Here is a 107,115-nt window from a genome sequence, read left to right as displayed (position 1 = left end):
ACATCCATCTGTTACGTTCCCCAGTTTATGTGTTGTAGTTTGTGTATTTGCATGTGTTTATTTCAGGAAATGGCTTCCTGAAATCCCTCAAGCAGCTGATTGGTCGACTCCATGGCTAATTGGAGAGCTGACCCCGCCCCCTCGTCAAGACGCAGCTGTCTCCAGTTACCCATTCCTTCAGAAGCTATATAAAAGCCAGTGTTCTGTTCAGGAGAGAGATTTTTTTCTGGAGGTAGATTTGCTAGAGAGATTTGCTGGGATGTCATTGAAGAGATTTTGTTAGAGATTTTGCTAGAGGTTGATTTTGCTGAGAGTTCATTGCTGAGAGTTGGTATGTTCAGTGAGTTTGTTGCTCAGATAGAGTTTATTTGATGTCCTTTGTTTCTTAGTTTGTGAAATTGTTTAATATTCTGTTTAATTTGTTCCCAAGGGGGAAGGGGAAGGCACATAGGGAGTGCTTCGGCAAGAGGCCCGCGGGCATACATATACCCGTAGCATATTCGCTGTCTAGGCACACTAGGTAAGACCTGGGCGGACCACCCCCTGTATTTTGGTTAGGGCACCAGGTGGTGCTAAATTAGGTAAGTAGTGGGTAGGCAGGTAAGATAGGAGAGGGGGGGCTTTGAGATTTACTTTCTTTGCTTTGGTTCTGTCCAGCCCCTTTTCCCCATATTACCCTGTAAAGGAATAAAGTCCTTGTAAACGGTACCACATTCTGTCTGTTGTCATCCTTGCTTACGCCTACAGTCCAGACCTTTTTCACTTCACGGAGAGTTTAGTTGTAGCAGGGTGTTGCGTTCCCTCTTCATAGAGGCGTGCGTAACACCATCCACCTAGAGGACTGTGTTTACTGAGTGCTGACAGTCCATCCATCCACCTAGAGGACTGTGTTTACTGAGTGCTGACAGACCATCCATCCACCTAGAGGACTGTGTTTACTGAGTGCTGACAGACCATCCATCCACCTAGAGGATTGTGTTCCTGTGTTTACTGAGTGCTGACAGACCATCCATCCACCTAGAGGACTGTGTTTACTGAGTGCTGACAGACCATCCATCCACCTAGAGGACTGTGTTTCCTGTGTTTACTGAGTGCTGACAGACCATCCATCCACCTACAGGACTGTGTTTACTGAGTGCTGACAGACCATCCATCCACCTAGAGGACTGTGTTCCTGTGTTTACTGAGTGCTGACAGACCATCCATCCACCTAGAGGACTGTGTGTTTACTGAGTGCTGACAGACCATCCATCCACCTAGAGGATTGTGTTCCTGTGTTTACTGAGTGCTGACAGACCATCCATCCACCTAGAGGACTGTGTTTACTGAGTGCTGACAGACCATCCATCCACCTAGAGGACTGTGTGTTCCTGTGTTTACTGAGTGCTGACAGACCATCCATCCACCTACAGGACTGTGTGTTTACTGAGTGCTGACAGACCATCCATCCACCTAGAGGATTGTGTTCCTGTGTTTACTGAGTGCTGACAGACCATCCATCCACCTAGAGGACTGTGTGTTCCTGTGTTTACTGAGTGCTGACAGACCATCCATCCACCTACAGGACTGTGTGTTTACTGAGTGCTGACAGACCATCCATCCACCTAGAGGACTGTGTTTACTGAGTGCTGACAGACCATCCATCCACCTAGAGGATTGTTTACTGTTCCTGTGTTTACTGAGTGCTGACAGACCATCCATCCACCTAGAGGACTGTGTTTACTGAGTGCTGACAGACCATCCATCCACCTAGAGGACTGTGTGTTCCTGTGTTTACTGAGTGCTGACAGACCATCCATCCACCTAGAGGACTGTGTTTACTGAGTGCTGACAGACCATCCATCCACCTAGAGGACTGTGTTTACTGAGTGCTGACAGTCCATCCATCCACCTAGAGGACTGTGTTTACTGAGTGCTGACAGACCATCCATCCACCTAGAGGACTGTGTTTACTGAGTGCTGACAGTCCATCCATCCACCTAGAGGACTGTGTTTACTGAGTGCTGACAGACCATCCATCCACCTAGAGGACTGTGTTTACTGAGTGCTGACAGTCCATCCATCCACCTAGAGGACTGTGTTTACTGAGTGCTGACAGTCCATCCATCCACCTAGAGGACTGTGTTCCTGTGTTTACCGAGTGCTGACAGACCATCCATCCACCTAGAGTACTGTGTTTACTGAGTGCTGACAGACAATCCATCCACCTAGAGGACTGTGTTACTGTGTTTACTGAGTGCTGACAGACCATCCATCCACCTAGAGGATTGTGTTCCTGTGTTTACTGAGTGCTGACAGACCATCCATCCACCTAGAGGACTGTGTTTACTGAGTGCTGACAGACCATCCATCCACCTAGAGGACTGTGTGTTCCTGTGTTTACTGAGTGCTGACAGACCATCCATCCACCTACAGGACTGTGTGTTTACTGAGTGCTGATAGACCATCCATCCACCTAGGGGACTGTGTTTACTGAGTGCTGACAGACCATCCATCCACCTAGGGGACTGTGTTTACTGAGTGCTGACAGTCCATCCATCCACCTAGAGGACTGTGTTTACTGAGTGCTGACAGACCATCCATCCACCTAGAGGACTGTGTTTACTGAGTGCTGACAGTCCATCCATCCACCTAGAGGACTGTGTTTACTGAGTGCTGACAGACCATCCATCCACCTAGAGGACTGTGTTTACTGAGTGCTGACAGTCCATCCATCCACCTAGAGGACTGTGTTTACTGAGTGCTAACAGTCCATCCATCCACCTAGAGGACTGTTTCCTGTGTTTACTGAGTGCTGACAGACCATCCATCCACCTAGAGTACTGTGTTTACTGAGTGCTGACAGACAATCCATCCACCTAGAGGACTGTGTTACTGTGTTTACTGAGTGCTGACAGACCATCCATCCACCTACAGGACTGTGTGTTTACTGAGTGCTGACAGACCATCCATCCACCTAGGGGACTGTGTTTACTGAGTGCTGACAGTCCATCCATCCACCTAGAGGACTGTGTTTACTGAGTGCTGACAGACCATCCATCCACCTAGGGGACTGTGTTTACTGAGTGCTGACAGACCATCCATCCACCTAGGGGACTGTGTTTACTGAGTGCTGACAGTCCATCTATCCACCTAGAGGACTGTGTTTACTGAGTGCTGACAGACCATCCATCCACCTAGAGGACTGTGTTTACTGAGTGCTGACAGTCCATCCATCCACCTAGAGGACTGTGTTTACTGAGTGCTGACAGACCATCCATCCACCTAGAGGACTGTGTTTACTGAGTGCTGACAGACCATCCATCCACCTAGAGGATTGTGTTCCTGTGTTTACTGAGTGCTGACAGACCATCCATCCACCTAGAGGACTGTGTTTACTGAGTGCTGACAGACCATCCATCCACCTAGAGGACTGTGTGTTCCTGTGTTTACTGAGTGCTGACAGACCATCCATCCACCTACAGGACTGTGTGTTTACTGAGTGCTGACAGACCATCCATCCACCTAGGGGACTGTGTTTACTGAGTGCTGACAGACCATCCATCCACCTAGGGGACTGTGTTTACTGAGTGCTGACAGTCCATCCATCCACCTAGAGGACTGTGTTTACTGAGTGCTGACAGACCATCCATCCACCTAGAGGACTGTGTTTACTGAGTGCTGACAGTCCATCCATCCACCTAGAGGACTGTGTTTACTGAGTGCTGACAGACCATCCATCCACCTAGAGGACTGTGTTTACTGAGTGCTGACAGTCCATCCATCCACCTAGAGGACTGTGTTTACTGAGTGCTGACAGTCCATCCATCCACCTAGAGGACTGTGTTCCTGTGTTTACCGAGTGCTGACAGACCATCCATCCACCTAGAGTACTGTGTTTACTGAGTGCTGACAGACAATCCATCCACCTAGAGGACTGTGTTACTGTGTTTACTGAGTGCTGACAGACCATCCATCCACCTACAGGACTGTGTGTTTACTGAGTGCTGACAGACCATCCATCCACCTAGGGGACTGTGTTTACTGAGTGCTGACAGTCCATCCATCCACCTAGAGGACTGTGTTTACTGAGTGCTGACAGACCATCCATCCACCTAGAGGACTGTGTTTACTGAGTGCTGACAGACCAACCATCCACCTAGGGGACTGTGTGTTCCTGTGTTTACTGAGTGCTGACAGACCATCCATCTACCTAGAGGACTGTGTGTTCCTGTGTTTACTGAGTGCTGACAGACCATCCATCCACCTACAGGACTGTGTGTTTACTGAGTGCTGACAGACCATCCATCCACCTAGAGGACTGTGTTTACTGAGTGCTGACAGAACATGCATCCACCTAGAGGACTGTGTTTACTGAGTGTTGACAGAACATCCATCCACCTAGAGGACTGTGTTTACTGAGTGCTGACAGACCATCCATCCACCTAGAGGACTGTGTTTACTGAGTGCTGACAGACCATCCATCCACCTAGAGGACTGTGTTTACTGAGTGCTGACAGTCCATCCATCCACCTAGAGGACTGTGTTTACTGAGTGCTGACAGTCCATCCATCCACCTAGAGGACTGTGTTTACTGAGTGCTGACAGTCCATCCATCCACCTAGAGGACTGTGTTTACTGAGTGCTGACAGACCATCCATCCACCTAGGGGACTGTGTTTACTGAGTGCTGACAGTCCATCCATCCACCTAGAGGACTGTGTTTACTGAGTGCTGACAGTCCATCCATCCACCTAGAGGACTGTGTTTACTGAGTGCTGACAGTCCATCCATCCACCTAGAGGACTGTGTTTACTGAGTGCTGACAGTCCATCCATCCACCTAGAGGACTGTGTTCCTGTGTTTACCGAGTGCTGACAGACCATCCATCCACCTAGAGTACTGTGTTTACTGAGTGCTGACAGACAATCCATCCACCTAGAGGACTGTGTTACTGTGTTTACTGAGTGCTGACAGACCATCCATCCACCTACAGGACTGTGTGTTTACTGAGTGCTGACAGACCATCCATCCACCTAGGGGACTGTGTTTACTGAGTGCTGACAGTCCATCCATCCACCTAGAGGACTGTGTTTACTGAGTGCTGACAGACCATCCATCCAGCTAGAGGACTGTGTTTACTGAGTGCTGACAGACCAACCATCCACCTAGGGGACTGTGTGTTCCTGTGTTTACTGAGTGCTGACAGACCATCCATCTACCTAGAGGACTGTGTGTTCCTGTGTTTACTGAGTGCTGACAGACCATCCATCCACCTACAGGACTGTGTGTTTACTGAGTGCTGACAGACCATCCATCCACCTAGAGGACTGTGTTTACTGAGTGCTGACAGAACATCCATCCACCTAGAGGACTGTGTTTACTGAGTGCTGACAGAACATCCATCCACCTAGAGGACTGTGTTTACTGAGTGCTGACAGACCATCCATCCACCTAGAGGACTGTGTTTACTGAGTGCTGACAGACCATCCATCCACCTAGAGGACTGTGTTTACTGAGTGCTGACAGAACATCCATCCACCTAGAGGACTGTGTTTACTGAGTGCTGACAGAACATCCATCCACCTAGGGGACTGTGTTCCTGTGTTTACTGAGTGCTGACAGACCATCCATCCACCTAGAGGACTGTGTTTACTGAGTGCTGACAGACCATCCATCCACCTACAGGACTGTGTGTTTACTGAGTGCTGACAGAACATCCATCCACCTAGAGGACTGTGTTTACTGAGTGCTGACAGACCATCCATCCACCTAGAGGACTGTGTTTACTGAGTGCTGACAGACCATCCATCCACCTAGAGGACTGTGTTTACTGAGTGCTGACAGACCATCCATCCACCTAGAGGACTGTGTTTACTGAGTGCTGACAGACCATCCACCTAGAGGACTGTGTTTACTGAGTGCTGACAGACCATCCATCCACCTAGAGGACTGTGTTTACTGAGTGCTGACAGACCATCCATCCACCTAGAGGACTGTGTTTACTGAGTGCTGACAGACCATCCATCCACCTAGAGGACTGTGTTTACTGAGTGCTGACAGACCATCCATCCATCCACCTAGGGGACTGTGTTTACTGAGTGCTGACAGACCATCCATCCACCTAGAGGACTGTGTTCCTGTGTTTACTGAGTGCTGACAGACCATCCATCCACCTAGAGGACTGTGTTCCTGTGTTTACTGAGTGCTGACAGACCATCCATCCACCTAGAGGACTGTGTTTTTCTGGTTTGTAATGGCAGCGGGTATCCAGGGCTGCGTTCAGTACGACAAAACCAGTGTGCAAAGGAATTCAATGGAAACGGAACTGTTAAACTCTGTTGGCCCAGAGGGTGATTACCTTATGGTGTGTGTGTGCTGCCTGAGTTTTGTGATTTCAAATGGTCACACCCCACCAAATAGGAGCAAATGTAACTCAAAACCACAAAACGTAGCATACACAGCTAATTGAACACACCCCAGGTGCGTGTCTGGTGTCGAAATGACTGACGGGGGAAGGCATATATAACTCCTGTCATGTCATACAACTGGTTTGCCCTCACAGGAAAAACATAGGGTGTGACACCCTATACCCTACATAATACACTCCTTTTGACAATGGGCCATAGGACTCTGGTCAAAAGTCGTGCACTATGTAGGGAACACAATGCCATTTGGGACAGAGCTGTGTTATGATAGAGGGTAGTTTCTGTGAGCCGTTTGATGACAAACTGGCCAACAGGGTTGAAGAATTCAAAGAACTGCTTACCCGTCTGACTTCTCAGAAATGAAATGGGTGGAGGCCAGAGACATACATGTAGAGTTTAGACAACTTTTATATTGTTCTAATTCCAGACATTCAGTTACATTGTTAAAATAATGCTCGTTCTGGACATTCTATTCCCCATGGGGTTCTAACATGGCTGCTATAGAATGTTGTAGTGTCATGTTAATGGAGTTCTAACATGGCTGCTACATAATGTTGTAGTGTCATGTTAATGGGGTTCTAACATGGCCGTTATAGAATGTTGTAGTGTCATGTTAATGGGGTTCTAACATGGCTGCTACATAATGTTGTAGTGTCATGTTAATGGGGTTCTAACATGGCCGTTATAGAATGTTGTAGTGTCATGTTAATGGGGTTCTAACATGGCTGCTACATAATGTTGTAGTGTCATGTTAATGGGGTTCTAACATGGCTGCTACATAATGTTGTAGTGTCATGTTAATGGGGTTCTAACATGGCCGTTATAGAATGTTGTAGTGTCATGTTAATGGGGTTCTAACATGGCTGCTACATAATGTTGTAGTGTCATGTTAATGGGGTTCTAACATGGCTGCTACATAATGTTGTAGTGTCATGTTAATGGGGTTCTAACATGGCCGTTATAGAATGTTGTAGTGTCATGTTAATGGGGTTCTAACATGGCTGTTATAGAATGTAGTGTCATATTAATGGGGTTCTTACATGGCTGTTATAGAATGTTGTAGTGTCATGTTAATGGGGTTCTAACATGGCTGCTACAGAATATTGCAGTGTCATGTTAATGGGGTTCTAACATGGCTGCTCTAGAATGTAGTGTCATATTAATGGGGTTCTTACATGGCTTTTATAGAATGTTGTAGTGTCATGTTAATGGGGTTCTGACATGGCTGTTATAGAATGTTGTAGTGTCATGTTAATGGGGTTCTGACATGGCTACTACAGAATGTTGCAGCGTCATGTTAATGGAGTTATAGAATGTTGTAGTGCAGGGGTGTCAAAGTCAAATGGACGGAGGGCCAAATAAAAAATTTAGCTACAAGCCGAGGGCCGGACTGTTCGAATGTTCATTGAAAATTTTTTAAATGACGCATATAGTCTAGTGAACCTAATTGAACCTACTGAAAACCTAACAAATATATTCCAATATGATCAGATAAATAAAGCAATATTTTCTTATGGCTCTGTCAGTAATCTTTAATTTTCAACAGACACAAAAGACAAATTTCCTTTATATAAAAATCCCCATAACATGAACATTAAATGAAAGAAACCGGTATTCAAGGCACCATCAGTAGCCTATATTTTCTATTTTAGCAAAAGTGGGCTAAATTTACTTCAAAGAAAAAAACAATAATAGCAATTTTCTATCATCCACTCAACTGAAATATTTTTAAAATATAATTGGATTGAAATACAATAAAATAAAGTGCAAAAATCTATTAATCAAAAACAACACTTTGTTTAAGGAGAAGTAACATGCAGTGAAAACAAATATTAAACTTTAACTTTTAAACTTGAACTGAGTAAAAACTCTAAATATGTGATTGCACAGTAATGTTCACTTGTTTGAGGTTGAGGGTGATACTTGGTGGTGTCCCATCTTTTCCACAAGTTCATCAATGTTCGGGGTAAGGCTCTGAGCTGAGGAAATCCTCAGAATTGAGTGGAGGTGTTCAGCAGTAAGTCGACTTCTGTGTGATGTTTTGTTCAAGTTCATCAAAGAAAACAGTTGTTCACACAGGTATGTGCTGCCAAACATAGACAACGTTTGAGCAGCCTGGATGCGCAGCTGGGGCATTGTGTCGGGGAGGAAACGGGCGAACTCCGCAGCACCCACTGCCGCATATTTTGCCCTCAGTGCATCATTGCATTGGAGGTCAATCAACTCCATTTGGAGGTTTGGTGGTGAGCTTTCCACGTCAACAGCAAATGGGTTACCGAGCAGTTCCAACCTGCTTTTTGTGCTTCAAAGTCAGCAAATCGGCGTCGAAAGTCAGCGGCAAGCATACCTATTTTATCAGCCAACTGTGCGCTCGGGAACGCACTGGTAGAGAGCTTCTCTTTCATGGTCTGGCAGCTGGGAAAGTGGCTCAAATTTTCTTTCCGCATCTGCGTCTCCCACAGAGTCAGTTTGGTTTTAAATGCCTTCACTGTACTGTACATATCAGAGATGACACGATCCCGACCCTGCAGCTGCAAGTTCATTGCATTCAGATGACTCGTAATGTCACACAGAAAAGCCATTTCACACAGAAACATTTCGTCTCGGAGTTGTGTTGTGTCTTTCCCTTTGCTGTCCAAGAACAGACAAATCTCCTCACGAAGCTCGAAACATCTTTGAAGCACCTTTCCCTGGCTTAGCCATCGCACCTCTGTGTGATAAGGCAAATCACCATGCTCCGTTTCTAACTCCGTCAGAAATGCCTTGAACTGGCGGTGATTCAAACCTTTGGCTCTGATAAAGTTAACTGTGCGTGTGATGATGCTCATTACATGCTCCATTTTCAAGGCTTTACCGCACAACGCTTCCTGGTGTATGATACAATGATAAGCTGTCAGCTCACCTGTCGCGTTTTCCTCTTGCATCTTTTCCCGTATCTTTTCCACCAGTCCGCTCCTGTGTCCACACATCGCAGGTGCTCCGTCGGTTGTCAAACCCACGAGTTTTTCCCAAGGCAGCTCCATCTCATTTACACATCTTGACACCTCTTCATACAAATCATGCCCCGTAGTTGTGCCATGCATAGGACGTAAAGCCAAAAACTCCTCTGTCACGCTTAGGCTGGAGTCCACTCCGCGGATGAAAATTGACAACTGGGCAATGTCAGAAATGTCGGTGCTCTCATCCACAGCCAAGGAATATGCAATGAAATCTTTTCCCTTTTTCACAAGCTGCTCTTTTAGATTGATGGACAACTGGTCTACTCTCTCGGCAATGGTGTTTCTGCTCAGACTCACATTTAAAAAGAGTTGCCTTTTTTCTGGGCAAACTTCGTCACAAACTTTAATCATGCAGTTTTTGATGAAATCCCCCTCCGTAAATGGCCGGGCTGATTTAGCGATCTCTTCTGCCAAAATAAAACTGGCCTTGACAGCAGCCTGGCCTTGTGATTTGGCTTTTTTGAACAGAGCCTGTCGAGATTTGAGGCCTCGTTTTAATTCCTCTGCCTTTTGTAGCCTTTGTTCCATGTCCATATTCTTGTTTTTGTCCGCGTGTTTCGTTTCATAATGTCGTCTCAGATTATACTCTTTCAGTACCGCCACACTTTCTCCACACAGAAGACACACAGGTTTTCCAGCTACCTCCGTGAACAAATACTCCGACTCCCACCTTGTTTGAAACCCCCGGTTCTCAGTGTCCACCTTCCGTTTTGCCATTTTTGATGGGTATCTGAAAGTTAATTTTACTGTGATGCTGACAACTGCTGTGCCAATAAATATTGAAATGAAGCAGCCTACTGCTCGGTGCGTCACCGTTGCATTGTGGGAAATGTAGTATTGGTGCGTGTAAAAGATCTGCGGGCTGCCGGCTTGCTGCGGTCTGCGGGCCGGTTCTAATAATAAATCAAGATCATCCCAGGGGCCGTAAAAAACCTTCTCGCGGGCCGGATGTGGCCCGCGGGCCTTGACTCTGACATATGTGTTGTAGTGTCATGTTAATGGGGTTCTGACATGGCTACTACAGAATGTTGCAGCGTCATGTTGATGCATCATAAGGCAGAACTCTCAATGTCCCAACTCTTTGTAAATACAGTGGGGAGAACAAGTATTTGATACACTGCCAATTTTGTGGGTTTTTCTACTTACAAAGCATGTAGAGGTCTGTAATTTGTATCATAGGTACACTTCAACTGTGAGATACGAAATCTAAAACAAAAATCCAGAAAATCACATTGTATGATTTTTAAGTAATTAATTTGCATTTTATTGGGATGGTGTTATTGTTGTACTAATCCTTCTTTCTCCTCCAAACACAGCGAGTGGAGTTTAGTCTCATCAGACCACATGACCTTCTCCCATTCCTCCTCTGGATCATCCAGATGGTCATTGGCAAACTTCAGACGGGCCTGGACATGCTCTGGCTTGAGCAGGGGGACCTAGCGTGCGCTGCAGTGTGTTAATGGTTTTCTTTGAGACTGTGGTCCCAGCTCTCTTCAGGTTATCGATCAGGTCCTGCCATGTAGTTCTGGGCTGATCCCTCACCTCACTCATGATCGTTGATGCCCCACGAGGTGAGATCTTGCATGGAGCCCCAGACCGAGGGTGATTGACCGTCATCTTGAACTTCTTCCATTTTCTAATAATTGCACCAACAGTTGCCTTCTCACCAAGCTGCTTGTCCTGTAGCCCATCCCAGCCTTGTGCAGGTCTACATTTTTATCCCTGATGTCCTTACACAGCTCTCTGGTCTTGGCAATTGTGGAGAGGTTGGAGTCTGTTTGATTGTGTGTGTGGACAGGTGTCTTCAGAATTCTTACTGGTTGGTAGATGATAAAATGCTTAAACACATACTTATAAAATCATACAATGTGATTTTCTGGATTTTTGTTTTAGATTCTGTTTCTCACAGTTGAAGTGTATCTATGATTAAAAAAAATTGACCTCTACATGCTTTGTAAGTAGGAAAACCTGCAAAATCGGCAGGTGTATCAAATACTTGTTCTCCCCACTGAATGTGGCTCTGACTGGAGCTAGTAACTATTGAAGATATCCATCTGAATAACTTCAGGCTTAAACAGCTTTACACAGAGTTCAGATCAGTCATCCAAACGTTCTGCACTGGTGGTATGAACATTTATTTGGTTAATTCACCTTGGTCAGACGACCACAACAGTCACAGTATATATTACATTTCTGTATAAAGTAAATAACTCACAACCATCCAAGATACCAACAATTTATACCCAGGCCTTTATTTGGACAGCCCTAATCTTCTCCTCTTCTCTCAATCCCTTGTTTGTCAGTTTGGGGACCAGCAATCAACCCGTTTTTGCTGGATGAATACTTGTAGTCATACGTAGAATGTATGCACACATGACTGTAAGTCGCTTTGGATAAAAGCGTCTGCTAAATGGCATATATTATTATTAGTCCACTTCTCAGCAAGCACACCCCTTTAACTCTTCCACATTTTGTGTTACAGACAGAATTTAATATGAATTACATTTAGATTGTGTCATTGATCCCATAATGTCAAAGTGGTCATTTTGTTTGCAGAACATTTTGCTGAAATGTTTTGAGTCAACTATTCACCCCTTTTGTTATGAGTAAGTGGTAAACAAGTCACATGTTTAGTGGTTAACATGATTTCTGAATGACTGCCCCACACATACAGGCCCCTCAATAGAGTAGTGAATTTCAAGCACAGATTCAACCACAAAGACAAGTCACATGGACCCACTGTGTTCAATATTAGTGGTTAACATGATTTCTGAATGACTGCCCCACACATACAGGCCCCTCAATCGAGTAGTGAATTTCAAGCACAGATTCAACCACAAAGACAAGTCACATGGACCCACTGTGTTCAATATTAGTGGTTAACATGATTTCTGAATGACTGCCCCACACATACAGGCCCCTCAATCGAGTAGTGAATTTCAAGCACAGATTCAACCACAAAGACCAGGGAGGTTTTACAATGCCTCGCAAAGAAGGGCACCGATTGGTAGATGGGATATTTAGCTTTTTATTTTTTACCCTTGGAGCATGGTGAAGTTATTTATTACACTTTGTATGGTATATCAATACACCCAGTCACTAAAAAGATACAGGCGTCCTTCCTAACTCAGTTGCCGGAAAGGAAGGAAACTGCTCTGGGATTTCACCACGAGGCCAACGGTGAGGATGGCTCAACATTGTACTTACTCCACAATACTAACCTAATTGAAAAGAAGGAAGCATCCATACATCCTGTTTGCAACAAGGTACTAAAGTAATACTGCAAAAAATGTGGCCAATAAATTAATGTTTTGTCCTGAATACAAAGCGTTATGTTTGGGGCAAAATCCAATACCACGTTCCATATTTTCAAGAATACTAGTGGCTGCATCATGTTATGGGTATATTTGTCATTGTTAAGGACTGGGGAGTTTTTCAGGATAAAAAAATTAACAGAATGGAGCAAAGCACATGCAAAATTCTAGAGGAAAATCTTTCTACCAAACACTGGGAGATGAATTCACCTTTCAGCAGAACAATAACCTAAAACACAAGGCCAAATCTACACTGGATTTGCTTAACCAAGACAACATTGAATATTTGAGTGGTCTAGTTACAGTTTTTACTTATATCTACTTGAAATTCTATGACAAGACTTGAAAATGGCATTCAAGTCTTATCAATGATTAACAACCATTACTTTAAAGAATGTGTGAACTTAAATATATTTTTAAAACTTTTTATTTTTTAAGGTAGAATTCTGTGTAGATCGTTGACCAAAAATGACAATTTAATCCATTTTAATCCCACTTTGTAACATCAAAACATTTGGAAAAAGTCAAGTGTTGTGAATACATTCTGAAGGCACTAGAAGTTGCTCCTAACCACAGATCTAGGAACAGATTTCCCCTGAATCCTAAGGAGGATGACAAAAATATCTGATCCTGTATCAGGGGTTATGTGCCACTACTACCTTATCCCAGAGTTTATCATTGCAGTCGTAGTGCAAAAGAATCACCGATATAGACAAACCTTGCATCCCAAATAACTATTCATTCAAGATAAGCGATTCGGAGCCTCGCCTTCATGCTCAAATTGACCCCCTCAAATACGCTCATAGCCATGCCTACACTGTGAGCACTAGGAGTGGTCAGCGGTAGTGTTGCAGGCCGAGGACCCCTCTTTCTGTGCAGGCACGGGGACAGGCAGCTGGTGGAAGTGTTGGATGGCCTGGGCTACCTTCTCTGGACAGATGTTGTAGACGGGGTGGCTGGGGGCCTGGAGAGAAGAAAACAACTTTTTAAAGCCATGTAAAATGTGAATTCCATCAAAGAGTGGGCCAGCAGCTAAAACGTAAACAATGTAAGCGTTCACATGATAGTACAGGAACAGGTCCACTTCTGGGTCATACTGTATGATGTTCATGCTAATTTAAACAAGAAAGTGTCTAACAAATCAGAAAGGGGAGCATGATACTTAAAAAAAAAATCTGGATCAAACATTCTCGAAAAACTCCAAGAGGCTCACCAGTCTGTTCTCCTCCCGGCCGACGATCAGCTCGTGGTGCAGATCCATGTTGCCAAAGTGCTGCGCTACGGACAGACCACTCAGACAGTAACAGGTGTGGTAGAAGTCTCTGGATCTTGAGGAGGAAAGGAAGAGGAATGTGTTGAAAGGAGGTTCTTGTATCTGCAATCAATTTATTGTAAAAAAAAAGGGGTGTGTCTCTGTATGTAATACACACAGGTAACTAGCAAAATAAAGGAAACCCCAACACCAGGATTCTTAACAGGACTCCACGAGCCTCCAGAACAGCTTCAATGCACCGTGAATGTATTTACATTTAGATGGGATGACAGCCAAATCATTCAGAGCTGGTCCTCTCTCTGTCTCATCCCCTTCGAGAAGACTAACCAAAGCAGTATATTTGATCAGGTGGCGCCCTGGGAACCGTCTCCGGAAGCTGTCTATATACAGTATGTATAGTAATGGTGAAAGAACACTGCCCTGTGGGGTTCCAACTGAAGTTGAACCCACCTCAGAGTGTGCGTTGCCAACTCGTACCTTGCTGGGACCTATCAGCTAGGAAGTTGGTGATCTGTGTGATAAGCATAGCATCAAGTCCTCAGTCTCCTCTCAGTCTGACCAGTGTGCAAAATGGAGGGGGTCAAGAAGGTGTCTGGTGCTGGTGTTGATTATTTAAAAGAGATTTAAGAGAGACAGGTCTATACACATTTGATGCAGATGGATGAGAGGTTTTTGGGACAGATACAACAATAGATTGTTTCCATAGAGACGGCATTTCCAATGTATATCAAGGGGCCACTGGAAGAGAGAGAAGACACCACTCAGCTGAGAGAAACAGTGTTTCAAGACACTACCACTTATGTCATCAGGTCTCGGACTCTTTCGTGTACAAAAAAACAAACACACACTCGTACGACTACCTCGCACGTTCTCGGTTGCCATGACATCCTCCTCCAGACGGGCCAGGGGAGCGGGGTGAAGAACTAAGAACTTAGTTAATTGGCTGTAGAGAGGTACAACCTCTTGTTGTCCAGGCAGGGATCGAAACGTTGCCTCGCTTTGAAGGGGGTGTTTGCCATATTCTTAATGCCCATCCAAGGCAGACCGAAAGTGTCTCCCTGTGACATCATCTGTTGCAGTTTATCCTTGTTCCAGAATCCCCCCCCCCCCCCCCCCCCCAATCGCTCTCTGTAGTAGATTATCGGAGACAAACACTTGTTTCTTAGTGTGTGTGTGTAGTGTATATGTAGTGTGTGTGTGTAGTGTATATGTAGTGTGTGTAGTGTGTGTAGTGTATATGTAGTGTGTGTAGTGTATATGTAGTGTGTGTAGTGTATATGTAGTGTATATGTAGTGTGTGTAGTGTGTGTAGTGTGTGTAGTGTATATGTAGTGTGTGTAGTGTATATGTAGTGTGTGTAGTGTATATGTAGTGTGTGTAGTGTATATGTAGTGTGTGTAGTGTGTGTAGTGTATATGTAGTGTGTGTAGTGTATATGTAGTGTGTGTGTAGGGTACATGCACTATTGTAAAGTGGCTGTTCCACTGGATGTCATAAGGTGAATGCACCAATTTGTAAGTCGCTCTGGATAAGAGCGTCTGCTAAATGACTTAAATGTAATGTTAAATGTACATACTTGCCAGGCTTGTCCAGCAGCCCACCAGCAGGGTTCTGACAGCAGAGGAGGATGTACTCCTGCAACGCCTGCTGCTCAAACATCCACTTCTGCAGGCTCAATGTAGAGTCACCTGTTGGTCAACAAAAAATTAACAATAACTCCAAAACCAATTATATTAGTTATATGGGAGGTACTTTTCAGACCAGGGGTCGTAGAAAATGTGGTCCGCCTGCCACTCTGGCTATCGATTGGTCCGCCCACCCGCCCGTCCGTCGGTCCGCCCGCCCGCCCGTCCGTCGGTCCGCCCGCCCGCCCGTCCGTCGGTCCGCCCGCCCGCCCGCCCGCCCGTCGGTCCGCCCGCCCGTCGGTCCGCCCGCCCGTCGGTCCGCCCGCCCGCCCCGCCCGCCCGTCGGTCCGCCCGCCCGTCGGTCCGCCCGCCCGCCCGTCGGTCCGCCCGCCCGCCCGTCGGTCCGCCCGCCCGCCCGTCGGTCTGCCCGCCCGCCCGTCGGTCTGCCCGCCCACCCGTCGGTCTGTCTGTCTGTCCTCTCGGTCGGTCGGTCCGCCCGCCCGTCCGTCTGTCTGTCGGTCCTCTCGGTCGGTCTGCCAGTCAAGTTTAATTAGAAATTAGTATTAATTAGACCTTCTAAAATCACCATTACCGTGGTCCTTGTACCGAATAATCAGCATACAAAATATGTCAGATGACTAAACCAAGTAGGTATTATCATTGACGAATCAAAAACGACACATGGAGAAATGCACTGGAGGAAGGGGACGTGCCAACTAGCTTCAACCTCCACGATGAAAAAATGGTTTCATATCAAATTTCAGGTCATGGAGACATCCCAGCTTCCTCTCCTATCAGCTGACATGTGAGACTCAGTCTACTACATGGGAACCATGCCAACTTCCTCTACTGTCAGCTGACACGTGAGACTCAGTCTACCACATGGGAACCATGCCAACTTCCTGTCAGCTGACATGTGAGAATCAGTCTACTACATGGGAACCATGCCAACTTCCTCTCCTGTCAGCTGACATGTGAACCATGCCAACTTCCTGTCAGCTGACATGTGAGAAACAGTCTACCACATGGGAACCATGCCAACTTCATCTCCTGTCAGCTGACATGTGTTAAAGACTCAGGGTACTACATGGGAACCATGCCAACTTCCTGTCAGCTGACATGTGAGAATCAGTCTACTACATGGGAACCATGCCAACTTCATCTCCTGTCAGCTGACACTTGTTAAAGACTCAGGGTACTACATGGGAACCATGCCAATTTCATCTCCTGTCAGCTGACACGTGTTAAAGACTCAGGGTACTACATGGGAACCACAGCCAAATGTTACATCACATCAACACCCCAAGCACCACATCCACTGAGGAGATCATGTCCAAGTACAAGGACGTGTTAGATGGTCTTGCCTGCCTTCCTGGAGAGCTACACATAGAAACAGACGATGCAGCCGGGCCTGTGCAGCAGCTACCAAGACGGACACCTATTCCACCGAATAGAAAAAAACAACCACAAAGGCCATACATTCAATGGACAATGCAGACATCGTCACGAAAGTCACAGAGCCTACACCCTGGATTAACAACACGGTTGTCAATGACAACCCTGATAAACTGCAAATATGCACAGACCATAGTGCACTTAACAAAGCCTTATAACGGAGATCCCACTTCCAGATGCCCACAATAGAAGAGACTACCAGAGATCTCCAACACAAAGGGTATTCTCAGTACTCAGTGACAAAGATAGACATTGGCAAGCCAAACTTGATGAAGTGAGCAGCTCTCTAATAACTTTCTGGACACCCGTAGGCAGGTACAGACGGAATCAAGCCAGAGAACGCCATTTGAGAATCAAGCCAGAGAACGCCATTTGAGAATCAAGCCAGAGAACGCCATTTGAGAATCAAGCCAGAGAACGCCATTTGAGAATCAAGCCAGAGAACGCCATTTGAGAATCAAGCCAGAGAACGCCATTTGAGAATCAAGCCAGAGAACGCCATTTGAGAATCAAGCCAGAGAACGCCATTTGAGAATCAAGCCAGAGAACGCCATTTGAGAATCAAGCCAGAGAACGCCATTTGAGAATCAAGCCAGAGAACGCCATTTGAGAATCAAGCCAGAGAACGCCATTTGAGAATCAAGCCAGAGAACGCCATTTGAGAATCAAGCCAGAGAACGCCATTTGAGAATCAAGCCAGAGAACGCCATTTGAGAATCAAGCCAGAGAACGCCATTTGAGAATCAAGCCAGAGAACGCCATTTGAGAATCAAGCCAGAGAACGCCATTTGAGAATCAAGCCAGAGAATGCCATTTGAGAATCCATTTGAGAATCAAGCCAGAGAATGCCATTTGAGAATCAAGAGAGAACGCCATTTGAGAATCAAGCCAGAGAACGCCATTTGAGAATCAAGCCAGAGAACGCCATTTGAGAATCAAGCCAGAGAACGCCATTTGAGAATCAAGCCAGAGAACGCCATTTGAGAATCAAGCCAGAGAACGCCATTTGAGAATCAAGCCAGAGAATGCCATTTGAGAATCAAGCCAGAGAATGCCATTTGAGAATCAAGCCAGAGAATGCCATTTGAGAATCAAGCCAGAGAATGCCATTTGAGAATCAAGCCAGAGAATGCCATTTGAGAATCAAGCCAGAGAATGCCATTTGAGAATCAAGCCAGAGAATGCCATTTGAGAATCAAGCCAGAGAATGCCATTTGAGAATCAAGCCAGAGAATGCCATTTGGAATCAAGCCAGCAGCTGACGAAAACAAACGCAGACAGTGGTGAAGCACTACAGGGACTTTAAGTGAATGTGATCGCAGATGACTTTCTATCCTATGGATGTGGTGACACACACACACACACACAGATGGCAGATCATGACCGAAACCTCACAGTTCTCCTGAAGAGAGCAAGAGATGTCAACCTGAAGCTGAATTTAAAAAAAGAAACTGGTTAAAAGCTACCTAGTGTGACATTACACGGGTCGTGTTCTCACCTGACCCAGAGAAAATAAGAGACATTCAGTACACCGCTCGACATCTAGTCACTACAGCGGCTGTTAGGGTTTGTGAACCATCTTCCAAAATTCATTCCCCGCTCATCTGATGTGTGTGTGTGTGTGTGTGTGTGTGTGTGTGTGTGTGTGTGTGTGTGTGTGTGTGTGTGTGTGAGCCACTCGGAAGACTGATCGACAAGGACATCGATTGGACATGGCTACCACAGTCTCTACTGCTGAGTCATGGTATCAAACCGTCACAACACCCAGCGCTCAAATACTACAACCTGAACGAGGAAGTCACACTGCGGTGAGATGCCAGTGAGGCAGGTTTGGGTGCAGCCTCGCCACACAAAGGACAACCTGTTGCACTTAACCTCCGGAACATTTGACTCAGACAGAACAGAGATGTGCACAGATTGAGAAAGAACGTCTCGTTATTATTGTTTGAATGCGACAAGTTCGACCAGTATCTGCAGAGAGTTCATCACAACACCCAAGAGACTACAGAGAACGTTGCCATGGCTAACGTTGCCAAGGCTACAGAAGATACTCACGTGCAACACAACAACGGCAAAGAACTACATGGAGCCGACCTCCTGTCCAGAACAGCTCAAACCTAGGGAACAGACAAAATGCCAACAACAGCCACGGTCTACGCTGTGGGTCTAGACACAACTGAGACACGGAACAGGTGGATCAAACCAGTGATGACAAAAAAGTGAAAGTACACTGTTCCCAGGACCAACAAAATGTCTGGCCTGGAACCAAACAGGTTGTGAGTAACACTGAAAGATCCCTGGAGGGTAAAAAAAGGATCTCACCGCAGACAATGGACAGATACTCAAAAGGGAAAAAGGGCCTTCACCCCCCGACATGTTACCCACGGATTTAGAAGGGCCTTCACCCCCGACATGTTACCCACGGATTTAAAAGAGTCTTCACCCCTGACATGTTACCCACGGATTTAAAAGAGTCTTCACCCCCGACATGTTACCCACGGATTTAAAAGGCTCTTCACCCCCGACATGTTACCCACGGATTTAGAAGGGTCTTCACCCCCGACATGTTACCCACGGGATTTAAAAGGCTCTTCACCCCCGACATGTTACCCACGGGATTTAAAAGGCTCTTCACCCCCGACATGTTACCCACGGATTTAAAAGGCTCTTCACCCCCGACATGTTACCCACGGATTTAAAAGGCTCTTCACCCCCGACATGTTACCCACGGGATTTAAAAGGCTCTTCACCCCCGACATGTTACCCACGGATTTAAAAGAGTCTTCACCCCCGACATGTTACCCACGGATTTAGAAGGGTCTTCACCCCCGACATGTTACCCACGGATTTAAAAGGCTCTTCACCCCCGACATGTTACCCACGGATTTAAAAGGCTCTTCACCCCCGACATGTTACCCACGGATTTAGAAGGGTCTTCACCCCCGACATGTTACCCACGGATTTAAAAGGGTCTTCACCCCCGACATGTTACCCACGGATTTAAAAGGCTCTTCACCCCGACATGTTACCCCCGGATTTAGAAGGCTCTTCACCCCCGGATTTAGAAGGCTCTTCACCCCGGATTTAGAAGGCTCTTCACCCCCGGATTTAGAAGGCTCTTCACCCCCGGATTTAGAAGGCTCTTCACCCCCGGATTTAGAAGGCTCTTCACCCCTCGGATTTAGAAGGCTCTTCACCCCGGATTTAGAAGGCTCTTCACCCCGGATTTAGAAGGCTCTTCACCCCCGGATTTAGAAGGCTCTTCACCCCGGATTTAGAAGGCTCTTCACCCCGGATTTAGAAGGCTCTTCACCCCCGGATTTAGAAGGCTCTTCACCCCGGATTTAGAAGGCTCTTCACCCCGGATTTAGAAGGCTCTTCACCCCGGATTTAGAAGGCTCTTCACCCCGGATTTAGAAGGCTCTTCACCCCGGATTTAGAAGGCTCTTCACCCCCGGATTTAGAAGGCTCTTCACCCCCGGATTTAGAAGGCTCTTCACCCCCGGATTTAGAAGGCTCTTCACCCCCGGATTTAGAAGGCTCTTCACCCCGGGATTTAGAAGGCTCTTCACCCCGGATTTAGAAGGCTCTTCACCCCGGATTTAGAAGGCTCTTCACCCCTCGGATTTAGAAGGCTCTTCACCCCGGATTTAGAAGGCTCTTCACCCCGGATTTAGAAGGCTCTTCACCCCCGGATTTAGAAGGCTCTTCACCCCGGATTTAGAAGGCTCTTCACCCCCGGATTTAGAAGGCTCTTCACCCCGGATTTAGAAGGCTCTTCACCCCGGATTTAGAAGGCTCTTCACCCCGGATTTAGAAGGCTCTTCACCCCCGGATTTAGAAGGCTCTTCACCCCGGATTTAGAAGGCTCTTCACCCCCGGATTTAGAAGGCTCTTCACCCCCGGATTTAGAAGGCTCTTCACCCCGGATTTAGAAGGCTCTTCACCCCGGATTTAGAAGGCTCTTCACCCCCGGATTTAGAAGGCTCTTCACCCCCGGATTTAGAAGGCTCTTCACCCCGGATTTAGAAGGCTCTTCACCCCCGGATTTAGAAGGCTCTTCACCCCCGGATTTAGAAGGCTCTTCACCCACGGATTTAGAAGGCTCTTCACCCCCGACATGTTACCCACGGATTTAGAAGGCTCTTCACCCCCGACATGTTACCCACGGATTTAGAAGGCTCTTCACCCCCGACATGTTACCCACGGATTTAGAAGGCTCTTCACCCACGGATTTAGAAGGCTCTTCACCCCCGACATGTTACCCACGGATTTAGAAGGCTCTTCACCCACGGATTTAGAAGGCTCTTCACCCCCGACATGTTACCCACGGATTTAGAAGGTTCTTCACCCCCGGATTTAGAAGGCTCTTCACCCACGGATTTAGAAGGCTCTTCACCCACGGATTTAGAAGGCTCTTCACCCCCGACATGTTACCCACGGATTTAGAAGGTTCTTCACCTCCGGATTTAGAAGGCTCTTCACCCCAGACATGTTACCCACGGATTTAGAAGGCTCTTCACCCCCGACAGAGGCACGTGATGCTGTTTTCTGTCCAAGGAGGACGTAAAGATCCTTATCAGCAAATGTTCCACCTGCAACAGCATCCAGAGGAGACAGCCATCTAGTGAATGGTAAAAATTACAGCATCCAGAGGAGACAGCCATCTAGTGAATGGTAAAAATTACAGCAGAAACAGAGGAGACAGCCATCTAGTGAATGGTAAAAATTACAGCAGAAACAGAGGAGACAGCCATCTAGTGAATGGTAAAAATTACAGCAGAAACAGAGGAGACAGCCATCTAGTGAATGGTAAAAATGACAGCATCGTCCACCAGACAACTCAGGACCCCCCCATCAGACAACTCAGGACCCCCCCATCAGACAACTCAGGACCCCCCCCCATCAGACAACTCAGGTGTGGACTTTAACGTTGGTTCTTATTGAAGGTGCTGGCATAAGAAGAGGTTATTACCATTGGTTCTTATTGAAGGTGCTGGTATAAGAACAGAGGTTATTACCATTGGTTCTTATTGAAGGTGCTGGCATAAGAACAGAGGTCATTACCATTGGTTCTTATTGAAGGTGCTGGCATAAGAACAGAGGTTATTACCATTGGTTCTTATTGAAGGTGCTGGCATAAGAAGAGGTTATTACCATTGGTTCTTATTGAAGGTGCTGGCATAAGAAGAGGTTATTACCATTGGTTCTTATTGAAGGTGCTGGCATAAGAACAGAGGTCATTACCATTGGTTCTTATTGAAGGTGCTGGCATAAGAACAGAGGTTATTACCATTGGTTCTTATTGAAGGTGCTGGCATAAGAAGAGGTTATTACCATTGGTTCTTATTGAAGGTGCTGGCATAAGAACACACAGGTTATTACCATTGGTTCTTATTGAAGGTGCTGGCATAAGAACAGAGGTTATTACCATTGGTTCTTATTGAAGGTGCTGGCATAAGAAGAGGTTATTACCATTGGTTCTTATTGAAGGTGCTGGCATAAGAACAGAGGTCATTACCATTGGTTCTTATTGAAGGTGCTGGCATAAGAAGAGGTTATTACCATTGGTTCTTATTGAAGGTGCTGGCATAAGAACAGAGGTCATTACCATTGGTTCTTATTGAAGGTGCTGGTATAAGAACAGAGGTTATTACCATTGGTTCTTATTGAAGGTGCTGGCATAAGAACAGAGGTTATTACCATTGGTTCTTATTGAAGGTGCTGGCATAAGAAGAGGTTATTACCATTGGTTCTTATTGAAGGTGCTGGCATAAGAACAGAGGTCATTACCATTGGTTCTTATTGAAGGTGCTGGTATAAGAACAGAGGTTATTACCATTGGTTCTTATTGAAGGTGCTGGCATAAGAACAGAGGTTATTACCATTGGTTCTTATTGAAGGTGCTGGCATAAGAAGAGGTTATTACCATTGGTTCTTATTGAAGGTGCTGGTATAAGAACAGAGGTTATTACCATTGGTTCTTATTGAAGGTGCTGGCATAAGAACAGAGGTTATTACCATTGGTTCTTATTGAAGGTGCTGGTATAAGAACAGAGGTTATTACCATTGGTTCTTATTGAAGGTGCTGGTATAAGAACAGAGGTTATTACCATTGGTTCTTATTGAAGGTGCTGGCATAAGAACAGAGGTTATTACCATTGGTTCTTATTGAAGGTGCTGGCATAAGAACAGAGGTCATTACCATTGTCATGTTTTTACTGGTTTTAATCCCAGGTCTCCTGTTTATGAGTCGAGCAGGAGTTCTCTTCAGTTGTTGTGTAAAGGAAGATGCTACGAGATGCCGTCAAACCAATGTGATACTATATAGTACCAGTGAGCCAAGTCAGGCATTACTATGCACTGAATGGAGCTGTATGCAAAAACAATCTAATCGTATGTGGTCACATGTGACCGAATAAAACAGGTTCACATGACCGTGAAATGCTTACTTTTACAAGCCCTTAAACCAACAATGCAGTTCAAGAAAGAGTTAAGAAAATCATTACTAAATTAGGTTTTAAAAAAGAATAATTAAAGAGCAACAATAACGAGGCTGGATGGATGACTGGTGTCGTTGAGTGGCTTCCCTGAATGTATATCGTACGTTTCAGATATTCAATTAAACAATACAATAACGAGGCCATGTTACCCAATGAAGACCGTATCAACGTTCACTTGCTCTTGTACTGAATAATGTGCCTACAAAACAGATATTATGGGGTATTATGTGTAGGCTAGTGACCCAAAAAAAATCACAATTTAATACATTTTTAAATTCAGGCTGTAACAAATCTAAATGTAACAATAAAAAGTCGTGGTTTAAAATCCTTCTAAAGTCTCCGGTCTCTGTGACACTCAGGGCTGGACGATGTAGCAAACTCATTCAATTAATTCAAATGTACATTTTTTGCACGATATTCCAAAATGCCTGGAATAGCGAGAATCAAGGTATTGTTATTTTGGTTATTTTTATGAGAGTGTTTACGTCCGCTTGTTCTCCGGTTGTATTTTTGGTCTCGTCTCTTTCGCTCCTCTGTGCACCTTCCCATTCACACCAGAGATAATATAGAATGATGAGATGCACGTCTCCACCCTAACAACGGGAGTCGTTGTCCTAAAGATGGGAAGACAGGCGACAAGCTCAGGTCCATAATAAACCCATAGAAACGCATTGGTTTTATTTAAACCCATGGTTTACTCACGCCAAGCCCCCTGCCTCTCACGCCAAGCCCCCTGCCTCTCACGCCAAGCCCCCTGCCTCTCACGCCAAGCCCCCTGCCTCTCACGCCAAGCCCCCTGCCTCTCACGCCAAGCCCCCTGCCTCTCACGCCAAGCCCCCTGCCTCTCACGCCAAGCCCCCTGCCTCTCACGCCAAGCCCCCTGCCTCTCACGCCAAGCCCCCTGCCTCTCACGCCAACAAAGTTGAGAGATCTCATCTTCCTCTCTAACAAGCGGTTTCAACTCTTTATTTGGATTTGAGATTTGGTCCAACAGAATCTGGACACCGAAACACATTGAGACATTATTTTACTGTAAGGGAGGAGAAGTAACCTCTTCTAATGATACCCTTTATGTGTCTCAACTCATCACATTGGTTTTAGTAGTGTCTGCTCTGTGCACAGAGTATCACTGAACATTGATTATGGAAAATGAATGCTCAGTTTGTCGCAGGCGGCTTTGGGGTACCACGTACCGCTAGCAGCATTTTAGGCAAAGACTGTTATACGAGGTGTGTAGTCTGTGTTTTATATATGTGCGATAAGCATAAAACACACTTCACTAAGGAATTGGCAAATCGTTCTCATTCTGAGACATAAGTTAGGCCAACATCTCAACAAAGTGGACAGGCTAACATGTTGTTGAAAACAGTTGGAGCCGTGTGTGTTCATAAATCACCAGGGCAAACTAGCAAATAGATTCAAGTTGAAATATTCAAAGATGAGCTGGCTACTCACTAGCACGTGGGCTTGAGAGGTTGTTGATGAGACCTGTGTTAGTTTTCTACAGCCTAATGCCTGCTACAAGAAGTCAGTTATTATTAGTGAACGAACAGGCACTATGGATGGTTCTAGATTAATTTGTTTAAAAAAATTTAAAAGTGCATTTTCATAGACAGACTTGAAATCCAGATTAGTGATTTATTGCAAAAACAAACTACTTTGATAAAATAATTTAATTATTAGTGGGGTGTTTATGGAAGACGTCACAAGTCCTGATTTCATTAGAGTAGTGTTTACCGTTTTAAAATGCAGTGTATCACCTTTAAATTGTACAACAAAATGTATTCATTAGAAATTAATCTATATCTACATCGATATCTCTCTACATCGATATCTCTCTACATCGATATCTCTCTACATCTATATCTCTCTACATCTATATCTCTCTACATCTATATCTCTCTACATCTATATCTCTCTACAACTATATCTCTCTACAACTATATCTCTCTACAACTATATCTCTCTACAACTATATCTCTACATCTATATATGGTGAATCGCCTATAAGTTATAAAAACACGTAGATATGATTTTTAGGTCATATCACCCAGACTTAACTACATTTACGTTTTAGTCATTTAGCCAACTTAAACCAGTGAGTTCATACTGTAGCTAGCTAAACCCTAAAATGTGGTTACTACACCTACCTCCTTTGAAGAGGGCTCTGTGTAGCAGTGGCAGCAGCCCAGCCTGCCAGAAGGAGTAGCAGCCGTCCACCAGTTTGTTACAACGACCCTGGAACCCTCCTTCGTACCTCATCTGTCTGCTGGCCACCCATCGCTACGGAGAGGAGGAGAAGGGAGGAGAGAGAGGTGAGAGAGAGAGAGAGAGAGAAGGAGAGAGAGGAGGAGAGAGAGGGAGAGAGAGGAGGAGAAGAAGGAGAGGAGGAGAGGAGAAGAAGGAGAGGAGGAGAGAGAGAAGAAGGAGAGGGAGAAGGAGAGGGAGAAGGAGAGGAGGAGAGGGAGAAGGAGAGGAGGAGAGGGAGAAGAAGGAGAGGAGGAGAGGGAGAAGAAGGAGAGGGAGAAGAAGGAGAGGGAGAAGAAGGAGAGGGAGAAGAAGGAGAGGGAGAAGAAGGAGAGGGAGAAGAAGGAGAGGGAGAGGAGGAGAGGGAGAAGAAGGAGAGGGAGAAGAAGGAGAGGAGGAGAGGGAGGAGAAGGAGAGGAGGAGAGAGGTGGAGAGAGAGGAAGGAGAGAGAGGAAGGAGAGAGAGGAAGGAGAGAGAGAGGAAGGAGAGAGAGAGGAAGGAGAGAGAGAGGAAGGAGAGGGAGAGGAAGGAGAGGGAGAGGAAGGAGAGGGAGAGGAAGGAGAGGGAGAGGAAGGAGAGAGAGGAAGGAGAGAGAGGAAGGAGAGAGAGGAAGGAGAGAGAGGAAGGAGAGAGAGGAAGGAGAGAGAGGAAGGAGAGAGAGGAAGGAGAGAGAGGAAGGAGAGAGAGGAAGGAGAGAGAGGAAGGAGAGAGAGGAAGGAGAGAGAGGAAGGAGAGAGAGAGAGGAGAAGGAGAGAGAGGAGAGAGAAGGAGAAGGAGAGAGAGTACAGCAGGAGAAAGAGAGGCAGTAAGAGAAGACAGAGTAAGGGTGGTGTTATTATTACAAAAGAGCCTCATCACAATGAGAGAAACTGACGCCATTTTCCCTACAGTCCCACGAAGGCAGCCATTTTCTATCCAAACCAGCCATAGTGTAAATGCCGTGCAGCGTACACAGTGAGAGCTGATGGAGTTTCATCCAGCCTTTCTGCTCTTTAAAACTAGCCAGATGATGGAACCTCATGGGGTTTCATCATCAGAGAGGGTCTAACATGAATTGATATTTGAAAAATGTGGACGTGGTTGCTATAGCAACGGCTAATTGGGAATCTTTCCAAAGCACGAGGACTGGACTGAATCATTATGGAATTGGTTTAAGTACCAGCTGGAGTCCTCAGTCGTGTCTCTGTTTCTGAAGCTGAGGAAGGAAACTTGACAGGTTTCACTCTAACTGCAATTACAGCTTTAGTTTAAAATAAAAAATATGAAAACAAAAACATTCTTATAGAACAAATTCCCTCCCTGTTTGTCAGTTCTCTTCTGTTTAGTGTCTAGTGAATAGGACCTGTTCTGAGAGCGGTGCTGAGCGGTGCGGACTGGTGGCCAGAGGGTTGGGGGGGGACCGGTGTCCAGAGGGGTGAGGACTGGTGGCCAGAGCGTTGGGGGGACCGGTGTCCAGAGGGGTGAGGACCTGTTCTGAGAGCGGTGCTGAGGGGTGCGGACTGGTGGCCAGAGCGTTGGGGGGACCGGTGGCCAGAGCGTTGGGGGACCGGAGCGTTGGGGGGGGACCGGTGGCCAGAGCGTTGGGGGGGACCGGTGGCCAGAGCGTTGGGGGACCGGTGGCCAGAGCGTTGGGGGACCGGTGGCCAGAGCGTTGGGGGGACCGGTGGCCAGAGCGTTGGGGGGACCGGTGGCCAGAGCGTTGGGGGACCGGTGGCCAGAGCGTTGGGGGACACCGGTGGCCAGAGCGTTGGGGGACACCGGTGGCCAGAGCGTTGGGGGACACCGGTGGCCAGAGCGTTGGGGGGGGGACACCGGTGGCCAGAGCGTTGGGGGACACCGGTGGCCAGAGCGTTGGGGGGACACCGGTGGCCAGAGCGTTGGGGGGGACACCGGTGGCCAGAGCGTTGGGGGACACCGGTGGCCAGAGCGTTGGGGGGGGACACCGGTGGCCAGAGCGTTGGGGGGACACCGGTGGCCAGAGCGTTGGGGGGGGCCACACACGGTGGCCAGAGCGTTGGGGGGGGGCACCGGTGGCCAGAGCGTTGGGGGGGGCACCGGTGGCCAGAGCGTTGGGGGGGGTGGCCAGAGCGTTGGGGGGACACCGGTGGCCAGAGCGTTGGGGGGACACCGGTGGCCAGAGCGTTTTGGGGGGGACACACCGGTGGCCAGAGCGTTGGGGGGGGACCGGTGGCCAGAGGGGTGAGGACTGGTGGCCAGAGGGGTGAGGACTGGTGGCCAGAGGGGTGAGGACTGGTGGCCAGAGGGGTGAGGACTGGTGGCCAGAGGGGTGAGGACTGGTGGCCAGAGGGGTGAGGGTTCCTACTGTTCTGGTAGTTTTGGGGGAGTGATCTACACGTCAGCCCATGGGGTCTCTTTACAGACCTGTGCGGAGTCCAAAATGGCACCCTCTTCCCTATATAGTGTACAACTTCTGACCGACCCGGCCTCTGCGCATCCTCATCACTTCAGTCAAATGCTGATCAAGAAAATGGGTTATCAGGGGAAGTAGTGACATGGGATACCTCTGCAGAGAGGACACAGAGACATTGGATGTGTGAGTGGAATTCTGGATAGAACTGAAAGCATTGCTGTAGCTGAATGGTTGACTCAGTTCAGAAAAGAGGAGGAGACTTGAGGTCTGGATAGAACTGAAAGCATTGCTGTAGCTGAATGGTTGACTCAGTTCAGAAAAGAGGAGAGGTAGAGACTTGAGGTCTGGATAGAACTGAAAGCATTGCTGTAGCTGAATGGTTGACTCAGTTCAGAAAAGAGGAGGAGACTTGAGGTCTGGATAGAACTGAAAGCATTGCTGTAGCTGAATGGTTGACTCAGTTCAGAAAAGAGGAGGAGACTTGAGGTCTGGATAGAACTGAAAGCATTGCTGTAGCTGAATGGTTGACTCAGTTCAGAAAAGAGGAGAGGTGGAGACTTGAGGTCTGGATAGAACTGAAAGCATTGCTTGGCTCAAAGCCTCCCTGTTCAAAATGATGTATAACTATATTTTTTTAATAAAGTGTTATCGTCCATTAGACAAATCAGAACCAAAGGAAACAAGACGTGGAACCTGTGATGTTGGTGACTCACCAGCAGAGACTTGAGGTCCAGCATGTGTTCCTTCCCCAGGATGACCATGGCAGCCGTCCCACAGAAGGTGTACCCTCCATGGGCCTCTAGCCCAGGGACGCCCCCGAGACCCCCCTCCCAGTTCTGACAGCTGGAGGAGAACAGGAAGGAGACAACATGGTAGCCGACAGTGAGTAGGCATGAGGAAGACATCATGGTCGCCGACAGTGAGTAGGCACGAGGAAGACATGGTAGCAGACAGTGAGTAGGCATGAGGAAGACATGGTAGCAGAGTGGGTAGGCATTAGGAAGACAGGAAGGAGACAACATGGTAGCAGAGAGTGGGTAAGCATGAGGAAGACAGGAAGGAGACAACATGGTAGCCGACAGTGAGTAGGCATGAGGAAGACATCATGGTAGCAGACAGTGAGTAGGCATGAGAAAGACATCATGGTAGCAGACAGTGAGTAGGCATGAGAAAGACATCATGGTAGCAGACAGTGAGTAGGCATGAGAAAGACATCATGGTAGCAGACAGTGAGTAGGCATGAGAAAGACATCATGGTAACAGACAGTGAGTAGGCATGAGGAAGACATGGTAACAGAGAGTGGGTAGGCATGAGAAAGACATCATGGTAGCAGACAGTGAGTAGGCATGAGAAAGACATCATGGTAGCAGACAGTGAGTAGGCATGAGAAAGACATCATGGTAGCAGACAGTGAGTAGGCACGAGAAAGACATCATGGTAGCAGAGAGTGGGTAAGCACGAGGAAGACAACATGGTAGGCACGAGGAAGACAACATGGTAGGCACGAGGAAGACAACATGGTAGGCACGAGGAAGACAACATGGTAGGCACGAGGAAGACAACATGGTAGGCACGAGGAAGACAACATGGTAGGCACGAGGAAGACAACATGGTAGGCACGAGGAAGACAACATGGTAGGCACGAGGAAGACAACATGGTAGGCACGAGGAAGACAACATGGTAGGCACGAGGAAGACAACATGGTAGGCATGAGGAAGACAACATGGTAGGCATTCACTGTCTTTCTACAGAACGGTGTAAACACGTGTTCACTACGAAGTTATTTTTCTAAAGTACAGGGGACCAAACCCTTGTAATTATTACAGTCCATTTAACTCAGTAGGACTGTCCTATTCTTATGATGTAACGGAAATGTTTATGATCAAAAAGGAACACCAGTTCGACAGACAGACATGAAATAAGTGGTCTGGCTGAGCGCTATACTACAGTACCTGACAATCCACGCGGGAGTGTCCTGGAACAGAGTGGGTGTCATGATGTTGGTGAGAGACGCCACCGACGCAGCGCAGTACGTACTCCTACAACACAGAGAGAGAGAGGTAGGGCTTAATACACAGTACGTACTGCTACAACACAGAGAGAGAGAGGTAGGGCTTAATACACAGTACGTACTGCTACAACACAGAGAGAGAGAGGTAGGGCTTAATACACAGTACGTACTGATACAACACAGAGAGGGGTGGGGCTTAATACACAGTACGTACTGCTACAACACAGAGAGAGAGAGGTAGGGCTTAATACACAGTACGTACTCCTACAACACAGAGAGAGAGAGGGGTAGGCCTTAATACGCAGTATGTACTGCTACAACAGAGAGAGAGAGGGGTGGGGCTTAATACACAGTACGTACTGATACAACACAGAGAGGGGTGGGGCTTAATACACAGTATGTACTGCTACAACACAGAGAGGGGTGGGGCTTAATACACAGTACGTACTCCTACAACACAGAGAGAGAGAGGTAGGGCTTAATACACATTACGTACTGCTACAACACAGATAGAGAGAGAGAGAGAGAGGGGGCTTAATACACAGTATGTACTGCTACAACACAGAGAGAGAGAGAGGTAGGGCTCACTACACAGTACGTACTCCTACAACACAGAGAGAGAGAGGGGTGGGGCTTAATACACAGTACGTACTGCTACAACACAGAGAGAGAGGGGTGGGGCTTAATACACAGTACGTACTGCTACAACACAGAGAGAGAGAGGCAGGGCTTAATACACAGTACGTACTGCTACAACACAGAGAGAGAGAGGCAGGGCTTAATACACAGTACGTACTGCTACAACACAGAGAGAGAGAGAGAGAGAGAGAGAGAGGGGTGGGGCTTAATACACAGTACGTACTGCTACAACACAGAGAGAGAGGGGTGGGGCTTAATACACAGTACGTACTGCTACAACACAGAGAGCGAGAGAGGTAGGGCTTAATACACAGTACGTACTGCTACAACACAGAGAGAGAGAACACAGAGAGAGAGAGGCTACAACACAGAGAGAGAGGGGTGGGGCTTAATACACAGTACGTACTGCTACAACACAGAGAGAGAGAGGTAGGGCTTAATACACAGTACGTACTGCTACAACACAGAGAGAGAGAGAGGGGTGGGGCTTAATACACAGTACGTACTGCTACAACACAGAGAGAGAGAGAGAGAGAGAGGGGTGGGGCTTAATACACAGTACGTACTGCTACAACACAGAGAGAGAGAGAGAGAGGGGTGGGGCTTAATACACAGTACGTACTGCTACAACACAGAGAGAGAGAGAGAGAGGGGTGGGGCTTAATACACAGTACGTACTGCTACAACACAGAGAGAGAGAGGGGTGGGGCTTAATACACAGTACGCTACAACTACACAGTACGTACTGCTACAACACAGAGAGAGACCACGAAAGAGATAACGAGAGAGACCATGTTTGGACCATTCTAGTTTGTTGTTGATGTGGACACCAAGCAATTTGAAGCTCTCAACCTGCTCCACTACAGCCCCGTCGATGAGAATGGGGACGTGTTCGGTCCTCCTTTTCCTGTAGTCCACAATCATCTCCTTAGTCTTGGTTATGTTGAGGGATAAGTTGTTATTCTGGCACCACCCGGCCAGGTCTCTGACCTCCTCCCTATAGGCTGTCTCGTCGTTGTCGGTGATCAGGCCTACCACTGTTGTGTCATCTGCAAACTTAATGATGGTGTTGGAGTTGTGCCTGGCCATGCAGTCCTGGGTGAACAGGGAGTACAGGTGGGGACTGAGCATGCACCCCTGGGGAGCTCCAGTGGATGAGCGTGTTGCTACCTACGCTCGCCACCTGGGGGAGGCCCGTCAGGAAGTCCAGGATCCAGTTGCAGAGGGAGGTGTTTAGTCCCAGGGTCCTTAGCTTAGTGATGAGCTTTGACGGCACTATGGTGTTGAACTCTGAGCTGTAGTCAATGAATAGCATTCTCACATAGGTGTTCCTTTTGTCCAGGTGGGAAAGGGCAGTGTGCAATAGAGATTGCATCATCTGTGGATCTGTTTGGGCGGTATGCAAATTGGAGTGGGTCTAGGGTTTCTGGGATAATGGTGTTGATGTGAGCCATTACCAGCCTTTCAATGCATTTCATGGATACGGACGTGAGAGCTACGGGTCTGTAGTCATTCAGGCAGGTTGCCTTTGTGTTCTTGGGCACAAGGACTATGGTGGTCTGCATGAAGCATGTTGGTATTACAGACCCAATCAGGGACATGTTGAAAATGTCAGTGAAGACACCTGCCAGTTGGTCAGCACATGCCCGGAGCAGAGTACACGTCCTGGTAATCCATCTGGCCCCACAGAGTGAATGTTGACCCGTTTAAATGTCTTACTCACGTCGGCTACGGAGAGCGTGATCACACAATCGTCTGGAACAGCTGATGCTCTGATGCATGCCTCAGTGTTGCTTGCCTCGAAGCGAGCATAGAAGTGATTTAGCTCGTCTGGAAGGCTCGTGTCACTGGGCAGCTCGCGGCTGTGCTTCCCTTTGTAGTCTATAATAGTTTGCAAGCCCTGCCACATCTGATGAGTGTCTGAGCCGTTGTAGTATGATTCAATCCTAGTCCTGTATTGATGCTTTGCCTGTTTTATGGTTCGTCGCAGGTCATTGCAGGATTTCTTGTAAGCTTCCCTTGAAAGCGGCAGCTCTAGCCTTTAGCTCAGTGCGAATGTTGCCTGTCATCCATGGCTTCTGGTTGGGGTATGTACGTACAGTCACTGTGGGGACGACGTCCTCAATGCACTTCAAATCAAATCAAATTTTATTTGTCACATACACATGGTTAGCAGATGTTAAATGCGAGTGTAGCGAAATGCTTGTGCTTCTAGTTCCGACAATGCAGTGATAACCAACAAGTAATCTAACTAACAATTCCAAAACTACTGTCTTATACACAGTGTAAGGGGATAAGGAACATGTACATAAGGATATATGAATGAGTGATGGTACAGAGCAGCATACAGTAGATGGTATCGAGTACAGTATATACATATGAGATGAGTGTGTAGACAAAGTAAACAAAGTGGCATAGTTAAAGTGGCTAGTGATACATGTGTTACATAAGGATGCAGTCGATGATGAAGAGTACAGTATATACATATGCATATGAGATGAATAATGTAGGGTAAGTAACATTATATAAGGTAGCATTGTTTAAAGTGGCTAGTGATATATTTACATCATTTCCCATCAATTCCCATTATTAAAATGGCTGGAGTTGGGTCAGTGTCAATGACAGTGTGTTGGCAGCAGCCACTCAATGTTAGTGGTGGCTGTTTAACAGTCTGATGGCCTTGAGATAGAAGCTGTTTTTCAGTCTCTCAGTCCCAGCTTTGGTGCACCTGTACTGACCTCGCCTTCAGGATGATAGCAGGGTGAACAGGCAGTGGTTCGGGTGGTTGATGTCCTTGATGATCTTTATGGCCTTCCTGTAACATCGGGTGGTGTAGGTGTCCTGGAGGGCAGGTAGTTTGCCCCCGGTGATGCGTTGTGCAGTCCTCACTACCCTCTGGAGAGCCTTATGGTTGAGGGCGGAGCAGTTGCCGTACCAGGCGGTGATACAGCCCGCCAGGATGCTCTCGATTGTGCATCTGTAGAAGTTTGTGAGTGCTTTTGGTGACAAGCCGAATTTCTTCAGCCTCCTGAGGTTGAAGAGGCTGTCAGTGTGAGTGGACCAATTCAGTTTGTCTGTGATGTGTATGCCGAGGAACTTAAAACTTGCTACCCTCTCCATTACTGTTCCATCGATGTGGATAGGGGGGTGTTCCCTCTGCTGTTTCCTGAAGTCCACAATCATCTCCTTAGTTTTGTTGACGTTGAGTGTGAGGTTATTTTCCTGACACCACACTCCGAGGGCCCTCACCTCCTCCCTGTAGGCCGTCTCGTCGTTGTTGGTAATCAAGCCTACCACTGTTGTGTCGTCCGCAAACTTGATGATTGAGTTGGAGGCGTGCGTGGCCACTCAGTCGTGGGTGAACAGGGAGTACAGGAGAGGGCTCAGAACGCACCCTTGTGGGGCCCCCGTGTTGAGGATCAGCGGGGAGGAGATGTTGTTGCCTACCCTCACCACCTGGGGGCGGCCCGTCAGGAAGTCCAGTACCCAGTTGCACAGGGCGGGGTCGAGACCCAGGGTCTCGAGCTTGATGACGAGCTTGGAGGGTACTATGGTGTTGAATGCCGAGCTGTAGTCGATGAACAGCATTCTTACATAGGTATTCCTCTTGTCCAGGTGGGTTAGGGCAGTGTGCAGTGTGGTTGAGATTGCATCGTCTGTGGACTTTTTTGGGCGGTAAGCAAATTGGAGTCGGTCTAGGGCACATATGTCAGAGTCAAGGCCCGCGGGCCACATCCGGCCCGCGAGAAGGTTTTTTTACGGCCCCTGGGATGATCTTGATTTATTATTAGAACCGGCCCGCAGACCGCAGCAAGCCAGCAGCCCGCAGATCTTTTACACGCACCAATACTACATTTCCCACAATGCAACGGTGACGCACCGAGCAGTAGGCTGCTTCATTTCAATATTTATTGGCACAGCAGTTGTCAGCATCACAGTAAAATTAACTTTCAGATACCCATCAAAAATGGCAAAACTGAAGGTGGACACTGAGAACCGGGGGTTTCAAACAAGGTGGGAGTCGGAGTATTTGTTCACGGAGGTAGCTGGAAAACCTGTGTGTCTTCTGTGTGGAGAAAGTGTGGCGGTACTGAAAGAGTATAATCTGAGACGACATTATGAAACGAAACACGCGGACAACAACAAGAATATGGACATGGAACAAAGGCTACAAAAGGCAGAGGAATTAAAACGAGGCCTCAAATCTCGACAGGCTCTGTTCAAAAAAGCCAAATCACAAGGCCAGGCTGCTGTCAAGGCCAGTTTTATTTTGGCAGAAGAGATCGCTAAATCAGCCCGGCCATTTACGGAGGGGGATTTCATCAAAAACTGCATGATTAAAGTTTGTGACGAAGTTTGCCCAGAAAAAAGGCAACTCTTTTTAAATGTGAGTCTGAGCAGAAACACCATTGCCGAGAGAGTAGACCAGTTGTCCATCAATCTAAAAGAGCAGCTTGTGAAAAAGGGAAAAGATTTCATTGCATATTCCTTGGCTGTGGATGAGAGCACCGACATTTCTGACATTGCCCAGTTGTCAATTTTCATCCGCAGAGTGGACTCCAGCCTAAGCGTGACAGAGGAGTTTTTGGCTTTACGTCCTATGCATGGCACAACTACGGGGCATGATTTGTATGAAGAGGTGTCAAGATGTGTAAATGAGATGGAGCTGCCTTGGGAAAAACTCGTGGGTTTGACAACCGACGGAGCACCTGCGATGTGTGGACACAGGAGCGGACTGGTGGAAAAGATACGGGAAAAGATGCAAGAGGAAAACGCGACAGGTGAGCTGACAGCTTATCATTGTATCATACACCAGGAAGCGTTGTGCGGTAAAGCCTTGAAAATGGAGCATGTAATGAGCATCATCACGCGCACAGTTAACTTTATCAGAGCCAAAGGTTTGAATCACCGCCAGTTCAAGGCATTTCTGACGGAGTTAGAAACGGAGCATGGTGATTTGCCTTATCACACAGAGGTGCGATGGCTAAGCCAGGGAAAGGTGCTTCAAAGATGTTTCGAGCTTCGTGAGGAGATTTGTCTGTTCTTGGACAGCAAAGGGAAAGACACAACACAACTCCGAGACGAAATGTTTCTGTGTGAAATGGCTTTTCTGTGTGACATTACGAGTCATCTGAATGCAATGAACTTGCAGCTGCAGGGTCGGGATCGTGTCATCTCTGATATGTACAGTACAGTGAAGGCATTTAAAACCAAACTGACTGTGGGAGACGCAGATGCGGAAAGAAAATTTGAGCCACTTTCCCAGCTGCCAGACCATGAAAGAGAAGCTCTCTACCAGTGCGTTCCCGAGCGCACAGTTGGCTGATAAAATAGGTATGCTTGCCGCTGACTTTCGACGCCGATTTGCTGACTTTGAAGCACAAAAAAGCAGGTTGGAACTGCTCGGTAACCCATTTGCTGTTGACGTGGAAAGCTCACCACCAAACCTCCAAATGGAGTTGATTGACCTCCAATGCAATGATGCACTGAGGGCAAAATATGCGGCAGTGGGTGCTGCGGAGTTCGCCCGTTTCCTCCCCGACACAATGCCCCAGCTGCGCATCCAGGCTGCTCAAACGTTGTCTATGTTTGGCAGCACATACCTGTGTGAACAACTGTTTTCTTTGATGAACTTGAACAAAACATCACACAGAAGTCGACTTACTGCTGAACACCTCCACTCAATTCTGAGGATTTCCTCAGCTCAGAGCCTTACCCCGAACATTGATGAACTTGTGGAAAAGATGGGACACCACCAAGTATCACCCTCAACCTCAAACAAGTGAACATTACTGTGCAATCACATATTTAGAGTTTTTACTCAGTTCAAGTTTAAAAGTTAAAGTTTAATATTTGTTTTCACTGCATGTTACTTCTCCTTAAACAAAGTGTTGTTTTTGATTAATAGATTTTTGCACTTTATTTTATTGTATTTCAATCCAATTATATTTTAAAAATATTTCAGTTGAGTGGATGATAGAAAATTGCTATTATTGTTTTTTTCTTTGAAGTAAATTTAGCCCACTTTTGCTAAAATAGAAAATATAGGCTACTGATGGTGCCTTGAATACCGGTTTCTTTCATTTAATGTTCATGTTATGGGGATTTTTATATAAAGGAAATTTGTCTTTTGTGTCTGTTGAAAATTAAAGATTACTGACAGAGCCATAAGAAAATATTGCTTTATTTATCTGATCATATTGGAATATATTTGTTAGGTTTTCAGTAGGTTCAATTAGGTTCACTAGACTATATGCGTCATTTAAAAATTTTTCAATGAACATTCGAACAGTCCGGCCCTCGGCTTGTAGCTAAATTTTTTATTTGGCCCTCCGTCCATTTGACTTTGACACCCCTGGTCTAGGGTGTCAGGTAGGGTGGAGGTGATATGGTCCTTGACTAGTCTCTCAAAGCACTTCATGATGACGGAAGTGAGTGCTACGGGGCGGTAGTCGTTTAGCTCAGTTACCTTAACTTTCTTGGGAACAGGAACAATGGTGGCCCTCTTGAAGCATGTGGGAACAGCAGACTGGTATAGGGATTGATTGAATATGTCCGTAAACACACCGGCCAGCTGGTCTGCGCATGCTCTGAGGGCGCGGCTGGGGATGCCGTCTGGGCCTGCAGCCTTGCGAGGGTTAACACGTTTAAATGTCTTACTCACCTCGGCTGCAGTGAAGGAGAGACCGCATGTTTCCGTTGCAGGCCGTGTCAGTGGCACTGTATTGTCCTCAAAGCGGGCAAAAATGTTATTTAGTCTGCCTGGGAACAAGACATCCTGGTCCGTGACTGGGCTGGATTTCATCTTGTAGTCCGTGATTGACTGTAGACCCTGCCACATGCCTCTTGTGTCTGAGCCATTGAATTGAGATTCCACTTTGTCTCTGTACTGACGCTTAGCTTGTTTAATAGCCTTGCGGAGGGAATAGCTGCACTGTTTGTATTCAGTCATGTTGCCAGACACCTTGCCCTGATTAAAAGCAGTGGTTCGCGCTTTCAGTTTCACGCGAATGCTGCCATCAATCCACGGTTTCTGGTTAGGGAATGTTTTTATCGTTGCTATGGGAACGACATCTTCGACGCACGTTCTACTGAACTCGCACACCGAATCAGCGTATTCGTCAATATTTCCATCTGACGCAATACGAAACATGTCCCAGTCCACGTGATGGAAGCAGTCTTGGAGTGTAGAGTCAGCTTGGTCTGACCAGCGTTGGACAGACCTCAGCGTGGGAGCCTCTTGTTTTAATTTCTGCCTGTAGGCAGGGATCAGCAAAATGGAGTCGTGGTCAGCTTTTCCGAAAGGGGGGCGGGGCAGGGCCTTATATGCGTCGCGGAAGTTAGAGTAACAATGATCCAAGGTTTTAGCACCCCTGGTTGCGCAATCGATATGCTGATAAAATTTAGGGAGTCTTGTTTTCAGATTGGCTTTGTTAAAATCCCCAGCTACAATGAATGCAGCCTCCGGATAAATGGTTTCCAGTTTGTAAAGAGTTAAATAAAGTTCGTTCAGAGCCATCGATGTGTCTGCTTGGGGGGGGATATATACAGCTGTGATTATAATCGAAGAGAATTCTCTTGGAAGATAATGCGGTCTACATTTGATTGTGAGGAATTCTAAATCAGGTGAACAGAAGGATTTTAGTTCCTGTATGTTTCCTTCATCACACCATGTCCCGTTAGTCATGAGGCATACGCCCCCGCCACTCTTCTTACCAGAGAAATGTTTGTTTCTGTCCGCACGATGCGTGGAGAAACCCGTTGGCTGCACCGCCCTGGATAGAGTCTTTCCAGTAAGCCATGTTTCCGTAAAGCAGAGAACATTGCAGTCTCTGATGTCCCTCTGGAATGCCACCCTTGCTCGGATTTCATCAACCTTGTTGTCCAGAGACTGGACATTGGCAAGAAGAATGCTGGGAAGTGGTGCGCGATGTGCCCTTTTTCGGAGTCTGACCAGAACACCGCCGCGTTTCCCTCTTTTTCGGAGTCGTTTCCTTGGGTCGCTGCATGCGATCCATTCCGTTGTCCTGTTTGTAAGGCAGAACACAGGATCCGCGTCGCGGAAAACATATTCTTGGTCGTACTGATGGTGAGTTGACGCTGATCTTATATTCAGTAGTTCTTCTCGACTGTATGTAATGAAACCTAAGATGACCTGGGGTACTAATGTAAGAAATAACACGTAAAAAAACAAAACTGCATAGTTTCCTAGGAACGCGAAGCGAGGCGGCCATCTCAGTCGGCGCCGGAAGTATTTGTACTTTTTATTGATAAAGCCAGTGACTGATGTGGTGTACTCCTCAATGCCATGGGAAGAATCCCGGAACATATTCCAGTCTGTGATAGTAAAACAGTCCTGTAGTTTAGCATCTGCTTCATCTGACCACTTTTTTTTTTATAAACCGAGTCACTGGTGTTTCCTGCTTTAATGTTTGCTTGTAAGCAGTAATCTGGAGGATAGAGTTGTGGTGTGTGGAGTACAGGTTATCTAGAATTTTTTTCCCCTTTAGTTGCGCAAAATCTAGAGAATTCCTTCGATTTCATGCACCAGCTGTTTCAAATATGCACAGACCCCCCCCCCCCCCAACCTAGCTGAATATCCATGTCATCATTCAGCCACGTTTCCGTTAAACATATGTTATTACAGTTTTTTATGTCCCGTTGGTAGGATATTCGTGATTGGACAATAAACTAGACGAGGTACAATGACTGCACGTTGGCCAGTAATATTGACGGTAACGGCAGCTTTCCTAGTTGCCTTCTGCGGGTCCGGACCAGGCATGCGGCTCCTCTTCCTCTGCGTCGCTTCCTTTTGCAAATAATTGCGATGTCTGCCCTGTGGGCTGTTCGGAGAATAATGCGTGAGTCCTGCTTGTTGTTGTTGTTGAAGAAATCTTTGTCTAATCCGAGGTGAGTGATCTCTGTCCTGATATCCAGAAACTCTTTGTCTAATCCGAGGTGAGTGATCGCTGTCCTGGTATCCAGAAGCTCTTTGTCTAATCCGAGGTGAGTGATCGCTGTCCTGATATCCAGAAGCTCTTTGTCTAATCCGAGGTGAGTGAGTGTCCTGATATCCAGCTGTCCTGATATCCAGAAGCTCTTTGTCTAATCCGAGGTGAGTGATCGCTGTCCTGATATCCAGAAGCTCTTTGTCTAATCCGAGGTGAGTGATCGCTGTCCTGATATCCAGAAGCTCTTTGTCTAATCCGAGGTGAGTGATCGCTGTCCTGATATCCAGAAGCTCTTTGTCTAATCCGAGGTGAGTGATCGCTGTCCTGTAATCCAGAAGCTCTTTGTCTAATCCGAGGTGAGTGATCGCTGTCCTGATATCCAGAAGCTCTTTGTCTAGTCCGAGGTGAGTGATCGCTGTCCTGATATCCAGAAGCTCTTTTCTGACATAAGATACGGTTGCAGAAACATTATGTACAAAATAAATTACAAATATTACAACAACAAAAAACACATAATAGCACAATTGGTTAGGAGACCGTAAAATGGAGGCCATCTCCTCCAGCGCCATTTTTCCATCAGCAGAACCCGAGACAGAGCTGCATTTCCTGACAAAATGTAAAAAAATATAAAACAATTAGAGAGAGTTTCATTTCCACAAATTTGAAACCCTCTGATGAGAATAGGCTACCCGTCCTGTTGGGGGAGGACACAGAGAGCTGTGGGTTGGAAGCGCACTAAAATGCTGCCTGCCATAAGATGAGGGACAGTGTCTGACAGACCAATCAACCTGCAGACCAATGTCCTTTGTGCTTATTGTTCAATGTATGGTTATTTTGTCCGTTTATTGTTGTTACGGTTGACAAGATTGTTGATTAAATTGTTAATATTGCAAATCCCCAAAGTAAGCTTTGGCAATATGTACATTGTTAAATCATGCCAATAAAGAACATTTCATTTTGAGAGCATGAGACACACAGAGCGAGAGAGAGACAGAGCGTGAGACAGAACGAGAAAGTAAGCATTTCACTGCGAGGCCTACACCTGTTGTATTTGGCGCATGTGACTAATACAATTTGATTTGAAAGAGACTGAGAGAAACATTGTTATGACATATCAGTGATGTCTGCTCCACTAACAGTGAAACCATGGCGATGGAAGGCTGCTCAACTTAGTCTCTCACCTGACGTCCACCTCTCCTCCTATGTGCATCACAAAGGAGCCATCTGGCTGCTTCACAGAGAACAGGAAGGAGAGCAGCTTCTCCCTGAGAGGGAAGAGGAAGTAGGGAAGAGGAAAGAAGAGGGAGTGAGGGGGAAGAAGAGGGGGAAGAAGAGGGAGTGAGGGGGAAGAAGAGGGAGGAAGAAGAGGGAGTGAGGGGGAAGAAGAGGGGGAAGAAGAGGGAGTGAGGGGGAAGAAGAGGGGGAAGAAGAGGGAGTGAGGGGGAAGAAGAGGGGGAAGAAGAGGAGGAGGGGAAGAAGAGGGGGAAGAAGAGGGAGTGAGGGGGGAAGAAGAGGGGAAGAAGAGGGAGTGAGGGGGAAGAAGAGGGGGAAGAAGAGGGAGTGAGGGGGAAGAAGAGGGGGAAGAAGAGGGAGTGAGGGGGAAGAAGAGGGGGAAGAAGAGGGAGTGAGGGGGAAGAAGAGGGGGAAGAAGAGGGAGTGAGGGGGGAAGAAGAGGGGGAAGAAGAGGGAGTGAGGGGGAAGAAGAGGGGGAAGAAGAGGGAGTGAGGGGGAAGAAGAGGGGGAAGAAGAGGGAGTGAGGGGGGAAGAAGAGGGGGAAGAAGAGGGAGTGAGGGGGAAGAAGAGGGGGAAGAAGAGGGAGTGAGGGGGGAAGAAGAGGGGGGGAGTGAGGGGGGAAGAAGGGGAAGAAGAAGAGGGGGAAGAAGAGGGAGTGAGGGGGAAGAAGAGGGAGTGAAGAAGAGGGAAGAAGGGGGGAAGAAGAGGGAGTGAGGGGGAAGAAGAGGGGGAGGGAAGAAGGGGAGTGAGGGGGGAAGAAGGGAGGGGGGGGAAGAAGAGGGAGTGAGGGGGAAGAAGAGGGAGTGAGGGGGGAAGAAGAGGGAGTGAGGGGGAAGAAGAGGGAGTGAGGGGGAAGAAGAGGGAGTGAGGGGGAAGAAGAAGAAGGGGAGTGAGGGGGAAGAAGAGGGAGGAAGGGGGAAGAAGGGGAAGAAGAGGAGGGGGGAAGAAGAGGGAGTGAGGGGGAAGAAGAGGGAGTGAGGGGGAAGAAGAGGGAGTGAGGGGGGAAGAAGAGGGAGTGAGGGGGAAGAAGAGGGAGTGAGGGGGAAGAAGAGGGAGTGAGGGGGGAAGAAGAGGGAGGGGTTACTATAAAACATTGCTGCTATGGCAACACGTGTGTCACGCTCAGTCGTCACAAGGTTCGGTTGGCAGACACAAGAGACAAATAGTTTGAAGTAAAAAGGTCTGTAGTGACGCCTCTAGCACTGCCTTCGACCACTGTGCCACTCGGGAAGCACCCGAGAATTGGTTGTTTAATGTCATTTCTTTCTTTTAATGTTGTAGTAACAGAGGTGACAGTACCCGTCGATAATGTTGTAGTACCCGTCGATAATGTTGTAGTACCCGTCGATAATGTTGTAGTACCCGTCGATAATGTTGTAGTACCCGTCGATAATGTTGTCGCGACTGTACCCGTCGATAATGTTGCCGCGACGTCGATAATGTTGCAGTACCCGTCGATAATGTTGCAGTACCCGTCGATAATGTTGCAGTACCCGTCGATAATGTTGTCGCGACTGTACCCGTCGATAATGTTGCCGCGACGTCGATAATGTTGCAGTACCCGCCGATAATGTTGCAGTACCCGTCGATAATGTTGTCGCGACTGTACCCGTTGATAATGTTGCCGCGACGTTGATAATGTTGCAGTACCCGCCGATAATGTTGCAGTACCCGTCGATAATGTTGTCGCGACTGTACCCGTCGATAATGTTGCCGCGACGTCGATAATGTTGCAGTACCCGCCGATAATGTTGCAGCACCCGCCGATAATGCTGCAGCACCCGCCGATAATGCTGCAGCACCCGCCGATAATGCTGCAGCACCCGCCGATAATGCCGCAGCACCCGTCGATAATGCCGCAGCACCCGTCGATAATGCCGCAGCACCTGTCGATAATGCTGCAGCACCCGTCGATAATGTTGCAGTACCCGTCGATAATGTTGCAGTACCTGTCGATAATGTTGCAGTACCTGTCGATAATGTTGCAGTACCTGTCGATAATGTTGTATGCCTCCTGGGTGCCGATGATACAGAGGGCGTTGACAGCAGCGTAGGTGGGAGCCAGGTGGGCAGCTTGACATGGACCTCCAGCAAAACCCCCAGTAGGACTCTGACACCGCGCCAGGAACTTACACACACTGGAGGGGCAGAGAGGGCAATGGGAGTTACACACACACACTGGAGGGGCAGAGAGGGCAATGGGAGTATACACACAGACACTGGAGGGGCAGAGAGGGCAATGGGAGTATACACACAGACACTGGAGGGGCAGAGAGGGCAATGGGAGTATACACACAGACACTGGAGGGGCAGAGAGGGCAATGGGAGTATACACACAGACACTGGAGGGGCAGAGAGGGCAATGGGAGTATACACACAGACACTGGAGGGGCAGAGAGGGCAATGGGAGTATACACACACACTGGAGGGGCAGAGAGGGCAATGGGAGTATACACACACACACACACTGGAGGGGCAGAGAGGGCAATGGGAGTATACACACACACACACACTGGAGGGGCAGAGAGGGCAATGGGAGTATACACACACACACACACTGGAGGGGCAGAGAGGGCAATGGGAGTATACACACACACACACTGGAGGGGCAGAGAGGGCAATGGGAGTATACACACACACACACTGGAGGGGCAGAGAGGGCAATGGGAGTATACACACACACACACTGGAGGGGCAGAGAGGGCAATGGGAGTTACACACACACACACTGGAGGGGCAGAGAGGGCAATGGGAGTTACACACACACACACACTGGAGGGGCAGAGAGGGCAATGGGAGTTACACACACACACACACTGGAGGGGCAGAGAGGGCAATGGGAGTTACACACACACACTGGAGGGGCAGAGAGGGCAATGGGAGTTACACACACACACTGGAGGGGCAGAGAGGGCAATGGGAGTATACACACACACACTGGAGGGGCAGAGAGGGCAATGGGAGTTACACACACACACACTGGAGGGGCAGAGAGGGCAATGGGAGTTACACACACACACACTGGAGGGGCAGAGAGGGCAATGGGAGTTACACACACACACTGGAGGGGCAGAGAGGGCAATGGGAGTTACACACACACACTGGAGGGGCAGAGAGGGCAATGGGAGTTACACACACACACTGGAGGGGCAGAGAGGGCAATGGGAGTATACACACACACACTGGAGGGGCAGAGAGGGCAATGGGAGTATACACACACACACTGGAGGGGCAGAGAGGGCAATGGGAGTTACACACACACACTGGAGGGGCAGAGAGGGCAATGGGAGTATACACACACACACTGGAGGGGCAGAGAGGGCAATGGGAGTTACACACACACACACACACACACACACACACACACACACAGGAGGGGCAGAGGGCAATGGGAGTTACACACACTGCAAAGCAGATCACATCGTCAGGGGTAACACACAAAATCCTAAACTACTGTTTATATTGTAAACTTAAAAAGCAAAACTAATCTCTCAAACGTGCTCTCCTTCACCAATCTTGAACCGGGTGCGGACTGAGACAAGCCCGGTACGGACTGAGACAGCCCGGTACTGAGACCAGTGGGTTGGCTCGGTATTACAGTACTGAGACCAGTGGGTTGGCTCGGTATTACAGTACTGGGACCAGTGGGTTGGCTCGGTATTACAGTACTGAGACAGGGACCAGTGGGTTGGCTCGGTATTACAGTACTGAGACAGGGACCAGTGGGTTGGCTCGGTATTACAGTACTGAGACAGGGACCAGTGGGTTGGCTCGGTATTACAGTACTGAGACAGGGACCAGTGGGTTGGCTAGTGCCTACGTACAGTACTGAGACAGGGACCAGTGGGTTGTCATTGAATAATTATTTTAATATACAATGAGACAGGGTTTCAGTGGGTTGTTTTACAGGGTCAGTCATAGTAGTAGTACTGAGACAGGGACCAGTGGGTTGGCTAGGTGTTGTTTGAGACAGGGACCAGTGGGTATGATAGGTGTTGTTTTACAGTACTGAGACAGGGACCAGTGGTGTTGGCTACAGGGTCAGTCATACAGTACTGAGACAGGGACCAGTGGTATGATAGGTGTTGTTTTACAGTACTGAGACAGGGACCAGTGGGTTGGCTTTACAGGGTCAGTCATAGTAGTACTGAGACAGGTGTTGTTTTACAGGGTCCAGTCATAGGGTATGATAGGTGTTGTTTTACAGGGTCAGTCATGTGGTATGATAGGTGTTGTTTTACAGGGTCAGTCGTAAGTAGGATGTCATTGAATAATTATTTTAATTTTATACAATGTTTTTATTTATTTACATACACCAGATAGGTTTCCAAGTGTTGTTTTACAGGGTCAGTCATAGTAGTATGATAGGTGTTGTTTTACAGGGTCAGTCATAGTGGTATGATAGGTGTTGTTTTACAGGGTCAGTCATAGTGGTATGATAGGTGTTGTTGTACAGGGTCAGTCATAGTGGTATGATAGGTGTTGTTTTACAGGGTCAGTCAGTGGTATGATAGGTGTTGTTTTACAGGGTCAGTCATAGTAGTATGATAGGTGTTGTTTTACAGGGTCAGTCATAGTGGTATGATAGGTGTTGTTTTACAGGGTCAGTCATAGTAGTATGATAGGTGTTGTTTTACAGGGTCAGTCATAGTAGTATGATAGGTGTTGTTTTACAGGGTCAGTCATAGTAGTATGATAGGTGCAGTTAAATGTGTAGTTTTACAAGGTCAGCCACAGTATAACAGCATCCCTGGAGCACATTAGGGTCAAGTGTCTTGCTCAAGGACAGAGTTTTCACATCTTGGGTATTTTCCACTTTAACCGCTAGGCTACCTGCCTCCCAACACATCCACAGTATTCATTCTAAGGGCAGTGCCAGCCGGTGGATTAGCATTGCAATGCTGAGACAGAGGCTAGTGGGTTGTCTTGGCTGGCATCACCGTACCGACTCTGAAAAGACAGGCGGGCGCCAGAGGTTTGGAGAGAATAGAATAACATGCATTCTAAGGGCTGTGGGTTGAGAGGCTGTTTGTCCAGCATCAGGGTACACAGTAGGCCGCACGTACCCGCAGTAGGTAGACAGTGATGACCAGAAGGTCTGTATTATGGTAGGGCAGCAGCTCTAACCAGTCATCATTTGTACACTTGCATTTCGTTAGGGTAGTGTAGCGTAGTGGGTGGGGCGACCTTGTTCCGGAGGCGCCGCAGGTACTGCAGGATTTTGTTCCCACTAGGCACCACACCTGACCAACTGAGCTAATTGATCAGTTCAGCGAGTGTCTAAATTCAGCTGCGCTGTGTTCCAATACTCGGCAGCGTAGCCTAGTGGTTAGAACGGTGGACTAGTAACCGGAAGGTTGCAAGTTCAAACCCCCGAGCTGTCAAGGTACAAATCTGTCGTTCTGCCCCTGAACAGGCATTTAACCCACTGTTCCTAGGCCGTCGTTGTAAATAAGAATTTGTTCTTAACTGACTTGCCTAGTTAAATAAAGGTAAAATAAATTTAAAAATACCAACTGCACTAACCATACTATTTGTGACATAAATTGATTATATAGTATGTTTATTGGATATAGTTTGTATGCCAAAAGTTCCCGGATGTCGTACAACATTGATCAAAATACGAAGTATTGTGGACACTATTTCCATGCTTTCGGGGTGCCCATAATGCAATTCTTCAGGAAATGGGCATGGCTTCACATCATTTTCAGATTTGAAGAAAAATGGCGGAAAATACGCAGCGGCTACAAATTCATTGCTTTAACTAATTATGAAAAATGTTAAGCAATGTAATAAAGTAATGACTTTACAAACAAGTTACATTGGCTGACAGTTTGTTAGCTACACTAGCATTATGAACCGCATATCATTACAGCAGTTGGTTGTACGTTCTGGTATGTTCGCTAACTACCTAACGTTAGTTGGCTACTAATACATGGAACTTAGTGTAACGGATGTGAAACGGCTAGCGTAGTTAGCGGTGTTGCGCGCTAAATAGCGTTTCAATCGGTGACGTCACTTGCTCTGAGACCTTGAAGTAGTAGTTGGGTAACGACGCTTCGTGGGTGACTGTTGATGTGTGCAGAGGGTCCCTGGTTCACGCCCGGGTATGGGCAAGGGGACGGTCTAAAGTTATACTGTTACATTAGCGTATAGGTAATATACTGCTAACTATCTAACGTTTATTGACATGATTATCCACCTCATTCTTAGCTAAGTGGTATAGTCATTAAGTATTCTCAACAGACATGGTTTAATGAAGTCGTAAGATGTGTAGCTAGTCATTTGTTATGCTAACAAGCTAGCAAGATGTTGCATAGCAACAGCATCAACTTCGAGGTAGACAGGCGAAGCGCTAGTACTCTGAAAAGGATACCGTTCGTTTACAGTATACTAAAACAAACTAATAGTAAATACATGTAGTATACAGTATGTTCGTATGGGTATTCCAACACATCTCTGGTCTTTCAGGTCGGTTGAATTAAAAACATGAAGTGACTCCAGGACCAGGGTAGCCTACCTCTAATGTAGTGCACGGTTGCTGTACTTACTCTGAGGCGATAGCGGTGGGCACAGGTTCCTCCAGCAGCTCCAGACTGTGTAGAATCCAGTAGCACAACCAGGGCCTGCTGGCATCCAGACACTAGTAAGGATAGGGAATACAGGCAGCCATTTTAGAGTACTGGGACTAAACTAGGCAACAGCTGCACAGGCCAGTGGAGATTAATGGAGGGGGTTAGCGTCTATCGTCACTCTGTGCTTTTTGGGAAATACTAAATCACACAGTACATCGGCCTACCTCATAAGCATCGGAGAGATGACGTAATCCTTTCTTCAGGTACTGGTAGTGCTGGTCCCTCAATAGAGTGGGCCTGAGGAGACAACACACTGAAGATCAATAACCCAGTGGGCCCGAGGATGCAACACACTGAAGATCAATAACCCAGTAGGCCTGAGGATGCAACACACTGAAGATCAATAACCCAGTGGGCCTGAGGAGACAACACACTGAAGATCAATAACCCAGTAGGCCTGAGGAGACAACACACTGAAGATCAATAACCCAGTAGGCCTGAGGAGACAACACACTGAAGATCAATAACCCAGTAGGCCTGAGGAGACAACACACTGAAGATCAATAACCCAGAGGGCCTGAGGAGACAACACACTGAAGATCAATAACCCAGAGGGCCTGAGGAGAAACACAAGAGTGTAAATCTATACGTGTGCATAGCTTGTTAGCATAACAAATGACTAGCTACACATCTTACGACTTCATTAAACCATGTCTGTTGAGAATACTTAATGACTATACCACTTAGCTAAGAATGATGTGGAGAAATCATCTATACATGTAGCCTACCCACAACATGGTTTAGCCAGAGTACCAGTGTGTTTGTGCCATCATGCCAACTCACTGTCACTCGTTGCCATGACAACGAGCAATGGAGCAGGCTAGAAGTATAAACAGATCTGGGACCAGGCTACATTATGGTTGCTAATGCTAGCTTAACACAGTTAGGATACATAAACCGAGGTAGGACACAAACATAACACAGTATACACACAGAGCAAGCTAAATAAGTTGGGGTACATATATATATATATTTTTTTTTTACTTTTCCCTCCAACATCAAACACACATTATGAATACGGTTTGCATTTTAAAACTATGATAAGTCTTAGAGTGATTTCTCAGCCGAATTCAAAATAAAAATCCATCTCTCTCCCAGTTACTAACTCTCAGCTCAGTACTGTTGATCTGCAGGTGCCAAAGGTGACACTCTCACTTCCATTCCCCTGCTTTAGACTGTGGTGTGTGTGAGAAAGAGTGTGTGTTTGTGTGTATGACATCACACCCCTGACACTCCTCCTCCTCTCCCAGTAGGGGGGGGGCAGAGAGGATAAGAGCCAGTACCATTCAGTACTGAGGATTAGTCACGGATCAGTTGGTATATCATTATCACAGGGTCACTGTACAATTATAAAATCACGACACGACAGTAATCTCACACAGACACACATATCAAAACTCCACAGTTGTTTCATAGCAGGGTAATACCACAGTAATGGACATTGACTTCAAAGTTGAACCATACAACTCCATGCATAAGTACTACTTTTAACAATTTACAAAAACACATTTACAGGAACAACTGTGCAGATAAAGTTTGGTACCGGAATTACAGTAAAATCATCCCTCGGGGTTTTTATACAACCAGGTTTTTCTAAAAACTTAAATATTTGCTCCGAATTATGATTTAAAAGATATCTGCAGAATGAATGGGGTGTCAGCTAATAACATGACCCCATTGAGATTTAAAATATATATATATATATTTTGGATTTAACTACTGTAAATGAAGTGGATTTACACCCGGTAACAGAATTTCAGTAAGTAAATTATACAGAACAAAAATATAAATGCGACAATTTGATTTTTTTTTAACTGAGTTGCAGTTTCTATAAGGAAAATCAGTCAATTGAAATGAATGAATTAGACCCTAATCTATGGATTTCACACAACTGACAATACAGATATGCATCTGCAGGTCACAGAGGCGTGGATCAGACAACCAGTCAGCATCTGGTGTGCCCCACCATCTCTTTCACACACAGTTGATCAGGCTGTTGATTGTGGCCTGTGGAATGTTGTCCCACTCCTCTTCAATGGCTGTGCGACGTTGCTGGATATTGGTGGGAACTGGAACACGCTGTCGTGAACATCGATCCAGATCATCAAATAGCTAGCCGGACTATTTACGTTGACCAGTTTATTATCTGTCCTCATTGCCTAGTCACTTTACCCCGACCTACATGTACATATTACCTCAACTATCTCGTAAAGCTGCATATCGACTCGGTACCGGAAATCCTTGTATATATCCTTGTTATTTTAGCGTTTTACTCCTTTAAAATATATATATATATATATAGCCAGTTTTTAATACAAACATTTCTACTTTTTAACTCTGCATTGTCGGGAATAAGCTCATAACCCATACGTAGAATGTATGCACACATGGCTGTAAGTCGCTTTGGATAAAAGCGTCTGCTAAATGGCATATATTATTATATTATAACATAGCATTTTACAGTCTACACCAGTTGTAATTGGATGCATTTTACAGTCTCCACCTGTTGTAATTGGATGCATTTTACAGTCTCCACCTGTTGTAATTGGATGCATTTTACAGTCTCCACCTGTTGTAATTGGATGCATTTTACAGTCTCCACCTGTTGTAATTGGATGCATTTTACAGTCTCCACCTGTTGTAATTGGATGCATTTTACAGTCTCCACCTGTTGTAATTGGATGCATTTTACAGTCTCCACCTGTTGTAATTGGATGCATTTTACAGTCTCCACCTGTTGTAATTGGATGCATTTTACAGTCTCCACCTGTTGTAATTGGATGCATTTTACAGTCTCCACCTGTTGTAATTCGATGCATTTTACAGTATACACCTGTTGTAATTCGACAACTAAAATTAGATTAGACCCGTGTTACATTTAGCCCGACACGTTCAAAGCTAATTGAACCGCTGAGCGGTAACGTGCTTAGCTATGCCGCTGCTAAAAACTCCAGGCTTGAAATAGTAAAGTTCGCACATATTTATGGAGTTGATAAAAAATAAATAGAAGTAGGGATGGAAAGCTGGGAACCCAACCTTTTTAACAAAGGCCATTAAACCTGTTATTGAAAGAATTGCTGTGCATTGACTGTTTGTCAGAATGCAGGTTTCCCTCCCTATGGCACTTGTAAGCTGGAGTCATTTGGCTCATTCAGTGTCTCTGCTGGAGTCGTTTGGCTCATTCAGTGTCTCTGCTGGAGTCGTTTGGCTCATTCAGTGTCTCTGCTGGAGTAGTTTAGCTCATGCGCCTCGAGATCTCTCTCACATAGAACACACCACAACAAGCCGACTAGATAAATAGATCAAATATTCTACTATGGAGCTGTCAAGATTGGTCTATTCATTACTTATTTTGTTTGCAGGGGAAGTAAAATGTGGACTGTTCCAGCATCTTCAAAGTGAACAGAAAGACGTTTTCACGTTCCATATTCTTTTGGGGGGCCGTGGCACTGTGCCACTGCCAAACGATGACTCCTGCGGAGACACTGAATGAGCCAAACGATGACTCCTGCGGAGACACTGAATGAGCCAAACGATGACTCCTGCGGAGACACTGAATGAGCCAAACGATGACTCCTGCGGAGACACTGAATGAGCCAAACGATGACTCCTGCGGAGACACTGAATGAGCCAAACGATGACTCCTGCGGAGACACTGACTGAGCCAAACGATGACTCCTGCGGAGACACTGACTGAGCCAAACGATGACTCCAGCGGAGACACTGAATGAGCCAAACGATGACTCCAGCGGAGACACTGAATGAGCCAAACGATGACTCCAGCGGAGACACTCAATGAGCCAAACGATGACTCCTGCGGAGACACTGAATGAGCCAAACGATGACTCCTGCGGAGACACTGAATGAGCCAAACGATGACTCCAGCAGAGACACTGAATGAGACAAACGACTCCAGCAGAGACACTGAATGAGCCAAACGACTCCAGCAGAGACACTGAATGAGCCAAACGACTCCAGCAGAGACACTGAATGAGCCAAACGACTCCAGCTTTAACACTGATATATTACGTGTTCCTGTGTCGTAGGTTAGAGTCCCACCCATAGGAAAACCCACTACTGTAAGTTGCTTTGGGATAAAAGCGTCTACTAAATGTATGTTGACATACTCACTCGGTCATGGTGGCAAAAACAGTGGTGGTGCTTTGAATGGAGAGAAAAGGACAGAAACAAGTACAAGGAAGCAATGAAAACCTGCATATACTCAACCCGCCGTGGAATGAGTTGGACACGCGATCTAGGGCGTCATTCGGGACACAGCGGTCGCGATCTAGGGCCTTCATTCGGGACACGGCGGTTGGTCGGTAAGTCAGTCAGTCAAAGCGCCCCCGGTCCAGACCAAAGCGCCCCCGGTCCAGAGCGAACCACGCCCCGCCCCAGAGCGAACCACGCCCCGCCCCAGAGCGAACCACGCCCCGCCCCAGAGCGAACCACGCCCCGCCCCAGAGCGAACCACGCCCCGCCCCAGAGCTTGGGGTTGTTTCGAAGATCAGACTTCCTGTGTAGATTAAGACAGTGTAGGGAAATGCTTTGTACTCTGAATTGTCCCATTATCCCAACTGTTAACACCGAGAAGAATGTGATCGTGTTTTTAGTCTTTTTTAGCAGTCGTTCAATCTTCTTGGTGTAACAGTTGGGATATGTTTTCCGAGCCATATCTCACGCCATCTCCGCTGTGTCATAATCTACACAGGAAGTCTGTCCGACCCTAGTTCAGCTGTAAGCAAGCAGGTCGGATCTACTGGCAAGAGTTTCTTCAGAAGGGTGAAACTTTAAGAACCCTGTAGATAACATTTCACTCTTCTGAACAAGTTAACAACCCTGTAGATAACTTTGACTTGTATGAATTAGTCTTACTCCCAGTATGTTGTTGTATTCTCAAAATGTTCACACGAAAAAAAGGACTATAACTCAGGTCTTGTAATATGTGGTCACATTTCAGGTAAAGGACATAGCCAAGTAGGATTCAAAGCAATGACAGATTCTCACATACAAAACAAAGACTGTGATCATGCTGAAAAAAATAGAATAAAGTCAAACATGTACTTACTGCGGTAAGCTGTGTATCTGCTTGTAAACACTGACTACTTCTTGAATACTGCGTTCGACTTTTCTCTGGATAAAAATAAGATGTTTGAGTGAGACACAAATCAAAACTGAAAATGAGAGCTTTAACCAGGCATAAGAATGAAACTGACTGCATGCACACCTGTTAATTGTTATTATTATTATTTTTAAACATTATGGACGGCAGCAAAACACTAGAATTGGATGTCCTTTCTTGACCATACAAAACATTGTCTTTTATCCAGAATGACAACATTTGAGCAGTTTCTCTCACTTCCCCCTGAGGGTGCACAGTTTTGTTCTAAGCAAGCACTGACTGAACCTGACTCAACATCCATTTTTTGACTTATAAATTAATCATATGTACCCATTGATTCTTGAAGAATATAACTTCTAAATGCCTCATGAGTGAGTTCAACTGTGATACACCATCAGAACCCACAATATAAGCTTGTTTTACTTTAACGTTGTTTAACAAAGAAAATAAACACTATAGTCTCAAAAAAATGGTTAAAACTATCATTTATTTTGATATCATGGATGGTAAATGCTTCCATCCATAGTTCTGTGTATACATTTGTGACTGATTAAATTTCTCCAGCCCAATCCCTCAACTTTTTAACGAACCGGGGGTGGCAAGGCGCTCGGTCACTGTTTTGTACAACCGTTCACAGTTTTAACTCATCATCAAGACCTTGATTAGATGAATCCCACGTGTCAGTGCTGGACTAGAACAAAAAAAAAGTGCATATTTTGATAAACACTCCTTAGAATTGATAAGGAATGTATATTTTGACATAATGAAAAAAAGTATTCATAGCATTTAAGAAGAATGTCTGCATTGCCAATCCACACCCTTGTATCGACTAATCGTGCTCTATTGAAAATCTTAGCCAGCCATGGAGCTAAATTACATTACAGCTGCGGCTCATGCTAGCTAACTTTATTAGCCGTATGTACGAGATACTCATTGTATACATCGTACAACGAAATGGTTACTTGCATGTTCATTCTCGACAATCCAACAATAGGAAATAGTTTTTTTTTTTAAACGAACAATACGAACATAAAGTAAAATGTCAGTAGAATACAAACATTTTAGCTTGGCATGTCTCAACAAAATGCAAGTGATTTTAAAAGCACGTTAAAAAAAACAACACTTGTTTATGATTACGCAACTCATCACTTCTTGCCTGCAGTGTAGCTTGACAACAATGTTTGTTAGCCATGGCAGCTAACGGGGCTAATCCGGCCGTCAAACGGGCTTAATTTACCTGTTCTACCGAAGTCACCGTCTCCACTCCGTCATCCGTGTATTTCTCCGCGGTGTGACATTCGCCGAAGCACCGTAACGGCGAGGATACGCTTTCCATTATTGTTTTATGTGAGTTTGTTTAAAAGTGTACCGTTATTTCCCCCAATCTACCTACTTTTCTCTGCTTATCAACTGATGTAGTACAATCAGTGCTACACGGTCAGTTTGACAGTTACTTCCGGGAAAATAGGCGGGGTTTCCTAAGGCATACAGCAAGTCGGATGGAACAATTGAAATCCTCGTTTGCTGTCATAATAGTGCATTGTTATTAATCCTAAAATGCATGCATATATATATATTTTTTTAAACTCAATCCAACCCTGACTTAATTAGAAATGTAATAAAACTGTCACTTGATTACTAGTTGACACATCATAAAACAACATGTATTATCCACAATTATAGGCTGGCACTAAGACCGCACTCAATGAGCTGTTCTCAATGAGCTGCAAACGCTCACCCAGAGGCGGCGCTCCTAGTGGCCGGGGACTTTAATGCAGGAAAACTTCAATCGTTTTTACCAAATTTCGATGAGCATATCAAATGTGCAACCGGAGGGAAAAAAAACTCTCCCTCCACACACAGAGACGCAGACAAAGCTCTCCATTTGGCGAACCTGACCATAATTCTATCCTCCTGATTCCTGCTTACAAGTCAAAAATTAAAGCAGGAAGCACCAGTGACTGGATCAATAAAAAAGTGGTCAGATGAAGCAAAATATGCTAAGCTACAGGACTATTTTGCTAGTATGGACTGGAATATGTTCCGGGATCCCTCTGATGACATTGGTCCTGTGTAGCTCAGTTGGTAGAGCATGGCGCTTGTACACCCCCGGGACACCCATCAGTGTATGCAATGACTGTAATAAAAAGCGTTGCAAATGGCATATATTATTATTATTATTACATTGAGGAGTACACCACATCAGTCAATCAATAATTGCATCGATGACGTCGTCCCCACAGTGATCATACGTATTTACCCGGACCAGAAGCCATGGATTACGGGCAACATCCATACTGAGCTAAAGGCTAGAGCGGCCGCTTTCAAGGAGCGGGACACTAACCCGGAAGCTTATAAGAAATCCCGCTATGCCCTCCGATGAACAATCAAACAGGCAAAGCATCAATACAGGACTAAGATCGAATCGTACTACACCGGCTCTTATGCTCGTCGGATGTGGCAGGGCTTGCAAACCGTTACAGACGACAAAGGGAAGCACAGCCGAGAGCTGCCCAGTGACACGAGCCTGCCAGACGAGCTGAACTACTTCTATGCTCGCTTCGAGGCAAATAACACTGAAACATGTATGAGAACACCAGTTGTTCCGGAAGGCTGCGTGATCACGCTCTCCGCAGTCGATGTGAGTAAGACCTTTAAACAGGTCAACATTCACAAGGCCACAGGACCAGACGGATTACCAGGACGTGTACTGCGAGCATGTGGCAAAATTCTTCACTGACATTTTCAACCTCCCCCTGACCAAGTCTGTAATACCAACATGTTTTAAGCAGACCACCACAGTCACCGTTCCCAAAAACACTAAGGTAACCTGCCTAAATGACTACCGACCTGTAGCACTCACATCTGTAGCCATGAAATTATTTGAAAGGCTTGTCATAGCTCACATCAACACCATTATCCCAGAAACCCTAGACCCACTCCAATTTGCATACTGCCCAAACAGATCTACAGATGATGCAATCTCTATTGCACTCCACACTGCCTTTTCCCACCTGGACAAAAGGAACACCTATGTGAGAATGCTATTCATTGACTACAGCTCCGCGTTCAACACCATAGTGCCCTCAAAGCTCATCAATATGCTAAGGACCTTGTGACTAAACACCTCCCTCTGCAACTGGATCCTGGATTTCCTGACGGGCCGCCAATAGGTAGTAAGGGTAGGTAACAACACATCTGCCGCGCTGATCCTCAACACAGGGGCCCCTCAAAGGGTGCATGCTCAGTCCCCTCCTGTGCTCCCTGTTCACTCATGACTGCACAGCCAGGCACGACTCCAACACCATTATTAAGTTTTCCGATATTTGCCACACAACAGTGGTAGGCTTGATCACCGACAACGACGAGACAGCCTATAGGGAGGAGGTCAGAGACCTAGCCATGTGGTGCCAGGACAACAACCTCTCCCTCAATGTGATCAAGATAAAAGAGATGATTGTGGACGACAGGAAAAAGAGGACCGAGCACGCTCCCATTCTCATCGACGGGGCTGTAGTGGAGCAGGTTGAGAGCTTTAAGTTCCCTGGTGTCCACATCACCAACAAACTAACATGGTCCAAGCACACCAAGACAGTCGTGAAGATGGCATGACAAACCTATTCCCCCTCAGGAAACTGAAAAGATTTGGCAATGGTCCTCAGATCATCAAAAGGTTCTATAGCTGTACCATCGAGAGCATCCTGACTGTTTCCATCACTGCCTGGTATGGCAACTGCTCGACCTCCAATCACAAGGCACTACAGGGGGTAGTGCGTACAACCCAGTACATCACTGGGGCAAAGCTTCCTGCCATCCAGGGCCTCTATACCAGGCGGTGTCAGAGGAAGGCCCTGAATATTGTCAAAGACTCCAGCCACCCTCGTTATAGACTGTTCTCTCTGCCACCGCACGGCAAGCGGTACTGGAGCACCAAGTCCATGTCCAAGAGGCTTCTAAACAGCTTCTACCCCCCCAAGCCATAAGACTCCTGAACATCTAGTCAAATGGCGACCCAGACTATTTACATTGCCCCTTTTACACCGCTGCTACTTGATGTTGTTATCATCTATGCATAGTCACTTTAATAACTCTACCTACATGTACATATTACCTCAATTACCTCCACTAACCGGTGCCACCACACATTGACTTTACCGGTACCCCCCTGTATATAGTCTCGCTATTGTTATTTTACTGCTGCTCTTTAATTACTTGTTACTTTTATTTATTCTTATTGTTCATAATTTATAAACATATTTTTTATAAACATACTTTTTCACTGCATTATTGTTTTGGGGCTCAACAGTAAGCATTTTACTGCCCATTTGACTAATACAATTTGATTTGATTTGAATAGGAACAAAGGGGATATGGAGGACTGGCTATAGCTTATATTTTATTTAGCTCACTTTATGTAGGCTACTTTGCACAATTACCCTACATGATGTGGTTTACTGGCAAGAAAATATAGGCCTAATGAGTTTCTTATTAGGGTACTGTCTTGGTTTGCTTCATCCCCACCCATCTCGTGTATGGCATCAATTCCGATTCAAAAGTTGAACGGGCGCGAGATGGCACGCGCGAGCAAGATGAAACATCATTGCACAAACGCTTGAGTCAAGAGAGGAACTGTGGTTGAGCGAGCAGAGGACGGGTGCCACCAGCGCAGGCCAGCGTGGTGAACCAAAATTAACCTGAGAGCTTGCGATGCTCGAATTTCCGCAGTAAATTAATTTGAGAGCAGAGATTTTGTTGTTCGCCTGAAGAAATACAATACTTACTACACATTCACATGTCAAGACTCAGAAATTACTGCACTGCGTCCCCACACGGATGTCTTTTCTCCCTCTCACACCAGTTTTCCAGTTTGCTCTCCAAAATCAATAATAATTGATACTATAATTTTATATAGCAAATTTGAGGAAAATGCTACCGGAGTTCTATCAACACATTTACTGTAGGACTCGAGCTGCTAAAACACTCGACCACTGCTACTCCAACTTCCGGGATGCCTAGGAGGCCCTCCGACGCCCTCCCTTTGGCAAAACTCCATTTTGCTCATCCTTTCCTATAGGCAGAAACCCAAACAGGAAATACCCGTGCTAAGGTCTATTCAATGCTGGTTTGACCAATCAGAATCCATGCTTCAAGATTGTTTTGTTTTCCATGCTTCAAGATTCATGCGGATATGTTTCACTGATCACTGGGATATGTTTCAGCTGGTCTCTGAGAATAACATTGATGTATACACTGACACTGTGACTGAGTTCATCAGGAAGTGTATACCAGATGTTGCTCCCACTGTGACTATTAAAACCTACCCAAATCAGATACCGTGGATAGATGGCAGCATTCGCACAAAACTGAAAGTGCGAACCACCGCATTTATCCATGGCAAGGTGACTGGGAATATGGCAGAATACAAACAGTGTAGTTATTCCCTCCATAAGGCAATCAAACAGGCAAAACGTCAGTACAGAGACAAAGTGGATTCGCAATTTAACGGTTCAGAAATGAGACGTATGTGTCAGGGTCTATAGACAATCAAGGTTTACAAAGGGAAAACCAGCCACGTCGCGGATACTGACGTCTTGCTCCCGGACAAGCTAAACACCTTCTTCGCCCGCTTTGAGGATAACACAGTGCCACCGACAAGGCCCGCTACCAAGGACTGTGGGCTCTCCTTATCCGTGGCTGACGTGAGTAAGACATTTAAACGTGTTAATCCTCGCAAGGCTGCCGGCCCAGACGTCATCCCTAGCCATGTCCTCAGAGCATGTGCAGACCAGCTGGCTGGAGTGTTTACAGACGTATTCACTCTCTCCCTATCCCAGTCTGCTGTCCCCACATGTTTCAAGATGTACAACATTGTTCCTATACCCAAGAAAGCGAAGGTAACTGAACTAAATGACTATCGCCCCATGACACTCACTTCTGTCATCATAAAGTGATTTGAGAGGCTAGTTAAGGATCATATCACCTCTACCTTTCCTGACACCCTACACCCACTTCAATTTGCTTATTGCCCAAGTAGATCCACAGACGATGCAAACGCCATCGCACTGAACACTGCCCTATCCCATCTGGACAAGAGGAATACCTATGTAAGAATGCTGTTCATTGACTATAGCGCAGCCTTCAGCACCATAGCACCCTCCAAGCTCAGCATTAAGCTTGGGCCCTGGGTCTAAACCCCGCCCTGTGCAACTGGGTCCTGGACTTCCTGACGGGCCGCCCCCTGGAGGTGAAGGTAGGAAACAACACATCCACTTCACTGATCCTCAACACAGGGGCCCCACGAAGGTGCGTGCTCAGCCCCCTCCTGTACTCCCTATTCACCCATGACTGTGTGGCCACGCATGCCTCCAATTCAATCATCAAGTTTGCAGACGACACAACAGTTGTAGGCCTGATTACCAACGATGATGAGACAGCGTACAGGGAGGTTGTGAGGGCCTTGGCGGAGAGGTGCCAGGCGCATAACTTCTCCCTCAACATCAACAAAACGAAGGAGATGATTGTGTACTTCAGGAAACAGCAGAGAGAGCACACCCCTATCCACATTGATGGGACCGCAGTGGAGAAGGTGAAAAGCTTCACATTCCTCTGTGTACACATCACCGACAATCTGAAATGGTCCACCCACACAGACAGTGTGGCAAAGAAGACTCAACAGCATCTCTTCAACCTCAGGAGGCTGAAGAAATTTGGCTTGGTCCCTAAGACCCTTACAAATTTTTACAGATGCTCAATTCAGAGCATCCTGTAGCGCTGTATCACCGCTTGGAACGGCAACTGCACTGCCCGCAACCGCAGGGCTCTACAGAGTGTGGTGAGGTCTGCCCAACTCATCACTGGGGGCACACTGCCTGCCCTCCAGGACACCTACAGCAGCTGATGCTACAGGAAGGCCAAAAATATTTTCAAGGACATCAACCACCCGAGCCACGGCCTGTTCACCCCGTTACCATCCACAAGGCAAGGTCAGTACAGGTTTATCAAAGCTGGGACCGAGAGACTGAAAAAGGCCATTAGACTGTTAAATAGCCATCACTAGCCAGCTACTACCCGGTTACCCAACCCTGCACCTTAGAGGCTGCTGCCCTATATACATAGACATGCAATCACTGGTCACTTTAATAATGGAACACTAGTCACTTTAATCATGTTTACATACTGCTTTACTCCTCTCATATTTACACTACCATTCAGAAGTTTGGGGTCACTTAGAAATGTCCTTGTTTTTGAAAGAAAAGCACATTTATTATCCATTAAAATAACATAAAAATGATCAGAAATACAGTGTAGACATTGTTAATGTTGTAAATGATTGTAGCTGATATGTAGCTGGAAATGGCTGATATTTAATGGAATATCTACATAGGCACACAGAGGCCCATTATCAGCAATCATCACTCCTGTGTTCCAATGGCACATTGTGTTAGCTAATCCAAGTTAATAATTTTAAAAGGTTAATTGATCATTAGAAAACCCTTTTGTAATTTTGTTAGCAGAGCTGAAAACTGTTGTTCTGCTTAAAAGAAGCAATAAAACTGGCCTTCTTTAGATTAGTGTCTGGAGCATCAGCATTTGTGGGTTCGATTACAGGCTCGAAATCGACTCATCAGTCTATTCTTGTTCTGAGAAATTAAGACTATTCCATGCAAGACATTTCCAATAAACTGAAGATCTCGTACAACGCTATGTACTACTTCCTTCACAGAACAGAGCAAACTGTCTCTAACCAGAATAGAAAGAGGAGTGGGAGGCCCCGGTGCACAACTGAGCCAGAGGACAAGTACATTAGAGTGTCTAGTTTGAGAAACAGACGCCTCACAAGTCCTCAACTGGCAGCTTCATTAAACAGTACCCGCAAAACACCAGTCTCAACGTCAACAGTGAAGAGGCTTCTCTGGGATGCTGGCCTTTTCAACAGTACAATGACCCAACACACCTCCGGGTTTAGTAAGGGCTATTTGAGAGTGACGGAGTGCTGCATCAGCAGACCAGACTTTTGACTGGTAAATACGATATAATTGTTTGTCTGTATATTCTGTCTATCATCTCTATATTCTGTTTATTGTGGCAGCACCATTTCACAGAGTCAAATTCCTGTACATGCAAATGCATTTGTTGAATAAAGCTGATGCTAACATGTTAGTTAGCCTGCTGAGTTGGTTTATCATATCGGTTTACATTCTATTATTAGGGACTGATTATGCACTGAATGAACTTGCAGCAGGTAGCATATTCTCCCCTTAGTGAGTTCCATTCAAAATCCCCCATGTGCTGCGTGTGTAACAGTATAACTTTAGACCGTCCCCTCGCCCATACCCGGGCGCGAACCAGGGACCGCGCACCGCTAACTAAGCTAGCCGTTTCACATCCGTTACACCCAGTGGGATGTACCTCAGGGAGCTAACCCCCCCCCCATGTGCTGCATGTTTGTGTCATTGGGCTTAATACAATAAATATGAGCTCCTGCCTGCAATTAGAGGAACTTGTTTTATGGTGTTTGCTTGACTGTCTGCTTTTCATTTTACAGACAAATGTTGCTGGCTGACAAGTAATAAGCTAGCTAATTTTAGCTTGTAAATTCCACTCAACTCAAGGTTTTGCATACCTATTAGAATGTATTTGCCAATGAATTTGGTTATCAAGCTGCTGGGTTTCATAAATTGTTCAGCGCTTACTCACAGACAGAACAATGAGATTGGTGGGATAGTTATAAACATCTTAGGCTTTCTACTCAAACCGGTTAGCTAGCTAGCTAAACAGACGGTACTGCAGTGCATCGCAAACAAAAGGCTCGTGAGAGCCAATCACAACACTGGACTTGCCAGTTACTTGTTACTTCGTCCATCACTCCAGTGAAAGTGACCAATTGAATGTTTCTAGACAAGTGCCCACCTTTAAGCCCCACCCCCATCAGTCTGAAATCCAAACCCAAAAACTTTGAGAGACGAATTTGAAATTTAGAGCAAAAACTTGACAATGACAAGTGACTATTGCTTTAACATATTTTTTTTGGGGGGGGGGGATCTCTGACAATGATGTTCTGCTCGCTCAAAGTCACACTTGCAAGCTCTTAAGTTTAATTTGCACTTGCTCGACCATTTTCTTCTCTCTAGACTCAAACTGTGTTCAAATACACATACTAACCGCACTAACCGTACAATTTGTGACGTGAATTTGAGTATATAGTATGCTTATTGGTCACAGTATGGATATAGTTAGTATGCCAAAAGTTCCCGGATGTTGTACATCGCCAAAATATGAAGTATACACACAGAGGACACTATTTCCGTACTTTGGGGCCCATAATGCAGTTCTTCAGGAAATGGTGGTAGCTTCAAATCGTTTTCAGATTTTAAGAAAATGGGGAAAAGGACAATCTGCCAACGCTCTGAGTTTACAAGTGCACTCCGGCACTCCACACCCAAAGTCGTAAAATGTCTAACTAGTCATTTGTTATGCTAACTAGCTAGCAATAGGTTGCGTAGCAACAGCATCAACTTCCAGTAGACAGTTGTCTACTTCCGGTAGACAAGAGCTAGTACGCTCAACTGAAAGGATACTGTTCTTTGACAGTATACTAAAATAAACTAGTAAATATTGTAATGAAACAGGCAGGTAGCAGGTCTCGAACCCTCGACCTTTGAGCCCGAGGCCCGGCGCGCTATCAACTGTGCCGCAAAAGCATGCACTACTACGTAGTTTATATACTCATTAAGTATGTAGTATACAGTATGTTAGTATGGGTAGTCGAAACACAGCTTCAATGTTTACTCACGCAAGGGTTCATATTGCTCGCGCGCTCTATCTAGTGCCCGTTAGACTTTTGAAACCGGATTTGACCCCATCCTCGTGCGTTGACGGTAATATCGAGAGAGGAAATAGGATGCTGCGGAGCGCGCATCCCCCCCCCCCCCGTCACCGCGCCCATCAGAAAGGAGGAGAGGGCTGTGGATGGAGGGAATCTGGTCCCTTCTCATATAACTACTCTTTGTTCCCAAAAGAGACCGCTCCTGGTTTGATGGAAGAAAAGAGAGGTTCGAGCTTTCTCTCCCGTTTTTCGAAAGACAATTAAAAGACTACTTTATATTTTGGGCAGACATGGGCTGGGTTGTAGGTGGGTTAGGTTTAGGGTAGATATGGGCTGGGTTGTAGGTGTGTTGGGTTTGGTAATTCGTTGCTGAGTTAGCTGTTCTTATTTCTAAGACGCTATGGCTAAGCAGTATGATGTGCTCTTCCGACTCCTGCTTCTCGGTGATTCGGGGGTTGGGAAAACATGTTTATTATGCAGATTCACGGACAACGAATTTCACCCGTCTCACATCTCCACAATCGGTAAGACCGCTTCTTTGATGCATGCATTATTTGAGGAAATCAGAATACACCTAATACGATCTGATTATCTCTAGGCTAAATAGTCTTATGGAATATGCTACTGGTGCTATATCATTAGCCTATTGAATTATATTATATATTATATTATTATGTACGGCCTACACTTCCTTTGTGCAGAATGTTGTTCGCAATTTGATATTATACGTTTACAAATAGCCTATTGTATTAAATTTATTTGGCACTCTCTATTTCAAGGCACTATATATTTGCATTGTTATTCAGCTCTAAACTCGGATTAAAATAATAAATAGTTTATTTAAATCGAAAACAAAAGGACAGGTGCAGGACAAATTTAAATAACCACTTGTGAGGGCATCCACTTGGCAAACGATAAAACTGTTGGCAAACGATAAAACTGTTCATACGATGCCCAGTAGCGTAATTAAAAGAGCCACAGTTGCTACCTGGATCCTGTGATAAATGGAATGCTACTATAGTTGCAATATGCAAACTATAAACACAATATTCCATTTTGAAAATAACAAAATGCAACACAATACATGTTAACGTCAAAATGTTCGCAACTGTCAGAAAGATTTGGGGCACATGTGTCACAGTCATAGTGCTTCCTCTACTGGAAAAATGTGCAAAATGAACTAAAGTGGAATTAAAGTTTTTATGTGGGTTAGAATCCTGTATATACCCTTTTACCGTGCTGCCTTAACATTCATATCACAGTAGCTCGAATTAATATTACAACACATACAAGTCTTTACAGCAGAAAACCGTATAATTTCCCCTCTTCCACCTTGTATAGAGAAAACATTAAAGCAGTAGCCTATGGACTCAAACAGCCAGGCTTGGCCCATAGAGTTAATATGGACAGTCATAATGCTTTTCACTAGTTAGAATTCAGTACATCTACAGCTTTCTTATTGAGGCCAGTGAAATTAGCTATCAGGACAGCTTTCTTCCCCCCTTTATTTAACTAGGCAAGTTAGTTAAGAACAAATTCTTATTTACAATGACAGCCTACCCCTTACGCACTGGGCCAATTGTGCGCTGCTCTACGGGACTCCCAATCACAGCCAGATGTGATGCAGCGTGGATTTGAACCAGGTACTGCAGTGATGCTCTTGCATTGAGATGCAGTGTCTTATATCACTGCACCACTCTGGAGCTTGAAACCAATATCTCTCAGGACGGCCTTCTTCCCCCCTCTACCAATATCTCTATCAGGACAGCCTTCTTCCCCCCTCTACCAATCTCTCTCTCAGGACAGCCTTCTTCCCCTCTCTACCAATCTCTCTATCAGGACAGCCTTCTTCCCCCCTCTACCAATCTCTCTCTCAGGACAGCCTTCTTCCCCCTCTACCAATCCCTCTCAGGACAGCCTTCTTCCCCCTCTACCAATCTCTCTCTCAGGGCAGCCTTCTTCCCCCTCTACCAATCTCTCTCTCAGGACAGCCTTCTTCCTCCCTTTACCAATCTCTCTCTCTCAGGGCAGCCTTCTTCCCCCTCTACCAATCTCTCTCTCAGGGCAGCCTTCTTCCCCCTTTACCAATCTCTCTATCAGGACAGCCTTCTTCCCCCTCTACCAATCTCTCTCAGGACAGCCTTCTTCCCCCTCTTCCAATCTCTCTCTCAGGACAGCCTTCTTCCCCCTCTACCAATCTCTCTATCAGGACAGCCTTCTTCCCCCTCTACCAATCTCTCTCTCAGGACAGCCTTCTTCCCCTCTCTACCAATCTCTCTCAGGACGGCCTTCTTCCCCCCTCTACCAATCTCTCTATCAGGGCAGCCTTCTTCCCCTCTCTACCAATCTCTCTCAGGACAGCCTTCTTCCCCCTCTACCAATCTCTCTCTCAGGACAGCCTTCTTCCCCCTCTACCAATCTCTCTCTCAGGACAGCCTTCTTCCCCCTCTACCAATCTCTCTCTCAGGACAGCCTTCTTCCCCCTCTACCAATCTCTCTCAGGACAGCCTTCTTCCCCCTCTACCAATCTCTCTCAGGACAGCCTTCTTCCCCCTCTACCAATCTCTCTCTCAGGACAGCCTTCTTCCCCCTCTACCAATCTCAATCTCTCTCAGGACAGCCTTCTTCCCCCTCTACCAATCTCTCTCTCAGGACAGCCTTCTTCCCTCTACCAATCTCTCTCTCTCAGGACAGCCTTCTTCCCCCTCTACCAATCTCTCTCAGGACAGCCTTCTTCCCCCTCTACCAATCTCTCTATCAGGACAGCCTTCTTCCCCCTCTACCAATCTCTCTCTCAGGACAGCCTTCTTCCCCCTCTACCAATCTCTCTCTCAGGACAGCCTTCTTCCCCCTCTACCAATCTCTCTCTCAGGACAGCCTTCTTCCCCCTCTACCAATCTCTTTCTCAGGACAGCCTTCTTCCCCCTCTACCAATCTCTCTCTCAGGGCAGCCTTCTTCCCCCTCTACCAATCTCTCTCTCAGAACAGCCTTCTTTCCCCTTTACCAATCTCTCTCTCAGAACAGCCTTCTTCCTCCCTTTACCAATCTCTCTCTCTCAGGGCAGCCTTCTTCCCCCTCTACCAATCTCTTTCTCAGGACAGCCTTCTTCCCCCTCTACCAATCTCTCTCTCAGAACAGCCTTCTTCCTCCCTCTACCAATCTCAAGCATCGATCATCATGTCACCAGAATAAGACCAATATTTATTGGAAGGCAGCCTTCTCCTCCCTTGGACTTTCACCACCCTGGGAAGCTCACCACCCTGTGAATATCATCACCGTGCTCTTTCACCACCCTTTACCAATTCATCACCAGAACAGCTCTTTCATCACCAATCTCAAGCATCGATCATCATGTCACCAGAATAAGACCCTCAATATTTATCGGAAAGGAGTATCAAGCTCATCACTGTGCACTTTCACCACCCTGTGAAGCTCACCACCCTGTGAATATCATCACCGTGCTCTTTCACCACCCTGTGAAGTTCATCACCGTGCACTTTCATCACCCTGTGAAGCTCATCACCCTGTGATGCTCATCACCCTGTGAAGCTCATCACCCTGTGAAGCTCATCACCCTGTGAAGCTCATCACCCTGTGAAGCATCACCCTGCACTTTCATCACCCTGTGAAGGTCATCACCGTGCACTTTCATCACCCTGTGAAGATCATCACCCTGTGAAGATCATCACCCTGTGAAGCTCATCACCGTGCACTTTCATCACCCTGTGAAGTTCATCATCATTTATTTAATCTGTAGCCTAATAAACTGCATGTTTTCTCGAGTCGCAGTGGGAGGACCGCACAACATGTCATCGCAAGACTCTTAAGTTTACTTCGATACGATGGTTATTATATCACTGTTTCCACATAAAGGCGTTTCCAATGCCGTTTCTCGCATAATTAATTTCACAGATACAAAAAGATCCCACCGTGTCAAACAAAACAAAAACAAATGATCTGTCGCCATTTATAAAATGTATATACATTTATAATAAAACTTCCTGTTTCCATCACAGCTGCCGTGATTTATTTACTATAAAAGGTATGACTTTACATAAAAACTACGGATGGGAACTTGGTTAGTGACTGCTCATTGAACTCCACCTCCCATCGCAGAGAAATCCCAGATGGTGTCCCAAATGCCACCCTATTCCATATGAAGTGCACTACTTTTGACAATATATTAAATAGGGTGCCACCTGGGAGGCATCCACACATCACCCACTGCAGAGGAAGGCAGTATTAGAGGAAGTCATTGGTTGGATTAAGGGTGCATCTATAGCCGGGCATCCCTGTTCTCTCACCTCTACGCATTGATTGGGAAGAGGAGACTTTAACTAGTAGTGGGTGTGACATTTTTATTTATCTGTTATTTTACCAGGTAAGTTGACTGAGAACACGTTCTCATTTGCAGCAACGACCTGGGGAATAGTTACAGGGGAGAGGAGGAGGGAGATGAATGAGCCAATTGTAAACTGGGGATTATTAGGCGACCGTGATGGTTTGAGGGCCAGATTGGGAATTTAGCCAGGACACCGGGGTTAACAACCCTACTCTTACGATAAGTGCCATGGGATCTTTAATGACCTCAGAGAGTCAGGACACCTGTTTAACGTCCCATCCGAAAGACGGCACCCTACACAGGGTAGTGTCCCCAATCACTGCCCTGGGGCATTTGGGATATTTTTTTAGACCAGAGGAAAGAGTGCCCCCTACTGGCCCTCTAATACTGTACAGGCATGTTGGTCTACTAGACAAGGACATCTGACTGCAAAACAGGGACACAATAGGCAGTAAATAGGCCATGGTGGAGAAGTAATTACAATATATTAATTAAACACTGGAATGGTAGATGTGCAGAAGATAGTAGATGTGGTAGATGTGCTCTGACAGCTGGTGCTTAAAGCTAGTGAGGGAGATATGAGTCTCCAGCTTCAGTGATTTTTGCAGTTCGTTCCAGTCATTGGCGGCAGAGAACTGGAAGGAAAAGCAACCAAAGGAGGAATTGGCTTTGGGGGTAACCAGTGAGATATACCTGCTGGAGCGCGTGCTACGAGTGGGTGCTGCTATGGTGACCAGTGAGCTGAGACAAGGCGGGGCTTTACCTAGCAGAGACTTGTAGATGACCTGGAGCCAGTGGGATTGGCGACAGGTATGAAGCGAGGGCCAACCAACGAGAGCGTGCAGGTCGCAGTGGTGGGTAGTGTATGGAGCTTTGGTGACAAAACAGATGGCACTGCCAATTTGTTGAGTAGAGTGTTGGAGGCTATTTTATAGATGACTTCGCCGAAGTCGAGGATCGGTAGGATAGTCAGTTTTACGAGGGTATGTTTGGCAGCATGAGTGAAGGATGCTTTGTTGTGATATAGGAAGCCAATTCTAGATTTAATTTTGGATTGGAAATGCTTAATGTGAGTCTGGAAGGAGAGTTTACAGTCTAACCAGAAACCTAGGTATTTGTAGTTGTCCACGTATTCTAAGTCAGAGCCGTCCAGAGTAGTGATGCTGGGCGGGCAGGCAGGTGCGGGCAATGATCGGTTGAAGAGCATGCATTTAGTTTTACTTGCATTTAAGAGCAGTTGGAGGCCACGGAAGGAGAGTTGTATGGCATTGAAGCTTGTCTGGAGGTTAGTTAACACAGTGTCCAAAGAGGGGCCAGAAGTATACAGAATGGTGTCGAACGATGAAGTCATTGCATGCTATGAATATGGGACCAAATACAAAACTTTTGACTTCTTTCAATACACATATAAGTGAATTGGTCCCAATGCTTTTGGGGAGAAAAAGTGATGTAATTTCTAAACCCTCAAATTATAGCTGAACAGTCTGCACTTTAGCCTCATATAAGGAAATCAGTCAATTTAAGTACATTCTTTAGGCCCTAATCTATAGATTTCACATGACTGGGAATACAGATATGCATCTGTTGGTCACAGATACCTTTAAAAAAAAGGTAGTGGTGTGGAGTAACCAGTCAGTATCTGGTGTGACCACCATTTACCTCATGCAGAGCGACACATCTCCTTCGCATAGAGTTGATCAGGCTGTTGAGGCCTGTGGAATGTTTTCCCACTCGTCTTCTGACTAGTCAGGATCGATGGAAAGATAAACGGAGCAAAGTAGAGAGACTTGAAACCGATCGAACATCTCTGGAGTGACCTGAAAATAGCTGTGCAGCGACGCTCCCCATCCAACCTGACAGAGCTTGAGAGGATCTGCAGAGAAGAATGACAAACTCCCCAAATACAGGTGTGCCAAGCTTGTAGCGTCATACCCAATAAGAATCGAGGCTGTAATCGCTTCCTAAGGTGCTTCAGCAAAGTACTGAGTAAAGGGTCTGAATACTTACAGTATATAGATAAGGTATTTATGTTTTTAATACATTTTCAAACATTTCTAAAAACCTGTTTTTGCTTTGTCATTATGGGGTATTATGTGTAGATTGATGAGAATGTAATCCATTTTAAAATAAGGCTGTAACATAACAACATGTGCAGCAAAATATACTGTTCCTGTCAAAAGTTTGGACACACCTACTCATTCAAATTCTGACTATTTTCTACATTGTAAAATAATAGTGAAGACATTAAAACTATGAAACAACACATATGGAATCATGTAGTAACCAAAAAAGTGTTAAACAAATGAAAAATATATTTTATATTTGAGATTCTTCAAAGTAGACCCCCTTTGCCTTGATGACAGGTTTGCACACTCTTGGCATTTTCTCAACCAGCTTCATGAGGTAGTCACCTGGAATGGTTTTCCAACAGTCTTGAAGGAGTTCCCACATATGCTGAGCACTTGTTGGCTGCTTTTCCTTCACTTTGCGGTCAAACTCATCCCAAACCATCCTAATTGGGTTGAGGTCAGGTGATTGTGGAGGCCAGGTCATCTGATGCATCACTCTAATTCTTGGTCAAATAGCTCTTACACAGCCTGGAGGTGTGTTTTGGGTCATTGTCCTGTGTAAAAACAAATGATTGGCCCACTTAGGGTTGCACATTTTGGGGAATATTCAGAGGTGGAAACTTTCTGTGGGAATTAATGTGAATATATGGGAATTAATGGAAATAAATGCAAATTAATATTAATACCATATAAATGTAGATGCTTTTTGCATTGGATATATTTGCCATATCATTTGGAGACAGACACATACACCCTTTACCTTACCATATGTAGACATAATTGCAAATGTTTAAATCAAAGCTGGGACCGAGAGACTGAAAAACAGCTTCTATCTCAAGGCCATCAGACTGTTAAATAGCCACCACTAACATTGAGTGGCTGCTGCCAACACACTGTCATTGACATTTTAATAATTTGCCATATCATTTGGAGACAGACACATACACCCTTTACCTTACCATATGTAGACATAATTGCAAATGTTTAAATCCTTCCAATAGAAATGAAAAAAATATTTAGTTAAGAACTGAACTTTAAGTAAATTAGTTGACTCTTCACATGGGATGATTTCACTGAAGAACAAAATAAATGGAATATTGAATGATCCCCAATGATCCATTGCATCTCCCAAACACGTTTTCAACATACATCTGTAAAATGATAGTCTAGAAACTAAAGCTTTGGTCGTCTTCCTCTCAGGCTTCCATGTCCTCTCCCTGGACCTCCTCTATGTCTCTTGAATATCAGACTCTGAGGCCTCAACTTCACTGTCACTTTCCAACCTTGTTGAGGATGGCTCGTTGTCAGGCTCAAAAAACCTCAAAATTGCCCGGATGGTCACCAATTGTTCCACCCTTGTATTGGTCAGCCTGTTGCGTGCTTTGGTGTGTGTGTTCCCAAACAAGGACCAGTTGTGCTCTGAGGCGGCTGATGTTGGTGGTATTTGGAGGATGATTGAGGATGATCCACAAAGTCCCTTCTACCAGGTGGCTGATGAGATATGTTGGCACGACTGCCATATTGCATCTCCATCCCAAAGCCCTTGCTTGGAAGTATAATTCGCCAGACTGAGAAGAACCTTGCCCTCATCCAGGCCAAGGTGGTGAGACACGGTAGTGATGACACCATAGGCCTTGTTGATCTCTGCACCAGACAGGATGCTCTTGCCAGGGGTCCAACACGTATGCTGTGGCGTGTATGGGCTTCAGGTAGAAGTCTTCACGCTTTTTGATGAATTTCAAAACTGCAGTTTCCTCTGCTTGGAGCAACAGTGAAGTGGGCAGGGCAGTACGGATTTCTTCTCTTACATCTGGAAACAGAGTCTGAACATCAGACATGATGGCATTGTCTTCCTCAATCCGTGCAATGGCTACTGCTATATGTTTCAGGAGTTTCAGGCTGCTTACTACTCTCTCCCAAAATACATCATCCAGGAGGATCCTCTTGATGGGGCTGTCCATATCGGCAGACTGTAATATGACCATTTCTTGGAGAGGCTCCTTCCCCTCCAGGAGACTGTCGAACATGATGACAACACCACCCCAACGGGTGTTGCTGGGCAGCTTCAATGTGGTGCTCTTATTCTTCTCACTTAGCTTGGTGAGGTAGATTACTGCTATAACTTGATGACCCTTCACATGCCTAACAATTTCCTTGGCTCTCTTGTAGAGTGTATCCATTGTTTTCAGTCCTTGATGTCCTTGAGGCGCAGATTCAATGCATGAACAGCAAATTTAATGTGTCGGTAGGACTCCTCCACTTTAGACCAAGCAGCCTTCATGTTCGCAGCATTGTCTGTCACCAATGCAAATACCTTCTGTGGTCCAAGGTCATTGATGACTGCCATCAGCTCATCTGCAATGTAGAGACCAGTGTGTCTGCTCTTGTAGAATACTGGTTATGGGGTGGAGATGATGTCGTTAATTATTCCTTGCCCACAAACATTCGACCACCCATCAGAGATGATTGCAATACAGTCTGCTTTCTCTTTGATTTGCTTGACCTTCATTTGAACTCTGTTGAACTCTGCAGCCAGCAAATGAGTAGATAAAGCATGTCTGGTTGGAGGAGGGTATGCTGGGCCAAGAACATTCAGAAATATCTTCCAATACACATTGCCTGTGAGCATCAGAGGTGAACCAGTTGCATACCCGTTCCTTCATTGACTGAGGGAACTTTATGCACTTGGCCAGATGATTCTGCATCTTTGTTGCATTCTTCACATATGATTTGGCACAGTATTTGCAAATGTACACAGCATTTCCTTCTACGTTAGCTGCAGTGAAATGTCTCCACACATCAGTTACTGCCTGTGGCATTTTCAAAATAAGACAAGAAATTGTATAAAAGGTTAACAAATAATCATGTATGTCATATAAAATATTTTCACCCAACCCAGTATTGTAATCAAAACTTACCAGAAAGCATACAGTCTTTGGCTCAGACAGTGTAGTAGTGTGGGCTCAATAGCATCTCATTAGTGTGCAAGATCTTGAGAATCAGCTGTACAGTCGTGGCCAAAAGTTTTGAGAATGACACAAATATTAATTTCCACAAAGTTTGCTGCTTCAGTGTCTTTAGATATTTTTGTCAGATGTTACTATGGAAAACTGAATTATAATTACAAGCATTTCATACGTGTCAAAGGCTTTTATTGACAATTACATGAAGTTGATGCAAAGAGTCAATGTTTGCAGTGTTAACCCTTCATTTTCAAGACCTCTGCAATCTGCCCTGGCATGCTGTCAATTAACTTCTGGGCCACATCCTGACTGATGGCAGCCCATTCTTGCATAATAAATGCTTGGAGTTTGTCAGAATTTGTGGATTTTTGTTCATCCACCCGCCTCTTGAGGATTGACCACAAGTTCTCAATGGGATTAAGGTCTGGGGAGTTTCCTGGCCATGGACCCAAATATCAATCTTTTGTTCCCTGAGCCACTTAGTTATCACTTTTGCCTTATGTTGTCCTCATCAAGCTGTCCTCATCAAGCTGTCCTCATCAAGCTGTCCAGCTGTCTTCATCAAGCTGTCCAGCTGTCCTCATCAAGCTGTCCTCATCAAGCTGTCCTCATCAAGCTGTCCTCAGGTCAAGGGGTAGTGGGAGGTCTATGGGAGGTAGTGGGAGGTCTGTGGGGGATAGTGGGAGGTCTGTGGGGGATAGTGGGAGGTCTGTGAGGGGTAGTGGGAGGTCTGTGAGGGGTAGTGGGAGGTCTATGGGGGGTAGTGGAAGGTCTATGGGGGTAGTGGGAGGTCTGTGGGGGTCTGTGAGGGATAGTGGGAGGTCTGAGGGGTAGTGGGAGATCTGTGGGGGGTAGTGGGAGGTCTGTGGGGGGGTAGTGGGAGGTCTGCGAGGGATAGTGGGAGGTCTGTGAGGGGTAGTGGGAGGTCTGTGGGGGATAGTGGGAGGTCTGTGAGGGGTAGTGGGAGGTCTGTGGGGGGTAGTGGGAGGTCTGTGAGGGGGTAGTGGGAGGTCTGTGGGGGATAGTGGGAGGTCTGTGAGGGGTAGTGGGAGGTCTGTGGGGGGTAGTGGGAGGTCTGTGGGGGGGTAGTGGGAGGTCTGTGAATGGTAGTGGGAGGTCTATAGGAGGTCTGTGAGGGATAGTGGGAGATCTGTGGGGGATAGTGGGAGGTGTGTGAGGGGTAGTGGGAGGTCTATGGGGGGTAGTGGGAGGTCTGTGGGGGGTAGTGGGAGGTCTGTGGGGGGTAGTGGGATGTCTGAGGGGTAGTGGGAGGTCTGTGGGGGGTAGTGGGAGGTCTGTGAGGGGTAGTGGGAGGTCTGTGGGGGGTAGTGGGAGGTCTGTGGGGGTAGTGGGAGGTCTGTGTGCGTGTGTCTACCCCTGGCTCAATAAGCTGCTCTCCTCCTTATAGCCCTGAACCACAGCTACTATGTCCCTGGCCCATCAGCCCCCTCACTGGAAGGGTTAAGTGCTGCTCGTTATGGTATAGCTACAGTAGAGCTCATTATGGTATAGCTACAGTAGAGCTCATTATGGTATAGCTACAGTAGAGCTCATTATGGTATAGCTACAGTAGAGCTCATTATGGTATAGCTACAGTAGGGAGATGCCCTGGACAAGGTAGTGGGAACAGATACTAATCCATTCATAGAAAAACAGTTAGCTAATAGCTACGCTAAGTAGTGTATTGAATTAAACTGTTGCAAAACAATGAATTTAGGTGTACATATACTTTGATACAACTATAGGCTACTGGGTAAATATAGGCTGCTGTTAACACTTAATAGGTCTAATGGTTCTAAGGCACTGCATTGCAGCGTCACTCCAACCCCGGGTTCGATCCCAGGCTGGGAGAGTCATATGAGGCGGCTCACAATTGGCCCTGCGTTGTCTGGGTTAGCGAAGGGTTTGCCGGACGGAATTACCTTGTCTCATCGCGCTCTAGCGACTCCTTGTGGCGGGCCGGGCGCCTGCAAGCTGACTCTGGTCGCCAGCTGGACGGTGTTTCCTCGTACACATTGGTCCTGGTTAAGTGAGCAGTGTGTCATGAAGCAGTGCGGCTTGGCTGGGTCGTGTTCCGGAGGACGCGTGACTCTCGACCTTCGCCTCTCCCGAGTCCGTTGGGGAGTTGCAGCGATTTAGGATAAAAAAGGGTTAGATAGAAAAGAAGAGAAAGAAAAACGATGGTCATCGGCTCGCCGGCTCTTTGACTGTTTCGTCTTTAAGAATTCTTGGACTACAAGTCAACCTTTAGGCTAGCCTGGGTACCAGTCTGTTTGTACCATCATGCCACTCACATGGAGTTGACATGTTATTACAAACACATCTGGGACCAAGCTGCACTACCACTCTCATATAAACCTACTCTGTGACTGTATATGATTGTAAGAAGCTTTTTTATACCGTATGTATTGAGAATTACATTGCTTTGAGGTATTCCTTCATTTCCTTGAGGTCTGTAATTTGCTAAAATAGGTGGGCCAATTCCATTTGATTTGGAACGGAAAGCAAGACTAAATTAAACAGACCTATTTATATAATGAATATGAATACCGGAGGGCAGAAATTATTAAATATTAAATCATTAGACCTCTCACTAAAGGCTTCAGTCATGCAACAGTTATACTTAAATCCGAACTGGTTCTCTAGCAGATTAGTAAGAATGTCTCATCCCTTGTTCAAGAATGGCCTTTTCCCCTTCATTCACATTACAACCTGTCACTTTCCATTATTTGAAAATGAAACAATCTCAAAAATATTGCTATTTTTAAAACAAGCCGAAGAAAGTTGGTTGCAATTTCAGTTTAATCCACCAGAAAAGACACACAAATAATACAACCAATATTATGGTTCAACTCAAATATACTAATTGATAAAAACATTTTTTTAAATGCCATTCTAAAAAATATACATACAGTGGGGCAAAAAAAGTATTTAGTCAGCCACCAATTGTGCAAGTTCTCCCACTTAAAAAGATGAGAGAGGCCTGTAATTTTCATCATAGGTACACTTCAACTATGACAAAATGAGGGAAAAAATCCAGAAAATCACATTGTAGGATTTTAAATGAATTTATTTGCAAATTATGGTGGGAAATAAGTATTTGGTCACCTACAAACAAGCAAGATTTCTGGCTCTCACAGACCTGTAACTTCTTCTTTAAGAGGCTCCTCTGTCCTCCACTTGTTACCTGTAATGGCACCTGTTTGAACTTATTATCAGTATAAAAGACACCTGTCCACAACCTCAAACAGTCACACTCCAAACTCCACTATGGCCAAGACCAAAGAGCTGTCAAAGGACACCAGAAACAAAATGGTTGTGGCTGACTAAATACTTTTTGCCCCACTGTATATTTGTAAATGATATCATAAATAGGACTGGTGGAGTTGTGTCACACATGTAGCTAACAAAAATATATGGAAATGTCTGATCTATCCAAAATTACAACCAACTATTGCAGCATTACTGTAAAAATGAAAGATGCAAGTAGAAGGATCGTGGATGTACCGATTCCAAGACACATGGTTTATGAACTGATACGCAAAACAATGCCGGATTCAAAACGTATATATTTACCCCCCAAATATATATGGGGGATTGGAAATGATGTGGACAATTACATTGATGGAAGCTACAATCTATCTACAATATTAAAGCTGATCTACCCTTAAAAAATTATACAAGTAAATAAAAAAGATAGCTGGGCCAAGACTTGCCATTCATTTAGATGACGTCGTAGAAGCTACGTTTACTTTGAAGCTGAACTTCACTCACTTCCAAATCACTGAACGCATGGATGACTCCAGGACAGAAGCAAAAGGCATAGAAAAGAGGGATAGAGAAAGATCGGGAGAACGAGAATCATAGCGAGAGGGTAGGAGAGAGAGAGAGAGAGAATCAAGGGGTGGATCGATAAGAATAGAAAGAGGGTAGGAGAGAGAGAGAGATTCAAGGGGTGGATTGATAAGAATAGAAAGGGGGTAGGAGAGAGAGAGAGAGAGATTCAAGGGGTGGATCGATAAAAATAGAAAGAGGGTCGGGAAGAGAGAGCGATTCAAGGGGTGGATCGATAAGAATAGAAAGAGGGTAGGAGAAGAGAGAGATTCAAGGGGTGGATCGATAAGAATAGAAAGAGGGGAGAAGAGAGAGAGATTCAAGCGATGGATCGATAAGAATAGAAAGAGGGTTGGGAAGAGAGAGAGAGATTCAAGCGGTGGATCGATAAGAATAAAAAGAAGAAGAAGAAGAGAGAGGTGCTTGGAGAGAAGCATCCTAGAAAGGGAGAGGGAGATGCTTCCCAGCCCCAGGCAAAGCAGGCCAGTGACTGTGATGATGTTGATGGCCTTTCACTGTGCCACTGTCTGCATACTGCATACTCCCTCCCTCCTTAAGCTTACCGTATGCTTCCAAGTCGAAACAGTTTGCGCATATATCATGACAACATTTTGTTACGTTTTTGTTCATTTTGGTGTTCGGTAGTGTTCTGGCAAGCATTATTATTATTTATTTTTGAGGATGGTCGAAGTTCGGTAGCCGGAATTTCGTTTTTCAACCGAAGGTTTTTTAAGGGAGTATGTGAGGCACAGATGTTAGTTTTACCAAGCCGAGATCTGCTAGGAGCAAACCAAACCTAGTGTGTCTACGCCTTTACTCTCTAGTAGTCACACAGTCCTAGTCAGACAGCAGGCCGCTTCACTGTTTTCAAAGGACTCTCAGTTGCTTCGTCTCTCACTGAAGTGGAGTGAACTCCAGTCTTGGCCCAGGACTGTGAGAGCATGTTAGATGAGTGTCTGAGACTGTTTCAAGCGGCAGTTTGAATGGCAGTTTGAATGGCAGTTTGAAAGTTGGCCTCTGAGAGTGCCTCTCGTCGTCGATAGTATGTTAGATGAGTGTCTGAGACTGTTTCAAGCGGCAGTTTGAATGGCAGTTTGAATGGCAGTTTGAAAAATAACTGAGAGTGCCTGTCACATAGTATTTTAGATGAGATATGCATAACGAGATAAGGCTTGTTTCAAACGAACACGCAGAAAAATAACAGCAGTATGTCACATCTATCAGAGGATCAGAGGGCCCAGTCAGAGGGCCCAGTCAGAGGGCCCAGTCAGAGGGCCCAGTCAGAGGGCCCAGTCAGAGGGCCCAGTCAGAGGGCCCAGTCAGAGGGCCCAGTCAGAGGGCCCAGTCAGAGGGCCCAGTCAGAGGACCCAGTCAGAGGGCCCAGTCAGAGGGCCCAGTCCTAGGGCCCAGTCAGAGGGCCCAGTCAGAGGGCCCAGTCCTAGGACCCAGTCAGAGGGCCCAGTCAGAGGGCCCAGTCAGAGGGCCCAGTCAGAGGGCCCAGTCAGAGGGCCCAGTCCTAGGACCCAGTCAGAGGGCCCAGTCAGAGGGCCCAGTCAGAGGGCCCAGTCCTAGGACCCAGTCAGAGGGCCCAGTCAGAGGACCCAGTCAGAGGACCCAGTCAGAGGGCCCATTCAACACATAAGGTAAATACTGTAGTATATCAGTGACAGGCTCTACAGATAGGTTAAAGGGCATGTCACTGGTTAAGTCTGAGGGTCTGACAGCGTGTCTACAGATAGGTTAAAGTGCCAAGGCCCTTATCAAGAGAACACACAGTTCAAGAGCAGTATTTCTGTAATCTACTCTGCTCATTCTCATGGGAGAGCACGCTAAAGGCTCATGGGAGAGCACGCTCAGGCTCATGGGAGAGCACGCTAAAGGCTCATGGGAGAGCACGCTAAAGGCTCATGGGAGAGCACGCTCAGGCTCAGTAGAGGAATATAACTGAAGAAAAACACGGATGACTCGCGTCTCTCTCAGTGTTTGAGTCTGAGAATAGGAGGGACTGAGTATTGATTTGCCACAGTTTACCCTACAGCGGAGTAGAGTGGAGCCCAATATACTGAGTAATGGTATTTTAGCTGCAAGGGGGGTTGGTCTCATCGGTTAGAGCTGGTTATTGGTTTATCTGGGATTGTTGTGTTGTTTAAATGCCATGTCTGTTTACCTCCATAGTATTCATCTAGTAGTCTGTTTAGAAACTACACAAACAGGTATAGTACTGAATAGTATAATATATAGTATAATATATAGTATAATATACAGTATACCCGACAGTCTGTTTGCCTTCATAGTATTTTATTCATGTATTTAATTTATTTAACCTTTATTTAACTAGTCAAGTCAGTTAAGAACAAATTCTTATTTACAATGACGGCCTACAATGGCTCTTATATACAGTAACTCAGTGTTCTGATTGGCCTGACATGTCAGTCTCTCTGGGCCTCTCCATGCTGCTGTCTGGCCATAGATCATTGGAGCATAACCCACCTCTCTCCCTCGATCTCTCTGTTTTTCTCTCAGTTTCTCTCTTGCTTATTAGCTGTCTGTCTGTCTGTCTGTCTGTCTGTCTGTCTGTCTGTCTGTCTGTCTGTCTGTCTGTCTGTCTGTCTGTCTGTCTGTCTGTCTGTCTGTCTGTCTGTCTGTCTGTCTGTCTGTCTGTCTGTCTGTCTGTCTGTCTGTCTGTCTGTCTGTCTGTCTGTCTGTCTGTCTGTCTGTCTGTCTGTCTGTCTGTCTGTCTGTCTCTGCCTCCCTCCCTCCCTCTTTCTCTGGTGGTTCACAAGAGTGCCCATCTACACAGGTTAAAAAACCTCTTGCTTTGCTACCCAGTCCTCTCCCTCTTCTCCCTCCTCCCCTCCAGTATCCCCCCCCTGTGATCGATCCAGGTCTAAACTAAGTTCATCTCACTGATCCATCACCATTAGCTCTATATCTTTAAAGGAGCATTCAGTCGTAATTTTAAAAAGGCCTGATATATATGGGATAAAATGGCTCTCAGTATCTTTGCTGTTAAAAATCTGTACGAAACTGAGATAAAAGGTACCTTGAGGAGAAAAACAGCAGGACTGTCTTCGCCTCGTCTCGCCTCGTCTCGCCTCGTCTCGCCTCACCTTACCTCTCCACACATTAAATAGGATGAATTAATCAAGAGGTTTTCATATTCACAATATTTGACTCTTCTCTTTTTTTGCAGGAGTCGATTTTAAAATGAAGACACTGGAGATAGATGGCATCAAAGTTAGGATACAGATATGGTAAGTAGTGAATGGATGCAGCCAGAGCATTCTACTAAAGTAGGTCAAACATGGGAATCACCCCTTTGAATATAGTGGATGTCCTAGTTCAATGTCAGGGATGTTCAGTCTTAGCCCATGCTATTCTGTCAGGGATGTTCAGTCTTAGCCCATGCTATTCTGTCAGGGATGTTCAGTCTTAGCCCATGCTATTCTGTCAGGGATGTTCAGTCTTAGCCCATGCTATTCTGTCAGGGATGTTCAGTCTTAGCCCATGCTATTCTGTCAGGGATGTTCAGTCTTAGCCCATGCTATTCTGTCAGGGATGTTCAGTCTTAGCCCATGCTATTCTGTCAGGGATGTTCAGTCTTAGCCCATGCTATTCTGTCAGGGATGTTCAGTCTTAGCCCATGCTATTCTGTCAGGGATGTTCAGTCTTAGCCCATGCTATTCTGTCAGGGATGTTCATTCTTATCCCATGCTATTCTGTCAGGGATGTTCAGTCTTAGCCCATGCTAAGGATGTTCAGTCTTACTCCATGCTATTCTGTCAGGGATGTTCAGTCTTAGCCCATGCTATTCTATCAGGGATGTTCAGTCTTAGCCCATGCTATTCTGTCAGGGATGTTCAGTCTTAGCCCATGCTATTCTGTCAGGGATGTTCAGTCTTAGCCCATGCTATTCTGTCAGGGATGTTCAGTCTTACCTCATGTTATTCTGTCAGGGATGTTCAGTCTTAGCCCATGCTAAGGATGTTCAGTCTTACTCCATGCTATTCTGTCAGGGATGTTCAGTCTTAGCCCATGCTATTCTATCAGGGATGTTCAGTCTTAGCCCATGCTATTCTGTCAGGGATGTTCAGTCTTACCTCATGTTATTCTGTCAGGGATGTTCAGTCTTACCCCATACTGTTGTTTACTCAGACTGGACACTAAACCAGTTCCTCCTGCCCTGCAAGGACTCTTATCTCAAGATTTCAAAAAAAGTTTGAACTCACAAAGATCCACATTGGATTGAAACATTGCCTGATATTATCACTATTCGCTACCTGTTTTGTCATTTTCTAAGAGACGGTGTTTGACATTTGATTTCTTCCAGGGACACAGCAGGACAGGAGAGATATCAGACCATCACTAAGCAGTACTACAGACGAGCACAGGTAAGGTAACGCTACTCTTCCCTCAAGATATTGTAGGTAAGAGGTCAGATCAGGTAAGATTATTTTACAGTAGCTCCACTCTTTCTTGAGTCTAATCCGTCTGGTCATTAGCCTGGAGACGAGGGTGCTCTCCCTTCTGAACATGCATTGCACTTGTAGCTAAAGCTGCAGTCGTATGTCAAATATGTACTGTAGTTATGGTTGGTAGCACAGTTTCTTGGTGCTAGTTTCCTCCTGTCCACTCACCACCCTTATCACCCATGGGTTCTAAACCACGTGGGGTTGCTGTGACAACCATAACTGAATAAGCTGACAATTTGTCTTCCCTCCCCTCATCTCCTACCCTCTCCTCTTCCCTCCCCTCATCTCCTACCCTCTCCTCTTCCCTCCCCTCATCTCCTACCCTCTCCTCTTCCCTCCCCTCATCTCCTACCCTCTCCTCTTCCCTCCCCTCATCTCCTACCCTCTCCTCTTCCCTCCCCTCATCTCCTACCCTCTCCTCTTCTCTCCCCTCATCTCCTACCCTCTCCTCTTCCCTCCCCTCATCTCCTACCCTCTCCTCTTCTCTCCCCTCATCTCCTACCCTCTCCTCTTCCCTCCCCTCATCTCCTACCCTCTCCTCTTCCCTCCCCTCATCTCCTACCCTCTCCTCTTCCCTCCCCTCATCTCCTACCCTCTCCTCTTCCCTCCCCTCATCTCCTACCCTCTCCTTTTCCCTCTCCTCTTCTCTCCCCTCATCTCCTACCCTCTCCTCTTCCCTCCCCTCATCTCCTACCCTCTCCTCTTCCCTCCCCTCATCTCCTACCCTCTCCTCTTCCCTCCCCTCATCTCCTACCCTCTCCTTTTCCCTCCCCTCATCTCCTACCCTCTCCTCTTCTCTCCCCTCATCTCCTACCCTCTCCTCTTCTCTCCCCTCATCTCCTACCCTCTCCTCTTCCCTCCCCTCATCTCCTACCCTCTCCTCTTCCCTCCCCTCATCTCCTACCCTCTCCTTTTCCCTCCCCTCATCTCCTACCCTCTCCTCTTCTCTCCCCTCATCTCCTACCCTCTCCTCTTCCCTCCCCTCATCTTCTACCCTCTCTTCTTTCCTCCCCTCATCTCCTGCCCTCTCTTCTTCCCTCCCCTCATCTCCTACTCTCTCCTCTTCCATCCGCTCATCTCCTCTCCTCGTCCCTCATCTCCCACCCTCTTCTCTCCTCTTCCCTCCCCTCATCTCCTACCCTCTCCTCTTCCCTCCCCTCATCTTCTACCCTCTCCTCTTTCCTCCCCTCATCTTCTACCCTCTCTTCTTCCCTCCCCTCATCTCCTACTCTCTCCTCCCATCCCCTCATCTCCTACCCTCTCCTCTTCTCTCCCCTCATCTCCTACCCTCTCCTCTTCCCTCCCCTCATCTTCTACCCTCTCTTCTTTCCTCCCCTCATCTCCTGCCCTCTCTTCTTCCCTCCCCTCATCTCCTACTCTCTCCTCTTCCATCCGCTCATCTCCTCTCCTCGTCCCTCATCTCCCACCCTCTTCTCTCCTCTTCCCTCCCCTCATCTCCTACCCTCTCCTCTTCCCTCCCCTCATCTTCTACCCTCTCCTCTTTCCTCCCCTCATCTTCTACCCTCTCTTCTTCCCTCCCCTCATCTCCTACTCTCTCCTCCCATCCCCTCATCTCCTACTCTCTCCTCCCATCACCTCATCTTCTACCCTCTCCTCCCATCCCCTCATCTCCTACTCTCTCCTTTTCCATCCCCTCATCTTCTCTCCTCGTCCCTCATTTCCTACCCTCTTCTCTCCTCTTCCCTCCCCATATCTCCAACCCTGTCCTCGCCTCTCTTCAGGGAATCTTCCTGGTTTACGACATCACAAGTGAGCGATCCTTCCAGCACATCATGAAGTGGGCCAGCGATGTGGACGAGGTGAGATCAAGGGGAACAAGGGTTAGAGGTCAGGCCAACTTATTTTATATAGCGGCACAGGGTGCTTTTGTCAAATCAGACTGAATGACTCTCCCTCTCTCCATCCATCCATCCCTCCCTCCCTCCCCATCTCCCTCCCTCCCTCACCCCCCTCTCTCTCTCCCTCCCTCCCTCCCTCCCTCCCTCCCTCCCTCCCTCCCTCCCTCCTCTCTCTCTCTCTCCTCCCTCCCTCCCTCCCTCCCTCCCCCTCTCTCTCTCTCTCTCTCTCCCTCCTCCCTCCCTCTCCCTCCCTCCCTCCCTCCCTCCCTCCCTCCCTCCCTCCCTCCCTCCCTCCCTCCCTCTCAGTATGCTCCTGATAACATCCAGAGGATCCTCATAGGGAACAAGTCAGACGAGGAGGAGAAGAGGCAGGTAGCTACAGAACAGGGCAACAAGCTGGCCAAGGATTATGGGATGGACTTCTTTGAGACAAGTGCCTTCACCAACCATAACATAACAGAGGTGAGTGGCTGACAGCTCCTGTAGAAACACTGTACGGCTGGCTGCCTGCCTGTCTGTCACAGGACCAAAGGCAAACACCACGGCCAGACTACCTTAATGTGAACTATTGATGACGATATAATGGAACAACATTTAATCCTTAGTCACCTTGTCTTATTCTGTATCTCCCAGAGTCCAAGTGACATACAGTGGGGCAAAAAAGTATTTAGTCATCCACCAATTGTGCAAGTTCTCCCACTTAAAAAGATGAGAGAGGCCTGTAATTTCCATCATAGGTACACTTCAACTATGACAGACAAAATGAGAAAACAAAATCCAGAAAATCACATTGTAGGATTTTTAATGAATTTATTTTCAAATTATGGTGGAAAATAAGTATTTGGTCACCTACAAACAAGCAAGATTTCTGGCTCTCACAGTTGGCATACAGTGAACAGTGGAATCTGCTGATGGGAGAACAGGCTCGTAATAAAAACACCCGGAACGGAGCAAATGGAACGGCATCAAACATCTAGAAACCATGGAAACCATGTATTTTGATTCCATTCCACTGATTCCACTCCTGTCATTTACCACCAGCCCGTTCTTCTCAAGTAAGGTGCCATCATACCTCCTGTTCATCACAGCCTATATACAGGATCACAGATCAGACAGAGATCAGTTCCACCACACTGTGAGGTCTCAGACCGTTGTAATGGAGCTCAGAGCTCAGAGGGAGGAAGATCTAAGGATAGCAGAGAGACTTTGAGTTTTCAATTACGGTGCCATCAACCTCCTGTGAAAGACATATGCAGTGCATTCAGAATGTCTTCAGACCTCTTGACTTTTTCCACATTTTGTTACGACACAGCCTTATTCTAAAATTAATTAAATATTTTTTTTTCTACACCCAATACCCCATTATGACAAGTGGTCCTTCTGTAGCTCAGTTGGTAGAGCATGGCGCTTGTATGGCGCTTGTAGCGCCAGGGTTGTGGGTTCGATCCCCGGGACCACCCATACGTAGAATGTATGCACACATGACTGTAAGTCGCTTTGGATAAAAGCGTCTGCTAAATGGCATATATTATTTTATTATTATTGAAAACAGGTTTTCATACATTTTTGAAAATGTATTAAAACTTTAAAAAACGAAATACCTTATTAAAATAAGTATTCAGACCCTTTACTATGAGACTCTAAATTAAGCTCAGGTGCATCCTGTTTCCATTGATCATCCTTCAGATGTTTCTACAACTTGATTGGAGTCCACCTGTGGTAAATTCAATTGATTGGACATGATTTGGAAAGGCACACACCTGTCTATATAAAGTCTCACAGTTGACAGTGCATGTCAGAGCAAAAACCAAGCCATGAGGTCGAAGGAATTCTCCGTAGAGCTCCGAGACAGGAGTGTGTCGAGGCACAGATCTGGGGAAGGGTACCAAAACATTTCTGCAGCATTGAAGATCCCCAAGAACACAGTGGCCTCCATCATTCTTAAATGGAAGAAGATTGGAACCACCAAGACTCTTCCAAGAGCTGGCCGTCTGGCCAAACTGAGCAATTGGGGAGAAGGGCCTTGGTCAGGGATGTGACCAGGAATCCGATGGTCACTCTGAAAGAGCTGCAGAGCTCCTATGTGGAGATGGGAGAAACTTCCAGAAGGACAACCATCTTTGTCATTATGGGGTATTGTGATGTCATTATGGGGTATTGTGATGTCATTATGGGGTATTGTGATGTCATTATGGGGTATTGTGATGTCATTACGGGGTATTTTTTTGTAGATTGATGAATGGCAAAACTATTTGATCCAACTATTTGATCCAAGTCAAGGGGTCTGAATACTTTCTGAATGCACTGTATACAGTGATTATATATAGTGACATATATACAGTGACATATATACGGTGATATATATATATTTGCACTAACAGTTAAATTAATGATTGGTGTTGCAAAACACGTTTCTGTCCTTCACCCAGTCCTTCACTCGATTGGCTGAGCAGGTCCTGTCAGCCAATAAGAAGGACCTGGACCTCCTGAGGGCGTCGGTCACAGACGAGCTCAACCTCACCGCCCTGGAGGAGGAGGAGGGCATCACAGACGGGGCCGCCACCTCACAGAAGAGCTGCTGGTGTTAAGGGCCTGGTCAAAAGTAGGGAACTATATAGGGAATAGGGTGAGAAAAGTAGGGAACTATATAGGGAATAGGGTGCCACTTCTCCTTATGTAAGGACTGGGTCTGGCTGCGTCTTGAATCACACCCTATTCCTTATGCGAGCTCTGCTTGAAAGTAGTGCACTTTGTAGGGAATAGAGTGACAAAAGTGATGCCCTATGTAGGGAATATGGTGGGGGGGGGGTGATACTTCTCGTAGCTGATTGCCTTTCTACCATTGTAGGTGGTGTACTGGTGTTTGATAGGTTTTTACCAATGATGTATGTAAACCCTGGATTGCTAATGCTATGTATTGGCCAATGAGATGCTTTGAAGTCACCGGTCGGCCATATTGGCTCTCCTCAGAAAAGCAGTCCTCTAGGAATGAATGGAATTATACAGTATTTCATTGAAATGTTTCAAGGACAAAATTACATGTATTTTAGCTCACACAATATTATTTAAAAGTATGCTTTAAGTTGTCTGTAATAGAATAAATGTGGCAAAAACAAATATAGACATTTATAAATGCATTTCTATATCTTCCTAGGTAATTTTTTTACACTGGTGGGGGAGTACCAAGATGGAGGCGCGGTGGCTTCAAAACAGTGCCCCTTTATCAGTCATCTAGTGTATATAGAAAGCATAGTGGTTTTTTCATGGTATTTTTCATTGTAGTTCATAGATTTCGGCACCAGACGGTGCTACTGATACATGCTGCGTTGCTATATGAAGCCGAAACACTGCAGAGCTGTTGATGAAGGGGTCACGACACAGTACACACACTGTTCTACTGTAGTGAGTCTCAAATCACACCGTATTCCCTTCATAGTACACTGCTTGGCTCTGCTCAGACCTACTGCACTATAGGGGATACGGTGTCGTTTGTAGTGCAGACAATGTTCCGTTTAGTTTTAGCTATACAAATTGTGTTTCTCAAGACAACTTTCCATGATCATGTCCATTAGTTTAATGTTAGTTTAAACCTATGAGCATCATTAACAAGGCCTGGAAAAAGGTGTTGGCGTTTAATTTTCGATGCTCTAGAAATATTGCATCTGTGATTCGATCTATGATGACATATTTAGTTTGCTTCAGGTTTAAGCCATATTATCCACTAGATAGCTGCTGTTTCCGGAGTAGCCCATCGAATGGAAACTTAGGAACGTATCATCCAGACTAGCAAAGGACCAGCAAGAGATTTGTCATGTGTCCGACGTCCGTCCTCATCTTCTTCTGTCTTGCAACTTCAATGAAGTTAATTATTTAACTGTTCATGATACCCCCTAATATCCCTCGTTTAGCCTTTTGACCAGATTGGCTATAGGAACTGATCATAGGACTGACCTCTACTGTCTGCAGCTACTGACTCAATGTTACTACCGCTACTGTCAAAAACTACTGTTTGTGTGCAAGTGATAATAAGGGATGTCGCTTTGAATGAAATACAGGATAATGATCTCTAGATACAGGTGAAATACAGGACTATGATCTCTAAGGGTGAAATACAGGACTATGGTCTCTAAGGGTGAAATACAGGACTATGATCTCTAAGGGTGAAATACAGGACTATGATCTCTAAGGGTGAAATACAGGACTATGATCTCTAATGGTGAAATACAGGACTATGGTCTCTAAGGGTGAAATACAGGACTATGATCTCTAAGGGTGAAATACAGGACTATGGTCTCTAAGGGTGAAATACAGGACTATGGTCTCTAAGGGTGAAATACAGGACTATGGTCTCTAAGGGTGAAATACAGGACTATGATATCTAAGGGTGAAATACTATGATCTCTGATACAGGTGAAATACAGGACTATGATCTCTGATACAGGTGAAATACAGGACTATGATCTCTGATACAGGTGAAATACAGGACTATGATCTCTGATACAGGTGAAATACAGGACTATGATCTCTAAGGGTGAAATACAGGACTATGGTCTCTAAGGGTGAAATACAGGACTATGATCTCTAAGGGTGAAATACAGGACTATGATCTCTAAGGGTGAAATACAGGACTATGATCTCTAATGGTGAAATACAGGACTATGGTCTCTAAGGGTGAAATACAGGACTATGATCTGTAATGGTGAAATACAGGACTATGATCTCTGATACAGGTGAAATACAGGACTATGATCTGTAATGGTGAAATACAGGACTATGATCTCTAAGGGTGAAATACAGGACTATGATCTCTAAGGGTGAAATACAGGACTATGATCTGTAATGGTGAAATACAGGACTATGATCTCTAAGGGTGAAATACAGGACTATGATCTCTAAGGGTGAAATACAGGACTATGATCTCTGATACAGGTGAAATACAGGACTATGATCTCTAAGGGTGAAATACAGGACTATGATCTCTAAGGGTGAAATACAGGACTATGATCTGTAGATACAGGTGAAATACAGGACTATGATCTCTAAGGGTGAAATACAGGACTATGATCTCTAAGGGTGAAATACAGGACTATGATCTCTAAGGGTGAAATACAGGACTATGGTCTCTAAGGGTGAAATACAGGACTATGATCTCTAAGGGTGAAATACAGGACTATGATCTGTGATGATGAAATACAGGACTGATCTCTAAGGGTGAAATACAGGACTATGGTCTCTAAGGGTGAAATACAGGACTATGATCTCTAAGGGTGAAATACAGGACTATGATCTCTAAGGGTGAAATACAGGACTATGATCTCTAAGGGTGAAATACAGGACTATGATCTCTAAGGGTGAAATACAGGACTATGGTCTCTAAGGGTGAAATACAGGACTATGATCTCTAATGGTGAAATACAGGACTATGATCTGTGATGGTGAAATACAGGACTATGATCTCTAAGGGTGAAATACAGGACTATGATCTGTGATGATGAAATGTATATCTGTGCTGTTTGATCATAACTACTTGAATGACATTTGGTGGAAATACATAACGAGCAACGTTGTAATAAGATGTTTATTGAATAAATACTGGCAGATGTATGACTCATCATGCTGTGTGGTAACTTGATGAAATAGAAGTGGAAAAAAGGGTACGATTGGCCACCCCTATGTCATGGACCAATAGGAATCAATAAAGCATGAATTGGATTGAATTCAGCGCCCAATGGCTTTCATGAATGACTTGTTTTGTTGTTGTTTTTATTGATGTCTGTTTCAGGGACTAATTTAGACCTGGGTGTAAAATGGAAAGACCGGTAGGACATCAGCTCCTGTGTCTCAGAAAGTAGTCTGGAATATACAAGTATTTAGCTTCTTCTTCTCTTCTCTTTTTCTTTTTTTCACCAGTAGGTGGAATAGTTGGATAACTCATGTTTCACCTCACATGATCTCGTTGCATCCATATATCCCCGTAAAAGTACTTGGAAGAACCTGAAAGTTTAAATAATTGTATCCGTATGAATGTTGTGGCTGTTTTTTGGGTTTACAAGTACATGTAGTTCTAGGAGGATCTTTTCCTTCAACTCCAAATCTGTTTTCATTTTATCCTGGCAAGACTGAGGATCACGACGAAACACAAGCAACGATTCCTCAGTCCGAGGTGACAGCGAGGGTGAATGGCAGCCTATGGTGTCCCGTGAGGCTCAGTTGTTAGAGCATGGCGCTTACAATGCCAGGGTTACTTACGGGTTCCTTTTTTCCCCACGGCGAACAAATATGGGGAAAATGCATGCAGTCAACTCCTGTAAATCACTCTGGATTAGAGCGTCTGCTAAATGACTAACACGTGAATCGGCATAATGATGAAGTGTCAGAGGTATCGCTGTGAAGTCTACCTGACTGAAATGGCAGCTTTGGGATATATCTCTGTATCTGTGTGACACCCACTCTCTCTGGTTACGTCTCCATCGTCTCCTCCTCTCCAACGTGTGCACCAATCCCCTCACTGCTTTCAAAGGAAAGAAATGCTCTAAGAAATATGCAACCAGCAATGTAATGCTTTTAGATTTGTGGGGAAGTAGTGAATGAGTACACACTTCAGAAGGAGATATTATTGGGATGTATCCTCTCTCACTCTCTCCTCACTCTTTATTCATCTCTCTCTCTCACTCTCTCTCTTCACTCTCTCCTCACTCTTTATTCATCTCTCTCTCTTCACTCTCCTCTCTCTCTCTCTCTCTTCACTCTCCTCTCTCTCTCTTCACTCTATCATCTATCCTCCTCTCTCTCTCTCTCTCTCTCTCTCTCTCTCTCTCTCTCTCTCTCTCTCTCTCTCTCTCTCTCTCTCTCTCTCTCACTCTTCACTCTCTCCTCTCTCTCTCTTCACTCTCTCATCTATCCTTCTCCTCTCTCTCTCTCACTCTCACTCTCTCTCTTCACTCTCTCCTCACTCTTTATTCATCTCTCTCTCTCTCTCTCTGGCAGACACACACACAGATGGAGAGACCGTACTCTCTATAATTTGGTGGGAACTAGTCCACTAGTCTAATCTGTGGCGTGGCGTGTCAGAGAAAGCAGTGATCAGAGCACATCACACAGAACCCTGAGCTGCCGCCTCTGGGTGAGAGAATGAGAGAGAGGGGGGGGGGCTGCTATAGCAGTTCTGTGAGATAGAGAAGACCCTCCCCGACCTGAAATATCTCTCTTGCTCTGTCTCGGAAACACACACCACTCCCCCTTTCATACACACACACACACACACACACACACACACACACACACACACACACACACACACACACACACACACACACACACACACACACACACACACACACACACACACACACACACACACACACACACACACACACACACACACACAGTTCGTGCCATTAGGAGATTAGCTACCATATCTCAAGTAGGTCCAATTCTGCTTAGTGTGAAGACAGAGGGAAACATAGATGCTTGAGAGAGAGAGGATCCTCATCCTCTAGTGCAGGGGTATTCAACTCTGACCCTACCAGGTCTGTAGCCTGCTGGTTCTCTGTTCTAACTGATCATTAAATATCACCCACCTGGTGTCCCAGGTCTAAATCAGTCCCTGATTAGAGGGGAATCACCCACCTGATGTCCCAGGTCTAAATCAGTCCCTGATTAGAGGGGAATCACCCACCTGATGTCCCAGGTCTAAATCAGTCCCTGATTAGAGGGGAATCACCCACCTGATGTCCCAGGTCTAAATCAGTCCCTGATTAGAGGGGAATCACCCACCTGATGTCCCAGGTCTAAATCAGTCCCTGATTAGAGGGGAATCACCCACCTGGTGTCCCAGGTCTAAATCAGTCCTTGATTAGAGGGGAATCACCCACCTGGTGTCCCAGGTCTAAATCAGTCCCTGATTAGAGGGGAATCACCCACTTGGTGTCCCAGGTCTAAAGCAGTCCCTGATTAGAGGGGAATCACCCACTTGGTGTCCCAGGTCTAAATCAGTCCCTGATTAGAGGGGAATCACCCACTTGGTGTCCCAGGTCTAAATCAGTCCCTGATTAGAGGGGAATCACCCACTTGGTGTCCCAGGTCTAAATCAGTCCCTGATTAGAGGGGAATCACCCACCTGATGTCCCAGTTCCTGATTAGAGGGGAATCACCCACCTGATGTCCCAGTTCCTGATTAGAGGGGAATCACCCACCTGATGTCCCAGTTCCTGATTAGAGGGGAATCACCCACCTGATGTCCCAGTTCCTGATTAGAGGGGAATCACCCACTTGGTGTCCCAGGTCTAAATCAGTCCCTGATTAGAGGGGAATCACCCACCTGATGTCCCAGTTCCTGATTAGAGGGGAATCACCCACCTGATGTCCCAGTTCCTGATTAGAGGGGAATCACCCACCTGATGTCCCAGTTCCTGATTAGAGGGGAATCACCCACCTGATGTCCCAGTTCCTGATTAGAGGGGAATCACCCACCTGATGTCCCAGTTCCTGATTAGAGGGGAATCACCCACCTGATGTCCCAGTTCCTGATTAGAGGGGAATCACCCACCTGATGTCCCAGTTCCTGATTAGAGGGGAATCACCCACCTGATGTCCCAGTTCCTGATTAGAGGGGAATCACCCACCTGATGTCCCAGTTCCTGATTAGAGGGGAATCACCCACTTGGTGTCCCAGGTCTAAATCAGTCCCTGATTAGAGGGGAATCACCCACCTGATGTCCCAGTTCCTGATTAGAGGGGAATCACCCACCTGATGTCCCAGTTCCTGATTAGAGGGGAATCACCCACCTGATGTCCCAGTCCCTGATTAGAGGGGAATCACCCACCTGATGTCCCAGTTCCTGATTAGAGGGGAATCACCCACCTGATGTCCCAGTTCCTGATTAGAGGGGAATCACCCACCTGATGTCCCAGGTCTAAATCAGTTCCTGATTAGAGGGGAATCACCCACCTGATGTCCCAGGTCTAAATCAGTCCCTGATTAGAGGGGAATCACCCACCTGGTGTCCCAGTTCCTGATTAGAGGGGAATCACCCACCTGATGTCCCAGGTCTAAATCAGTTCCTGATTAGAGGGGAATCACCCACCTGATGTCCCAGTTCCTGATTAGAGGGGAATCACCCACCTGATGTCCCAGTTTCTGATTAGAGGGGAATCGCCCACCTGATGTCCCAGTTCCTGATTAGAGGGGAATCACCCACCTGATGTCCCAGTTCCTGATTAGAGGGGAATCACCCAACTGATGTCCCAGTTCCTGATTAGAGGGGAATCACCCACCTGATGTCCCAGTTCCTGATTAGAGGGGAATCACCCACCTGATGTCCCAGTCCCTGATTAGAGGGGAATCACCCACCTGATGTCCCAGTTCCTGATTAGAGGGGAATCACCCACCTGATGTCCCAGTCCCTGATTAGAGGGGAATCACCCACCTGATGTCCCAGTCCCTGATTAGAGGGGAATCACCCACCTGATGTCCCAGTCCCTGATTAGAGGGGAATCACCCACCTGATGTCCCAGTTCCTGATTAGAGGGGAATCACCCACCTGATGTCCCAGTTCCTGATTAGAGGGGAATCACCCACCTGATGTCCCAGGTCTAAATCAGTCCCTGATTAGAGGGGAATCCCCCACCTGGTGTCCCAGTTCCTGATTAGAGGGGAATCACCCACCTGGTGTCCCAGTTCCCTATTAGGTGGCTTCGATGTCCAGAGGCCCTAGAGGTTATTTATAGAGATTAGAGGAAGATACATGGGATTGGGGCTGTCCCAAATGGCACCCCATTCCCTGTTGGCCCCTGGTCATAAGTAATGCAAAATATAGGGAATATGGTGCCATTTGGGATACAGTTCGGATGTTATGAAAGAAACACTGTCTGCATCTTAACCTACACCATCTCACAGATGCTTCTAGAACTAATCCAACTGCCTTTCATCAGGCCCCATTGAATCGCATTTAGGAACAGTAGGAGGGAGTGTGTGTGTGTGAGAGAGAGAGTGTATTTGTGAAAGTGTGTGTGGGGGGGGGCTACAGATTAATCACACTCCCCTCGTCCCTCTGTGCTATCATGGCATCCCAGGGCCGGGAGCTGGGACCAAGCTGTGCCTTTAGGGAAGACAGCACACACACACGCACTCAGACACGCACACACACAAGCAAACACACACACACACACTGTTTTTGTCACAGCACAGGGCCACAGTTTGAAATCGCCTCCGCTCCTCCATTTCTACACCTTAGCCCCCAGGACACGGTCAGAGTGTGACCATTGGCCACCACTCTCCCTCCTCCTCTAGTTAGCCTGACCACCACTCTCCCCCCTCCTCTAGTTAGCCTGACCACCACTCCCCCCCTAACCCTCCTCTAGTTAGCCTGACCACCACTCCCCCCCTAACCCTCCTCTAGTTAGCCTGACCACCACTCTCCCCTCCTCTAGTTAGCCTGACCACCACTCTCCCCCTCCTCTAGTTAGCCTGACCACCACTCTTCCCCCTCCTCCCCCTAACCCTCCTCTAGTTAGCCTGACCACCACTCTCCCCCTCCTCCCCCTAACCCTCCTCTGGTTAGCCTGACCACCACTCTCCCCCTCCTCTAGTTAGCCTGACCACCACTCTCCCCCCTCCTCCCCCTAACCCTCCTCTAGTTAGCCTGACCACCACTCTCCCCCCTCCTCCCCCTAACCCTCCTCTAGTTAGCCTGACCACCACTCTCCCCCCTCCTCCCCCTAACCCTCCTCTAGTTAGCCTGGTGACAAACCAAAAACAAACATCTGAAACATTCTCATAACAGTACATCAAGAAAACAATGTTCTTGTGATGGGAGGAGGGAGGATGAAGGGAGGAGGGCGATGTTCTGTGTTGTTATGGGAGGAGAGAGGATGAAGGGAGGAGGTCGATGTTCTGTGTTGTTATGGGAGGAGAGAGGATGAAGGGAGGAGGGCGATGTTCTGTGTTGTTATGGGAAGAGGGAGGATGAAGGGAGGAGAGGAGGGCGATGTTCTGTGTTGTTATGGGAAGAGGGAGGATGAAGGGAGGAGGGCGATGTTCTGTGTTGTTATGGGAAGAGGGAGGATGAAGGGAGGAGGGCGATGTTCTGTGTTGTTATGGGAGGAGAGAGGATGAATAGAGGAGAGGAGGGCGATGTTCTGTGTTGTTATGGGAGGAGGGAGGATGAAGGGAGGAGAGGAGGGTGATGTTCTGTGTTGTTATGGGAAGAGGGAGGATGAAGGGAGGAGAGGAGGGCTCAGTGTGTATGTGGAGGAGCAGTTTGACATTGGTGGTGGGTGGAGATGGGGAGGGAGAATGTGTGTGTCTGTGTGTGTGTATGTGTCTGTTTCTCTCTCTCTCTCTGTGTGTGTGTGTATGTGTCTGTTTCTCTCTCTCTCTGTTTGTCTGTTTCCCTCTGTGTCTGTTTCTCTGTCTGTCTCTCTCTGTGTGTGTGTGTGTGTATCTGTGATCGGCAGCAGCTTTAAGGCAACTCTTCAGTGTTATGACTGTAGTGATGTCATCCTCCCACCTCTTCTCTTCTCCGCGGTGCGTTCACTCCAGAGTGAGTCACTCTTCTCCTTCTCCTCCAGAGCTCCCTGAGAGGAGGATAGGTGTGCACTGCTGAATGATAAACAGGCCAGATCTCTGTCACTGCTGAATGATAAACAGGCCAGATCTCTGCCACTGCTGAATGATAAACAGGCCAGATCTCCCTCCCTGCTGAATGATAAACAGGCCAGATCTCCCTCACTGTGGAATGATAAACAGGCCAGATCTCCCTCCCTGCTGAATGATAAACAGGCCAGATCTCCCTCACTGCTGAATGATAAACAGGCCAGATCTCCCTCACTGCTGAATGATAAACAGGCCAGATCTCCCTCCCTGCTGAATGATAAACAGGCCAGATCTCCCTCCCTGCTGAATGATAAACAGGCCAGATATCCCTCACTGCTGAATGATAAACAGGCCAGATCTCCCTCCCTGCTGAATGATAAACAGGCCAGATCTCTGTCACTGCTGAATGATAAACAGGCCAGATATCCCTCACTGCTGAATGATAAACAGGCCAGATCTCCCTCACTGCTGAATGATAAACTCTCCCTCACTGCTGAATGATAAACAGGCCAGATCTCCCTCACTGCTGAATGATAAACAGGCCAGATCTCCCTCACTGCTGAATGATAAACAGGCCAGATCTCCCTCACTGCTGAATGATAAACAGGCCAGATATCCCTCACTGCTGAATGATAAACAGGCCAGATCTCCCTCACTGCTGAATGATAAACAGGCCAGATCTCCCTCACTGCGGAATGATAAACAGGCCAGATCTCCCTCACTGCGGAATGATAAACAGGCCAGATCTCCCTCCCTGCTGAATGATAAACAGGCCAGTTTTGAAGCTGCAGTCCTTTTCTTCTACTTACATATGTTAAAATATATCTTATTTGTTATGTTCCTCCAGTCCCTCCACACATACCTATGCATACAAACACAGGCACGCATGAATGCATGCACACCCTCGCTCGCTCACTCGCATGCGCACACACACACACACACACACACACACACACACACACACACACACACACACACACACACACACACACACACACACACACACACACACACGCACACACACACACACACACACACACACACACACACACACACACACACACACACACACACACACACACACACACACACACACACACACAGGTGGGTGCATAATTGGAAGTGAGAGAGGCAGAACTGTAAACTAGACAAGCTGCCAATTGTTAAAACAAACATATTCTTCATTCAGCCAAAGTCTAGATTAATGTCAAGAATGTGGCTAAATATTAATGGCTAAGAGCTGCTTATTGGAAATGTATGGGAAAGACTGCTGAAACGATTGTCCACAATTTAACTAAACTGCTTCTTGTGTGGTTGAGAGACTAAAATGAGTGAGAGTAATTGAGAGAGAGAGATGCTCAACATGCTCTGCTCACTGTGATGGTCCGGGGCCTAAACCAACAACAGAAACAACACCAGACACTATGGAACACAGAGCTTCTACTATCTCAACCTGGAATATACACGAACTGAGGTCCTCTGCCTGTGGCCTAAAGAGCAGGAACCCAGACTTCGTCAAAGAAATTAGAAATACAGACATTGTCATCCTACAAGAAACATGGTATAGAGGAGACGGATCCACTGGTTGCCCTCTAGGTTACAGAGAGCTGGTAGTCCCATCCACCACACTACCAGGTGGGTGGTATAGAGGAGATGGACCCACTGGTTGCCCTCTAGGTTACAGAGAGCTGGTAGTCCCATCCACCACACTACCATGTGGGTGGTATAGAGGAGACGGACCCACTGGTTGCCCTCTAGGTTACAGAGAGCTGGTAGTCCCATACACCACACTACCAGGTGGGTGGTATAGAGGAGATGGACCCACTGGTTGCCCTCTAGGTTACAGAGAGCTGGTAGTCCCATCCACCACACTACCAGGTGTGTGGTATAGAGGAGACAGACCCACTGGTTGCCCTCTAGGTTACAGAGAGCTGGTAGTCCCATCCACCACACTACCAGGTGGGTGGTATAGAGGAGACGGACCCACTGGTTGCCCTCTAGGTTACAGAGAGCTGGTAGTCCCATCCACCAAACTACCAGATGGGTGGTATAGAGGAGATGGACCCACTGGTTGGCCTTTAGGTTACAGAGAGCTGGTAGTTCCATCCACCACACTACCAGGTGGGTGGTATAGAGGAGATGGGCCCACTGGTTGCCCTCTAGGTTACAGAGAGCTGGTAGTCCCATTCACCAAACTACCAGGTGGGTGGTATAGAGGAGACAGACCCACTGGTTGCCCTCTAGGTTACAGAGAGCTGGTAGTCCCATCCACCACACTACCAGGTGGGTGGTATAGAGGAGATGGACCCACTGGTTGCCCTCTAGGTTACAGAGAGCTGGTAGTCCCATCCACCACACTACCATGTGGGTGGTATAGAGGAGACGGACCCACTGGTTGCCCTCTAGGTTACAGAGAGCTGGTAGTCCCATCCACCACACTACCAGGTGGGTGGTATAGAGGAGATGGACCCACTGGTAGCCCTCTAGGTTACAGAGAGCTGGTAGTCCCATCCACCACACTACCAGGTGGGTGGTATAGAGGAGACGGACCCACTGGTAGCCCTCTAGGTTGCAGAGAGCTGGTAGTCCCATTCACCAATCTACCAGGTGGGTGGTATAGAGGAGACGGACCCACTGGTTGCCCTCTAGGTTACAGAGAGCTGGTAGTCCCATCCACCAAACTACCAGATGGGTGGTATAGAGGAGATGGACCCACTGGTTGGCCTTTAGGTTACAGAGAGCTGGTAGTTCCATCCACCACACTACCAGGTGGGTGGTATAGAGGAGATGGGCCCACTGGTTGCCCTCTAGGTTACAGAGAGCTGGTAGTCCCATTCACCAAACTACCAGGTGGGTGGTATAGAGGAGACAGACCCACTGGTTGCCCTCTAGGTTACAGAGAGCTGGTAGTCCCATTCACCAATCTACCAGGTGGGTGGTATAGAGGAGATGGACCCACTGGTTACCCTCTAGGTTACAGAGAGCTGGTAGTCCCATTCACCACACTACCAGGTGGGTGGTATAGAGGAGACGGACCCACTGGTTGTCCTCTAGGTTACAGAGAGCTGGTAGTCCCATCCACCAAACTACCAGGTGGGTGGTATAGAGGAGATGGACCCACTGGTTGTCCTCTAGGTTACAGAGAGCTGGTAGTCCCATCCACCAAACTACCAGGTGGGTGGTATAGATGAGATGGACCCACTGGTTGTCCTCTAGGTTACAGAGAGCTGGTAGTCCCATCCACCACACTACCAGTTGGGTGGTATAGAGGAGATGGACCCACTGGTTGCCCTCTAGGTTACAGAGAGCTGGTAGTCCCATCCACCAAACTACCAGGTGGGTGGTATAGAGGAGATGGACCCACTGGTTGCCCTCTAGGTTACATAGAGCTGGTAGTCCCATTCACCACACTACCAGGTGGGTGGTATAGAGGAGACGGACCCACTGGTTGCCCTCTAGGTTACAGAGAGCTGGTAGTCCCATCCACCACACTACCAGGTGTGTGGTATAGAGGAGACAGACCCACTGGTTGCCCTCTAGGTTACAGAGAGCTGGTAGTCCCATTCACCACACTACCAGGTGGGTGGTATAGAGGAGACGGACCCACTGGTTGCCCTCTAGGTTACAGAGAGCTGGTAGTCCCATTCACCAATCTACCAGGTGTGAAACAGGGAAGGGACTCAGGGAGTATACTAACTTGGTATAGAGCAGACCTAACTCACTCCATTAAATTAGTCAAAACAGGAACATTTTACATCTGGTTAAAGGAAAATAAGGAAATTATCTCAACAGAGAAATGTGTGCTATCTATATCCCCCCAATATAATCCCCATACCTTAACGATAACATCTTCTCCATCCTAGAGGGGGAGATTAACCATTACCAGGCCCAGGGAAATGTACTAGTCTGTGGCGACCTAAATGCCAGAACTGGACAAGAACCCGACACCCTCAGCACACAGGGGGACAAACACCTACCTGGAGGTGACAGCATTCCCTCCCCCATATTCCACCCGAGACACAACTATGACAACATAACCAACCAAAATGGGTCAGAACTCCTGCAGCTCTGTCGGACGCTGGGTATGTACATAGTCAATGGTAGGCTTCGAGGGGACTCGTATGGTAGGTACACCTATAGCTCTGTTACATCCTGGGTATGTACATAGTCAATGGTACTGTGGGCTTCGAGGGGACTTGTATGGTAGGTACACCTATAGCTCATCTCTTGGCAGTAGTTCTGTAGACTACTTTATCAGTCTCTCAGAGCGTTCACAGTCAGCCCACTGATGCCACTATCAGATCACAGCAAAATCTCAGTCTACTGGAAGAGAGGAATACTCAGTCATGAGGCATCAAAGCCAAATTAACTGAATAATATTAAGAAATGCTATAGATGGAAGGAATGTAGTCTGGAAATCTACCAAAAAACAATTTGGCAAGAACAAATTCAATCTCCTTCAAGACATTTTCCTGGAAAAAGGTTTCACATTTGGTGTACATTTGGAAGTCGAAAACCTAAACAATATATCAACTTCCCTATCAAATCTAAAAATTTCAAGCAGACATCCTAAGAAAATTAACAACAATTGATTGATGAAGAATGCAAAAACCTAATAAAGAAATTGAGAAACCAACTAAATCAAATGTATTTATAAAGCCCTTCGTACATCAGCTGATATCTCAAAGTGCTGTACAGAAACCCAGCCTAAAACCCCAAACAGCAAGCAATGCAGGTGTAGAAGCACGGTGGCTAGGAAAAACTCCCTAGAAAGGCCAAAACCTAGGAAGAAACCTAGAGAGGAACCAGGCTATGTGGGGTGGCCAGTCCTCTTCTGGCTGTGCCCGGTGGAGATTATAACAGAACATGGCCAAGATGTTCAAATGTTCATAAATGACCAGCATGGTCAAATAATAATAATCACAGGCAGAACAGTTGAAACTGGCGCAGCAGCACGGCCAGTTGGACTGGGGACAGCAAGGAGTCATCATGTCAGGTAGTCCTGAGGCATGGTCCAAGGGCTCAGGTCATCCGAGAGAGAGAAAGAAAGAAGGAGAGAATTAGAGAGAGCATACTTAAATTCACACAGGACACCGGATAGGACAGGAGAAGTACCCAGATATAACAAACTGACCCTAGCCCCCCGACACATAAACTACTGCAGCATAAATACTGGAGGCTGAGACAGGAGGGGTCAGGAGACACTGTGGCCCCTTCCGAGGACACCCCCGGACAGGGCCAAACAGGAAGGATATAACCCCACCCACTTTGCCAAAGCACAGCCCCCACACCACTAGAGGGATAACTTCAACCACCAACTTACCATCCTGAGACAAGGCCGAGTATAACCCACAAAGATCTCCGCCACGGCACAACCCAAGGGGGGGCGCCAACCCAGACAGGAAGATCACATCAGTGACTCAACCCACTCAAGTGACGCACCCCTCCTAGGGACGGTATGAAAGAGCCCTAGTAAGCCAGTGACTCAGCCCCTGTTATAGGGTTAGAGGCAGAGAATCCCAGTGGAAAGAGGGGGACCAGCCAGGCAGAGACAGCAAGGGCGGTTCGTTGCTCCAGATCCTTTCCGTTCACCTTCCCACTCCTGGGCCAGACTACACTCAATCATATGACCCACTGAAGAGATGAGTCTTCAGTAAAGACTTAAAGGTTGAGACCGAGTTTGTGTCTCTTACATGGGTAGGCATACCATTCCATAAAAATGGAGCTCTATAGGAGAAAGCCCTGCCTCCAGCTGTTTGCTTAGAAATTCTAGGGACAATTAGGAGGCTTGCGTCTTGTGACTGTAGCGTACGTGTAGGTATGTACGGTAGGACCAAATCAGAGAGATAGGTAGGAGCAAGCCCATGTAATGCTTTGTAGGTTAGCAGTAAAACCTTGAAATCAGCCCTTGCTGAGACCCAGAAAACCTGAGACTACGCCTTTACCATGGTGAATCTCAAAAACAACACAGAAATACACTACGGAAAAAGAAGGAACGCCAGAAATCAGCTCAATGGGTTTGAAGAATCCATAGAATCTAACCACTTCTGGGAAATTTGGATAACTCTAAACAAACAACAACACAAAGAGCTATCTATCCAAAATGGAGTTGTATGGATAAACCACTTCTCCAAACGTTCTGGCTCTATAACTAAGAACAAACAGCAAAAACATATACGTGATCAAATACACATTTTAGAATCAGCTATTAAAGACTACCAGAACCTAATGGATTCTCCAATTACATTGAATGAACTACAGGACAAAATACAAACCCTCCAACCCAAAAAGGACTGTGTTGTTGATGGTAATCCTTAATGAAATTATAAAATATACAGACCACAATTTCCAATTGGCTATAGTTAAACTCTTGAATATCATCCGTAGCTCTGGCATCTTCCCCAATATTTGGAACCAAGGACTGATCATCCCAATCCACAAAAGTGGAGATAAATTTAACCCCAATAACTACCGTGGGATATGCATCAACAGCAACCTTGGGAAAATCCTCTGCTTTATCATTAACAGCAGACGTGTACATTTCCTCAGTGAAAACAATGTACTGAGCAAATGTCAAATTGGCTTTTTACCAAATTACCATACGACAGACCACGTATTCACCATGCACACCCTAATTGACAAACAAACAAACCAAAACAAAGGCGAAGTCTTCTCATGCTTTGGGGATTTCACAAAAGCTTTCGACTCAATTTGGCATGAGGATCTTCTATACAAAATGGTTGGAAAGTAGTGTTGGGGGAAAAACATATGACATTATAAAATCTATGTACACAAACAAAAAGTGTGCGGTCAAAATTGGCAAAAAACATACACATTTCTTTCCACAGAGCCGGGGGTTGAGACAGGGATGCAGCTTAAGCCCCACCCTCTTCAACATATATATCAACATATTGGCAAGGACACTAGCAATTGTCTACTGTTTGCTGATGATCTGGTGCTTCTGTCCCCAACCAAGGAGGCACCAAGAGCAGCACCTAGATCTTCTGCACAGATTCTGTCAGTCCTGGGCCTTGACCTAGAGGGGGAGAACAAACTGAAATGGTCTACCCACACAGACAGCGTCGTGAAGAAGGCGCAACAGAAATTTGTCTTGTCACCAAAAACACTCACAAACTTTTTTAGATGCACAATCCTCAACGAGGATTAGCTAGCACAACGTGTCATTGGAACACAGGAGTGATGGTTGCTGATAATGGGGCTCTGTACACCTATGTAGATATTCCATTTAAAAAATCTGCCGTTTTCAGCTACAATAATCATTTCCAACATTAACAATGTCTACACTGTATTTCTGACCAATTTGATGTTATTTTATTGGACAGAAAATGTGCTTTTCTTTCAAAATCAAGGACATTTCTAAGTGACCCCAAACTTTTGAACGGTAGTGTACCTTGGCCTAAACATCAGAGCCACAGTTAACTTTCACAAAGCTGTGAACAATCTGAGAAAAACGGCAAGAAGGGCCTTCTATGCCATCAAAAGGGGAAAAAAATACTTGAATCAATTATAAAACCCATTGCCTTTCATGGTTGTGAGTTCTGGTGTCCGCTCAGAAACCAAGAATTCACAAAATGGGACAAACACCAAATTGAGACTCTTCTTGCAGAATTCTGCAAAAATATCCTCTCTGTAATGCATGCAGAACAGAATTACGCCGATACACACTAATTATCAAAATACAGAAAAGAGCTGTTAAATTCTACAACCAATAAATCCGATTTTGATAAACTCCCATATCTACTGGGTGAAATACCACAGTGTGACATCACAGCAGCAAGATTTGTGACCTGTTGCCACAAGAAAAGGGCAACCAGTGAAGATCAAACACTAATGTAAATACAACCCATATTTATGTTTATTTATTTTCCCTTGTGTACTTTAACTATTTGCACATACTGTAATATAGACATTTGAAACATCTTTATTATTTTGTAACTTCTGCATGTGTAATGTTTACTGTATATTTTTTTATTGTTTATTTCTCTTTTGTTTATTGTCTATTTCACTTGCTTTGGCAATGTAAACACGTTTCCTATTAACATATGTTGCCAATGCAAGTAAAGCCCTTGAGTTGAGAGAGCAGTATAGCGGTATACAATATATTGTTTGTTTTTTAACAGACACACACAAACGTTCAAACCCAATAAAACAAGGTTACTTAGAATGAACTCCTTCGGACTCAACTCAACAGTATTTTCCTCATCTATGATTTGTGTTGCAATAATATAATATAATAATAATAGATCTGTGATGCAACTCGTACCTTAAGTGGAGCTACAGCCTTAAAATACACCTAGTATGTAATTTATGATTTACCCTCCCTTTGCTTTCCAATATTTGTTTGTGCACTTTGATGGGGTAAGAGTTTAAGGCATGTTTCAATAGAGCTGATTGGGCCTTCTCTATGACTGGTGTTTATTGGTCTAGCACCAAGAGGCCCAAGCAAATTCAGCCAATGATACGCCGAAGATTATCGATTCAAATATGTGCTGGGGTATTGCAACCAGTGGAGGCTGCTGAGGGGAGGACGGCTCATAATAATGTCTGGAAAGGAGTCGATGGAATGGAACCCATGTGTTTTGATGCATTTCATACCATTACAATGATTCCTGCCATTACCACAAGCCTGTCCTTCCCAATTGAGGTGCCACCAACCACCTGTGATTGCAACAACCAATAGACGTAATACATTATTCTACTGGGGCCATAGGCCTAGTTCAGATTGAATCATGTGCTCTGAGTTTGGATTGCATGGGTGAACCAATTTCAGCTTGTTTGCTATATCATGTTGTAATACCCTGACTAAAACACTATACTTGTCAGGAATCTGGACCACATATACATGGCCTCCTGGCTACACGGGTTTTCTGTCTGTGCCCCTCTACATGCTACTACCCCCTCTACACTTTCCTGTCTGTGCCCCTCTACATGCTACTACCCCCTCTACATGCTACTACCCCCTCGACATGCTACTACCCCCTCTACACTTTCCTGTCTGTGCCCCTCGACATGCTACTACCCCCTCTACATGCTACTACCCCCGCTACATGCTACTACCCCCTCTACACTTTCCTGTCTGTGCCCTTCTACATGCTACTACCCCCTCTACATGCTAATACCCCCTCCACATGCTACTACCCCCTCGACATGCTACTATCCCCTCTACATGCTACTATCCCCTCTACATGCTACTACCCCTTCTACATGCTACTATCCCCTCTACATGCTACTACCCCCTCGACATGCTACTACCCCCTCGACATGCTACTACCCCCGCTACATGCTACTACCCCCTCGATATGCTACTACCCCCTCTACACTTTCCCGTCTGTACCCCTCTACATGCTACTACCCCCTCTACATGCTAATACCCCTCCACATGCTACTACCCCCTCGACATGCTACCACCCCTCTACACTTTCCTGGCTGTGCCCCTCTACACGCTACTACCCCCTCTACATGCTACTACCCCCTTGACCTGGTACCACCCCCTCTACACTTTCCTGTCTGTGCCCTTCTACATGCTACTACCCCCTCTAAACTTTCTTGTCTGTGCCCTTCTACATGCTACTACCCCCTCTACACTTTCCTGTCTGTGCCCCTCTACATGCTACTACCCCCTCTACACTTTCCTGTCTGTGCCCTTCTACATGCTACTACCCCCTCGACATGCTACTACCCCCTCGACATGCTACTACCCCCTCCACATGCTACTACCCCCTCCACATGCTACTACCCCCTCCACATGCTACTACCCCCTCCACATGCTACTACCCCCTCGACATGCTACTACCCCCTCCACATGCTACTACCCCCTCCACATGCTACTACCCCCTCGACATGCTACTACCCCCTCGACATGTTACTACCCCTCCACACTTTCCCGTCTGTACCCCTCTACATGCTACTACCCCCGCTACATGCTACTACCCCCGCTACATGCTACTACCCCCTCTACATGCTACTACCCCCTCTACATGCTACTTCCCCCTACATGCTACTACCCCCTCGACATGCTACTACCCCCTCGACATGCTACTACCCCCTCGACATGCTACTACCCCCTCGACATGATACTGTCCCCTCGACATGATACTGTCCCCTCTACATGATACTACCCCCTCTACATGCTACTACCCCCTCGACATGCTACTACCCCCTCGACATGCTACTACCTCTTCTACATGCTACTACCCCCTCGACATGATACTGTCCCCTCTACATGATACTACCCCCTCTACATGCTACTACCCCCTTGACATGCTACTACCCCCTCTACATGCTACTACCCCCTCTACATGCTACTACCCCCTCTACACTTTCCTGTCTGTGCCCTTCTACATGCTACTACCCCCTCTACATGCTACTACCCCCTCGACATGCTACTACCCCCTCTACACGCTACTACCCCCTCTACACGCTACTACCCCCTCTACATGCTACTACCCCCTCTACATGCTACTACCCCCTCGACATGCTACTACCCCCTCGACATGCTACTACCCCCTCTACATGCTACTACCCCCTCGACATGCTACTACCCCCTCGACATGCTACTACCCCCTCTACATGCTATTACCCCCTCTACACTTTCCCGTCTGTACCCCTCTACATGCTACTACCCCCTCTACATGCTACTACCCCGCTACATGCTACTACCCCCTCTACATGCTACTACCCCCTCTACATGCTACCACCCCCTCTACATGCTACTACCCCCTCTACATGCTACCACCCCCTCTACATGCTACTACCCCCTCTACATGCTACTACCCCCTCTACATGCTACTACCCCCTCGACATGCTACTACCCCCTCTACATGCTACTACCCCTTCTACATGCTACTACCCCCTCGACATGCTACTACCCCCTCGACATGCTACTACCCCCCTCTACATGCTACTACCCCCTTGACATGCTACTACCCCCTCTACATGCTACTACCCCCTCTACATGCTACTACCCCCTCGACATGCTACTACCCCCTCTACATGCTACTACCCCCTCTACACTTACAATACAAAATACATACAAAGCATAGCATGTTCCAGTGTTTGTTTGTTGTTTGTTAGTTTGTCCTTATTTCTTCGTGGAAGAGCCACTAATCAATGCTCCATCGATGCATTCTCCAACTCCTCTCAACAGCGATCATTTGGTCATTTTCTACAGGGTCATTCTCTAACTCCTCTCAACAGCGATCATTTGGTCATTTTCTACAGGGTCGTTCTCTAACTCCTCTCAACAGCGATCATTTGGTCATTTTCTACAGGGTCGTTCTCTAACTCCTCTCAACAGCGATCATTTGGTCATTTTCTACAGGGCCGTTCTCCAACTCCTCTCAACAGCGATCATTTGGTCATTTTCTACAGGGTCGTTCTCCAACTCCTCTCAGTGATCATAAAGGTTAAATAAAGGGTAAATTAAAATAAAATAAATAAAAACAGTGATCATAAAGGTTAAATAAAGGGTAAATTACAATAAAATAAATAAAAACAGTGATCATTCTATAGGGTCGTATATTAGTTTGATCCTTCTCTAAAAGAGGGGCAATCGTTTGGCTCCACTCAGAGCCCCATTATAACGTTGTACATTCTGACAGTATTCATCGTGCTCTGGTGTAAAACCAGACTAGAACCTGTAAAACCAGACTAGAACATACAGATTGTGCAGAATAGGCTACTTCTAATGCTAGAAAGAAAACAACAACAAGACATTTTTGTTCTCATGGTTTGTTCATCTTGTAACATGGTCAAACCCCTCAAACGTTCAGTAACCAACCACACTGAGGAACTAAAATTACATGGATTATTGTAGTGTAATGGATTTAGCACAAGATTCAGTGTAATGAACTATCCATGTGTGTCACCTCGGTGATGGTATAGATAGCATTGTAGGGGTAGGTATTTTACCTTTATTTAACTAGGCAAGTCAGTTAAGAACTAATTCTTATTTCCAATGACGGTGCCTGGGAACAGTGGGGTTAACTGCCTGTTCAGGGGCAGAACGACAGATTTGTACATTGTCAGCTCGGGGGTTTGAACTTGCAACCTTCCGGTAACTAGTCCAATGCTCTAACCACTAGGCTACGCTGCCCCTCTAACCACTAGGCTACCCTGCCACTCTAACCACTAGGCTACCCTGCCACTCTAACCACTAGGCCACCCTGCCACTCTAACCACTAGGCTACCCTGCCACCTCTACACTCTAACCACTAGGCTACCCTGCCCCTCTAACCACTAGGCTACCCTGCCACTCTAACCACTAGGCTACCCTGCCGCCTCTACACTCTAACCACTAGGCTACCCTGCCCCTCTAACCACTAGGCTACCCTGCCACTCTAACCACTAGGCTACCCTGCCACTCTAACCACTAGGCCACCCTGCCACTCTAACCACTAGGCCACCCTGCCACTCTAACCACTAGGCTACCCTGCCGCCTCTACACTCTAACCACTAGGCTACCCTGCCCCTCTAACCACTAGGCTACCCTGCCACTCTAACCACTAGGCTACCCTGCCACTCTAACCACTAGGCCACCCTGCCACTCTAACCACTAGGCTACCCTGCCGCCTCTACACTCTAACCACTAGGCTACCCTGCCCCTCTAACCACTAGGCTACCCTGCCCCTCTAACCACTAGGCTACCCTGCCGCCTCTACACTCTAACCACTAGGCTACCCTGCCCCTCTAACCACTAGGCTACCCTGCCGCCTCTACACTCTAACCACTAGGCTACCCTGCCCCTCTAACCACTAGGCTACCCTGCCGCTCTAACCACTAGGCTACCCTGCCCCTCTAACCACTAGGCTACCCTGCCCCTCTAACCACTAGGCTACCCTGCCCCTCTAACCACTAGGCTTCCCTGCCCCTCTAACCACTAGGCTACCCTGCCACTCTAACAACTCATAATATTTATTGTTTCATAATTATTATGCTCCAAGATAACTTAATCCCAAGCAGCCGGGTGGCTTACCCGATAGCTGACCCTACACCTAACCTTAACCCCAACTCCTAACCCCTGACCCTAAAATAGCCTTTTTTCCTTGTGGGTAAAATGTCCCCACTTGTCTGAATTTTCCTTGATTTTGTATCCTTGAGAACTTCTGCCCCCCCCCCCATGACAGATTGAAGTAGGTGTTATCAATATTCACGGTAATAATACTGGAATGTGGGTTTTAATGAACATTGTCTGTCTCCCTTTGTTTCTATCAGATTATTATGTAATTCTGGGCTGTTCCGCAGCTCAGTGGAGGAGAGATAGGCCTGCCCATTCAGTCTCTGCTTCATCTGTGAAGTCAGCAATGATCAACTAGCCTGAGTGAGATAGAGAGAGTGTGAGAGAGAAT

General features: G+C 46.4%; 2 protein-coding genes across 7 annotated transcripts; one reads left to right on the top strand and one right to left on the bottom strand.

Moving 5' to 3' along the window:
- Positions 1-12,456: 12,456 nt before the first annotated feature.
- Positions 12,457-54,271, bottom strand: fntb (farnesyltransferase, CAAX box, beta). The gene is made up of 12 exons (XM_046291053.1): positions 54,024-54,271; positions 52,733-52,797; positions 47,829-47,901; positions 47,581-47,672; positions 43,021-43,167; positions 40,978-41,061; positions 30,148-30,234; positions 28,907-29,036; positions 25,726-25,858; positions 15,569-15,680; positions 13,933-14,047; positions 12,457-13,683 (listed from the first exon to the last, which is right to left on the bottom strand). Exons 1-12 carry the CDS (start codon positions 54,120-54,122, stop codon positions 13,546-13,548), a joined length of 1,275 nt encoding a protein of 424 aa, XP_046147009.1. The 5' UTR covers positions 54,123-54,271; the 3' UTR covers positions 12,457-13,545.
- An 8,458-nt stretch (positions 54,272-62,729) lies between these two features.
- LOC123990499 (ras-related protein Rab-15-like) lies at positions 62,730-87,872 on the top strand. Of its 6 annotated transcripts, none has more exons than XR_006830660.1 (7): positions 62,730-63,136; positions 79,015-79,075; positions 80,152-80,212; positions 82,036-82,113; positions 82,459-82,614; positions 84,582-86,228; positions 86,656-87,872. XR_006830660.1 is itself a non-coding variant. In XM_046291050.1 (6 exons), the coding sequence occupies exons 1-6, from the start codon at positions 63,013-63,015 to the stop codon at positions 84,738-84,740; spliced, it is 639 nt and encodes a 212-aa protein (XP_046147006.1). In that variant the 5' UTR covers positions 62,730-63,012; the 3' UTR covers positions 84,741-87,872. The 6 variants fall into 6 exon arrangements, 2 of the variants coding, with proteins under 2 accessions (XP_046147006.1, XP_046147008.1); XR_006830659.1 differs by having other exon boundaries at positions 84,582-86,424; positions 86,625-87,872; XR_006830657.1 differs by having other exon boundaries at positions 84,582-86,562; positions 86,594-87,872.
- The last annotated feature ends 19,243 nt before the right edge of the window (positions 87,873-107,115 follow it).

This window comes from Oncorhynchus gorbuscha, linkage group LG12, assembly GCF_021184085.1.
Source record: "Oncorhynchus gorbuscha isolate QuinsamMale2020 ecotype Even-year linkage group LG12, OgorEven_v1.0, whole genome shotgun sequence".
Classification (NCBI taxonomy): domain Eukaryota; kingdom Metazoa; phylum Chordata; class Actinopteri; order Salmoniformes; family Salmonidae; genus Oncorhynchus; species Oncorhynchus gorbuscha.
The sequence above is the reverse complement of the archived record's forward strand: the minus strand, read 5'-3'. Positions and strand labels throughout refer to the sequence as shown.

Coding starts and splice junctions, on each gene's coding strand:
- fntb (XM_046291053.1), bottom strand. CDS start 54,122: ATGGAAAGCGTATCCTCGCCGTTACGGTGCTTCGGCGAATGTCACACC. Junction 43,168..47,580: donor CCCACCGCTATCGCCTCAGA/GTAAGTACAGCA, acceptor CTGCCCCTCCAG/TGTGTGTAAGTTCCTGGCGC. Junction 30,235..40,977: donor GGAGGAGAGGTGGACGTCAG/GTGAGAGACTAA, acceptor TCTGTGTTGTAG/GAGTACGTACTGCGCTGCGT.
- LOC123990499 (XM_046291050.1), top strand. CDS start 63,013: ATGGCTAAGCAGTATGATGTGCTCTTCCGACTCCTGCTTCTCGGTGAT. Junction 79,076..80,151: donor AAAGTTAGGATACAGATATG/GTAAGTAGTGAA, acceptor GATTTCTTCCAG/GGACACAGCAGGACAGGAGA. Junction 82,615..84,581: donor CCAACCATAACATAACAGAG/GTGAGTGGCTGA, acceptor TCCTTCACCCAG/TCCTTCACTCGATTGGCTGA.